This window comes from Heterodontus francisci, chromosome 4 (assembly GCF_036365525.1).
Source record: "Heterodontus francisci isolate sHetFra1 chromosome 4, sHetFra1.hap1, whole genome shotgun sequence".
Classification (NCBI taxonomy): domain Eukaryota; kingdom Metazoa; phylum Chordata; class Chondrichthyes; order Heterodontiformes; family Heterodontidae; genus Heterodontus; species Heterodontus francisci.
Window position 1 is genome coordinate 200654923 of NC_090374.1, and position 144179 is coordinate 200799101.

Genomic DNA, 144179 nt, shown 5'->3' on the forward strand with positions numbered 1-144179 from the left:
GATCTTGGGGTCCATGTCCATAGATCCCTCAAAGTTGCCACCCAAGTTGATAGGGTTGTTAAGAAAGCGTATGGTGTGTTGGCTTTCATTAACAGGGGGATTGAGTTTAAGAGCCGCGAGGTTATGCTGCAGCTCTATAAAGCCCTGGTTAGACCACACTTGGAATATTGTGTTCAGTTCTGGTCGCCTCATTATAGGAAGGATGTGGAAGCTTTAGAGAGGGTGCAGAGGAGATTTACCAGGATGCTGCCTGGACTGGAGGGCATGTCTTACGAAGAAAGGTTGAGGGAGCTAGGGCTTTTCTCATTGGAGCGAAGAAGGATGAGCGGTGACTTGATAGAGGTGTACAAGATGATGAGAGGCATAGATAGAGTGGATAGCCAGAGACTTTTTCCCAGGGCGGAAAGGGCTATCACCAGGGGGCATAATTTTAAGATGATTGGAGGAAGGTTTAGGGGAGATGTCAGCGGAAGGTTCTTTACACAGAGAGTGGTGGGTGCGTGGAATGCGCTGCCAGCGGTGGTAGTAGAAGCAGATACATTAGGGACATTTAAGCGACTCTTGGATAGGTACATGGATGATAGTAGAATGAAGGGTATGTAGATAGTTTGATCTTAGAGTACGTTAAAGGGTCGGCACAACATCGTGGGCTGAAGGGCCTGTACTGTGCTGTACTGTTCTATGTTCTATGTTCTATGTACATTGAACAAGGTTTAAGAAGAATATGGGTCCCTAATGAAAAGCAGGATCTACCTACAATCAAGGACTCTACAGTGAGTCATAGAGAGATACAGCACTGAAACAGGCCCTTCAGCCCACCGAGTCTGTGCCAACCAACAACCACCCATTTATACTAATCCTACATTCATCCCATATTCCCTACCAGATCCCCACAATTCTCCTACCACCTGCCTATACTAGGGACAATTTACCTATCAACCTGCAAGTCGTTGGCTGTGGGAGGAAATCAGAGCACCCAGTGGAAACCCACACAGTTACAGGGAGAACTTGCAAACTCCACACAGGCAGTACCCAGAACTGAACCCAGGTCACTGGAGCTGTGAGGGTGCAGTGCTAAACATTGCGCCACTGTTCCGCCCTTAGCTCGAAGAATGGTAACAAAAACCCTCTTCAGAGATTGCCTCAGACTTTTCCACTTTATTTTCTTCTGCTCTTTTCTGTCTCTATCTGCATGTCTGTATCGCATATGCATGTTAACATGGGCGCATCATGTATCCGTAGGTGTTAACCTAATTAGAGTTTAAGTTTAAGTTCAATAAAATTTCAATCTTTCTTCTTTAAACCTGAGAAAGCCTGTTTTTGCTGGTTTCTTTGTCTTATAATTGGAAAGCGATGAACAAGGATTCACCAAGGGGGAGCTAAAAACACAGTGTGTTTAAAAATAAAACCCTGTTACAGTAAGACCAGGTGAAGGCTGAGAGGGAACCCTAGACCCCTTTCTCACCTGGTTGTAACAACATAAATAATAAGAGATATGAATATAAAAAATGTGCGGCATTCTTAAAGAAACATAGTGGTGCAGAATTATGCACACAAATTTTAAAGAGGATGGTGGCTGAAATTGAACCCTTTAATGAACATGTTTATAAATTCACTAAATTGCAGGTGTGAAAAGAGATAGTAAAACTCCATTATTTTAATAAGGTCTAAAAACTTACCTGGAATCGACAGGCGAGTAATTTGAAGAATGTGAAACTCACTGCTACTTGGAGTGGTTGAAACCAATAGCATTGGTGCATGTAAGAGAAGCTTTGAAGCATATGTGAGGCTGAAGGGAATAGAAGGATATGGGAGATGGATGAGAAGAAATAGTTAAAGTGCGAGGAGGCTTATGTCAAGTATAACCACCAGCAAAGAACAGTTGGGCCAAATGGCTTTTTTTTTTTACGTGCTTTGCATTCTGTGTAATTCGCTATAAACTTCAACATCTGTTGTTGGTAGAGTATTTACAATCATGATACATCACACTCGGAGGCCATTCAGCCCTGTGTTGGTCCCTTGGTCCCAATTAGGCTCACTCTCCTGTTTTTTCCCCATAGTCCTATAATTATTTTCCCTGCAAGCACTTACTCAATTCCCTTTACAAAGCTACTATTGAATAGGCTCCCATCACCAATTCAGGCAGATTATAACAACTCACTGTGTCAAATAATGATTCCGCATGTTGCCTCTTTTGCCAATTGTCAAATGCTAAATGTGTTTGAGAAACCTATTGGGTGAACATTTGGAAAAGCATGGTTTCTTAAAATGGGAGTTCCAGAAAGGGAAGTCATATTCAACAAACTACTGGAGTGTTTCAACGCTGTCACTGTCTACTCAATTGGTAATAGGTAGGTCCATAATCCTTTCCGAGGATAACAAAAATTAATGCTTATTTCTGCATCCATCATCTATGAATTATGTTGAGAAACAAAGACCAATTCAGGAACCTACTTATTGTAAGTCTGCTTGATACCATTTGAACCTGTAGGATTTCTTCCCCGGAGGTGGGAGGGCCCCACTATTTCTCAACTATTCTCCTTTACAAAACCACAAAATCAACTAATCACCATTATATCTAATTATAGATCTTGTTACTACAATTGTTACCATTTATCTAATTGCAATACCATAATGTAACTCAATTACAGCTTCAAGAGAGAGCAATGCAAAGCAACAGAGAAACAAAACAAAGCTGTAACATCATGGGGCGTTTGGTGACATCATAAAATCCCAGGACAGAAACCTTCAATTATCCAAACCACGTTTTAGCAGCTGTGAACATATTCCCTGTTATCGATTAATTCTTTCAATGATGCATATGATTTTCTTTTTCTCTCCCTCTGATTTTCTCTCTTCACTATCCTTCTTTCAAAGATGGTTATCATTCTGGGATACAGTTTCATGGGCACCAGCAGCCATGCCGCATCCTCTCCAATGTTCTTATTCCCCGTATACATGACCAGACAGAAGTGATGTGAAGCTTTATGACCATACGAGATATCAGAGTCAAACCTGACCATGTCCACACATGCAGATTTTTAACATGAGGCATAGATACCAATTGTGACCAGAGGCATAGCTTCTTTTTCCTGCCTTAAACCCAAGGATGTTGTAGCTAACACATTCACTACCCTGACAGATGTTGGGACATTCCTATATTGTGTGGGAAAAAAATGAGCACAGTGTTGAAGGGGCTACTGAGCCCCATTCACCATGAGCCCCACTCACTGTGACTCGAATTCAGCATGAGTTCCCATTCACTTTGTCCTCAATTCACCACAAACCCCGATTCACTGTGAGTCCAGTTCAACATGAACCCCGATTCACCTTGAGTCCCATTCACCACAAACGCCGATTCAGTGTGAGCCCAGTTCACCATAAACCCTGATTCATTGTGAACCCCATTCACCATGAACCCCGATTCACTGTGAGTCCAATTCACCATAAACCCTGATTCACCTTGAGTCCCATTCACCACAAACGCCGATTCAGTGTGAGCCCAGTTCACCATAAACCCTGATTCATTGTGAACCCCATTCACCATGAATCCGATTCACTGTGAGCCCAGTTCACCATGAACCCTGATTCACTGTGAACCCCATTCACCATAAATCTTGATTTACTGTGAGTCCAATTCACCATGAACCTGATTTACTGTGAACCCCGTTCACCATGATCCCCAATTCACTGTGATCCTAGTTCCCCATAAACCCCGATTCACCTTGAGTCCAGTTCAAGATGAACCCCAATTTACCGTAAGCCCCGGTCACCATGAACCCTGATTCACTGTGAGCCCAGTTCACCATGAACCCTGATTCACTGTGAGCCCGGTTCACCATGAACCCCGATTCACTATGAGTCCAGTTCACCATGAACCCCGATTCAGTGTGAGTCCAATTCACCATGAACCCCGATTCACTATGAGTCCAGTTCACCATGAACCCCGATTCACTGTGAGTCCAATTCACCATGAACCCTGATTCACTGTGAGTCCAGTTCACCATGAACCCCGATTCAGTGTGAGTCCAATTCACCATGAACCCCGATTCACTGAGAGTCCAATTCACCATGAACCCCGATTCACTGTGAGTCCAATTCACCATGAACCCCGATTCACTGTGAGTCCAATTCACCATGAACCCCGATTCACTGTGAGTCCAGTTCACCATGAACACCGATTCACTGTGAGTCCAATTCACCATGAACCCCAATTCACTGTGAGCCCAGTTCACCATGAACCCCGATTCACTGTGAGTCCAATTCACCATGAACCCCAATTCACTGTGAGCCCAGTTCACTATGAACCCCGATTCACTGTGAGTCCAGTTCACCATGAACTCCGATTCACTGTGAGCTCATTCAACATGAACCCCGATTCACAGTGGACCCTGATTCACGATGAACCCCAATTCACTGTGAACCCTGATTCACCATGATCCCCGATTCACTGTGCACCCTGATTCACCATGATCCTCATTTCACTGTGAATGCCGATTCACCATGAACCCTGATTCACTGTGAACCCTGATTCACCATGAACCCTGAATCACTGTGAGCGCCGATTCACCATGAACCCTGATTCACTGTGAACCCTGATTCACCATGAACCCTGAATCACTGTGAGCGCCGATTCACCATGAACCCTGATTCACCATGAACCCTGATTCACTGTGAACCCTGATTCACCATGAACCCTGATTCACTGTGAACCCCGATTCACTTTGAACCCTGATTCACCATGAACCCTGATTCACTGTGAACCCTGATTCACCATGAACCCTGATTCACTGTGAACCCCGATTCACCATGAACCCTGAATCACTGTGAGCGCCGATTCACCATGAACCCTGATTCACTGTGAACCCCGATTCACTTTGAACCCTGATTCACCATGAACCCTGATTCACTGTGAACCCTGATTCACCATGAACCCTGATTCACTGTGAACCCCGATTCACTTTGAACCCTGATTCACCATGAACCCTGATTCACTGTGAACCCTGATTCACCATGAACCCTGATTCACTGTGAACCCTGATTCACCATGAACCCTGATTCACTGTGAACCCTGATTCACCATGAACCCTGATTCACTGTGAACCCTGATTCACCATGAACCCTGATTCACCATGAACCCTGATTCACCGTGAACCCTGATTCACTGTGAACCCCGATTCACCATGAACCCTGATTCACTGTGAACCCTGATTCACTGTGAACCCTGATTCACCGTGAACCCTGATTCACTGTGAACCCCGATTCACCATGCACTCTGATTCATTGTGAACCCTATTCACTGTGAGCCTGATGCACAGCGATTCAACCACTCTCTGTGTCGATTGCAGCAGCTTTGGAGACTTTTCAAGGCTGAAATATTTCACTGTTTGACAACATAAGACTACATTTTGAGCTTCAGCACAGCTAGAGGGCCTTTGACACAGCCACCAAAAATAGAGAATTACTGGCACGCTATAATTTTCAGTTATGCATTGGGTGTGTGAGGCCCTGCCAAAGGCAAAATGTACCCTAATCTTTCTTTACCTGTCCTTCTGCCACTTTCATGTGACTTTATAATCATGACCAAAAAAGATTAAAACCAAGTTTTGCTGAAACACAAAATGTGTAGACTGCTCTCAGGATAAGAAGGGCCTTTTTGTACTGTGTTTTATAAACTCTTGTTTATGTTATGTGTAGTTAGTGGATGTCTGGCAGTGATTATAAAACAGTTATCAGAGTGGAGCATTTAAATGATTGTTGTTAGAGCAGTACAAAGCTTTCCCCTTAAACCAGAGATGAGATTACAACATATACTAAAGATTATTGCTGCCCATAATAGCAGACTATTGCTTAATGGATTCACATGACATTCCTTTCTGTGTTATTTAATAGTCATCCCTGTCTCAGTGGCAGCACTCTTATATCTTAATCCAATGGTTATGGGTTCAATACCCATTCCAGAGACTTGAGAACATTCTCCAGCTCATACTTCGTTGCAGTACTGTGGGAGTGCTGCACTGTCTGAGGTGCCATCTTTTGGATGAGATGTTAAAATATCCTCTCAGGTAGATGGAAAAATCTATCGAAAGAGGAAGGGAGTTCTCTTGATGTTCGGGTCAATACTCATACCTCGACCAACATTACTCGACCAACAGATAGAAAATAATTTTTCCAATCCCCCCCCACAATGGGTGGGCGAAGGTCAGTGGGGATTAAATTTGAAAAATGGGATACCCAAACCCCAATCTTCCGCAAACGTGCCGACTTCCGAGCGGATTTGGGGTCAGATAAGCAACCCACTCTGCAGAGGCAGGTTGGTAATTATAATATTTAAATGAGGCTCTGGGCCTCACATTTTGACATTAATTTGAATTTAACGAATTTCTCAGGGCTCTGGAAACCCGACAGCTGAAAAGGAGGTGGGAGTTGATGGTTGCGACAGGTATGTGCTGTTCCAGCACCGGCTGTGGGCCAGGAGTAGCAGGAGCACTTCCGCCCCATCTACCCCCTGCAGCCCCCTCCCCCAAAATAATCCTGCTGTAATTTCTGATTTCCAAATGTTTGTCTCAATCCCTGCAATTCAAGCCCACACCGCAATGACCCTCGGTATTCTTGATACTTTATAACACAGGCTATCATGCCAACAGCCAGCATTCAATCTGGCCAGGTGCAGGGCAGGAGATGGAGTAAAGAAATTCTATTGAGTTCCTGCTGCTAAATTTGGCAAGATCTCTGCGTTCCTGCCATATCCGGGTTTTCTCACTGTTGACAGACACTCCTGTTCTCTCCCTGCCTCCCCATAAATAACAGGGCCAGTGTCGTCTTATCATTTATCTAATTACTATTCCTGGCATTTTATTAGGGACAAATTGGTTTTGTCGGTTGTGAAAGATGCTTTCTTAACCCTAATAACATAACCAACATTAAATTCTATGCTTGTGTACAGTATATATGTACAGCTTATACTCGGTGGTGATTCTGAGCCATATAGCAATAGTCCTTGAACATTAATAAAACAGAAAGTGTTGTAAATACTCAGCAGGTCTGGCAGCATCTTAGTTTAGAGATACAGCACTGAAACAGGCCCTTCGGCCCACCGAGTCTGTGCCGACCATCAACCACCCATTTATACTAATGCTACACTAATTCCATATTCCTACTACATCCCCACCTGTCCCTATACTTCCCTACCACCTACCTATACTAGGGGCAATTGCTAATGGCCAATTTACCTATCAACCTGCAAGTCTTTGGCATGTGGGAGGAAACCGGAGCGGCACAGTGGCGCAGTGGTTAGCACTGCAGCCTCACAGCTCCAGGGACCCGGGTTCGATTCCGGGTACTGCCTGTATGGAGTTTGCAAGTTCTCCCTGTGTCTGCGTGGGTTTTCTCCGGGTGCTCCGGTTTCCTCCCACAAGCCAAAAGACTTGCAGGTTGACAGGTAAATTGGCCGTTATAAATTGTCACTAGTATAGGTAGGTGGTAGGGCAATATAGGGACAGGTGGGGATGTTTGGTAGGAATATAGGATTAGTATAAATGGGTGGTTGGTGTTCGGCACAGACTTGGTGGGCCGAAGGGCCTGTTTCAGTGCTGTATCTCTAATCTAATCTAATCACCCGGAGGAAACCCACGCAGACACAGGGAGAACTTGCAAACTCCACACAGGCAGTACCCAGAATTGAACCCGGGTCGCTGGAGCTGTGAGGCTGTGGTGCTAACCACTGCGGCACTGTGCCGCCCCATCTGGGGCGAGAGAAACAGAGTTAACATTTCAGGTCTGTGCTCTTTCATCAGAATAGAACTGAAATGTTAACTCTGCTTCTCTCTCCACAGATGCTGCCAGACCTGCTAAGTATTTTAGCACTTTCTGTTTTTATTTCAGATTTCCAGCATCCACAGTATTTTGCTTTTATTTTAGTCCTTGAACATATATTTATTTTATTTGCCTGCTTTATCTGTTGTCCTCTCACCTCAATTTCCGAAAGAGGCTTGTCTGCCTTTTCTTTTCAGTTCTGATGATAGGTTTCAGACATAGGTCTTTCTCTTTCCAATACTGTTTAAAGCTGGCAATTTCATGTTTCTATTTCCATTTTTGAAACCATCTACTTACATTGGCCCAGATTTTATATGAGTAATAACAGTGAAGCTATCAACCCTCGCCATTATTATGGGGTAAATTGGACAGCAATTTCTGGAGTCTGTATATGTGCAGTTAAACACAGAAATCCAGAAGTTGCTACCAGAGATACCCCACTCCTTCACTTGGGGTGACCTGTTGCATTCCTTGCCAATAGACTCGACATCAAAAGATATGCAATGGCATGAATTGGGGCACTTGCTCACGAGTTCTCCATTAAAGACAGCTGGAAAAGTTAAGACAGATAATTTCAAGAGTGGGCTATTTTCCCCGGATATTTCAGAAGCTAAAAATGGGGTCTTGAGCTCCAATGCCTGCTTAGCCCAAATTTAGCACAAGATGCCATCTTGGTAAATGAGTTTAAGCGTGCTCTGGGAACAGCTGACTTGAGGATGATTAAGACTCTGATGACCAATTATTGGCTCCTAACACTCATTAAAGAGCCTGCATACCATATTGGCAGCTGGCACTCCAATTAACGACCTCTCCTAACAGTGACCAGCTGAACAGGATTAGCAAATCGCTGGTGAGGATTGCCAGCATTACTTAAAGCCAAGCTTTCACTTGCTGATGGAGATTGACAGACAACATTTCATTTGAAGAGGACTTTTGATACACATCAGGGGGAATTTCTGGGATACTTTGTCAAAACTTCACCAACATTCAAGTAGCATTTATTCTGAAAGTTCTTCAAGGACTTCACCTGAAGAGAGTGCTGTGCTACTCTACATTATTGGAAACCTTACAGGAGTCACCAGGGAAAGGGAGTGCTCGGCTATCAACATCCTGCTAGGGGTCCTCCTTGGTTTGGAGGAGGAATAAAAGGGAGAGATGAGGTCATGCAGAGCACGGCAGCTGCTGGAGGAGAGAGGTGAAGGAGGGACTACAGGCTGAGGAGTGTTATGGTGACTTGCTGCATGTTCCACAATCTACCGTTCATGAGAGACCAGCTGTTACTACCAGCAATTGTGCCAAAGGGTCAAGCTCAGAAGGCAAAAGAGAAGGAGGGGGAAGAGGAGGAAGATAAGAGAGACCGGGGAGCACAAAAGTGTTCCAGATAGACCTGGAGGACACTTGCAGCCATCTAATTGAAGACTGCTTTTGAGAAACCTCCACAATCGGAATTTGGAAGACTATTGCTGCAAGCCTTATTTTCCACGACTGATGATTCAGCAGGAGGTTTATGATCAGAAATCAATCCTTTCGACCCCTTTCCCATGAAGGATGCTATAAAAAAGATCAACAATTTCAACGCTATCCATTTACCATCATCATTTTTCATCTACAATGCAAACTTGAATAAACAGCACTTAGAAATATCAAACTATTTACCCTGGAGTTTACCTTTAGTGGCTATCGTGCAAGTACTCTTGCCCACTCTTGTGCTTCTATGAAGTGAAAACCAAATGGCAGCAACACGGGAGGTGGATGGCGGCTGAGAATCTGAAGAGAAGAGTTCTGATTTCCTCCTGTGACTCTCTTGAGAGATTGTGGGCTTGATGGCTCCATCTGAGAATGTACCATCTCAGCATTTATTTTTGTGAGATGTGGGCATCACTGGCTAGGCCAGCATTTATTGCCCATCCTTAATTGCCCTTGAACTGAGTCCTTGCTAGGCCATTTCAGAGGGCATTTAAGAGTCAACCACATTGCCATGGCTCTGGAGTCACATGTAGGCCAGACCAGGTGATGATGGCAGATTTCCTTACCTGAAGGACATTAATCAGAGTCATAGAGTTACACAGCACAGAAACAAGCCCTTCAGTCCATCATGTCCGTGCTGGCCATCAAGTACCTATCTATTCTAATCCCATTTTCCAGCCCGTAGCCTTGTATGCTATGGTGCTTCAAGTGCTCATCTAAATACTTCTTAAATGCTGTGAGTGTTCCTGCCTCTACCACCTCTTCAGGCAGTGTGTTCCAGAATCCAACCACCCTCTGGGTGAAATTTTTTTCCTCAAATCCCCTCTAAACCTCCTGCTCCTTACCTTAAATCTATGCCCCCTGGTTATTGACCCCTCCACTAAGGGAAAAAGTTTCTTCCTATCTAACCTATCAATTCCCCTCATAATCTTGTACACCTCAATCATGTCCCCCCTTAGCCTCCTCTGCTCCAAGGAAAACAACCCTAGCCTTTTCAGTCTCTCTTCATAGCTGAAATGCTCCAGCCCAGGCAACATCCTGGTGAATCTCCTCTGCACCCTCTCCAGTGCAGATGGTGAACCAGATGGGTTTTTTACAACAATCACCAATGGTTTCATGGTCACCATTAACTAGATTTTAATTCCAGATTATTTTATTAATTGAATTCAAATTTCACCATCTGCCATGGTGGGATGTGAACCCATGACCCCAGAGAATTAGCCAGGGCCTCTGGATTACTAGTCCAGTGACATTACCTCCTCCATGGCCTTGAGCAACAGCAATGATGGAAAGGTGGAGGAGGGAGCAGGAATGCTGCTCTCTGGAGAGAGGCTAGTGGGTTCCTGCTCCATTATTCCCACGCCACTTCCTTGGGGCATCTATTCAGTCAGCCCGGAGATCTTTTGCAGGACATATCTCTGGACAGCCGAGACACTCCGCAATTTCCTTTGCTGTTCCATGAAGGATACTAGTAGTGCAATGGACTTCCATTGCAGCACTTTATTGTTCCATGGAAACTGTTTAGTGTTCCATGGAAGGAACTATAACTACAGTGGTAGCTGCGATCTCAGTCTTCCAACGCCGTTGTTGGAATCCACAGGCCATTGGTTGGAAATGGCCAGCTTTTTCACGCTGGCGTGGATGGGTTCCAAGCCATGTGCAAATCTGGAGATAGATCCCTTCATTCCCCTAGTCATGACCTTTAAGCTTTCACCGAGCTGGCCATGTTCTGAAGGACATATCTGCCAGACTGGGCCTGCGGCAGGTAGTGAGAGAACCAACACAAGAGAAAATCTTAATTGACCTCATCCTCACCTGTTGCAGATGCATCTACCCCTGGTGGTAAGAGTGACCACTGCACAGCTCTTTTGGAGACAAAGTCCTGTCTTTACACTGAGGACATCCTCCATTGTGTTGCGTGGCACTACCACCATGCTATGTGGAATAGGTTCAGAACAGATTTGGCAGCTCAAAACTGGGCCATCAGCAACAGCAGAATTGTATTCAAACACAATCTGTAACCTCACGGCCTGACTTATCCCGTACTCTACCATTACCATCAATCCAGGGGATCAACCCTGGTTTAATCAGGAGTGTAAGGGAACATGCCAGGAGCAGCAGGGAGACATACCTAAAAATAAGCTGCCAACCTGGTGAAGCTGCACTACAGGACTACAAACATGCTAAACTCTGGAAGCAGCAAGCGATAGACAAAGCTATACAATTCCATAACCAACGGATCAGATCAAAGACCTGCAGTGCTGCCATATTCAGTCATGAATGGTGGTAACAATTAAACAACTAACAGGAGAAGGAGGACCCACAATTATCCTCACCAGAATGATGGGGGAACCCAGCACGTCAGTGCGAAAAACAAGGATGAAGATTTTGCAACCATCTTCAGGCAGATGTGCCAAGTTGATGACCCATCTCGGTCTCCTCCTGAGGTCCCCAGCATCACAAACTGTGGGCTTCAGACAATCCCATTCACTCCACGTGATATCAAGAAACAGCTGAAGGCACTGGATACAGCAAAGGCAAGGGGCACTGGCCACATCCCGGCATATGAGTGTTATATGAGTGTTTCTATTTTTCTTTGCAAAAAGTGCATTCAGAGCTGATATTTGAATTGTGGACTGAGTGAGGTGTGCAGTGACTGCAAGGCACCTGTTTCCAAGCAGCTGAACAGGGAAATGATAGGAAGATTTATGACTGTCACATGACTTGATTGTGGGTTTTAGTTTCACTTTGCATTGGGTACTGCCTATGCGGAGTTTGCAAGTTCTCCCTGTGACTGCGTGGGTTTTCGTCGGGTGCTCTGGTTTCCTCCCACAGCCAAAGACTTGCAGGTGATAGGTAAATTGGCCATTGTAAATTGCCCCTAGAGTAGGTAGGTGGTAGGGAATATGGGATTACTGTAGGGTTAGTATAAATGGATGGTTGTTGGTCGGCACGGACTCGGCGGGCCGAAGGGCCTGTTTCAGTGCTGTATCTCTAAATAAAATAAAATAAATAAAAGTGTAGGCTGGACCAGCAGCATGCAGTGAGACCTGGCTGGGACCTTTTTACAGACCAGAGGTAAAACCTACTCTCTGTAAAAGAAGGCTTGCCTTTCTTGGGAAAAGAAATCCTACATTTGAGGTGGTGGCTGTGGTCTGCCTAGAGAGAGGAGAAGACCCAACAAAAGAGAATCTAACCACCTCCCCTTGACATTCAATGGCATTAAGATCGCTGAATCCCCCACTATCAACATTGACCAGAAACTTAATTGGACAACCCACGTAAATACTGTGGCCACAAGAGCATGTCAGAGGCTGGGAATTCTCTGGGGAATAACTCACCTCCTGACTCCCCAAAGCCTGTCCACCATCTACAAGGCACAAGTCAGGAGTGTGATGGAATACTCTCCACTTGCCTGGATGGGTGCATCTCCAACAGCACTCAAGAAGCTTGACACCATCCAGGACAAAGCAGTCCACTTGATCTGCACCCCATCCACAACCTCAAGCATTCACTCTCTCCTCCACCGACGCACAGTGGCAGCAGTGTGTACCATCTACAAGATGCACTGCAGCAATGCACCAAGGCTCCTTCGACAGCACCTTCCAAACCTGCAACCTCTACCACCTAGAAGGGCAAGTTCAGCAGATGCATGAGAACACCAACACCTGAAAGTTCCCCTCCAGGTCACGCACCATCCTGATTTGGGACTATGGGCTGGATTATATATGCCTGCCACCTATTTCAGCTGCAGGCGAAAGAAATGGCGGCCCACACAAACAGGGCGCACCTTACGGAGCTGCTGCGATTCCAAACGCAACTGCTTATCAGAAAGGTACGGCGATAATCATGGGTGAATGGAAGCTCCAGGAAAATCGTTCCTAATCAGTTCTTGGGTGGTAAATGTGCAGGTCTCCAGTTTAGCACCGCCAGGCACATTTAGATCATGGTAATCAACAATTATCCCCAAAATTGTGGACTAAAACCAAACTTTTAAGCAGCTATGTTATTCACGCTGCACCCACTTAATGATTTATTTTCACCCACGTCTCACAGCTTGTACACACTGGCAGCTCTTCGACCTTGGCATGCAAACTGATTGCACCACACTCACTGACACACTTCACTCTCTCTTGCAGGGCAAGGTGAGACACATCGGAGAGAGCAGGTGCTAATCGGCGGGGGACAGGTGTTGCTGAATTTCCTTATCTCCCCAGAGAGGAGACAGTGCTCCCCCATCACTGGAGCAGCCATTGCTGAGGCCATGGCCAGCAATAGGGCTGAAATGACAGAAGATGACGGCATTCTTGGACCTGATCCTCCTTTTTATATCCCTCTTCCCACTCATCCCATAACCTCTTCTGATTTAGAAGCTGAGATGGTGTAAGCATGCACCTCTTACTTCCCCCCAATCCCCTCAACACAACCCTACCCTTGTACCTTTTTCTTTTCAGATACTCAAGAAGTGCAAACTGGCCAGGCAGTGGTAGCACAACAACAACAGGCAGATGTGCAAGAAGACAGTGATGATTAAGAAACACCATCACTCAATCTCATACTCGCAACCAACAGCTCGGTTGTGGACACTGCATGTGACTTAGAGGACAGCTTAGAGGCAGGAACTGCCAGGACTAGAGGAAAGAGCAGCACAGGTGCCAGCTCCTTGGAGGGCAAAGTTACACATGAGTTCAGCTGCAGAGGACTCAGATAAGCATTTCGATGGTTAGGCTACAGTAGAAGGCTGATGAGTATGCACAATGAAATGCTTGGTACATTGGCAAGCCTGCCTCAAAGCCTACGTGCAACATCAACAACAACTTATATTTATATAGCACTTTTAACATAATAAAATGTCCCAAGACACTTCACAGGAGCATTACAAAACAAAGCATAACATTGAGCAATGTTACAGAGGTGGAAATAGGCGATCTTAGTAATGACACAAATAGGTGTTCGGAAGCTCATCTCAGGGTAAAATATGATACCCAGGTTGCAAACAGACTGGTTTAGGCTCAGACTGTTGCCAGGGGTGGAAACCTGATTGGAGGGATTCAAACATGGAGTTCTGGGAAAGATGAGCATGGATTTGGGAGGCGACAACACGTTCAAGGACTTTGGAGATGATAAGCAGGTTGAAGATAGGACGGTAGTTTACAAGGATGGTGGGGTGAAGGATTGTTTTTTTTTGAGGAAGGGGTGATGATGACAGAGTGAACCCTTAACAACAGCAGCTAACATGGGGACCAGGAGGTGAAGCTGACTGGTCAGCAGTTTGATGGGAATAATGTCCAGGGAGCAGGAGGTGGGTCTCATGGACAAGATGAGAGGGAGTGAGGGGAGACAGGGGGGAAACTAGAGAAAGATTTGAGTTCAGGGCTAGGAGGAAGTATTATTGGAAGTTTGGCCCGGTGGGCTAGTGGAAAGGAGGGACATGGCAGAGGCAGCTGATTGGATGTTCTCAATCTTAGTGACAAAAAAGCACATGAGATCTTCACACTTATTGTTCAAGGAGCATGGGGGAGTCTGACACCAACTTGGCAAAGGGCTTTGTGCAGAGCCTGGAGTTCACCCTTTCCAGCATGGAATTCACGGCCAACTTCATCAGCACATTTGTGAACACAGTCATGATACAGTGTCTAGTGGCCTATGTCTCAGCTTCCATTGCAGCATAAGCGGAAGCCACCCAGTGTCTGCAGAAGCTTGTAATTTTGACGTGCAAGCATAGCTTGCTGCCATGCAAGCTCAGACAATTGCCTTCTTGGCTACAGATACTGATGTGCTAATGGGCTTGCAGGATGTCACAACAGCACAACGACCTGTCCTTCAACGTATTACTAGGATTGTTGGGCCACCACTGCAGGAGAGTAGCAGTGGCTCCATGGAGCATGAACATGTCCTCTCTTAGAATGAGAGCATTTGAATTCCCACTGTTGTGTTTGATTGCTCAGTGATTGATTGCTCTGTGCTGTTTTTGTAAGACTGCTCACTATGCTGTCAGTCAACCCTGAGGGGACGTGTTTCCAAAAGTGAAACTAAGACAGATCCAGGCAGCCATCTGAATAAAGCCTACGCACACACTGAAATCACAAGTCTAATTTCTTCATGCTTAGGGTACGAAACATAAAATCTGGTGACAAAGATGGCGAGTAATTTAAATTTACTGGCCTCAACTCCTTTCGCTCATCGCCGGGAGATTTTCCCATTCTGTGAGACAAATGGATTTCTGGGTTTGAAACTTACTTGCTCGCTCCGGGTAATGGATGGTACAGATACAGTAGCAACCCACAGCTAACGGATAATGTGTCTACATTTGATAAGGCAGTAAGTGCTCTCAAGAAATACTTCAGCCCAAAGAAAAGTATGAATGATACATGCAAGGAAGTGGTGAGCCCATAAAACAATATGTGGCAGCGTTCTGTCAGTTGGCTTCTATGTGCCAAATTTGGCACACTAACTGATGAGCTAATTCATGACTAACTAATTGAAAAACCTCAATCCCACGAGTTAGGGATTGCCTGCTCCTGAAGAATAATGGTTTGTCTTTGGAAAAGATCACGACCTTGGCTGTCCAAATTGAATCTGCCAGGTTAGATTCGAAGATGTTACACAAAAATACACCCTCAGGCTCAGGATTGCAGACACAACTTACCCAATCAGCTCCAGTGCAAGGGTTACGGACATAGAGACCTCAGCAAGTTCATTAACCCTTACCCTACCACAGTCAGCCACCCCCAAAAATGTGCCCAGATAGAAACATAGAAAACATAGCAAATAGGGGCAGGAGTAGGCCATTCAGCCCTTCGAGCCTGCACCACCATTCAATACGATCATGGCTGATCGTCCAAACTCAGTACCCTGTTCCCACTTTCTTGACACATTAAATGTGAAGATAGCATCTCCGCCAGTCCTCACGCATTTCAACCCACATGCGGAAATATACGTCACAACAGATGCATCAGAAAATGCGATAGGAGCTGTCCTCTCACAGTACATTGCAGGAAGCGAACGACTGATTGCGAATGTGTCACATCCATTGTCGGAAACCGAACACAAATACAGTACTGGAGAATAGGAAGCTCTAGTCTGTATCTATGCTTGTGAACATTGGCACATGTATCTCAATGGCAGGATGTTCACCCTCTGCACCGATCACCAAGCACTGACTACATTATTAGCCACGTCAGGATCTGGTCATTGACCTCTACGCATCTACCAATGGTCTGATCGCTTTCATCAGTACAACTTTGAGACGAGTATCACACAGGTTCATGCAACCAAGTAGCTGACATGCTTAGCTGCACTACTATCGTAGACAGTGTTAGCAATAACAAAGTGACTTGTGACATTAAAGATTACATAGTCAGAGTGATTTTGCACGCGACCACAAATCTTGTGACGCGGGAGGAGTTGAAGGCAGAGTTGGTGGCAGAAAACATACTGCAGAAAGTAAGTCAGTGCCTAAAAACTGACTGGCGTCACAAAATAGAGGAAGAACTGATTCCGTACTACAGAGTACGCAATGAACTCGCATTGTTTGATGAACATCATATCGTAGGCGGAACTCAAGCGGTTATCCCAAAAGCACTACAGCAACGTGTATTATATCTTGCCCATGAAGGACATCTGGGTGAGGTTGAGATGAAACAATGATCCCGTGAAGCTGTCTGGTGCAGCAATAGATCACCGTATAGAAGAGTTCATCAGAAACTGTGTAGCATTTACACTCAATGAAAAATCTGTTAAACCTTGTTCCGCACCTCTACAACCAACCCCACGGCCAACAAAACCATGGCAACAACTCCATGTAGATCTTTTCAGTGAAGTGCAAGCAGCCCCCAGCAATCAACGTTTTTTGTTTGTTGTTCATGATCTACATAGTAAATGCCAGAAATCACTACAACAAATTCCATAACCACCACTTCGGTCACTGACATACCAGATAAGTTGTTTACAATGTGAGTTTGCTGGAGACTATCACTGTGGACAACGGACCACAGTTTGTTTCCAGTCAGTTCATGGAGTTCCTGACAAGCCACGGAATTCACCACCATCGAACATCATGATACAACCCACAAGGTCGATCAAGGACAGTTTGAGCATGTCGGAGGGGAAATCGTTTGAACAATCCATTCATATCCTACTTACATATATCTATCCACCCCACACTCTCTGACCAGAAAGACATTGATGAATTTACAATTGGTCACAGCTTTCATATGCTGCTGATCATTCTTCAGTCGTCACCACCATCCAATGTGAATGTCCGAGAGAAAGCAGAAGAAATCGCAAAGCAACAAGGCAAAGTAACAACATCCTCTGATAAAGCAAATGTGCGCGAGGAAACTACGATTCACAGTTAGTGATTGGATTTGCATCAAATGTTCAAATTGCAACCACAAGCTTGCATCATCTCTATCGCGACCTCAGCAGATCAAATGGCTGCTCGGTACCAACACCTATCTCTTGGATGACAACACCAAGTGGAACGCGAGATGCTTGATTGTGAACAGACCTGGAGATTTCGATGATCATGATGATGTGGATATATTTCCTTTTCTGATTAGCGATCATGATGTTGATCATTTACCTCATCAAGATGATCACACTGAACCACAACAACATCTTTGTTGATCTCAGCACCATTACAGGAGACTTCCATATCTCGAAGATTATTTGTGTACTTGGAGGAACAAATGGAATCTGAGAAATGACTCATTACGTACCTGTTTGATGCTTATGAAGGTTTAATTCAATATAAGCTCCTTAGTCGACACGGGGGAAATATGTTGTGTTCGACTGCTCAGTGATTGATTGCTCTGTGCTGTGTTTGTAAGACTGTTCACTCAGCTTTCAGTTAACCCTGAAAGGGCGTGGTTCCAAAAGGGAAACTAAGGCAGATCTGGGCAGCCATCTGAATAAAGCCTACACACACAGAAATCGAGTCTAGTTTCTTCATGCTTGGGGTGCAAAACATAACACCCACCACTGCCACTTCATCAGTGACCTTGCTTGTCAGCCAGCCAGCCCAGACTGCAGCTGCCCATGCCGAGATGATACAGTCCGATGCCTTCCAGGGCCAGAACTGCTCGGGGTGTCCTCAAAGGCGATCTGCAGTCTTCCAATTGAAACTCAGCAGCCTTCTGCCAGCCATGGTGCAGCCAATGGGGTAACACTGTGTAGGAGCATGAAGACTGGAAAAGGCACATGGAAGTCAGGCACTAAGGGAATGCACAAGGGTCATTCGTTGAATTTGTTTTGAAATGTTTTCTTTTACATTGTTTTTGCATTGTGGCCACTGTGATGGTGAATAATAGAGGGAAGGGAAGGTGTGAGATTTTGGTGAATAGGGAATTTGGATTGCTTTTACTGGTACCGCATTTGGTTGAATTGATCATGGACAGTCCTGTCAGAAAGAGGCTGTGTTGGATGCCTCCTCCTTTCCTCTTCCTCTTCCTCCTCCTTCTGCTCATGCTCCTGCACCTCAGCTACTCACCATATAGCTGGTGTCATGGGCAGTGCTCTCATGATGGTGAGGTTGCAAGTACTGCAGGACTCCCATACATTGCTTCTTTGTGCCAATGGTCTGCTCTAGCACATAACCTCTGGCAGCATAGCTTTCATTGAATGCATGCTGTGCATGTGTGCATGAGTCACACACTGGACTCATCAGCCATGTTGTCAGCAGATATCCCTTGTCACCCACCCTTTGGTTTGCCATGATGACTCAAATGCAAATGGCACAGTGGACTGCCACAGAGTGAAGAAATCATGACTGCTGCCAGGATACCGGGCATTAACTTACATGACTCGCCACATATAGTTACACACTAACTGGATGTTGAAAGAGTGGAATCCTTTTCAGTTGCGGTACATCTCAAAGTTGGCATTTGTTGCCCATCCGTAATTGCCTTCGAGAAGGTGGTGGTGAGCTGCCTTCTTGAACCACTGAAGTCCATGTCGGGTAGGTACACCAACAGTGCTGTTAGGGAGGGAGTTCCAGGATTTTGATCTAATGACAATGAAGGAATGGTGATATAGTTCCATGTCAGGATGATGTGTGGTTTGGAGGGGAACTTGCAGGTGGTGGTGTTCCCATGCATCTGCTGCCCTTGTCCTTCGAGGTGGTAGAGTTCGTGGGTTTGGGAAGGTGCTGTCGAAGGAGCCTTGGTGCTTTGCTGCAGTGCATCTTGTAGATGGTACACACAGCTGCCACTGTGCGTCAGTGGTGGAGGGAGTGAATGTTTGTGGATGGGGTGCCAATCAAGTGGGCTGCTTTGTCCTGGATGGTGTCGAGCTTCCTGAATGTTGTTGGAGCTGCACCCATCCAGGAAAGTGGAGACTATTCATCACAGTCCTGTCTTGTGCCTTGTAGATGGTGGACAGGCATTGGGAAGACAGGAGTTGGGTTACCCGCCACAGAATAAGGATGTGATGCTTCAGTTATACAGGGCATTGGTGAAACCACATCTTAAATACTGTGTGCAGTTTTGGTCTCCTTATTGAAGGAAATATGTAAATGTGTTAGAGGGGTTTAGTGGAGGTTCACTAGATTGGTACCTGGTAAAATTGGGTTGTCTTATGAGGAAAGGCTCACTGGAGTTTAGAAAAGTGAGGGGAGCCTTGATTGACGTATATATAATCCTGAATGATCTTGACAAGGTGGATGTGGAAAGGATGTTTCCTCTTGTGGGTGAGTCCAGAACTAAGGGGCACTGTTTGAAAATTAGGGGACACCCTTTTAGGACGGAGATGAGGAGAAAAGTTTTCTCTCAGAGGGCTGTGCGACTTTGAAACTCTCTGCTTCAGAAGGTGGTGCAGGCGGGGTCATTAAATATTTTTAAGGCAGAGGTAGATAGATTCTTGTTAGGCAAGGGAATCAAAGGTTATCGGGGGTGGATGGGAGTGTGGAATTTGAGACACAAACAGATCAGCCTTGTTTATACGTATGTTTTTCTGGCGTTCATAGAGGGTGCTTTAAGTGGTCAGTGTATTGGGCTAACAATTCTATTGTCTGGGTCCTGTGGTGCTTTTGGAGCATTTATGGCAAAATTGTGCCCTCCCATGAATTTGTTCCATTCGAGGAAGGGAAATCAGTGCCTGAGACAGTCGCAGCCCATCAGAATTTTGATGCTGATATTAGAATACCCAAAATGGGGAATGACCTATGCCTCGATGAGCACAAAATTCATTAAAAATGTTTGTTGTGGTAATAGACATACAATCATACAACAGAGACAGAAGGAGGCCTGTCGGCCCCTCATGCCTGCACCATCTCTTTGAAAGAACTGTCCAATTTAGTCCCACACCCTAGCTTTTTCCTCCATAACCCTGCAAATAACGCTGCTGAGTGGTTAACAGTGAGGTGGAGTGTCTTCGGTTACAGGAAGATATAGACGGGATGGTCAAATGGGCAGAAAAGAGGCAGATGGAATTTAACGCTGAAAAATGTGAGGTGATACACTTTGGAAGGAGTAATGTGACTCGGAAGTATTCAATGAATGGCCTGACACTGGTAAGTTCCGAGGAACAAAGGGACCTTGGCGTGTTTGTCCATAGATCTCTGAGGGCAGAAGGGCAGGTTAATAGGGTGGTGCAAAAGGCATATGGGACACTTGCCTTTATCAATCGAGGCATAGATTACAAAAGCAGGGAGGTCATGTTGGAGTTGTACAGAACTTTGGTAAGGCCACAGCTGGAGTACTGTGTGCAATTCCGGTTGCCACATTATAGGAAGGATGTGATTGCATTGGAGGGGGTGCAGAGATGATTCACCAGGATGTTGCCTGGGATGGAACATTTAAGCTATGAAGAGAGGTTGGATAGGCTTGGGTTGTTTTCACTGGAGCAGAGAAGACTGAGGGGTGACCTGATTGAGGTGTACAAGATTATGAGGGGCATGGACAGGGTGGATAGGGAGCAGCTGTTCCCCTTAGTTGAAGAGTCAGTTACGAGGGTTCACAAATTTAAGGTGAGGGGCGGGAGGTTTAAGGGGGATTTGAGGAAGAACTTTTTTACCCAGAGGATGGTGATGGTCTGGAATGCCCTGCCTGGGAGGGTGGTAGAGGCAGGTTGTCTCACATCCTTTAAAAAGTACCTGGATGAGCACTTGGCACGTCCTAACATTCAAGGCTATAGGCCTAGTGCTGGCAAATGGGATTAGGTAGACAGGTCAGGTGTTTTAATGCATTGGTGCATACTCGATGGGCCGAAGGGCCACTTCTGCACTGTATTATTCTGTGATTCTGTGAAATTAGACCCCTTCAAATGCATGTTTGTTTGCTTTTTGAAAGTTTGTATGGCTTCTGATTCCACCACCTTTTCAGGTAGTATATTCCAGATCTTAAAAACCCTCTGTGTGAAAAAATGTCTTCTCATTTTTCCTCTCGTTCTTTTTCAATTATTTTAAAGCTATGGCCTAGAAAACACTCACTTTTCATTTTCTCCCTATGTACGCTACCAAAATCCCTCATAATTTTGAATACCTCCATTAGATTTCCCCTGCTGTAAGGAGAACAATCCCAACTTCTCCAGTCTTTCCATATAATTCAGATCCCTCATCCCTGATATCATCCTGCTATGCTCTGCACTATCTCTAAGGCATTGACATCCTTACTAAAGTGCAGTGTCCAGAATTGTACATACTGCTCCAGTTAAGGCTAAACCAGTTATTTGCAAATGTTGGGCATGATTTCCTTGTTTTTATATTCAATGCCCCTATTTACAAAACCAAGCATCCCATGAACCTTCTTAATTGTCTTATCAACTTGCCCTGCCACCTTCAAGGATTTGTGAATATGCACGCCTAGCTTCCTCTGCTCTTGTACCCCTCCCTTAAAATATTACCATTTAGAATATATTCCTCTCCATTATATTCCTCTTCATGTTCTTTCTCCCAAAGTTCATTGCACATGTACAGATCACATGTATTTAACACTGGACAATATAGGTTACTTGCAGCATGGATGTATATGGAGTAAACCTCCCTTTACTTTGTCTGAATAATATGTCTCAACCCTCAACCTATGTGAGACTCTTTCTACTCCCAAACCAGCCATTATTGTGAAATAAAAACAGAAAATGCTGGAAATACTCAGCAGGCCAGGCAGCATCTGTGGAGAGAAAAAAGAGTTAGTGTTTCAGGTCATCAGAACTGGCAAAAGTTAAAAATGCAATAGGTTTTGAGCAAGTGAAAAAGAGGAGGGGGCGGGGAAGAAGAACAAAAGGAAGGTGTGTGATAGGGTGGAGGGCAGGAGGGATTAAATGACAAAAGGTTTCATGGTACAAAGCCAAAGGGAGTGGTAATGGGACAAGTAAAGAAACAAAAATATATGTCTGGATGAGGTGTGAATGGCAGGATAGAAGCCATCCAAACACAAAGTAAAGGGATAAAGGAAGAAACAGGTGAGGAAAAAAACAAACCAAAAAAAAACAAAAGAAAAATGGGGGCAGAAGTTATGATCTGAAATTATTGAACTCAATGTTGAGTCCAGAAAGCTGTAAAGTGCCCAGTCGAAAGATGAGGTGCTGTTCCTCGAGCTTGTACTGAGCTTCAATGGAACACTAACAGGCCAAGGACAGAAAGGTCAGAGTGGGAGCAAGGTCGAGAATTGAGATGACAGGTGACTGGAAGTTCAGGGTCACACTTGCAGACCGAACAGAGGTGTTCTGCAAAGCGATCACCCAGTCTGTGTTTGATTTCCCCAAATTTAGAGGAGACCACATTGTGAGCAGCGAATACAATATACTAAATTGAAGGAAGTACAAGTAAAGTGCTATTTCACTTGGAGGAGTGTTTGAAACTTTGGATGGTGGGAAGGGAGGAGCTAATACCCGTTAACCTGAAGATACAACACAGGACTACTTACATGCCAAACAACAGAAGCAGCATGCAATTAAGAGAGCTAAGAGATCCTACAACCAACGGATCAGATCTAAACTCTGCAGTCCTGCCACATTCAGTTGTGAATGGTGGTGGACAATTAAACAACTAACCAGAGGAGGAGGCACCATAAATATCCCCATCCTCAATGATGCAGAACACCAGCAAAAGACATGGCTGAAGAATTTGTGACCATCTTCAGCCGGAAGTGCCAAGTGGATAATCCATCTAGGCCTTCTCTGGAGGTCCCCAGCATCACAGATGCCAGTCTTCAGCCAATTTAATTCACTCCACCTGATATCAAGAAACACCTGAAGGCACTGGACACTGCAAAGGCTATGGGTCCTGACAATATCCTTGCTGTAGTACTGAAGACTTGTGTTGCTGAACTAGCTGCGTCCCTAGCCAGCTGTTCCAGTATAACTACAACGCTGGCATCTATTCGGCAAGATGGAAAATTTACTGGGTATATTCTGTCCACACAAAGCAGGACAAATCTAATTCAGCCAATTACTGCCCCATCAGTCTTCTCTCAATCATCAATGAAATGATGGAAGGTGTTGTTGACAGTGCTATCAAGTGGCACTTGCTTAGCAATAACCTGCTCAGTGACATTCAGTCTGGGTTCCGCCAGGGCCACTCAGCTCCTGACCTCATTACAGCCTTTATCCAAACATGAGCCAAAAAGCTGAACTCCAGAGATGAGGTGAGAGTGACTGCCCTTGACATCAAGGCAGCAATTGACTGAGTATGGCATCAAGGAGCCCTAGCAAAACTGGAGTCAATGGGAATCAGGGGGAAGCTCTCTACTGGTTGGAGTCACACCTATCACAAAGAAAGATGGGTTGTGGTTGTTGGAGGCCAATCATCTCAGTGACACGACATCACTGCAGGAGTTCCTGAGGGTAGTGTCGGAGGCCCAACTATCTTCAGCTGCTTCATCAGTTCAGAAGTAGGGATGTTTGCTGATGATTATACAATGTTCAGCACCATTTGCAACTCATCAGATACTGAAGCAGTCCGTATCCATTTGCGGCAATACCTGGACAACATTCAGGCTTGGGCTGATAAGTGGCAAGTAACATTCGCGCCATTCAAGTGCCAGGCAATGACCATCTCAAACAAGAGAGAATCTAACCATCTCCCTTGACATTCAAAGGCATGACCATTGCTGAGTACCCCACTATCAACATCCTACGGTTACCATTGACCAGAAACAGAACTGGAGTAGCCACATAAATACTGTGGCTACAAGAGCAGGTCAGAGGCTAGGAATTCTGTGGCGGGAACCCAACTCCTGTCTTCCCAATGCCTGTCCACAATCTACAAGGCACAAGGCACAAGACAGGACTGTGATGAATAGTCTCCACTTTCCTGGATGGGTGCAGCTCCAACAACATTCAGGAAGCTCGACACCATCCAGGACAAAGCAGCCCATTTGATTGGCACCCCATCCACAAACATTCACTCCCTCCACCACCGACGCACAGTGGCAGCAGTGTGTACTGTCTACAAGATGCACTGCAGCAAAGCACCAAGGCTCCTTCGACAGCACCTTCCAAACCTGCGACATCTACCACCTTGAAGGACAAGGGCAGCAGATGCATGGGAACAACACCACCTGCAAGTTCCCCTCCAAACCACACATCATCCTAACTTGGAACTATATCACCATTCCTTCATTGTCATTCGATCAAAATCCTGGAACTCCCTCCCTAACAGCACTGTTGGTGTACCTACCCGACATGGACTTCAGCGGTTCAAGATAGAAGCTCACCACCACCTTCTCGAAGGCAATTACGGATGGGCAACAAATGCTGGCCTTGCCAGCAATGCCCACAATCCATGAAATGATTAAAAAAGGCCATTATTGTGGCCTTTTAAAGGTTTCACAGATTGTGATAACTGTGTTGATTTGTAGCAGATTTGTGCTGACACTACACAGATTCCTTTCATGTAGCATGTTAAGTGCTGTCAGAACGAGGAAACTATCAACTAGGCTGGGCTCTGATGGACAGTCTGACCTGGATTCACCAAAGGCACCAAACACCAAAGATGAGGAGAAATTGCTTCACTCAGAGGGTTGTGAATCCTTGCAATTTTCTACCCAAGAGGTCTGTGGCTGCTCAGTAATTAATTATATTCAAGACATAGATTGATAGAATGTTGAGCAGTAGGGAATCATGGGGCATGGCGATAGGGTGGGAAAGTGGACTTGATGTAAAAATCAGCCTTGGTCTTTTTGAATCACAAAGCAGGTTCAAGTAGCCAATCACCTACTCCTGCTTCTATCTCATATATTCTTAAAAGTAAAACAACGGTTCTTCAATTCATTGTATTACTTGACTTCCTTACATCGCGTGCCTGTAACTTGCTCTCCTCGACTGTAAGGATCAAGAAAACTGTGGTCATGGGACAAGGTGTTGCATCTCCACCTCTGATCACACTAAATAACACCCCATTGGAAGTGGTTAGCAAATTCTGCTACCTTGGGTCCACGATGACAGACAATCTGTCCCTTGATGTAGAGCTCTGATACATGCATAGAGAAAGCAGCTACTACCTTTGGCCAATGTGCAAAACACCACCAAGCTGATGGTTTATAAGGTCTGTGTTCTCAGCACCTTGCTGTATGGTTGTGAAAAATGGCAACTTACAGCTACCAAGAAAAGAAGCTCAATTATTTCCATCTTCGCTATCTGTGGCACATTATGGGTATATCCTGGCAGGACAGAATCATAGATGTGGCCGACCTCTCAAAGGCAGAGCTCCCAGGTGTGTTGACACTAATCAAACAGAGGCAGCTTCGGTGGATCACACACTTCCACAGGATGGAAGATGATCGTTTACCCAAGGACCTTCTGTATGGTGAGGTAGCTGGGGTCAGACGACCAGTGGGGCGCCCAAAGCTCCACTTCAAGGATGCTTGCAAGCATGACAGGAAGGCCCTAAATGTCAACTATTGCACTTGACTGTCACTAGCTGGTGAAAGGGGGAAATGGCGACACATCCTGTGGACTGGTGTGCACTATCACGATGACCAGTTGCTACAGCAGCTTGGCAACAGGCACCAACGTCAAATACAACAACTCACAGTGTCACTTGGCAGCTTCATGTGCAGCACTTGTGGGAGAACCTACCTCTCAAGGATTGGCCTTCACAGCCATTAATAAGGTGCACCAAGAGAAGACACCCCACCTAAATGGATTGTTTGCTGCATGTCCATCATCTTTCCACCTCACCCACTTCTCCTTCTTGTTTTAAATTTGTCTCATTTTTGTTCAGTTCACTTTAACAATGCCTGTTGTTTGATTTTGTTTCCTTCTTTAATGCAATTTAAAGGGGTAGCGTTTCCATATTTATACGACAGAGGTTCCAAAGGTTCCATTTATCAGTGTAATGATGTCATTGCATAGTCAGTTGCAGTGATGCATATTCATTTGTTTAATTCCTTGGCTTTAATAAAAAAAGCTAGAAGTTTTCAAACCATACTAAAAAAAGTTGACACTTCAGTGAGACTTACAACCACAACAATTCTAGCTCAGTGACATTTTATAGAGCATTTTCCATCTGTTCCAACATCTCTCTGTGATGGAAAACTCCACTTAAGCAGGTTATCTTCAGTAAGTAACAGAGAACAATTTGTTCATCACCGACATGATCTTATCAGAAACTAATTCAAGTAAAAAGTCATGCTGCAGTCTATTTGAAGATGCTCAGGCTATAGATGTGTTTTTAAGGTTTTAAAAATAAATATGTTTTTTGTGTGTTCATCTGACATTCTATAAGATAAACTTTCCCTCCTTGTCCTTCTCGACCTGTCTGCAGCCTTTGACATGGTTGACCACATCATCCTCCTTCAACACCTCTCCACTGTCATCCAGTTGAGTGGGACTGCCCGCACCTGGTTCCATTCTTATCTATGAACTGTAGCCAGAGAATCATCTGCAATGGCTTTTCTTCCTGCTCCATTACCCCTGGTGTCCCCCTTGACCCCTCCTATTTCTCATCCACTGGCTGCCGCTTGGTGACATCATCCGAAAGCACAGCATTAGTTTTCACACAATGTCTTGTTGTGCAGGGCACAGATTCTCGTTGGCTCGTACTGGAGGGCACCATTGAGGCAATGGAAGTGCATCTTCAAGATGCCAGTGGTCTGTTCAATCAGGTCCATGTTAGGAGATGGCTCTGGTTGTCGAGCCTCGCTCCATTTGTGTCTGCATTTCAGTTGGGTGTCTGGAGCCAGCTCTTTAGGGGATAACCCTCATCCCCCAGCAGCCACCCATGGAGTCTGGATGTGGGCCATGATGAGGTGTGACACCTGGGGCTCTCACAAGATAAAGCAGTCATGACAGGTGCCTGGGAACTGACTGCAGATCTGCAAGATTCACTTCCTGTAGTCACAAACCAGCTAGAGATTCAGTGAGTGGCAGCCCTTTCTGTTCAGGAATCTGACTGGCTGGTCTGATGGTGTCTTGATGGCTATGTGAGTACAATTGATGACCCCTGAACCTGAGGGAATCCAGTGATGCTGGCAAAGAAATATACACTCTATGCAGTGTCCTATGTCATGCTTGGAAGTAGCTGTGATTAAATAAAAAATGAACTGGAGGAATCGTGACAATCAAAAGTCAACTGTTAAACAGAACCACAAGAAAATGGGCATATATATACACCACAGCCAAAATTGAGTAGTGGTCAGGTGACCCCCTCCTGTACCATCAATAAACAAGCCTGTCTGCAAAGACGAAACTCATTAACTTAATCTGAATTAGCTCTGGGGAAAACCCATTGAAATTGAAAGAAGCCCAATATGGGTTGACTCCTATCTACAGGAATGAACTAACAAAGGTTCTGTGAGACAGATTGACTCCACAGCCCAAACCAAGATGAATGGATGTGAAGTACAACCGTTGTAACAGAATGGCCCTCATTCAGACGCCAAGATAGCAATGCTGGACCATTGTGGAGTAACATCAGGTGGAGAAGGCCTTGTGTCACCTGACAGAGACTCAAATGTGATGAATTTTTACCTTTAAAAGATAGCCCTTTGGAGAGCGAGGAGAGATCAAGCAAAGACCACAGAAAGCCAGTTCTAGCCAAATGCTGTGAGATCATGCAAACACAAGGAAGAAGCCCTGCTGCTGATACGATACTTAATATTGCTGCAGCAGATAGTTTAAAGTGACAACTGCCTCCAGACTGAAGTTTTAATCACCAGAAATCCACAACACCTCAGCAAATACATGACTACAAACATCCAGGCCTGCACCTTTGAAAAGACTTTCCTCTGAGAAGATTCAACTGGTGTTTATGAACCATGCATTTTTACATCACTTTGGACTTTAACAGCATCCTACACTTTTCCTCTCTATCTATCTATTCTTGTGTATGCTCATGTGTGAATGCGAGTGTGGGTGAAGACTGTGAACAATTTGGGTTTTGCTGTTTAAATGACATTTAACCTTTTTAAAAACCTACGAGAAAACCTGCCATTTGTTTATTTGACTCTAAAACACTCGGCCTAACACCATTTTTTTTTACAAAGCACTATTGCGGTCAATTGGGAAGTGAGAAGTGGAGTTACCCACACCACTTGCCACCTGTCCGTAACACCCATCTGTATCAAAATGGATGTAGTTCCCCGCCCTCGGGAATATGGCATCCATAACCTGTCTGATGGCATGATGAGCTGCCGACTGTGAGATCCTCAGATGATCCCTGGAACAACCTGGTTGCATCGAAATTCAGGGCAACAGTGACCTTGACAACTGCAGGTAGGGGACTGCCATGAGGTCCGCAAGGCCTCAGGTCATTGTGGATCAGAGCACAAATGTCCGAGACCATCTGCCTGGATAGCTGTAGCTCCTACGGCACTGGCCCTTTGTCATTTGCAGGTAGCTGAGTCTTGTGCGGTAAACCAGATTTTCTTGGATAGCACTTTCTTCCCCGTGCAGCCTGCCGCTGTGTTCCTCCGGCCTCCTGCTGTCCAGCAGGTTGTATCTGCCACAGCTCATCCTGGTTGCTCTGTCCAGTGTTGGAGTAGCCTGTTCCCATCTGTGCATTCACCAAGCCTTCCTCTGCCAATCCCAGGTGCCCCTATGATGCAGCGGCCTCACATCCCTCTCCAGATTCCTACCAGTTACCACTGAGAAAAGCAAGGCTTACAGCTCCAGCAATGGCTGCTCTGTGGCACCTTTGGAGCAGCTGAGCTTTATTTTAGGCCTCTGTATTATATTAATCAGCCCTTCCCATAGACCTCACGTTCCCTGAAGCGCTCACGACGAGTACACCCTACCGTGCTCTAGACATAACATTTTCTCTGAGCCCTTACTTTGAAATTCCAAAGCTCATGCTGACAGGTCTGTTATGATCTCCACAATGAGCTCACAGGTGATTAATTGGAGGCATGTGGGGCTGCCGTTCTCTGCTTCCCGGCGTCCCAGTAAAAATGGCTTTGTGTTCCGGAGGTGATGACACCCAATTCCGACGTCGAAGAACGCGATCTTAAAATTGCACACACAGCTGCTCCCGCCTCCAACAGCCTTTAAAAATCTAGGCCCAGGGATAACTTATAGGATCTACTTGGTGTGTATTAATTAGTATAACTGCACATTTACTCCCTGAGCCACTGGATGAGTTATTTATATTTATTTTTTCAGCTATTTTCTACTTTGTCCCAGTCATTGTATATTTCTGTGCCAGCCACTGCCCAAAGCGGTGAAGCTGAGTGATCCTGTGCTACTCCGAAGTGACTATTTCTCTGGCTTTCATTCCCTCCTGGTGGGAAATCACCTGGTCTCTCCATATTACATTGCTGAGACTGATAACTCAACAACGACAACTTATATTTATATAGCAGCTTTAGCGCAATAAAACATCTCAAGGCACTTCACAGGTGCATTATAAAACAAAATATGGCACCGAGCCACATAAGGGCATATCAAGTCAGATGATCAAAAGCTTGGTCAAGGAGGTAAGTTTTAAGGAGTGTCTTAAAGGAGGAAAGTGAGGTGAAGAGATGGACAGGTGTAGGGAGGGAATTCCAGCTGAAGGTATGGCCACCAATGGTGGGGCGATTAAAATCGGAGATGCTTAAGAGGCCAGAATTAGAGGAGCACAGATAACTTGGAGGGTTGTGGAGCTGGAGGAGATTACAGAGATAGGGAGAGGCAAGACCATGGAGGGATTTGAAAACAAGGATGAGAATTTTAAAAGCAAGACATTGCTTGACTGGCAGCCAACGTAGGTCAGCGAGCACAGGGCAATAGGGGAATGGGACTTGAGTTAAAACATGGGCAGCAGAGTTTGGAATGATGTCAAGTTTATGGAAGGTAGAATGTCGGAGACCAGCCAGGAGTGCATTGGAATAGTCAAGATTAGAAGTAACGAAGGCATGAATGAGGGTTTCAGCAGCAGATGAGCTGAGACAGGGGTGAAGTCAGGCGATGTTACGGAGCTGGAAATAGACGATCTTAGGGATGGCATTGAATTGTGGTCAGAAGCTCATCTTGGGGTCAAATATGACACCAAGGTTGCAAACAGACTGGTTTAGACTCAGACTGTTGCCCGGGAGTGAATTGGGATTGATAGCTGGGGAATGGAATATGGGACCAAAAGCAATCTTCAGTCTTTCCAATATTTTAACTGGAGGAAATTTCTGTTCATCCAGTCCTGGATATTGGATGAGCAGTCTGATAATTTAGCAATAGTGGAGGATTTGAGAGAGGTGGTGGTGAGGTAGAGCTGGGTGTCATCCTCGTACATGTGACAAAGAGGCCTGGAGATGGGTGAAGAGGAGGAGCTGGAGTGTCCCTTCACCTCAGAGTAGGACTGGGAGAAGGAAGAGGAGAAGGAAAGTATCGCTCAAGAGGGGTTGGCAACCAGGCAGCAGAGGACACGTGTCAATGCTGTCCCAGACCTCATGGTGAATTGCAGGCTGGCATGACAGCTAGGGCAATGCTGATTCAGCAACTCTTCACCTTATCTCCCCCGAGCACTTGCGACTGATTGTGATGGAATATAGGTATAATAGGCCTAATTAGGTTAATCAAATATTTAGAAATAGTTAAAATATTATACCTTTTAGAATTAAATGTTGAATAACTCGACTCACTGGCATTCCCCTTTAAGAAGGTAGAGTTAAAAAATTTCAAAGTCCCTGTTATGAACCAGAAACAAGTTGGGAAATCCATTTATGTCTCTGTTGCCAGGGGCTTGGAAGATAAACACATACATTGAAATATCCTGTGTGACATCAGTAAGAGGTAGCAATAAACTTAATTGGTTTGTAGGGTTGTTGATGCAGACAGGTTGGTTCTGGAGGTTGCTTTGGGGTGCCATGGAAAGGGCAATTATAGATAATAAAACAATAAATGGAATGGACCTACAGGAATAAGAGGTCAAGTAAACACAATTATAAACATTTTGACCAAATAGATGCTCACAACTTCAAGAGCAAGAGAATTCCAGTAAAACATTAAGTGGAGATGGCCGATATCAATTTTGAAAGAAGGTAAACACACACAGGAAGTTAACATCTATATGCTAAAACTCAGATGACACTTCAGAAATAGTATAAACATGAGAGATTTTGAAGCAAAGATTAGAGGTGTTGAATCCTCATCAATGTTTCTCAACTATGGGAAATTTAAGGTAAAATGGTTACTTTAAATTTTGATGGATATTCTGGATATTCTAAGATATTTTTGCTGTAACATTGGAATCTATGTTAGAAATAAGATTATGTGTTACATCTTTTATTAATATTTGATATTGTGATATCCTTATCCACTTCGAAGTGTATTGCATGTTAAATTCTTTGATAAATCTATAAAAGTTAATAAATTGTCTCATGTAATATTCTGTATACAACTGCAAAGAATCCCCTCTTTCCGTCTCTTTAAGTGGAGAGATACGTATTGAAGAGATTTCCCAGACCCTTATAATATCTGGGATATTTACGGCTTCACCATAATTATATTAAAAATAGGCTATCCAAAAGATGGTAATATTCTCTGTTGGTTTTCTTTCTTTGAGGGAAAGCTAGTACAATTCTTTGGACCCAAATAAGTGTCTATAAGAATTTGTCTGTTTTGAACTTGATTAAAGGAGATTCATAGGGATGTACAAGGGGCTAAAGTCATAAATCACTTCATGATACCTCCTAAACTCACCTTCCACCACAGAGAACTATCATACCATTATCATCCTTAACTGCGATGTCCCATTGGCAGCCATGAGCATGTAGATTGAGGGTTCCTCCACCAACATTGTGCAACATCACAAGACATTCCCAGGGCCCCACGTCCCTGTCACCCACCACACAATGCTACTCCCCCTTCTGAGATGAGACATCAACAACACACCTATCAAAATGATGACATAAAGAAGTTATATTGTGATGTAAATGACATAACAGACAGATGTAAACAATAGCACCCAGGTGACCCAAGAAGTGAACTGAACCATGACTCTACCTCACCCTCCTCCTCCTGCTTGTGCGTGATGTGAGATTCACCCAGTGCTCCCCTTTCTATACTAATCTGTGGCCCAACCTAGGTGAGTGTGTCACACTGGTGGAAGGTACTGAGGTATGATTTGAAGGTGGAGGTTCCATGGACTCCCCCAGTGAGGATGTCAAGCTGATTCGGCAGGTCCACTTTGCAAGTGTCCCTGTGGGAAACACAAGAAAATGGAAATGAGGGTTCATCCTATTCAACAAGTGCCTCAGCACAACCATCCCCTCAGATGATACTGCTCTTAGATCCATAACACACATTGGGCAGGAGTCTTCTCCATGCCCTTCACCTCAAGAAAGAGCTATCCAATGACTCTGTTGCTTATGGTCTCCCAGCTCGCCATCCCCCACCGAATTCCTCGAGGGTGCCCTGGTGAGCTCCAGTGCCGTCTCCTCCACTGCTGTCAGTGGGCTGGAATTTATGTTGGAGTTACAGGTCCCGTGGTCAGGAGAGTGTGCAGCTTACATCAGGACCAGGAGTGGCCAGTCGCATGCAATCCAGTGGAGACCTTCCAATTAAGGGCAATGAGGCTGTGGTCCATCCGATCAATTACATGGTCGGTGGAGGGGACAGAGGCATCAGCTAATGCTGAGGCAGGTGCTGGCAACATTTTTAAAGGGCTGCTAGCCCTCCGTTCAATGTTGTTGTCTGCAGTGATAGGATTTACAGAGTGTTGAAAGGCTGTAGAGTAATGGTAGACAGTAGACCCTGAGTGGCCCCATGCTTTTGTGATGCCTCCCTCCAGGTGCTCTTACAAGCTGCCAGGGAAAGGCAAGACGAGGAGAGCTGGGAGCCTGATCAAGCAAGTCTGGCTGCAGATTGCGGAGGAGGTCAGCAGCCATGGGGTTACCTCAAGAACACAGATACAGTTCTGCAAGCGGCTCAATGACCTCACTGAGGCAGCAAAAGTGAATACCTCTTGAAGCCTTCATCACTTGAGTCTTGCAATTGGCAAAGCAGAAGGATGTATTGGATGGGACGTGGGTGCCCACCCATCATGGGCAAAGGGTCAAAGGTTCCAGGAATACTGCCTGAGGCATGGCGAAGTGGCTCTGAAAGGCAGCCAGTTATCATTGCAGGCCCTTGTGAGGTCCCTGGAAAGGGGTCAGATGCAGGAGGCATCTGTGTGCCCCCATTAGTAACAGCTGGACTACCAGCAGCCTATGTGTTAAATTGTTCTTGCTAGGAAATCAACAGCTTTCATCCCTCTGCATATAATCTTCTCCTGGAGACAATCAGCAACAGTGGGCCAAGACTGGCAATGGGCTGCCCATTCTTCATGTCCTAACCCCACTGGAGGGGGAGGCCTTGGAGCTAACTGGAACACGGAATGGATAGAGCATTGCAGACGGAGAGATGGGGCACCTTCCATGCTGCTCATCAGACTTTTGGTGCCAACAGGGATCTCCAACATAGGGGTGTGTACTATGTTAGGAGGGAAGGCCCTTGACCAATATCTCTGTTCCCTCATGCAGGTCACGCAAAGAGCCTCTGACTGTGGGAGAGACTGCCACCTCTGAGGGGGAGGAAGGAGCCTCAGTGTGTCCAGCGTTACCTCCTATCCCTGCACCCTCCACCAACACAGATATTCACACGTCAGTGGATAAGAGCCCGCAATTAGAATCAGGCTCACAATCTGGCGGACACAGCACACACACGCCTGAGCAGCTCATGGAAGCTGTGACAGCTCAAGCCTCTAACAGTCAGAGCCCCAGGCTGATAATGTGCCTCTGGTGTCGCCAGTATCAAGGGAAATGCTGCAGCTGTAGCGAGAGGTGCAGCAACATCTAGTAGAGATGCCAGTAGCAGTGTGTGCCCAAGCGCGGACAATGGAAGAGTCCATTTGGGCCTTCAGCTCAGCACTGTTTCTGACTGTGCATGTGTGGCATCCTCCATTGAGAGATCCAGTCTGGAGCCTTGCTAACTCAGTACTGTGCAGCTGAAGTCCTGTTGTGATCTTCACCCCAGTTCTGATGAAAGGTCATTGACCTGGACATAGACATAGACCTGAAACATTAACTCTGCTTCTCTTTCCACAGATGCTGCCAGACCTGCTGAGTATTTCCAGCACTTTTTGTTTTTAATTAAATATTTGTCCTTCCACCCCCCCCCACAAAACACTTTCCTTTACCATCTGACCTTCCCCCCCAACTGCACAAACTTTTACATTCAACCCTTCCCACCATCCCCAACACCCATGATGCTAATTTGAACCCATTCCCCCCCCTCCCCAACACTGATAAACCTACCTCCCCTATCCTCCCCACAAGTGTTCTGCCTCATTTTCCTAGATTGGGATCCGGAGGCGCAGCATTGCCGGCCGCCGAGGTGAAGTTCGCAGCGGGACATCAGGAGGTAACAAGAGATTAATTAATTCAGGTATTGTAATTTATTTAAATTGCAACCCATCGTCGAGCAGCAGGGGAGCTGCCACAAGGCCTTGCCGCCACCAATAATATCGGGTCGGGCCCTGTCGTTGTCGAGGTCCGTGGCAGGCCTCAACTGGATCCATCTTCAGGCCACCCCCGCCACAGATTCAGACATTGAGGGCTCCTTAAAATCCAGCCCTTTGTTTTTATTTTGCAGCTCATTTTGTGCATAATGTGTTCGAGAGCCAACACACCACAGTAACGGACTGCTGGCATATATTATTACCAGTGTAGTGGTTACACCAACAATGACAGTATGCCATTGAACATAAATTAGAGTTTTCTCTACATCTTGAAAATAACTCCAAGCTGGGCAGGGAACTAAAATGTTGAGAAGGTCCTTGTAAAAGCCAATATAACAGTTTGCCAATTACACAAATCACAACTTGACCAAAATATAAAACATAAACCTGGTTGGAGATCACAAGAAGTGAATACTATCCTGATAAAAAGTTGAACTGATGCACTTGAACCCTATGTATATGGGGACTGCACTGAAATAGCATCTGGAGAGTTACATTAAGGTTACATTAAAGGATCAGTATTTATCATGGCCCAGCTGTATTGTGTTCTAGCAAAAACAAAAAGCCAGGCTACCTACTGTACTAATGATACATTCCAGGAATTTTAGAATGCAACAGAAGTATCACAAAAGAATGTCATTAAAGTACTAAAGCAATATTTATTTAATAAATTCTATTTAAGATATCAGTGTAAAAATTTTGGCGGTTGAAAAATCAATATTGCAAAGGGTTGATGCATGACACTTGTGTGAAGAGGAATTTGGAGTTGTGTTGGGTTTTTTTTCTAGTGTATCTGTGCTCATCAAGATGTGGAATGGCAGCAGTGTTTGCACTGGAATGTTTTTCATTACACAACTTCCAGCATCAAAATTATTCTGATGCTTCACTTCAACTGTAAACTTAGAAAAGCTGGCCTTTTTTCACAGAACTGCGACATTAGCTTTTCTGAACAATTTTGCTCTTTTTAATTTTTCCAATCATGATCATTTTATTAAAATATCCTGAATTCGAAGGCCAGCTTTGCATGCTTTAGTTTGGACAGATTCTGCAGTGTCTGGTGGTAACCAGTGCACAGAGCTGAACTTTGTGAAATCCTCTTGATTTAGTGATTAAATACGTATAGCCTGCCCAGGTGCAGAGAGTGCTCTGATGGACGGGCTGGAATATGCAGCGCAAGAACTGTTGGGTAAACTTAAATGTAAGTGGCTACATAAGGCGGAACACATTTCTTCAGTATTTAGAAAGTTAAAATAATTGTCAGCTGTTCCATAGGATGTATGGGGGGTGGGGAGAATGAAAGGCCAAAACCAACAGGTAGGTAAGTCCTTTTTGAGACATGAAAGTGATGTGAGGGCAAGAGGCAAAGCAATATAGCATCAGACCACTGTTCGATTGCTGGCATGAGATGAATATGTGAATGACTTTCCATTTTTGGACCTATTTTGGCAAAATGTGATGACCAGACTCACTATGTACAGTGTGTTCAGCACCTAGTTACCTATAGAAAGAAGACATAAAAAAACTTGCCTGTGTATTTGGCACCTTTGGTGATCTCAGGACATCACAAAGCACTTCACAGACAATGAATTACTTTTGAAGTTATGTAGACAAATGCAGCAGCCAATATAACTATAGCTTGGTCCCACAAACAGCAATCAAATGACAGTTCATCCACCTTTTTGTGGTTTTGAATGGTGGATGAATGTTTTCATCTCTCATTCTTCTAAACTCTAGAGAGTATAGGCCCAATTTACTCAGCCTGTCATCATAGGGCAACCCTCTCATCCCATGAAACACTCTAGCGAACTTTCGCTGTACCATCTCCAAGTACCATCTTCTTTAAATATGCAGACCGAAACTGCACACAGTATTCCAGGTGCGATCTCACCACAGCCCTGTACAATTATAGCATGACTTCCTTATTCCTGTATTCCAATCTCCTTGCAATAAAAGGCCAACAAGCCATTTGCCTTCCTAATTGCTTGCTGTACCAGCATGTTAACTTTCTGTGTTCCTTGTACGAAGATAACCAAATCCCTCTGAATGTCAACATTTACAGGTTTCGTGCCTTTTTAAAAAGATTCTGCTTTTCCATTCTTACGACCAAAGAGAATGACTTCACATTTCCCTACATTATACACCATCTGCCATCTTGTTGATCATTTAATTCACCTGACCATATCTCTTTGCAGACTCAATGGCTGGATTTTCACATTGGGGTCAGGAACCAGATACCCGGATTACTTCTGGGTCCTGACCCCTCACTGCGTCTGCATCACTCATGTGATACAAACTTTAATGCCCTAAGTGGACTGGAGGTGACCTTGGTACCTAATCAGGGGCACCGAGTTCTGCGAGGAGGCAGCAGATGCCTGTTGGAGTAGGAACCTCAAAGAAAGACAGCAGCCATGACAGGGCCTGTCATTGCTTTGTACAGGAGAGGAGGCAAGAATTCAGAGGGCCAGAAGCTTCAGTGGACAGAGAATCTACCAAACAGCCCACAAACGGTACTCCGTCTGACCTCGCAGCGAAATACTTGATGGCAAATATTTGTCCGTCCCTTAAAAAAAAACTGTGCAGCTCTCCGCATTGAGCCCAACAGCTATGCACAAACGTGAACCAGACTGTTCAAGTTTCGTAATTCCCACTTTGAAATTTGCCTCCTCGCCCTCATCAGTTCGTTAACTAGCTCCTCAAGGAGCTTAATGGGCCTTTACTTGGAAGCGAATGGCTTCCTGGCTCCCCCCTCCCTTTAACAATTGCATTATGTTCCAGAGGTGTCGGGATCCAGTGACGCCCTCCAGCAACACAATTTTCAATGTGTGCCCGCATCCCTGCTGCAATTGAGAATTCAGCCTCTGTGTCCCCCTCACAGCTTGTACACCCACCTAACTTTGTATCAGCAGTAAACTCAGATACATTACTCTCAGTAGCTGCATCCTAGTCATTGATATAGATTGTAAATAGAAAAGGTCCCAACACGATCCTTGCAGCACTCCAAGAGTCACAGCCTGCCAACTTGAAAATGCCCCATTTATCCCTACTCTTTGCTTCCTGTCCGTTAACCAATCTTTCATCTGTGCTAATATATTACCCCAAATCCATGCATCCTTATCTTTGTATTATCCTTTTGTATCACACCTTATCGAATGTCTTTTGGAAATCCATGTACATTACATCGACTGGTTTCCCTTTATCTACCCTACTAGTTACATCCTCAAAAACTCAATTAAATTTGTCAAACACAAATGTCCCTTTCGTAAAACAATGTTGACTTTATCTGATCATACTATGATTTTTCTAAGCTCAATGCGAAGATTTCCTTAATAATCGATTCCAGCGTTTTGCCAACGACTGATGTCAAATAACTGGCCTGTTGTTCACTGTTTTCTCTCTCCCTCCTCTCTTGAATAGCGCTGTTATATCTGTTGACTTCCAATCTTCTGGGTTCCAGAATCTAGGGAAGTTTGGAAAAATCATAACCAGTGCATCCACTACCTCTGCAGCTACCTCTTTTGGAACCTGAGGATGTAGGCCGATAGCTCCTGGACATTTATCAGCTTTTAGTCCCTCAAATTTCTCCAATATTTTTTCACTGGTGATGGAGTCATAAAGTTATAAAGCACAGAAACAGGCCCTTCGGTCCATCACGTCTGTGCCAACCATCAAGCACCCATCCAATCTAATCCCATTTATCAGCACTTGGCCGTTAGCCTTGTATGCTACGGTGTTTCAAGTGGTCATCTAAATACTTCTTAAATGTTGTGAGGGTTCCTGCCTCTACCACCTCTTCAGGCAGTGCGTTCCAGATTCCAACCACCCTCTGGATGAAAACGTTTTTCCTCAAATCCCCTTTAAACCTCCTGCTCCTTACCTTAAATCTATGCCCCCTGGTTATTGACCCCTCTGCTAAAGGAAAAACGTTTCTTCTTATCTAACCTATCAATGCCCCTCATAATTTTGTATACCTCAATCAGGTCCCCCCCTCAGCCTTCACTGCTCCAAGGAAAACAACCCTGGCCTCTCTTCATAGCTGAAATGCTCCAGCCTAGGCAACATCCTGGTGAATCCTGGCACAGATGCTGCCAGACCTGCTGAGTGATTCCAGCATTTCTTGTTTTTGTTTCAGATTTCCAGCATCCGCAGTATTTTGCTTTTATTATCCTGGTGAATCTCCTCTGCATCCTCTCCAGTGCAATCACATCCTTCCTATTGTGACCATAACTGTACACAGTACTCCAGCTGTGGCCTAACTAGCGTTTTATACAGCTCCATCATAACTTCCCTGCTCTTATATTCTATGCCTCGGCTAATAAAGGCAAGTATCCCTTATGCCTTCCTAACCACCTGATCTACCTGTGCTGCTGCCTTCAGTGATCTATAGACAAGTACACCAAGGTCCCTCTGACCCTCTGTACTTCCAAGGGTCCTACCACCCATTGTATATTCCCTTGCCTTGTTAGTCCTCCCAAAATGCATCGCCTCACACTTCTTGGGATTAAATTCCACCTGCCACTGTTCCGCCCATCTTACGAGCCTAACAGTATCATCCAATAATCTAAGGCTTTCCTCCTCACTATTTACAACACCACCAATTTTCGTGTCATCTGCGAACTTATTGATCATACCTCCTATATTCACTTCTAAATCATTAATGTACACTACAAACAGTAAAGGTCCCAGCACCAATCTCTGTGGTACACCACTGGTCACAGGCTTCCACTCGCAAAAACAACCCTCGACCATCACCCTCTGCCTCCTGCCACTAAGCCAATTTTGGATCCAATTTGCCAAATTGCCCTGGATCCCATGGGCTCTTACCTTATTAACCAATCTCCCATGTGGGACCTTATCAAAAGCCTCACTGAAGTCCATGTAGACTCCATCAACTGCTTTACCCTCATCTACACATCTAGTCACCCCCTTGAAAAATTCAATCAAGTTTGTTAGACACGATCTCCCCCTGACAAAGTCATGCTAACTATCTCTGATTAATCCCTGCCTCTCCAAGTGGAGATTAATCCTGTCTCTCAGAACTTTTTCCAGTAGTTTCCCAACCACTGACTTTACAGTCACAGAAAAAAAGACAGAGGCGCAAGGGGAGAGCCAACTGTGCAACAGCCCCGACAAATACATTTTTCTGTCGCACCTGTGGAAGAGCCTGTCACTCTAGAATTGGCCTTTATAGCCACTCCAGGCGCTGTTTCACAAAACCACTCACCATTACAGGCGCTTATACATTGTCGCTCGAGATAAGGAGGCCAAAGAAGATCCCTGCTACCCTTCTTGAATAATGGTGCCACATTTGCTGTCTTCCAGTCCTCTGGTACCTCTCCTGTGGCCAGAGAAGATTTGAAAATTTGTGTCAGAGCCCCTGCTATCTCCTCCCCTGCCTTACATAACAGCCTGGGATACATCTCATCTCGACCTGGGGATTTATCCACTTTTAAACCCACTAAAGCAGCTCATACTTCTTCCCTTTCAATGCTAATTTTTTCAAGTACATCACAATCCCCCTCCCTGATCTCCACACCTACATCGTCCTTCTCCATAGTGAACACAGATGAAAAGTAATCATTTAAAACCTCACCTATATCCTCCGGCTCCACACACAGATTGCCACTTTGGTCCTTAATGGGCCCTACTCTTTCCCTGGTTATCCTCTTGCCCTTAATATACTTATAAAATGCCTTGGGATTTTCCTTTATATTGTCTGCCATTGATTTTTCATGTCCCCTCTTCGCTCTCATAACTACTTTTTTAAGTACCCCCCTACACTTTCTATACTCCTTTAGAGCCTCTGCTGTTTTCAGTGCTCTGAATCTGCCATAAGCCTCCTTTTTTTCCCCTTATCCAATCCTCTATATCCCTTGACATCGAGGGTTCCCTGGACTTGTTGGTCCTACTCTTCACCTTAATGGGTACATGTTGGCTCTGAACTCTCGCTATTTCCTTTCTGAATGACTCCCACTGGTCTGATGTAGATTTTCCTACAAGTAGCTGCTCCCAGTCCACTTTGGCCAGATCTTGTTTTATCATATTGAAATCGGCCTTCCCCCAATTCAGTACTTTTATTTCCGGTCCTCTTTGTCCTTTTCCATAACTACCTTAAACCTTGCAGAGTTATGGTCACTATCCTCAAAATGCTCCCCCACTGACACTTCTACCACTTGTCTGGCTTCTCTCCCTTTGATTAGGTCCAGTACCGCCCTCATCTTGTAGGGCTTTCTACCTGCTGGCTCAAAAAGCTCTCCTGAATGCACTTGAAGAATTCCGCCCCTTTAAGCCTTTTGCATTAATACTATCCCCTCTAATATTGGGGAATTTGAAATCCCCTACTATTATTACACCTCTGAGATTTCCCTCCATATCTGCTCCTCTAACTCTCCCCGACTGTTTGGAGGCCTGTATTACACTCCCAGCCAAGTGATTGCCCCCTTTTTGTTTTTAAGTTCTACCCATATGGCCTCATTTGAGGAACCTTCTAAGATATCATCCCTCCTTACTGCAGTAATTGACTCCTTGATCAACAGTGCAATGCCACCTCCTCTTTTCTGCCCTCCCATATCACGCCTGAAGATTCTATACCTTGGGATATTGAGCTGCCAGTCCTGCCCCTCCCTTAATCATGTCTCTGTGATAGCAATAATGTGTTAATCAACACCCTCAATTCATCTGCCTTACTAGTAAGACTCCTTGCATTAAGATGGATACAGTCCAGCCTTGCATTACTCATTTTTGCCTTAACAGGTCTTTATTTGCTCTGCCTTCCAGTCTGACTCAGTTTATTTTCTTTATTTGATTGTGCATCACCCCCTACTGTACCTCCACTCACTCCCTTAGGTCCCTCAGTCTTATTAGCCCCTTGATTACCCTCTATTCCTGGTATGTAATTTGCATCATCTTCTTTGAAGACAGACACAAAATATTTGTTCAATATCTCTGCCATTTCCTCATTCCCCATGATAATTTCTCCTGTCTCCACCTCGAAGGAGTCAACGTTTATTTTAGCAACTCCCTTTTTTTATATACTTGTAAAATTTGTTTTGATATTCCTAGTTTGTTTACTCATTCTATTTTGTCCCTTTTTAATCAACTTTTTAAGTCATTATTTGCTAGTTTCTAAAACACTCCCACACCTAAAGTTTACTACTATTATTAGCAACATCATTAGCCTCAAATTCTCTAGTAAACCACGGATGGCTATTTCTTGGTGAGTGTTTTTTAATGAGATATGTTTTTGTTTAACATTTTGAATAATTTCTTTAAATGTTTCCCACTGTTTATTTACTGCCATACCTTTTAATCTACTTACCCAATCAAGCTTCACCAGCTGTTCCCTCATACCCAAGTATTTGACTTTGTTTAAGTTCAAAATTCTTCATTAGGACTGGAGCATGTCACTCTCAAACTGAATATGAAATTCAAAATGTTATTAAAATCATTTTTTCCAAGAAGATCTTTAACTATGAGGTTACTAAATAACTCTGCCACATTGTACAATACTAGATCTAAAATAGTTTTATCCCTAGTTGGTTCCATGATATATTGTTCCAAGAAACTTGCAAAAGCATTCTACAAATTCATCTTTCAGAATCCCATTATCAATTTAATTTAGTGAGTCTATATGAAGATTAATGTTGCCCACAATTATTACATTGCCTTTATTACAAGCTCCAATTATTTCTTACTTAATGCTCTGTCCAATAGTATAACTACTGTCAGGGGGCCTATAAACTACTCCCACCAGCATTTTCTGACCCTTTTTATTCCTAATCGTCACCCATACTGATTCTACTTCCTGGTCTTCTGAGGCAAGATCCTTTCTCACTACTGTCCTTATGTCATATTTTATTATCAGGACCACTCCTCTTCCTTTTCCATTCCGTCTGTCTTTTTGAAACGTTGGGTACCCTGGAATATTTATTTCTCAGCCTTACTCACCTTGTAACTCTGTAATAATGATTAGATCCAAACCAGTATTCTCCACTTCTGCGTCTAGTTCATCTATCTTATTGTGAATGCTTCATGCATTCTGATAAACAGCCCTTATTTTTTTAATTATTATTCTTTGCATGGGCCTTATTCACTGATGCACTATTACTATTAAACTCTCTGTCCCTTTCTGTCCCACTCTGCTTGTCTTCACTCAAATTGTTACTTTGTCTTGCCTTTTCTACTTAGATTTCTAAGTCTCCCTTCACCTGAGCCCTCTCCCTCCTCACTTTTAGTTTGAAGCCCTATCCACAGCCCTGGTTATACAATTTGCCAAGACACTAATCACAGCCCAATCTAAGTGGAGCCCATCTCAAAGGAACAGTTCCAATTTTCCCCCTCAGAACTGGTGCCAGTGCCCCATGAACCCAAAACTCTTCCTCCCACATCACTCTTTGAGCCACGTGTTTAATTCTCCAATCTGCTTGACCGTCTGCCAATTGACACATGGATCAGGTGACAATCCAGAGATTATTACTTTTGAGGTCCTGCATTTTAATTTGGACCCTAGCTGTCAAACACTCTCACCAGAACATCATTCTTAGTTCTACCTATGTCATTGGTTCCTACATGGAACAAAACAACTGGATCCTCCTCCTCCAAGTTCGTCTCCAGCCACAAGGAGATGTCCTTAACCCCAGCACCCCAGCAGCAGGCAGGCAACACAACCTTCAAAACTCCCAGTCACAGCTGCAGAGAACAGTATCTATTCCCCTGACTATACTATCCCCTAGCACGAACACATTCATTTTTGCTCCCCCTCCTCCCCCTGCCCCCCCCTCCCCCCATAGAATGGCATCCTGTACCAAACTGTCATGGTCAGTTTGCTCATCCACCCTGCAGTCCTGGTTCTCATCCACACAGGTAGCCAACACCTCATACCTGTTGGTCAAAGTCAAGGGTTGAAGCTCCTCCATCAATACATCTTGGATCCCCATAGCTGCCTGACTCACAGTCTCACACCCTCCTGTCCTTGACCAACTCTTAATATAAGGGATGTGACTACCTCCTGGGACAAAGTGTTCAGGTGACTCTCCCCCTCCCTGATGTTCCACAATGGCTGCAGCTCAGACTCCAGCTCAGCAACTCCAAGCCAAAGTTGCTCAAGCTGAAGGTACTTATTGCAGACTTACTCCAGGCACACCACTTTTCAGGCACTGCATATCAACTCTGCGATGTACCTCAAATAAAAGGGATTTCACTTTCTCAACATCCAACTTGTGTACGACCATATGGAGAGAATCATGGAGGGCAATGCCCAGTATCCTGGCAGCAGTCATGATGCATTTGAGCCACCACAACAAACCAAAAGGGTGTCTGCTGGGTGATAAGGGCTATCCACTGGCGATATGGCTGATGATTCTTGTGCACAATCCAGGCAAATGTGGGTAGCATGCATACAATGAAAGCTATACTGCCATATGAAATGTGATAGATTGGCACACTGTAAAAACACTTCTGCTGGCTGGACTGCTCTGGAGGAGCCCTTGGCAGAACAGGTCTCAAGATTCATGGTGCACAACCTCACCATTGTGAGGGGACAGCCCTTGTCATGAGCAGTTGAGGAGCAGGAGCATAATGAGAAGGAGAAGAACCTGGACAGTCCCTTTCTGCCCAGGCTGACACTGAGGAACTATTTTGAGTATGATACTAGTAAATTCAACTCCAATTCATCATTAACCAACATTCTCACACCTTCCTTTCCCTGTCACTGACCATCACAGCCTCTGCTTGACCATTAAATATTCCAAACCAAATTTATAAATCTAATCATGCCATATTGGTTACAAACATAATTCTTGTGCATTCTCTTAGATGTCCTAGTGCTCCTATGTGATGCTACCCAAGTGGTTGCAGTATGGCTAGTGGAAGGCTGCTGACTTTCAATGGAAGAGATTGTAGAGAGCATTGGAGGATGAGATTGAGCACCTCTGGGTTTAGAAGGCACAGCTCTGGACTGCACCATCTCAACATGGGCAGCAGCAATCTGGATTGGCTGACTGACAGGCAACAGCAAGGGCACTGGTGGAGTGGCAGTGATGGGAGCACAAATGCTGTCATCCCGAGAGAGGACTGCATGCTCATGCTCCACGGAGCCACCACCACTCCCCAGGACAGTGCCTGTCAGTCAGCCAATCCAGACTGCTGCTGCCCATGTTGAGATGGTGCAGTCCAGAGCTGTGCCTTCTAAACCCAGAGGTGCTCAATCTCATCCTCCAAGGCTCTCTGCAATCTCTTCCATTGAATGTCAGCAGTAATTTATTGGACGACAAATTGCTAGACTGCTTTGACCCCCTGCAAGCCCCTTTGAACAGTGGTTTTCGCAGCCATGGTGGCAGCAGGCTGTGCTTGCATGAAAGCAGTCTAAACGTCCACTACAGCATCCAGATGTTGGGTGGCTTCTGCTTGTGTTGTAATAGAAGCTGATACATCAGCCATCAGGCTCTGCCTCATGGTTGTATCCACAAGTGAGCTAATGGATTGGCTACCATCTCCATGTTAGAAACAATGGGCTCCAAGCTCTGTACAAAGCCCTGTCTGAGTTGGCACCAGATTCCTTTATGCTTCTTGACAATGAACGCAGGCTTCCTGGCTGGCATGACAGTGCATTAAGCATTTCATTTTGCATCGGCCTCCATCTGTAGCCCACACCATTGATGTGCTGATCTGAGTCATCAACAGCAGAACTTGTGCTTGACCTTGCCCCCTGGCAAGGTGGCACCTGCGCAACCCTTCCCCCCTGTCCTGGCTGCAGGCCACTCATTCCCAGTAACTCAGCAGTTGCCAATCCCACCTCTAGGTTATCCTCTAAATTACGCACAGCGTCAGTATCGGAGCTGTTGCACTGGCTGCAGTGTGAAATCGATCGATGGAGTTCCTTCATCAGTGCCTTGTTGCTCTTCCACCTCTTGCTTTTCCACCATTGCTTCACCTCGGGGGTATCTGAAAGGAGAAAGGCACAAGCTTAAGGTTGCCATAGAGTCATAGTCATTTACAATGCAGAAAGAGGCCATTTAACCCATCCAGTTCATGCCATGCTGGGGGTCCCACTCCTTGGTTCGATCCTCATAGCCCTGCAAGACTATTTCCCTCAGGTGGCCATCCAACTTTCTCTTGAAGTCACCGATCTTCTCCACTTCCACCACCCTTGGTTCCAGGTCATTACCACCCTCTGCGTAAAAAGGTGCTTCTTCATATTCCCCCTGAATCTTTTGCCCAAAATTTTCAATCTGTGCTGCTGATCCCTATATCATTTGTTAATGGGAACAGATTTTCCTTGTCTAACTTATTTAAGCCGGTCTTAATCTTGTATACTTCTATTATATCTCCCCTCAATCTCCTTTGTTCTAAGTAGAACAAACCCAGCTTTTCCAACCTAACCTTGCAACTAAAATCCCCCATCCCTGGAACCATTCTGGTAAATCTCCTCTCAAGGATCCTCACATTTTTCCTAAAGTATGGTGACCAGAACTGGACGCAATACTCCAGTTGGGGCCTAACCAGAGCTTTATAAAGGTTCAGCATAACTTCCCTGCTTTTGTACTCTCTGTCTCTATTTATGAAGCCCAAGACCCCATATGCTTTACTAACCACTCTCTCAATATGTCCTGCCACCTTCAAAGATCTATGCACATGCACCCCCAGGTCCCTCTGTTCCTGCACACTCTAGAGCTGTGCCATTAAGTATATATTGCCTGTCTCTATTCCTTCTGCCAAAATGCATCACCTCACACTTGTCAGTATTAAATTCCATCTGCCACATGTCATCCCATTCTGCTAGCCTATCTATGCCCTGTTGCAGGTGGTTCATATCATCCTCACTGTTTGCCGTACTTCCTAGTTTGATTTCATCAGCAAATTTTGGTGATTCCACTCTGTATTCCAAGATCCAAATCATTTATATATAGTGAAAAAATCAGTGGTCCCAGCACTGACCCTGACGACCATCCTCCAGTCTGAAAAACAACCATTTACTAGGAATCGCTGTTTTCTATCCTTACGCCAATTTTTTTATCCAATTGGTCACTGACCATTCTATTCCATGAACTTCAATTTTGTTGACCAGCCTTTTATGTGGTACCTTATCAAATGCTTTCTTAAAATCTATATAAACAACATCCACCGCATTCCCGTCATCAAAATTCTTTGTTACCTCATCAAGAAATTCAGTTAGATTTGTCAAGAGTGATCCAGCTTTTACAAATCCATGCTGGCTCTCCTTAATTAACTCAAACCTTTCTGCGTCCAGTGATACTTTCCCTGATTAACCTGTTTCTAAAACCTTACCCACCACTGATGGTAAACTAACCTGTAGTTGCTAGGACTGTCCTAACACCCTTTATTGAATAAAGGTGTCACATTTGCCACTCTTCAATCCTCTGGCATCTCCTACATATCCAGGGAAGATCAAAAGATTATGGCAAGCCCTCCCATTATCTCCAACCCCACTAACTTTAGCAACCCGGGACGCAAGCCATCTGGATCAGATGACTGATCTACCCTCAGCACAGCCAACCTTTATGGTACCTCCCCCCTCTCAATTTTTATCCAATCCATTGCCTCTCTCTGATCCTACTGATATTTTGTCAGCTTCCACTTTTGTAGTGAACACTGATGCAAAGTACTTGTTAAATATATTAGCCTTGCCCTGTCTTTCCTCTTCACTTCCCCTCTCAACCTATTGTCAATGGCCTGGGTCTCACTTGATAACTTCACCTGACATGCATCATACATCCTCTTTTTTTGTTTCATCATCATCTCTATTTCCCTCATCAACCAAGGAGTCCTGTTTTTTGTTCCACTACCTTTCATCCTTGTTGGAATGTTCCTAGCCTGTAACTGAAACATTTCTTCCTTAAAGATAACACATTGTTCCGATACAGCTCTTCCTGCCAGTCTTTGGTTCCACTCTACCCAAGGTAAATCCCTTCTCATTGTGTTGAAATTAGCCCTCTTCCAATCTAGACATACTACCTTATTTTGTTCCTTGCTTTTCTCCATTACTAATCTAAACCTTATGATACAATGATCCCACTTACACCAATGTTCCCCCACAGACACTTGGTCCACCTCATTTCCCAGCACAATATCTAGCAATGCCTCTTTTCTAGTTGGGCTGAGAACATATTGATCAAGGAAGTTCTCCTGAACACATTTCAGAAATTCCTCTCCCTCCTTACCCTTTACTCAAATTATCCTAATCGATCTTTGGGCAATTAAAGTCCCTCAGTATCACCGCTCTATAGGTATTGCACATCTCTGATTTCCCTGCAGATTTGCCCCTGTATCTCCCTCTCACTATTTGGAGGTCTATAGAATATCCCTAGTAGTGTGATCATACCCTTTTTACTCTTCATCTTTAACCAAATGGATTCTATCCTTGCCCCTTCAAGGATATCCTCCCTTTCCAGCACTGCAATGCCTTCCATAACTAGGACTGCCGCACCACCTCCCCTTTTTTCCTTCTCTATCTTTTCTGGAGACTTTATATCCTTGTATATTAAGCACCCAGTCCACACCATTTTTAGGCCATGTTTCTGTTATTGCCACAACATCATATTCCCATATTGCTATTTGTGCTCACCAACCTTATTCACCACACTTTGTGCGTTTACACACATGCTTGTAATCCTGTCTTTCATTCCTCATAGTCCTTCTCAGTCCACTCCCATCTAATACAGAACTATTCCCTCCTCTAGTACTGTCTAACACTCTCACTCTGACCCCCACCTAATACTTTGCTATTTCCTACTCCAGTGCTATCTGTCTGTTCCAATTCTCTGTGCACCTTGGAGTACCTCTTACATTATCTCCTGGTAATTATTCACCTCGGGGGTATCTGAAAGGAGAAAGGCACAAGCTTAAGGTTGCCATAGAGTCATAGTCATTTACAATGCAGAAAGAGGCCATTTAACCCATCCAGCTCTGTTCAGGTGCAACCTGTTTGGCCTGTACAGCTACCACCTTCTCCAGAACTGGTCCCAGTTCCCCAGGAAACTAAAGCCTCCCTCATGCACCACCTTTCCAGCCATGCATTCATCGGCACTATCCTCCTATTTCTATATTCACTTGTGCGTGGTACTGGGAGATTTTTTTATTTATTTTTTCATGGGGTGTGGACGTCACTGGTAAGGTCAGCATTTGTTGCCCATACCTATTTGCCCTTGACAATTGCATGGTTTGCTAGGCCATTTCAGAGGGCAGTTAAGAGTTAACTACATGCCTGTGGGTCTGGGGTCACATGTAGTCCAGACCAGGTAAACAGATTTTCTTCCCTAAAGGACATTAGTGAACCAGATGGGTTTTTATGACAATCAATGATAGTTTCACAGCACCATTTCTGAAACAAGCTTTTAATTCCAGATTTTTGTATTAATTTATTGTATTTATTAATTAATTGAATTTAAATTTTACCATGGTGCGATTTGAACCAGTGTGCCCAGGGCATTAGCCTGGGCCTCATTTCTAGTCCAGTGAAATTACCACTACACCACTCTCTCCCCATCTGGTCCTAGTTGCTGATTACCATAATTTGGTAATAATAATAAACCTGCAAGTTTTGCACTCAATTGCTGATTAGACAATTTTCATGAGGTAGTATGTATGGGCTCCTCACACCCACTTCCACTGTCAACCAGCATGTTTCAGGATGGCTCAGGGACAGTGTGAGAGAGTGCACAGGTTCTCAGACATGGCACTGGTGGCCCTGGTGGAGGAGATCCATAGGGGGACGATGTCCTGTACCGGCAGGGGGAGGGCGTGGATCATGGGGAAAGGATGCCACCTCGCACTCCCATCTCTTCTGCCCCTCTCTCCTGCAGCAGCTGGTGCTGTTCTGCCCGACCTCATGACCTCCTCCCATGCCTCCTGCAGACCAAAGGGGGTCCTAGCAAGATGCCAATGGCCAACCACCCCCTTTCTCCTGATGACTTCTGTAAGATATCCAATAAGGTAAAGTAATAAAAGGCTTACATTTTTAAGTGAACTCCTCAAATTTTTCCAGAATAAATGTTGATGGAGTGTTGGTGAAGCTTTGAGAATAGGTGTCCCCACAAAATCTCATGATATGTTTCAAAAGTCCTCTTCAAACCTCCAACAGCAAGTGAATTCTAAAGGCAATATACCTTTGCTAGTTGCCAAACTGCCATGCAGCCTTCTTACTGAGCACTGGCAGGAAATTTAAGTGACAATCAATTGCTTACCAATCTCCAGGCAACCTTTCCTAGCACGCACTTCAACACCTTTACCAAGATGAGTAAACTGGCATTTCAGCTTAAACCCCACCTCGGCTACTTTGTGAAGGAATATAGGTATAATAGGCTTGATTGAGTAGAATTTGGAAATAGTGTATTATGCCTTTAGAGTTAAAGATTGAATAAATGGTTAGTTTTCAGAGCTCACTGAAGTTCCCCTTTAAGATGGTAGAGTTAAACATTTCAAGGACTCTGTTAGAATAGAATTGCTGTTACCAGGGGCTTGGGAGATAAACACACACATTGAAATATCCTGTATGACCTCAGTAAGAGGTAGCAATAAACTTAATTGGTTTATGGCATTGTTGTTCAGACAGGTCGGCTCCGGAGGTTGCTGTGGGTACCATGGAAAGGGTAATTACCAATAAATGGAAGCTACTCACAGGAACAAGAGCAGTCAGATAAACACAATTATGAACATTTTGACCAGATAAAAGCTCAAACTTCAAATTCCAGTAAAACGTTAAATTAAAGATATCGATTTTAAAAGGGAACACATATGACACCTTAGAATTAGTATAAATACAAGGTTTTGAAGCAAACACTTAGGAATGTTGAATCCTCATACAACGCTTCTCATCCCATGCCTTATTCAGGATTTAATGAACAAGTTTACTTTGAATTTTGATGGATATCTAAGATAATTTTGCTGTAACATTAGCAAGGTTAAACTTTTGGATTCTATGTTAGAAGTAAGAATATATGTTACATCTCTCAGTAATATTTGATATACTTATCCATTTAAGAAGTTTATTGCATGTTAAATTCTTTAGTAAATATATAAAAGTTACTAAATCGTCTCATGTAGTATTCTGTGTACAACTACAAGAACCCCCTCTCTGTGTCTCTTTAAGTGGAGAGATACATAGTGAAGAGAGTTTCCCAGACCCTTATAATATCTGGGATATTTATGACTTAGCCATAAAAATATTAAAAATTGGCTATCCAAAAGATGGTAAAATTCTCTGTTAGTTTTCTTTCTTTGAGGGAAAGCTAGTGCAATTCTTTGGACCCAAATAAGTGTCTGAGAATTTGTCTGGTTTGAACTTGATTAAAGGAGATTCGTGGGGATGTGCTCCTGATTTGATTTAGTCCCTATAAGGGGTTAAAATCATAAATCACTTCAACTTGGCTAAAGTATCCAGGGAAAATTGTCCCCATCATCTGTAACTGACCATGGTTCTTTATCTTCTCAGCCTCTCCACAGCCTTTGACACAGAATCCTGCTTCAACACCTCTCCTGCATTGTCCAGCTCAGTGGAAGTATCCTCACTTGGTTCCACTCTTAACGATATGATTGTAGCTAGAGTATCTCCAGCAATGGCTTCCCCTCCTCCCCCAACACCATAGGCTCCAGAGTCCCCCAAGGATCTGCTTCACCACCCCCCACCCCCCTAACTCCTTTTCCTGCTAATCTACATGCTGTCCCTTGATGACATTATCTGAACTCATGGGATAATGTTTCATGTGTACACTGACGAAACCCAGCATTTCCTCTCCATCACCTCTTGATACCGCCACTCTCTCCGTGCTGTTTGAATGCTCGTCATACATCCAGTTTTGCATGAGACAACATTTCCTCCAGCTATTCGCTGGGAAAACCAAAACCATCATCTTCTGCCCTGCTACGAACTCTGACTCCATTCCCCTCTCCAACCACTGTCTCAGATTGAACCAGATTGTTCACAACCTCAGTATTCGATTCAACCCGAAGCTGAATTTTCAACCTAGATCCTGTCTACCATTGGTATCTAGCAGTATCACCCAACTCTACCCCTGTGTCAGCCCATTTGCTGCTGAAACAGGGGTCCATGGTTCTGTCAACTCCAGACTCAACTATTCCAATGCTCTTCCGGCTCTCTGTAAAATTTCCGTTCAACCAAAACTCTGCTGCCCATATCCTATGCAGTGTCTTTTTTTAAATTTGAAATTTTCCCATTAAACTTTCAATTTGGATCAAACACAAAACATCAGGATGAAACTCTCCAATTTTGCAGTATGTTCATGCTTTATGTTTGAAATCAGGGAAATTTGGATGAATCTCAAGGTCAAAGGTCAAAAAGTGTGGGAAGTAGAGATTTAGCATAGGGACACGGCCAAAATTGTAAACTTTAAAAAAAAAAATCCTGGGGGAAATAATTGCTGAAAAACAAAAGAAGAAAGACAAATCAAGGACAAAACAAATACAGAATCTTCAATAAATTAAACTAAACAAAAATCCTCTGGTAGGTTATTGGAAACTCTGAACCAATCCCAGGAGTCATTGTTAAAGATAAATCTTGGCAAGAACAAAAATGGGAAAGAGCAGAAAATTACAAATATAGAAAATGTGAAGACCGTTAATGAATCCAACATACAAATTTCATTTATTAAAAGTTGAAAGAGATTAATTATAAACACACTGGAGCTCAAACCAGTGACCTCTCTGGCCTGGCAAAATCAGGAGCCAACATTTCACACTTAACCCCCTAGAGCCATCCTGAAAACAACACTATCCCACACATTTAGCCCCTGGAGCCAGCCTGAGAAATCCAAGACATGTTTTTCCAGTAGTGCTGACTTTCTCAAAGTGAAAAGTTGATTTAGTTGCTGATTGGAGAAAATGAACATGTCCTGAGCAATGAAATAATTCCCCAAATACCTTAGAAATTAAAACAAAGCCCAAGTCAATGCCATAGATATCTACAAAGGACAGCATAAAAAAGTGAAGAATTATCATGAGAAATAAAATCCAATAAAACTTCCTAAATATATGTATTTAAATACAACAAAGATCTGTTAATAAAAATGCATTGTCACTTTTCTAAAAGGTGCCAGCCTTGGCTCAGTGGTACGATCCCTGCCTCTGCGTCAGAAGGTTAGGGGTGCAGCCTTCTGAAATCGATATCAAACCAAATGCTTATCTGCTCTCTTAGGTGGGCATAAAAAAATCTCATGACACTATTTGAAGAAAAGCAGGGGACTTCTTTCAGTATCCTAGCTATAAACCTTTCCTCAAACAACACCACTAAAAACAGATCTTCCAGTCGTGTAACATATTGTTGTTTGTAGGCCATTGCTGTGCACATTGGCTTCTGCATTTCCTCCATTGAAACAGTGATGTACCCTTCCAAAGTTCTTCATTGGCTGTAAAGCACTTTGGGACATCCAGAGATTTTGAAAAGTGCTATTATGAATGCCAGATCAAGAGTAAAATTCTTTCTATCCTCCCTACATTGACCATAGGAGAATACCACCTGCTGTACCATTGTGAATTGTTCCAATTCCTACCATTGTTGGCGCATCTCTCAGTGAGTTTGATGATTTACTACCAATTCAGTTCAAATTATGAGCATTTTGTGCTGTGGCCCTAAACATACTTGGAACTGAATTGGGGTGCAGGCACGAAGACGAGTGTTACTTCCTGTAACGTATGCAGAATTCAAGCCTGGATACAAGACACTGCTCCTCTAGGATTGTATATATCTAAAAACTGTAAACCTTAGCGTTAACAGTGGAAAATAATACATATTTTAATCATTTTCCAGCCAAGATTAATCTTTATCAGTTGCGTAATCTCAGCCAATATATCCTCAGTGATATGTAAGCCTTCATTCAATAGCACAGTTTGGAGCATCACTGGCGTGGGAAAACAGTGTCTGATTTGTGGCATGCTCAATTGTGCTTTCAGACCAAATGCCCGACATCAATTCTCTACATACCTATTCAGATGAAGGGTAAATTATCTCATTAGTTTTGCAAGGCCAGTCCTCCACATTCCACATGGCAATCCTATGTGCAGTATCAACGTTGCTGGACCCCGAAATTGGGGCTGTGGTGCCGGCATACAAATGTGCTACATCAAGGAGAGGCAGGAGACAAGTTTATTCTTGCTGTGTTTCATGTGTTAAGTTACTGATCTTAGCTTTCAAGATAAGGGCCTAACAAGACATGGGATAGTCAGGGAAGGATAACAGAGAGCAGATCATGGTTCGGCCTCTCTAAACAGCTCCGTGCAATCTCAACCAAGAATAAGTACGCAGCAAGGATCAAAAATGAATTGGGGAAATTGAAAAAAAGTGCCATGAAAACATAAATTTAAACACAAAGTAATCAAAATATTAAATACTTATATAGCTGTTTATTGGAAAAATAAGTTGTATAGATTTTAAAAGCATTAAAATAATTCTGGTTAATAAAGTACAGACTTTAAACCTGCCTATGCACAAGAGATTCGACAACTAAAATGAGAACTCTGAGTCTCTGGCACAGAAAGAGTTAATACTTGTTTTTCAATTTAGTCTGCGAGAATATAAACAAGAAAAAGTGCGTCATCTGCTAAAAATATTAAGCAACCAGACAGCAAATGCTGAAAAATCAGACTGAATCTCTGCAAAGTGATCTGTTTACATTTTCCCTCAGCTTACCTGTCATTCAGCTTTCACCATGGCCAACCCTGTTCGCATATGGCTTTACAATGGATTAGTGAGTTCGTAATATATCCTCTTTTGGACATTTCAGGATCATTATTTGAACAGATACTCTATAGCCCATGTGTTAGGTGAAACTCTAATTTGAGGTGAGCCACCCTGTGGAGGTTGTTCTCCATCTGGTGACTTCTTTTATGAGGCATTACCAGAATGTATTCTAATGAGCATTTTATTACTCATACCACCTGCTGCTAATCTGTTACCCCAAAAGCCTAATTGAAGAGGTGGTTTACAGTAGTTTCAGTATTGTCACTTGGGAATACAGCGATAAGCCAGTGAAAAGGATGTTGTTGCCATAGAACTGATTTTTGCTTTTGCTTTAAGTGATTAGGGTGTGATGATTATAGCAAATCCAAGATTGTGGTTATGTGGTGTAACAGATACTTACTTAACTCTTTGAATGCCAAATTTTCTTTCGCAGTGTGTGACTTGTCACCCTCTCCCATCCCATTCAATACGGCAATAATTTTGTTTTTAGATTTTAAAAAACTGTGGAGGCTGCAAATTTGAAAATTATTTTTTTTTTAAATCTGGAAATAGGCAACAGGCTGATCAACGTCTGAAGGACAGCAATAGGTTATTGTTTTGGGTGGGACCCGATATCTGGTTGAGTGTTTCTGCTGGTTGAGGAGTCTAGAACTAGAGGGCGTGGCCTAAAATTTAGAGACAGGCCTTTCAGGAGTGAAAGTTAGGAACATTTCTACAAAGGGTGCTAGAAGTTTGCAACTCTTTTCTGCAAATGGTCAATTGTTAATTTTAAATCTGAGATTGATAGATTTTTGTTAACCAAAGGCATTAAGGAATATGGTTCATAGGATGTGGAGTTAGATCATAGATCAGCCATGATCTTATTGAATGACAGAACAGGCAAAAGGGACTAAATGGCCTACTCCTTTTCCAAATTTCCTTTGTGCTCCCTGGTGCTTTTTGGTGCACTCCAGAAGGTACTGAAATAATGAATCAGGAATTTTGGCCTCTGCCCACCCACAGAGGAAACAGGGCAGTAGCAACCTGGAAATGGAGTGTTAGGGTTACTGTCATGGCTGCAGGGGTAGTTTCTTTTATTCTTTCATTGGATGTGGACATTGCTGGCAAGGTCAGCATTTATTACCCAGCCCTAATTGCCCTTGAACTGAGCTAAGTTATTTCAGAGGGCAGTTAAGAATCAACCACATTGCTGTGGGTCTGGAGTCACATGTAGGCCAGACCAGGTAAGGACAGCAGATTTCCTTCCCTAAAGGATATTAGTGAACCAGATGGGTTTTCCCGACTATCAGTGATAGTTTCATGGCATCATTACTAAGACTAGCTTTCAATTCTGGAAATTTATTAATTAAATGAATTAATTAATTGAACTTAAATTCCACCAGCTGCCATGGTGTTATCAAGAAATGGCTGAATGCACTGGATGCAGCAAAGGGTATGGGCACTGACAGCATACCAGCTGTAGTACTAAAGACTTGTACTTCATAACTAGCCAGGCCTCTAGCCAAGCTGTTCCAGTACAGCTGCAACACCAACATCTACCCGACAATGTGGAAAATTGCCCAAGTATGTCCTGTTCACAGAAAGCAGGGCAAATCCAACCCAGCAAATTACCGCCTATCAGTCTACTCTTTATCATCAGCAAAGTGATGGAAGGGGTTGTCGACAGTGCTATCAAATGGCACTTACTCAGCAATAACCAACTCACCGATGCTCAGTTTGGGTTCCATCCGAGCCACTCAGTTCCGGACCTCATTACAGCCTTGGCCCAAATATGGCCAAAAGAGCTGAATTTCAGAGGTGATATTTGTACTACATACACAATAGACAGTGAGAGCAGCATGCGATAGACATAGCAAAACGATCTCACAACCAATGGATCAGATCAAAGCCCTGCAGTCCTGCCACAACCAATCGTGAATGATGGTAGACACTAACAGGAGGAGGAGGCTCCACAAATTTCCCCATCCTCAATGATGGGGGAGCCCAGCACATCAATGCAAAAGACATTTCCAAACATCTTCAGCCAGAAGTGCCAAGTGGCCTCCTCCTGAAGTCTCCAGCATCACAGATGCCAGTCTTCAGCCAATTTGATTCACTCCATGTGATATCAAGAAACAGTTGAAGGCAGTGGAAACTGATATCAAGGTAACATTTGATCAAATGTGGCATCAGGAGCCCTAGTAACATTGATGTAAATGGAAATCAGAGGAAAACTCTCCACTGGTTAGAGTCATACCTAGCACAAAGGAAGATGGTTGTGATTGTTGGAGGCCAATCATCTCAGTCCCAGAACATCATTGCAGGCCTTCCCCAGGGTAGTGTCCTAGGACCAACCATCTTCAGCTGCTTCATCAATGATCTTCCCTTCATTATAAAGTCAGAAGTGGGGATGTTCACTGATGATTGTACGATATTCAGTGCCATTCGCGACTCCTCAGCTTCTAAAGCAGTCCGATTCCATATGCAGCAAGACCGACACAACATTCAGGCTTGGACTGAGAAGCGGCAAGTAACATTCACGCCACACAAATGCCAGGCAATGACCATCTCAAACAAGAGAAATTTTCACCATCTCCCCTTGACATTCAACAGCATTAACATTTCTGAATTCCCCACCATGAACACCTAGAGGGTTAACATTGACCAGAAACTGAATGAAGCAGCCACATAAATGCTGTGGCTGCAAGAGCAAGTCAGAGGCTGGGAATTCTGCAGTGAACTCACATCCTGACTCCCCAAAGCCTGTCCACCATCGACAAGGCACAAGTCAGGAGTGTGATGGAATACTCTCCACTTGCCTGGATGGGTGCAGCTCCAACAACACTCAAGAAGCTCGACACCATCCAGGACAAACAGCCCATTGATTGGCACCCCATCTGCAAACATTCACTCCCTCCACCATCGACGCACAGTAGTAGCAGTATGTACCATATACAAGACGCACTCCAGCAATTCACCAAGCCTCCTTTGACAGCCCCTTCCAAACCCGCGACCTCCAACACCTAGAAGGACAAAGGCTGCAGACACACAAGAATGCCACCACCTGCAAGTTCCCCTCCAAGTCACACATCATCCTGACTTGGAACTATATCGCCGTTCCTTCACTGTCATTAGGTCAAAATCCTGGAATTCCCTTCCAAACAGCACTGTGGGTGTACCTACACCATGTAGACTGCAGCGGTTCAAGAAGGAAGCTCACCACCACCTTCCGGTGCCAGGCCAAAAATGCGGGAGAAGCCTTATCTTGGCCTTTTTGTACCCCCCAACCCGGCGTGATTCTCCGTTGATTGGGAGGTGAAGTTTCCGGTGCTGGGATCCCCATCCCTTTAAAGAAGGGGATCCTGCCTTCAAGAGCTGCTGGACAATCACAGGACCGGCAGCTCAGCACTGTTGGCAGCACCACCGGGAGCGGTGCCTCTGCCGGTACTGCAGAGGCTTTGGCCCCAGGCCAGCGCTGGAACCCTAGACCTCAGGTAAGTTAGGTGGGGTCGCCAGTCAGGTAAGTTAGGTGGGGTCGCCAGTGCCAGGCCGGAAGGCCCCGTCGACGGTGGGGAAGGGGTTGGTGGTTGTAAAGTCCAGGAGTGGGGGTATCCTGGGAGGTGAAATTGTTGCCCGACCGCGACCCTCCATGGGCCAAAGAGGGCCCATGAAGTAGGCAGACCCCCCAGAAGACCGGAGAGAGGCCCCCTCATTTTACAAGGTGTCCTCCCCACATGGTGGAGGCCCCCCCGCTGCTGGAGAAATCCCAGTGGCAGGTGGAAGAGGCCTCTAAGTGGCTGTTAATAGGCCACTGAAGGGCCTCAGTTGGCCTCTGGGCTGGAAGGCCATCGGCAGTCTATCCCACCCCTGGGAAAATCACTTGGCGATGGGCCTTCTGCACATCCCTGCCACCAATCGTGATTTTATGAGCCCCCCTGCCTTCAACCATGCCTCGGGGGGTGGGGGGGCATAAAATCAAGCCCTAGGAATGGGCAATAAATGCTGGCCTTGCTAGTGATGTCCACATCCTGTGAAAGAATAAAGAAAAATCTATCCACACATGAAAGACGATTATTCATCTGTGAGTATAAACACTGAGGGAGAGAAATTCATTCAGCTCAACATCCAGGTAATAAATGTTCATTTACTCCTATTAATGGCAAGCCTAATGTAAAAGCAAGTTAAAACTGTGTGACGGAAACTACACCTGCCAAATGGAAAATAAAATGTTGTCATATGGAACATTATTTCAATGCTTGATGGACATTGAACATAACTTGTTTTAAAAGACCACAGAACAGTGGCTGAAACCATGACTGTATATTTGCATTCTAAAAGGCAGTTGCATGGAGAGACAATGGGAGTACTCCCTGATTAGCCACATGGGTTAGAACTGAGTTCGAGTTTTAAGGTTCATAAAATTACACCTTTCTTGGTTAAATCTGAGAAAACCTATCTGGGTGATGTCTTTGCAATTACAATTAGAAAGCATGAGCAAGGACTCACTGAGGGGAAGCTAAAAACACTGTGGCCTGAATTTTATTCGCGCGCCACACTCTGTGGCATCCCACTTTGAACACATAGAAACATAGAAAATAGGAGCAGTAGTATGCCATTTGGCCCTTCGAGCCTGCTCTGCCATTTATTATGATCATGGCTGATCATCCAACTGTTCCCGCTTTCCCCCCATATCCTTTGATCCCTTTCACCCCAAGAGCTCTATCTAACTCCTTCTTGAAAACATACAATGTTTTGGCCTCAACTGCTTTCTGTGGTAGCGAATTCCACAGGCTCACCACTCTCTGGGTGAAGAAATTTCTCCTCATCTCAGTCCTGAAAGGTTTACCCCGTATCCTTAGACTATGACCCCTGGTTCTGGACTCCCCCACCATCGGGAATATCCTTCCTGCATCTACCCTGTTAGAATATAATAGGTTTCTATGAGATCCCCCCTCACTCTTCTGAACTCCAGCGAATATAATCCTAACCGACTCAATCTCTCCTCATATGTCAGTCCCGCCATCCCAGGAATCAGTCTGGTAAACCTTCGCTGCACTCCCTCTATAGCAAGAACATCCTTCCTCAGATAACAAGAACAAAACTGCACACAATATTCCAGGTGTGGCCTCACCAAGGCCCTGTATAATTGCAGCAAGACATCCCTGCTCCTGTACTCGAATCCTCTCGCTATGAAGGCCAAAATACCATTTGCCTTTTTACCGCCTGTTGGACCTGCAGGCTTACCTTCAGCGACTTGTGTATGAGAACACCCAGGTCTCGTTGCATAGCTCCCTCTCTCAGTTTATAGCCATTCAGATAATAATCTATCTTCCTGCTTTTGCGACCAAAGTGGATAACTTCATATTTATCCACATTGTACTGCATCTGCCATGCATTTGCCCATTCACTCAACTTGTCCAAATCACCCTGAAGCCTCTCTGCATCCTCTTCACAACTCACCCTCCCACCCAGTTTTGGGTCATCTGCAAATTTGGAGATATTACATTTAGTTCCCTCATCTAAATCATTAATATATATTGTGAATAACTGGGGTCCTAGCACCGATCCCTGCGGTATCCCACTAGTCACTGCCTGCCATTTGGAAAAAGACCCATTTATTCCTACAAGAAGGAATGTTACACTTGAGTGGGAGAAAAAGATCACAACTTCACAGGACACTGGGACACAGCAAGGTAAGTATGTGGCAGCAAAGCAGAAAGTACTGGAGAAACCCAGCAGGTCTGGCAGCATCTGTGGAGTGGGAAGCAGAGTTAACTTGACCAAGTTCACAGACCTGAAAGTTAACTCTGCTTCTCTCTCCACAGATGCTGGCAAACTTGCTGAGTTACCCCAGCACTTTCTGCTTTGCTGCCACATACTTACCTTGCTGTGTCCCAGTGTCCTGTAAAGTTGCGATCCTCTTCTCCCACTCAAGTGTAACATTCCTTCTTGTAGGCGTGCTGCACCTGGGTGAATAATCTTAATTTTGCACATTCCAGGACGTGAGCCTTAAATGTACCGTAAAAGGCAAATACACAACAGAAATAAACCATAATTGAAGAATATTTACATACTATGGGCTTCTAATCATCTGACTGTGAAAAGCCACAGACTAATATGCATTTGGAATCTGTATTCATTTCTCTAACAGTTATGTGAAAATACACGTAACTGCAATTAAACGATGTTCATTAAAAAACAGGAAAATATGTTCATATTTTAGCTGCATTGCTAATTAGAAATATTACAGCAATAAATATGATCAGCTGCTGTGGAAGCAAAGTTCATGAACATGTGTCGATGTGTAATAGTTGAAAAACCATGACAACAGCACAGATTTCCTCACTAGTCCTGTGTTGGTTTTCAAACATGTGCAAGACAAACCTTGCAGCCAGAGGTTAGAGCAGTTACACGGTGGAGTCTCCTTTGCATTTAAAGGACGACACCAAAAGTCAAGGATGGCAGAAGAGCGCTCTAGGGAGGCCCCACAGTGCTGCGAAGTCTCCCTGCTCACTCTCCTCCAGGCTGTGCGGGCAAGGCAGGAGGTCCTTTTCACCAGCGATGGTAAGATGAGGCCCTCCTGCCTGAACAAGGCAGCCTGGCTGGAGATGGCAGAGGAGGTGAGTAGCCATGGGGCCATCTGATGCCAAAGGTTCCAAGGCCAGAAGGGGATGAACAAGCACTCCCCCAGTCAGCCGGAGCCCTCTAGGCCTCGTGCACACAGGGAACAAGCGCCAAAGTCATCCCCAGTGTCATACAGGCCCTCACCTAGCAAGAATGAGGCCTACATGGACATTTCGCTACATGGACATTAAATTTCAAATTGTTGCTGGGGAGAAGAGAAGGTCTGTGAAAAGGGGTTGCCAGGCCCCTGGCTGGAAAGACATTTTTGCATAATAACAAACAGTGTTGGAACAAAGGACCTATCCCCTGCTCCAATACAACCCACATACAGACCTGGCCAAACCAGTTAGTCACATGACTAACCTGCTTGGCAGTCTGGGTTTTTTCTGAATTCTATAGTTTTTTGAACTGAAAGCCTGCAGAAAGCACAATGCTCCTGGATTGAAAAGACCTCTCCTAGCTGGCTCACCACAGCCTCTCCTGTCTGTTCCCATCTCTTTCTCACGGAACTCCAAAACCCATTGAAGATATATGAACCCCAAGAGAGAAAAGTCTCCTCAAGTGAATAAGGTTTAAGAGGAATACTGGGCCCCAACAAAAAGCAAGATATACCTACAATCAAGGACTCTACAGTGAGCTTGAAGAACCATAACAACAACTCTTCAGTTATTGCCTCAAAATTTTCCACTTTATTTTTCTTATGTTCTTTTCTGTCTCTATTTGCAGGTGTGTATCGCATATGCCTGGTCAAATGAATTAGAGTTTAAATTTAAGTTTAGTAAAATTTCCACCTTTCTTCTTTAAACCTAAGAAAGCCCGTTTGTGCTGCTTTCTTTGCCTTACAATTCCTCCAGTCAGGCTGCTAGCGCAGTGGTTGCACCTAGATGGGGAACGTGCAGGCGTTTACAGCGAACACACTGACACAAATGGGAATGCACGGGTGTCACAGCAATGTAAATACGTCTTTCACTAAATGTTCCTCATCAACATGTGTGTCCTTTTCTCTGTGTGAATGATGTGTGCCAGCATGTAGTACCAATGTCACATTCCTTTGCACCATTGGCCCTTCAGGAGAGCCAACATATGCAATAACATCATTGCCATGTCACCATTACTCATGAGCGCCTCCACGGATGCAGTGACATGGGCATTGGCTCAGTCAGCTGCTGCCTCTAATGGTTTACACAGGGATACTGCAGATGTGGACTGGTGCACAGCAGGTGAACGAGGGTGATGTGTGGCTTGCAGAGCTCATGTCTGATAAGCCACTGCCATACATCTCTAGCTCACTGCTAGCCCTGCGTGCAGAACCTGGGTGGCATCTGCCTTCCCATGCGTCTTTCATGTTGTAGGTCCTCAGCGTCCTCATAGTCTGAGAAGAAATCCTGTTGATGTCTCTCCTCATCATGCCAGGCCTGTCCCCTATTGGGTGTGTCGTTGTGCAGAGCACAGCGAGCAGCAAAGAAAGGAGCTGGCCTTTTCAGCCCATGGTACAGGGCATCATCTTAACTATCCAGGCATTGGAAGTGCTTTTTCAGCATGCCAATCCCCTGCTCAATGGCAGCTCTTGTAGCTCAGTGGCTGGCATTGTATCTCTCCTCTGCAGCAGTGGTAGGGTCTCTCACTGGTGTCAGGTGCCATGTCTGCAAGGGGTACCCCTTGTCTCCAAGAAGCCACCCCTCCATCTGAGCCAATTCAGTGAACAACAGTGGCAGCTGGGATTGGCACAGGTCCCAGGTGTCATGGCAGTTGCCTGAGAAGCAGGCACAGATTTGCATGAAGCATCTCCAGTGTTCACATACCAGCTTCACCGAGATTGAGAGGATTCCTTTAATGGTGACGTCTGCAGACGGTAGTCTGGCAGTGGGCCTGATGGCCACATGAGTGCAGTCTATGAACATTACAACCTATGGTTCTCCGGCAAAGGTGCCGAAACCAATGGCCCTCTGGGCCTGGCTGTGAGAGTCTGTCCTGAAGTGGACATCCTCACTGGCCCTCTGGTGCAGGGCATTGGTGACCTCTCTGATGCAGCGGTGCACTGATGACTCTGTGACCCCAAAAAGGTCTCCAGTGGGCCCCTGTAAAGCTGAAGAGGCATCAAACATGAGTATCACTGCCACTATGAGGACCGCAGGCATAGGATGTCCACTGGAGCCCATGGGCTACAGGTCATCTTTGAGCAGGGTGCAGAGACGTATCACCACCCTCTCTACATGCGCAATCGCCTCTGACACTGGTGCTCTGACATCCGATGGCATGTCATGTGGGGCCCTTAGATGCACTGCAATCATAATGGCGAGCTCCCCTTGGGGGCTGCTGCTCACTACTGGAGGCCTCTATGTGGACCGCACCTGCCTGTTGATTTTGGCTCTGGCGCATACGGATCCTCAGGAGAGGAGGATCACACAATGTAGGATGAGCCAGACCTATTTCCATGTGCTAAATAAAGTTGAACTCTTCATTTATTTGAAGGCTCCTAACAGGGCAGGGATTGGTGTTGACGGGCACATCAGGTGATTTCCTGGATCAACTATGTGGTGTGCCATGGCATTGCCCATCTTAACCAACACTCAGAGTGGCACAAAATGACCACATCAAGATCCTACCAACTGCATTGATTGCCCCCACCATCCATATAACCTTAATGCTCTTACCCTTTCTGGCACCCTCCCCACACACAGGGTGACTAGAGTGCCATTGCTTCTTCACAGACACAAACAAATGCAGAGCATACACTGTTTACGGAGGGAGGGTACACAGTACCTCCCTTCATGCCTGCAGAGCTTTCCCTCCAGTAATCCCAGACCCTTCCTCCTCCCTTTACGAATGCAGAGCTGGGACCCCTGTGATTACCCCCCTCCCTCCTCTCTTTAAGAATGCAGAGTGAGACCCCTGTATATCCCCCCTCCCTCTTCTCTTCCAGTATGCAGAGTGGGACCCCTGTAATCCCCTCCCCCCCTCCCTTCCAATATGCAGAGTGAGACCCCTGAATCTCTGAACTTACCTTTGCTAGCGAAACCTTCTGCCTCTGATGACCCGCCGGCTTTTCTGTTGGGGAATGGGACAGCACGTGACGGCTGCCCGTTCAACGTAAAATCAGGAAGTGTACAGGAGAGGCGGTGGGCTGCATAATCTGCAGAGGTAAGTACCATTTCAAATATGGTAATTGGGTTTCCACCGCCAAGCAGCAGGGGCGCTGCACCAAGGTCCCCCGCCACTGGTAATATGCAGCGGGCCCTTCTCGACATTGCGGGTCAAGGCGGGCCTCTCACTCCAGAATTTTACCGGCCCCCGTGACGCGACCCGCGGCATCGAGGGGCCGGTAAAATTCAGCCCTGTGTTTTAAAAGTTAAACCCCAGGAAAAGGCTGAGAGGGGAGCCCTAGACCCCTTCCTCGCCTGGTTGTAACAACTGTTTCCCTCCATAATGTAATTTTAAATTGATACCTCTTTGCACTTTAAAATGAGAGCACCCTGCACATATTCCTACTTCATGGACTTCGATCTGTCAGCTGCATCACAAGTGTGATTCCCACTTAGTACATACTGACTCCTCATGTGAAGCCTGTATATTTTCTTCATTTTTTAAAGTATCAAATGTAGTGAATATTTCAAACAGCTTGGGCCCTTTTTGCTGTGCCTTAAACAGTTTGTGCCACATAGGCATGGCAGCTGTTCAATGATTTGATTGTACTCTATGGTAAACCTGCAGACACAGACAGCATCAATTATTTGTACAAGGCCATTCAAAATGTTTTTATTTCCTTGTGGGCCCAGGTGGAGCATGAGTCCTCCTTTAGGATCCCAATAAAATTTAGGCTTTCTTGTCTCTAACTCCCCTCCCCCTCGCCTCCCTTCCCACAAGACCCGACTGAAACGCTTTCTCTTGTGATTTGCCAGCAAGCCTCTTTTTGGTATTGGTTAGCAGACTGCTTCCAGCTAAGTATCTGTTCCCGCCCATTGGCCATGTGCTGTCTGTGGCAAATGAGCAGCTGAAATGCTGGCAAACAGGTAAGGCCCCGGAGATGGGCACGTGATTGGCGCTTACCCTGCCTCCACCTGCCCAAATCCCGCTTCAAGTTTAAATTTCGTCACATGTTTCTGATTTACTTTCTCCTTATATATGTCTCTCAGGTTCCCCTCAGTTGCCGACTTGAAACTGAAAAGCTCAAGATCCCTGAGCCTTTCCTTTAAACTCATCAATCTGCCAGTAGAACTAAATCGCATGCCTCTTCTCTGCATTGCCTTAATGGCGTAAGCCTTTCTTTCATGTCTCAGTGACCAGACTTACGCAGTTTACTGGTCCATTTCCTGCCCTCCGCCATGTAATTCTGTAGCCGTCTGTTTTATCAGGTACAGTGGAGCAGATTCAATGAGGTGACTTAAGCCAAAATGATCTCCTTGGAATGTATTGAATTCCTAACATCAATTGAGTGCGACTAGCTGATCTGATGTTATGTTTCTCATGGGTACTCTAGAGTCTGCAGTTCAGTTGTGATGTTTAGCATGGCCTTAGTCCAAGGCAGGGAATGGAGCATGAAGGAATGTGAGAGAGTGGATCACTGTAGGTGGGAGCTTAGAAACAGTGATCTGCTGATTAGCATGCTGGAGAGTGAAGCAGAACAGTGTTGGGAAGTGCAGCATAGTTGGGAAGAGAGGGGTTGGGTCATAGAAGGAATGTGTGAGAACAGGGAGTGGAACACAGTGGGCGGCTGGGTGGTGGAGAAGAGCAAAGCTGAGGAATTGAGCACAGATGAGGGGGAAGATGAGAGTGGAGCACTGAAACAGGTGAACAAAGCTAGGAGGAACTACAACTATTGAACCTCAAGACTTGCAGAGGCTATCTATTGGAAAGTAAATGCAGCAAAACTATGATGGCAGGTGTCCCAAGATCATTGTTTTATTGGATTGGATAACCAATCTGGAAAAAAAATTTTGTCCAGCCAGAAATAAGGTGTGTCTGTAAAGCACCAGTTTTTGTTGAATGGCAGTCAGCCTGGCTATTTACTGAGTGTGCCATGACTTTCTGCTGTAAGCTCCACCTTCTCTGTCCAGTACTGGAGCAGAATCAGAGAAGGATGTCAGCTTAAACTTAATTCTGGAAGTTGTAGTGACAATGCACACTCTGCAACTGTAAGTTGTGGTCTTTCAGAGTGATAAGCATAGACTGACATGGCAATACTATAAAATTTCTGTGCATCAAATTGGGCTCGGTAATGCCCATCGTTTGGGCATTATGGATGCTATTCAGGGACTAAAATGGCGTTCAAAGCGCATGCATGCTGTTCTGCTCCAAATCACGCAAGACGCTATCTTGGTGAAGATATCAGTGGGTGTGCAGCTAACATCCACTGAAATTATACAGAGCTGGCTGATCATGGTATCAATCAGAGTGCTGTGCTAATTTGATACCGCCACTGCCATTTTGGAGTTCAATGTCCAGCTGATGCCCTCTCTTAACCTTGCATAGCTGAACACAGGTGCAGCAGGTAGAGGGACCCATCACCAGTGTTAATTGAGGGGGTCATCAATCATTTTGAAGTTGTTGCTAGCTGATTTTTCTGCTGAGTGCTCTGATTTTCTAGTGTTTGGTTCTTTCCATAGTTCTTTCGAGTTGAAAATATCTTGAGGGAGTATATGGTAGGTACTGAAGGACATTTTCCTGATTTCAAGGATTCTGCACAAACCAGTTGCTCCAAGATATCTGTGCACTAGTAGGTATTCCTCTTGCAGTACAGCACCATGGGGTGAATGAGCAGAGCTGCTGGAAGAGAGAGAGAGAGAGAGAGAGCAGGAGGAGGAGAAGAAGTGGTCCCAGCAAGAGGTCATATCTGCCAAGGCTGTTCAGGGAGTAATTTTCCTACCTGAATCTCAGTGAGGAACAATGTTTATGATTACTCTTCAATAGAAATGCCCTTACTCAATCTTCAAGGTAGTACAGCCACAGCTGCAATGTCAGAGCAAGGCAGTGGTCATGATGGTGACTGTGGCGATGAACTTTTATGCATTTGACTTCTAGGCTGTATCTGGATATATTTGAAAAGTCTCGCAGTTTGTTGTCTACTGTTGCATAAGGGAGGTCATTGAGTCTCTCCATTCAAAGAGAGCTGAATATATTTCGTTTTATCTTACCAGAAACAAGTATGTAGCTTTGTTAGGTTTGCAGGATTCCGTATGGTTCGGGTGATGCATGCCAATTCTACCATATACCAGAACCAAAAGGGATTCCAATCCCTCAACATTCAGCTGGTGCTGGTGTGCAGCCACAAGCAGCGGACCATGCAGGTCATCGCCCATAACCTGGCAGCAGTCCTGATTCCTTCACTCTGCTGCAATTTGCTGAGCCAGCTGCGTTTGAGCTGTCATGGCAAAGCAAAGGATGGCTATCAGGTGACAAGAACTAACCACTGACGACTGACGATGTGGCTGATGACACCAGTGGGCAACCCATACCTTTGGGAAGCATGCATACAATGAAAACAATCATGCTACATGAAATGTGATACAGCAGACCTTTGACAAGCTGAAACATCAGTCGCCTGGATCGCTCTGGAGGAGCTGTTGGCAGAACAGATGTCAAGATTCATGGTGGTCTGCTGCATACTGCACAACTCACCATTGTGAAGGAACAGCCCTAACCACCAGCCATACAGTGAGCAGCAGGGGAGCAGGAATAAGAAGAACAGGAGGAGGAAGATGAAGGGAGGAGGCAAACTGGACAGCCCCTATCTGCATGGGCTGCCCGTGAAGAACTAATTCGAGTGCAATATCATTAAATGCAACCCCAATTGCTCATTCACCAACTCTCCCACACCTTACCTTCCCAAGGACAGAATCCATTAGAGCTGAGAAGCAAAAAGGGTATGATCACACGACTAGGGGTATTCTCCAAGTAGTGTGAGAGAGATAGAGGAGCAAATCTGCAGGGAAATCACAGGGATGTGCAAGAACTATAGTGTGGTAGTATTGGGAAGCCTTAATTACCCAAATATTGATTGAGATAATTGTAGAGCAAAGTGGAGGAAGGAGGATGAATTTTTGAAATGAGTTCATGAGAACTTCCTTGACCAGGATGTTGTCTGTCCAACTAGGAAGGAGGCATTGCTGGATCAAAAGGGATCATAAGTTTAGATTAGTAATGGAGAAGAGCAAGGAACAATCTAAAGTAGAACTTCTAAGGTGAACGTGGGCTAACGTCAATGGGGTAAGAAGGGATCTAGCCAGGGTAAAATGGAAACAAAGATTGACAGGAAAAACTGCAATGGAGCAATGAGTGATCAATATGAGATGTTTCAGGTACAGGCTAGGTACATTCCAACAAGGGTGAAAGGCAGGGGAAACAAAGCCAGGCCTCCTTGGATGATGATGGAGACAGAGAATATGATGAAGCACAAAAAGAGGGTGTATGATTCATGTCAGGTGAACTCTTCAAGCGAGAACAAAGCAAAATACAATAAATTGAGAGAGGAGGTGAAGAAGAAAATAATACAGGGCAAGAGAGAATATGAGACATAACATCTGGGGGCTTGTGCCAAAGTTGGGAGAGCTGTCCCACAGACTAGTCAAGCAGCAGTCTGACATAGTCATACTCACCGAATCATATCTTACAGACAATGTCCCAGACACCGCCATCACTATCCCCACCAGCAGGACAGACCCAACAGAGGTGGTGGCACAGTGGTATACAGTAGGGAGGGAGTTGCCCTGGGAGTCCTCAACATCGACTCCGGATCCCATGAGGAACTCCTGCAGTGATGTCCTGGAGCTCAGATGATTGACCTCCAACAACCACAACCATCTTCCTTTGCGCTAGGTATGACTCCAGCCAGCGGAGGGTTTTCCTCCTGATTCCCATTGACCTCAGTTTTGCTAGGGTTCCTTGATGCCATATTCGGTCAAATGCTGCCTTGATGTCAAGGGTAGTCACTCTCACCTCACCTCTTGAGTTCAGCTCTTTTGTCCATGTTTGAACCAAGGCTGTAATGTGGTCAGGAGCTGAGTGGCCCTGGCGGAACCCAAACTGAGCGTCACTGAGCAGGTTATTGCTAAGCAAGTGCCGCTTGATGGCACTGCTGATGACACCTTCCATCACTTTACTGATGATTGCGAGTAGGCTGATGGGGCGGTAATTGGCCGGGTTGGACTTGTCCTGCTTTTTGTGTACAGGACATACCTGGGAAATTTTCCACATTGCAGGGTAGATGCCAGTGTTGTAGCTGTACTGGAACAGCTTGGCTAAGGGCATGGCAAGTTCTGGAGCACAGGTCTTCAGTACTATTGCCAGAATATTGTCAGGGCCCATAGCCTTTGCAGTATCCAGTGCCTTCAGTCGTTTCTTGATATCACGCGGAGTGAATTGAATTGGCTGAAGTCTGGCATCTGTGATGCTGGGGACTTCAGGAGGAGGCCGAGATGGATCATCAACTCGGCACTTCTGGCTGAAGATTGTTGCAAATGCTTCAGCCTTATCTATCGCACTGGGCTCCTCCATCATTGAGGATAGGGATATTTGTGCAGCCACCTCCTCCAGTTAGTTGTTTAATTGTCCACCACCATTCATGGCTGGATGTGGCAGGACTGCAGACCTTAGATCTGATCCATTGGTTATGGGATCGCTTAGCTCTGTCTATCGCATGCTGCTTACGCAGTTTGGCATGCAAGTAGTCCTGGGTTGTAGCTTCACCAGGTTGACACCTCATTTTGAGGTATGCCTGGTGCTGCTCCTGACATGCCCTCCTGCACTCTTCATTGAACCAGGGTTGGTCTCCTGGCTTGATGGTAATGGTAGAGTGGGGGATATGCCGGGCCATGAGGTTATAGATTGTGATTGAGTACAATTCTGCTGCTGCTGATGGCCCACAGCGCCTCATGCATTCTCAGTTTTGCATTGCTAGATCTGTTCGAAATCTATCCCATTTAGCACGGTGATAGTGCCACACAATACGATGGATGGTATCCTCAATGTGAAACCGTGTCTTCGTCTCCGTAAGTACTGTGCGGTGGTCACTCTGACCAATACTGTCATGGACAGAAGCATCTGCGGCAGGCAGATTGGTGAGGACGAGTTCAAGTATGTTTTACCCTCTTGTTGGTTCCCCCACAACCTGCCGCAGACCCAGTCTAGCAGCTATGTCCTTTAGGACTCGGCCAGCTTGGTCAGGAGTGGTGCTATCGAGCCACTCTTGGTGATGGACATTGAAGTCCCCCACCCAGAGTACATTTTGTACCCTTGCCACCCTCAGTGCTTCTTCCAAGTGGTGTTCAACATGGAGGAGTACTGAGTCATCAGCTGAGGGAGGGCAGTAGGTGGGGCTTCGCCTTGGGAGCAAAGGAGATTGAGGGGATATTTGATAGGGCTGTATAACATTATGATGGTTCGGAGAAGTTAGACAACAAAAGCAGTTCCCATTAGCTGATGGTACAAGGACTAGGGGACACAGATTAAAGGAAATTTGATGGGCACTTGAAGGAAATAAACTTGCAGGGTTACGGGGATAGAGCGGGGGAATGGGATTGACTGGATTGCTCTGCAAAGAGCTAGCATGTGCATGATGGGCCGAATGGCCTCCTTCTTTGCTGTAATGACTCCATGACTTTTACTGACCATCACAGCGTCTGCTTGGCCATACTGTAAAAATACATACCACCACAAAATAAACATTCCAAACAAATTTATAAATGAAATCATGCCATATTGCATATAAATGTAAACTTTGTGCATTCTCTTTCATGCCTGTCATCCGTGTGCCTTTGTCTGGCCTCATGCCCCTACGCAGTGCTCAGAGTGGCTGCAGCATGGTTGGTGCAGTGAGGGGTGACTGCAGATGGTCTTGGAGGATGAACTTGATGAGCTCTCGGCCGAAATGGATGTGGACTGCACCATCTTGGCATGGGCAACGGCAGTCTGGGATTGCTGGCTGACAGGGAGCAGCAAGTGCAATGATGGAGTGGCAGCGGTGGGAGGACAAATGCTATCAACTCAAGAAACAATATCAGGTTTGTGCTCCAATGAGCCACTGTTGCTTCCGTGGGGCGGCACGTCAGCAATCCTAGTAATATGTACTGATTCATCAGCTGAGGTGGTAATCAGCAGGAGGTTACCTTGCCCATGTTTGACCTGATGCCATGAGACTTCATGGGGTCTGGAGGCGATGCTGAAGACTCCCAGGCAACTCGCTCCTGACTGTATACCACTGTGCCGCCACCTCTGGTGGGTCTGTCCTGCCGGTGGGACAGGCCATACCCGGGGATGGTGATGGCAGTGAAACTTGTGGAACTTTGTCCACTAGGAACTTGGTTGAGACTGACCAAACTAGCAGAGAGGTGACTTTCATCCCATTTTTCTGTCCTGATTTGAAGCCCAGTTTGTGTGGTTCCATCTGATGGAACACTGGTTGAAATTAACTTGTGGAATCAGAGGGTTAACAAATAACATCACCAAGACAGAGATAACTTCTGTGAAACTCTATCTTAGTTGACATATTAGTAGGGGTATTTTATACACATTTGGACAATTACTGATACATTGGCCTTGAATTTCCTGGAACGTTTTGGTGTAACGACAGTGAAGAGCGGCGTTACCACTGTTTTATCCAAGCAAGCTTGCATGTTTACGAAATTATGCTGGTTTTACATTGAAACATCATTAGTGTGAATTTGCTTTATCGCTTTCACTGTTTACTTGAGTTTTACACCAGTGATGTGCTGGTGTAGGTTTACTGCCAGAATTGTCAGCATAGCACTGCCTAAAGTCACATCAGAAGTTTATAGAGTTTGTAACTGATTTTCATTTTATGATTTTGTTTTGAATTTTTCTGCATTACATTGAACTAAAATGCCTTCAAATGCTGCGAATGTTTGAGGACCCTCACATGCCCCCCACATTCAGAAGGATTAAGAAGCTGGAATGGCCTCCCAATGGCCATATCCCTATCCTGCATAGCAATGGAAGAGGAACAGCAGCAACAGAGGAACTGAGAGTGCGTCACCATGGCAGAGGACAGCTGTGCAGGAAATTTTGGCATAAGTTAACATCAGCAAGGTTGCTGCAGAAACTTCAGCACAATTTCTGCTGGAGTGCCCTCCCATTATTAAAACTTCGGAGAATTGTTAGGAAAAAAACTGGGCAGCCGGTCATATGTCTTAAAGTTAGAACATCAGCACACTTACCCTTTACTTTCATTTGAGGGGTTCAAAGGAAATGCTAAGAAAAACTGCAAATGCTGTAAATCTGAAATAAAAACAGGAGTGAACTTTAGAAACACTTCTTCATGCAAAGGGTGGTAGAAATTTGGAACTCTCTGCCACAAATGGCAATTGATGCTCGACCAATTATTAATTTTAAGTCAAAGATTGATAGATTTTTGTTAACCAAGGGCATTAAGTGATATGGGGCAAAGGAGAGTATATGGAGTTAAGTTGCAGATCCACCATGATCTAATTGAATGGCGGAACAGGTTCAAAGGGCCAAATGGCCTCCTTCTGTTTCGATGTTCTGAGAGGGACCATTCTGTGATAGATTGTTGAGTGTAAAACAGGAAGAGAAAAATTTAATTTTATGTCAGTTAAGTTTCTGAAGGGAATTGATGATTATAATTCTGGGAAGGGTATCAAAGGTATTGAATAGGAATGGGCAACAGCCTGAAGAAAGAGTGTGTGTGTGCATGTGTTTGTACATTTGTGTGTCTGTCTCTGTGTTTGTGCATCGGTGCGTGCGTCTGTGCATGTGTTTGAGCATGTCTGCATGTGCATGGGAAGATAGCGTTAGATACCAAAGAAAGCCAAAAGACAGCAGAATTTGATCTGCTTTGGTTCAGCTGTTTCCTTGTCGATTATTTTTTCTTTTTCCTGTCAATTTTCAGCCTTTCTTCTCCTTGAAAAGCATTGACCTCTTGCTGGAGCACAGTGGAAGGGAGAAGGATATCTCACCACGTGTACACCACTTGTGAACCTGAACTATGAGGATTGACTCTGGGGTGGGGGGGCGGCGGGGGTGGTGGGGGGAATCAGTGCTGGGCCTGATCCTGAGCTCACTTCTGGAGGCTTCACCAGATAGTGATCAGCTGCAGGAATCTTACCAGATTTTGTTCCTCCCCAAGGCCAATTAAAGCATTCCTACTACCCCACACCATCCCTAACAACCAACTGAACTCAGGTAACAAGCCGGGGACCATCTTGAAATACATGGGACAGCTAATCACTGGATAAACTCACTAGCTCAGGGGAAGGTCCTGAATTTGTCATTTTACCACTTGGGGGTAAATGGTTATCATAACAAAACTCAGGTCAACAAACACCTTCTATTTATTACTCATTCTCGGCTGGATTTTCAGCCCCCCTCTGGCCCCTCCCAAGGGCCAGGATCGGATGCAGGCAGGGTTGAAAATTAGCTCCGCCAGCTGGCAGTTCCCCAGCTCCATCCCGCCCAAAGGCCATTTTTGCAGCGGCAGGATGGGGGCCTGCAGGGCTACCCATCGACATGCAGCTGGCAGCCGATCAGGCTCATTAGGGATTTTTCCAGTCAGCCTCCCGGTTCCTGCACCAGTGAGCCAGTTTAGGTGCCTGGAGGTGGTCTTCCAGTGGGAGGCAGGGAGCCAGAGGTCCAGGCAGGCCTAGATGGCCTCCCTGCCTGCCTGGGTGCCATAGCAATGCCAGGCCACCGGAGCAACCACAGGCTCCCCCTCTCCCAATGTGGTGACCTGTCTTCTGAATCCATTTTTTAATTAAAGATTTGAAAAAGTTGGAGGGTGCCTCCATTTTGAAGCACCCTCTCTCTTACTTACCTTCCACTGCAGCCTGCTGCTCGTCTGAAGCCGGAAGACCTCTGATTGGCCCTCCAGCTTTGAGAGCCCGCCCACTGTCATTAATTGGACCGAGAACCTGTTTCCATGCTGATTAAGGAGGTGCCCCTGTGCAAATCCCGATGGATGACTGTTTTCCACCCCCCCTGGGGGTGGATTCAGAACACGGAAAAAGTCCTGACCTCTGTTTTCTGCCCCTGAAGGGAAAATCCAGCCCTCGGTGTGCTGTTAATCTTACCCATGCAAGCACAAGAAACTAAGGCTGCAACATTCAGCTCCCTAGCTAGTTTTGGCCCCATCCCAGCAGTGCTATTTAAAGGCATCAGAATCAAATTGAAGATTAGTTGCTTCTATCAACTCTTGCTGAGTTTGTGGCAGTACAGGGTGTTTGGAGAAGTTCATAACAGTTGGTAAAGTCTGCAGGGAGTGGTTCTGAACATTAGGAAGGCTTGGTCACTACTGCAAGGCCACTCCCAGACATGGGGCCTATCATTCCTTGTGCTGCAGCATCAGAGGGAGATAGAGCAGAGGCAACAAAGAAGTCAAGCAGAGGGTGGAGGAGGAGGAGGGGGACTCTCAGCAGGAGGTCTTATCAACCTGGGTTTTTCAGGGAGCACATCTTCTACCTGCACCTCAGCCATGAGCAGTGTGTTCAGCAGCTATGTTTCAACCAAGTGGTAGTCAGACAACTGTGCCACCTCTTGGAAGCAGACCTGCAGCCTCAGGGCAGGGCGATGACTGTACAGCTAGTGACTGTCAAAGTGGCTGTAGCTCAGCATTCTTAAACAGCGGATCCTTCCAGGTGACATAACAAGTTTCTCAATGTTCTCTGTTCATTGCAACATCTGGGAGGTCACAGAGGCTCGATCTGCCAGGAGAGGGGACTTCATTGTCTCGTGCTAAAGAGAGAGAAGCAGGAGATGTGCGCATGTAGCTTTGCCAGGATAGCAGGCCTCCCCAGGGTGCAGGCTGCCATTGACTGCACACATGTGGCTTACTGGTGAGATGTACCAAAACCGCAAAGGGTACCATTCACTCAATGTGTAGCTGGACTGTGACCATGCCCAGAACCTCATGCTGGTGAATACCCACTATCCTGCCAGCAGTCATAACTAATTCATCCTGCACCACTCCGCTGTTCCAACAGTCTTTCTTCCACTATGTTGAACCCAGAGGGTGCCTGTTCAGCAACAGGGTCTATCCACTTTACACCTGCCTGATTACTCCCCTCTGCACTGAACCACACTTGGCCATGTGATGATTCCATGAGGAATGTTATTGAGCAGATCATCGGGGTGCTAAAGCAATGATTCCACTGTCTCGACTGCTCGGGAAGAGCCCCAGTACTGGTCGGAGTCGGAGTTCCAATTTGTGGTGGTTGATTACATTCTCCAAACCTGACCATTATGATGGCACAGCAGTTGCCACCTTAAGTTCAACGAGCACCTAAGGTAGAGGAGGAGGAGGAAGAGAATGAGGAGGAAAGGAGGAGGCAGCCTCAGTCAGCTGCTCCCACTGTCCTCGCAACACTTGTCTGGAGGGGCCCCTGACCCCTGAGAGAGGAAATCCCTCTCGGCCTCTCAACTTCCTGCACCAAGACCTTTAGTGCAGCATGCAAAAACCTTGGGCATACTCTTTGTCCTGTTGCACCATTTCTGTTGCTCTCTTCAGGTCTTCTACTCTTCTCCAAGCAGTTTCAGCCCCTGCTGCAGCCAGAATGCACCTCACATTTAAGAGGTGCAGTATGGATTTAAATAATGCAAGCTAGCTTTAAGTGATGCCAGCCTCACACAAACTTGGACTCCCGCTGAGGCACACACTCAACAGTGCGTTCAGCACTGGGCTGCACACCACAATCATTATAATTAGTAGGCAGCATAAAGTTTGCGTGCTGCTACATCATTTTGAGTCGGCACAGGGTAATTACACATTGCAACCCCCACACCCAATTTCGGGGGAGTCCAATGTAGATCCTTAAGAGATTAACAGATATTTACCCATAGGAATGAAAATCAGGTGAGTTGAGATGAGGTGATAATGACTACAATATAGCAGATATTTGTCCAATTGAAGTTCTGAAGAGTCTCCATTTTGTATATTTTAAATAAATGTTTAACAGATCTAATCCTTCATTGCTTTTCCAAAAGGTGTCAGCCGTGGCTCAGTGTTAGCATTCTTGCCTCTGTGTCAGGAAGGTTAAGAGTTTGTGTTCAATCACAAGTCCGAAACTTGAGCACATAATCGAGACTGATATCTCACTACAGTGTTGAGGGAGTGCTGCCCTCTTAGGAATGCTGTCTTATAAATGAGATGTTAAACTAAGACCCTCCCCCCAGGAAATTCAGCAGTTGGGTGAACACAAAGCACATTATGTTATATCCTGGCGACAGCAAAGTCCGTAATTAATCATGATCATTGGGTTGTCAATAGTTGTTATAGAAGCACCTTCACCATACTGACTGCAGCAGTTCAAAAAGAAACCCAACCACAACCCCCACAAGTACAATTAAGGATGGGCAGTAAGTGTCAGCCTAGCCAGTGATATCCACATCCCAAGAATGAATTTTTAAAAAATTGTTCATACTTTGAAAGTTTTTTCAAATTGTCAGGGAATCCTACTAGCAAGTCTCTGAGGCGAGGATTTTTCTCTATTCTGCGCCAAACTTGCACTGGGTAAACAGAGGAAAATGTGGCTAACACCTCTGTTCTATTCCGTCCTTTCCCATTGCAAACTGTATTGGGACAGCCCTGTATTGGGTATGTCCTGTACACAAAAAGCAGGACAAGTCCAACCTGGCCAATTACAGGCCCATCAGTCTACTCTCAATCATCAGCAAAGTGATGGAAGATGTTATCAACAGTGTTATCAAGTGGTAACCTGCTCACTGATGCTCAGTTTGGGTATCACCAGGGCCTGACCTCATTACAGCCTTGATCCAAACATGGACAAAAGAGCTGAACTCAAGAGGTGAGGTGAGAGTGGCTGCCCTTGACATCAAGGCAGCATTTGACCGAGTATGGCATCAAGGAGCCCTAGCAAAACTGGAGTCAATGGGAATCAGGGGGAAAACTCTGCGCTGGTTGGAGTCACACCTAGCACAAAGGAAGGTGGTTGTGGTTGTTGGAGGTCAATCATCTGAGCTCCAGGACATCACTGCAGGAGTTCCTCAGGGTAGTGTCCCAGGCCCAACCATCTTCAGCTGCTCTATCAATGACCTTCCTTCAATCGTAAGGTCAGAATTGGGGATGTTCGCTGATGATTGCACAATGCTCAGCACCATTCACGACTCCTCAGATACTAAAGCAGTCCGTGTAGAAATGCAGCAAGACCTGGACAATATCCAGGCTTGGGCTGATAAGTGGCAAGTAACATTCGCGCCACACAAGTGCCAGGCAATGACCATCTCCAACAAGAGAGAATCTAACCATCTCCCCTTGACATTCGATGACATTACATTCACTGAATCCCCCACTATCACCATCCTGGGGGTCACCATAGAACAAAAATTGAACTAGAGTAGCCATATAAATACCGTGGCTACAACAGCACGTCAGAGGCTAGGAATCCTGCGGTGAGTAACTCACCTCCTGACTCCTCAAAGCCTGTCCACCATCTACAAGGCACAAGTCAGGAGTGTGATGAAATACTCTCTACTTGCCTGGATGGATGCAGCTCCAACAACACTCAAGAAGTTCGACACCATCCAGGACAAAGCAGCCCGCTTGATTGGCACCTCATCTACAAACATTCACTCCCTCCACCACCGACACACAGTGGCAGCAGTTTTTACCTTGCTGATGATCAAGAGTAGACTGATGGGGCAGTAACTGGCAGGGCTGGATTTGTCCTGCTTTTTGTGGATAGGACATTCCTGGGCAATTTTCGACATTCATGGTAGATGCCAGTGTTGTAGCTGTACTGGAACAGCTTGACTAGGGGTACGGCTTCAGTACCATGGCCAGAATATTGTCAGGGCCCATAGTCTTTGCAGTATCCAGTGCCTTCAGCCATTTCTTGATATCACGTGGCTGCATGAGCTTCTCCATGGAGAGAGTGGCCAACCTCATATGGAGCTTCCTCCATGTGTCAGCTCACTTTCCTGGCATACGCCATGACTCCTTCATCTTCTACATATCCAGACTCTTTACTCCAACCACCAAAGTCCGTGTTTGGAACCGAGGGGACAAGAGATATCCCTTGAAGGCATGGCTACTGACCCCTCTATGAGAGCCCAGACAGAGATACAGAGACACTGCAACCAATGCCACATGCTCACTAGGACAACCATTGAGCAGGCCATCAGGCCTCTGAAGATGCGATTCTAGTGCCTGGACCAGTCAGGTGGCTCCCTGCAGTACACTCCTGTAGGATCTCAGTCATTGTGGTGGTCTGCTGCGCTCTTCATAGCATGGCCCTTCAGAGAGGTGTGGACTTTGAGGATGGTGAGTCACTGGAAGGAGACAGCTCATTGGAGGAAGAGGAGGAAGAGGAAGTGGGAGAGGAAGAGGAAGAGGATCTTGAGGGGGAGGATGCAAAACACCGAGTTTCTCTGGCTGCACAGGGAGGTGGCTGGGCATGGCACCGGGCATGAAGATCTCGTCAGGATGCCATAAATGTCACGGATCATTTGATTCAGTAATGTTTCAACTGAGCCCCTCTGACCCAGGATGAAAGACATGGTATAGAACTCATTCTGAGGTACCTGTGCTAAAACATCCATTGAAGATGCAGCCTGGAACATCCAAACTTTACTGCCAATGAAGGAAACACATCTGGCCAGGGGCATTACAGTCACCATTGAGGATCCCTTGATCTCCTTCACCACATCATACCTCTCTTCTTGTCCTGCCATCAATAAAAGGAGTCGCACACATGTGCCTTCAAGTGTTATTATTTATGTAGTGCTCAGAAAGGAAAACAGTGCACAGTTAGAGCAAGAAGTCAACCCAGTGGCCCACTCAGTTCTCCACGTGACACAGTGGCCCCAGGGCTCAGCCATGACTACACGGTGCACCCCTTGCAGCTCGGATGAGATAGAAGCAGCTTACTCACTTGTCTCAGTGTGTGGCTGAGATGCATGTGGTGGTTGTCCTCGCTGTGGAGGTGCCCCTGGGGTTATCTCCAGAGGCTGCTGCACCTGCATCACTGCTGGGGTAGTCTCGGTCACTTGGTCCTGCTGCACAGATGCTTCCACCGTCAGAGGAGCCAAGGAGGCTAAAGATATGAGAGTACCACGTGAAGGGTGGCACCCTCAATCTCCTTGGTGACATCCTCAGCCCTTGATGAGTGCTCCAGTTGGCTGGAGGAGAGCTGGGACACATCTGGCAACCCCTCCAACCATCTTTGCACCACTAGCGCCACTGACCGGTTCAGGCTACGAAGTCAATAAAAAGGAATGAAACCAGATGGACCACCCGACATCGACCTAGGCACCGGAAATGACAGTGACAAACCCAGCCCTGTCAACCCTGCAAAGTCCTCCTCACTAACATCTGGGGGCTTGTGCCAAAGTTGGGAGAGCTGTCCCACAGACTAGTCAAGCAACAGTCTGACATGGTCATACTCACGGAATCATATCTTACAGACAATGTCCCAGACACTGCCATCACCATCCCCGAGTATGTCCTATCCCACCGGCAGGACAGAACCAGCAGAGGTGGTGGCACAGTGGTAAACAGTAGGGAGGGAGTTGCCCTGGGAGTCTTCAACATCGACTCCGGACCCCATGAAGTCTCATGGCATCAGGTCAAACATGGGCAAGGTAACCTCCTACTAATTATCACCTACCGCCCTCCCTCAGCTGATGACTCAGTACTCCTCCATGTTGAACACCACTTGGAGGAAGCACTGAGGGTGGCAAGGGTACAAAATGTACTCTGGGTGGGGGACTTCAATGTCCATCACCAAGAGTGGCTTGGTAGCACCACTACTGACTGAGCTGGCCGAGTCCTAAAGGACATAGCTGCTGGACTGGGTCTGCGGCAGGTGGTGAGGGAACCAACACGAGGGAAAAACATACTTGACCTCGTCCTCACCAATCTGCCAGCCGCAAATGCTTCTGTCCATGACTGTATTGGTAGGAGTGACCACCGCACAGTCCTTGTGGAGACGAAGTCCCGCCTTCACATTGAGGATACCATCCATCGTGTTGTGTGGCACTACCACCGTGCTAAATGGGATAGATTTTGAACAGATCTCGCAATGCAAAACTGGGCATCCATGAGGCGCTGTGGGCCATCAGCAGCAGCAGAATTGTCCTCAACCACAATCTGTAACCTCATGGCCCAGCATATCTCCCACTCTACCATTACCATCAAGCCAGAAGACCAACCCTGGTTCAGTGAAGAGTGCAGGAGGGCATGCCAGGAGCAGCACCAGGTATACCTCAAAATGAGGTGTCAACCTGGTGAAGCTGCAACACAGGACTATCTGCGTGCCAAACTGCCTAAGCAGCATGCGATAGACAGAGCTAAGCGATCCCATAACCAACAGATCAGATCTAAGGTCTGCAGTCCTGCCACATCCAGCCGTGAATGGTGGTGGACAATTAAACAACTAACTGGAAGAGGTGGCTCCACAAATATCCCCATCCTCAATGATGGGGGAGCCCAGCACATCAGTGCAAAAGATAAGGCTGAAGCATTTGCAACAATCTTCAGCCAGAAGTGCCGAGTTGATGATCCATCTCGGCCTCCTCCTGAAGTCCCCAGCATCACAGATGCCAGACTTCAGCCAATTCGATTCACTCCGCGTGATATCAAGAAACGACTGAAGGCACTAGATACTGCAAAATCTATGGGTCCTGACAATATTCTGGCAATAGTACTGAAGACCTGTGCTCCAGATCTTGCCGCGCCCCTAGTCAAGCTGTTCCAGTACAGCTACAACACTGGCATCTATCCGACAATGTGGAAAATTTCCCAGGTATGTCCTGTACACAAAAAGCAGGACAAGTCCAACCCGACCAATTACCGCCCCATCAGCCTACTCTCAATCATCAGTAATATGATGGAAGTTGTCATCAACAGTGCCATCAAGCGGCACTTGCTTAGCAATAACCTGCTTAGTGACGCTCAGTTTGGGTTCCGCCAGGGCCACTCAGCTCCTGACCTCATTACAGTCTTGGTTCAAACATGGACAAAAGAGCTGAACTCAAGAGGTGAGGTGAAAGTGACTGCCCTTGACATCAAGGCAGCACTTAACTGAGTATGGCATCAAGGAGCCCTAGCAAAACTGAGGTCAATGGGAATCAGGAGGAAACCCCTCCACTGGCTGGAGTCATACCCAGCGCAAAGGAAGATGCTGTGGTTGTTGGAGGTCAATCATCTGAGCTCCAGGACATCACTGCAGGAGTTCCTCAGGGTAGTGTCCTAGGGCCAACCATCTTCAGCTGCTTCATCAATGACCTACCTTCAATCATAAGGTCAGAAATGGGGATGTTCGCTGATGATTGCACAATGTTCAGCACCATTCGTGACTCCTCAGATACTGATCAGTCCATGTAGAAATGCAGCAAGACCTGGACAATATCCTGGCTTGGGCTGAGAAATGGCAAGTAACATTCGCATCACACAAGTGCCAGGCAATGACCATCTCCAACAAGAGAGAATCTAACCATCTCCCCTTGACATTCAATGGCATTACCATTGCTGAATCCCCCACTATCAATATCCTCGGGGCTATCATTGACCACAGACTGAACTGGAGTAGCCACATAAATACCGTGGCTACAAGAGCAGGTCAGAGGCTAGGAATCCTGAGGCGAGTAACTCACCTCCTAACTCCCCAAAGCCTGTCCACCATCTACAAGGCACAAGTCAGGAGTGTGATGGAATACTCTCCACTTGCCTGAATGGGTGCACATCCAACAACACTCAAGAAGCTCGACACCATCCAGGACAAAGCAGTCCGTTTGATTGGCACACCATCTACAAACATTCACTCCCTCCACCACCAATGCACAGTGGCAGCAGTGTGTACCATCTACAAGATGCATTGCAGCAATGCACCAAGGCTCCTTAGACAGCACCTTCCAAACCCACGACATCTACCAACTAGAAGGACAAGGGCAGCAAATGCATGGGAACACCTCCAAGTTCCCCTCCAAGTCACACACCATCCTGACTTGGAACTATATCGCCGTTCCTTCACTGTCGCTGGGTCAAAATCCTGGAACACCCTTCCTAACAGCACTGTGGGTATACCTACCCCAAATGGACTGCAGCGGTTCAAGAAGGCAGCTCACCACCACTTAGGGATGGCCAATAAATGCTGGCCCAGCCAGCAACGCCCACATCCCTCAATGAAAAAAAAAGGCTACAGTGTGGCATGCATCCTTTGGAGGTCAGAGCGCAGTTACTGCATGCACTCCAAGTGCTGCCACATGTGGCTCTCCATGAGGTTGGCCACAACTCCATTTAGAAGCTCATGCAGTCATAGCCCTGAGCCTTGGTGAAGCACATGAGCATGATGGACTCCTTCTTAGATTCAGAAATGGTCCCATCAGATTGGAAGTTGGCAAATGTAACACCACTTTTTAAGAAAGGAGGGGAAAAGAAAACAATGAACCACAGACCAGTTAGCCTAACATCAGTCATTGGGAAAATGAAGTCTTAACAATGCACTTAGAAGAGCTCAGTATGATTGGAACAAGTCAACATGGTTTTACTAAAGTTTGACAAATGTATTAGTTTTTTGAGAATAGAACCAGTAGGTGTTGTATATCTGGATTTCCAAAAGACATTCTTTAAGATGCCACACAAAAGGTTAATAGGCAAGATAAGGGCTCATGGAGTTGGGGGTAATATATTAGCATGGATAGATGGTTAACAGACAGGAAGCAATGAGTGGGCATAAATGGGGCATTTTCAAGTTGTCAGGCAGTGAATAGTGGGGTGCTGCAAGGATCAGAGCTGGGGCCTCAGCTATTTACTCTTCTATATCAATGTCTTAAATGAAGAGACAGAGAGTAATGTATCTAAGTTTGCTGCTGATACAAAGATAGGTGGAAAGGTAAGCTGTGAGGAGGACACAGAGAGGCTGCAAAGAGATATAGACATGTTAAGTGAGTGGGCAACAAGATGGCAGATGGAGTATAATGTAGAGAAGTGTGAAGTTATGCACTTTGGTCGTAAGAATAGAACAGCAGAATATTTTTTAAAAGGTGTGAAACTTGTAAGAGTTGATGTTCAAAGAGACTTGGGTGTGCCTGTACAAGAAACACAGGAAGTTAACATGCAGGTACAAAAAGCAATTAGGAAGGCAAATGGCATATTGGCCTTTATTGCAAGGGGATTGGAATACAGGAATAAGGAAGTCTTGCTACAATTATACAGGGCTTTGGTGAGACCACATCTGGAGTACTGTGAGCAGTTTTGGTCCCCACATTTAAGGAACAATATACTTGCACTGGTAGCAGTACAGCTAAGTTCACTAAATTGGTCGCTCAGATGAGAGGGTTGTCCTATGATAAGAGACTGAGTAAATTGGGCCTACATTCTCTGGAGTTTAGAAGAATGAGAGGCAACATTATTGAAACTTACAGGATTCTGATGCGGCTTGATAGGGTCGACACTGAGAGATTGTTTCTGCTGGTCATGGAACCTAAAACATGAGGACACAGTCTCAGGATAAGGGGCCAATCATTTAGGACTGAGATGAGGAGAAATTACTTCACTCAAAGGGTTGTGAATCTTTGGAATTCTCTACCCCAGAGGGTTGTGGTTGCTCTATTGTTGAATGCATTTAGGGCTGGGACAGATAGATTTTTGGTCTCTCAGAGAATCAAGGTTTATGGCGAAAGGGCAGGAAAGTGGAGATGAAGCCTAAGATTAGCCATAGTTATATTGAATCGTGGAGCAGGCTTGACGGGCCATATGGTCCACTCCTATTTCTTGAGTTTTTTGTGTCCTTGCATTCCTGCCATCAATGGGACATCCCCTTCTCTGCCTGTGACCCCACACTGCCTCGGGGAATGCTGATATGTGGGAGTACATCTACTGCTGCTGGTCTAGGTAGAGCCTTCTTTCCTGTGACTCCTGAGGCCCTGCACCTGTACCCAGTTGAGCAGGGCTGTGTCTGTCCTCCATCCTCCGAGGGGAACTGACCACAACTCCCTCTACCCGCCCCTGCACACTAGTGTTGTGCTCATCACCCAGTGCCACCTTAACTAAACATGGGTGAGGACCCATCGAGGTGAGAGTATCTGTGCTGGTGGGTGGTGTACTTGTCAGGTATGACATTGCTTCTTCGTTTCCTTTGTGGTCATCTCGGGCTGCTGATGGAGAGGGAGAAGGTCTCGTGGGTTGGACATCTGCACCTGTGGGAGACACACAAAGAGATTGTGAGAGCTAGCCTTGGAGAGCTGAACTCTCTGCAGTGATGAGGCTTCCCAATGCAGCTCAATGTAGAGCCTGGTATCGGACACAGTGGAGTGTAATGCACCTGCTTGATAAGCGTATTGCCCTCTGCAATCGCCAGCTCCACCATGAACGCCCATTTTGCCAGGGCCAACTTCCTCCTGGTCCACAATCCTGGCTATTTCCATCGTCCATTCCTCCATTGCCGTAATGATCTACAGGAAGGGTACCCCTCCACCTGTCAGGGCCTTGGCTTGGACATTATGAGCCCCTGCAAGGCTGAGGAAAGCATATTCAGGCTCTGCTGTCCTTTAGGGCCAATGGCACCTGTTCCTATTCATTAGAAGCTGCATGTTTCAGTGCTGGCAGGTCCTCAGCAGCACCAGCTCTGGGCCATTCTGAGGGGTCAGTAAGTACCCTGTTCACACGCTCCTCCTGTGTTCAGGAGCAGCATGTGCCATGAGGCTTCGACAGCTGGTCTGTCTGCTGGAGGGTGAATACCCAGAGACCTGTCCTAGGGGTTGGGTGTAGCACTCATCTTGCCAGAGCATGAGGTCATTGAACCTTTTCCTGTACTGGATCCAGCTCCTTCTCACAATGCTTCTGCTGCTCACAGTGCCAGCGATTTCTACCTAGGCCTGTTTGGTCTGTGTGAGCAGTCTCGTCCTGCCACCCTCCGGGAAGAGGACGTCCCTGCTCTCTCTCTCATGACCTCCAGCATGACCTTCGAGGTCTGTGTCCAAAAAACAAGGGGCTTCCCTGCCCTGAGTTCCAGGCCTCCGGCTCTCCTGAGTCATCATTGATCCGAGAAGTCCAGCCCAAGTTCACTGCGATTCTTCACTGTGCACTTTCACTACTCAAAGGGCAGCCACAGTAATGGCTGCCATGTTGAGTTTAAATTGGGCCCACATTTGAGTTGGCCAGCCTCCATTCCCACCCCCGGGCCACTAACTGGCCGCCATACCCATCTCCATATCAATGAAGAGGTCACACCTGTGAAACTAAGGGCTCATTTCTGTTTCCCCCACCGGTGCGAAAATCCAGTCTGATACCTCCCATACTCAGGTCACCTTTTCCTGATAGGTCAGCAGTGAATCATGGTCAATGCTGCTACATCTGCCTGGATGTTTTTGTGATGTGGTAACTCCCTCCAATTTCCTTTCCTTTCCTTTCTTTAGTCCTGCACTTTATATCCACTCAAAGCTACGCCCAGTTACCCTTTCATTCAACAGATGCTGGCACTTAAGTACATTAATCATTGTGTTAAAAGGGCTAACCCCTGTTGCTGCCCTATCCCCTCCCCCACCACCTCGAACATGCCAAACACAAAAAAAATCAATAGTTCTGCAATAGTAAACTCCGCCAAATGCTGGCCAAAAAAATACAGGAGCTGACAGACTTTTCTTGTTTCACTTTTAATATGGCAGACTGCACCCCATGAACTCATCCCATGCACTCTTTTAGGAACCAAACCAAAATATACACCTCTTCCTGACTTAGAAATGTTTTCTGAAAATCTAAATTAAGCCTTTGGTTAACTGAATGGCAACTGCCTTGTGGTGTTAGCAAAAATGTCTGCATCTTTGAGTGTGTGCAGTACTTTTGACCGTGTGACCGTTTGAGGCAATCCTGAGGGGTGTTATACAATGTGTAACACAATATCCCAATGTGTTGCAAGCTACTGGTTTTTTGTTGCTTAGAGAAATTGTATTTGCAAAATTCCGAAACCATTTGTGGTCAGAAAGAGGTCATTGTCATCTACTGCCTAGATTTTCTTCAGACATCTGTGGTTTTGTTTTTTTGTATTTTTGATAAAACCTTCTAGCCATCTAAATACCCCACACAGCTTTAGTATTAACACCAGATGCAAAAGCACAGAACAGACCGGCTGAGCCACACTTGGGAAATTTAAATGAGAAGCTTTGCACAGTGCTACGTGATCTGGCAACAGAGCAAACAAATGCTGTTCTGGGGAGCGTGTGAAAGACATATGGTATGCCTTGCTTAGCGTATGCATATTTTATGCCACATGTGTGGACCGATATTTGGTTGTGTAAGAGTGTAATGTGGTGAGTCCGACATCACAGAAAATGCTGCTTTAAATAAACAGCATGGGCCTATTCGCTGTAATATTTACCTAGTCAAAGCACCAAAAGTGTCTTGCGTCATTTAAAGTGTCCAATACCCCAAGGTGTGAGACAGTCCAAAGTGTTTTACACAATGTGCAATAGGATATTAGGTTTTGAAACATCAGTTAAATAACATGCTGTCACAAGTCCTCTTGCAGGATTTTGTTCCAAAAGATTTTCCCGTGAGCCATGGTTAAGCTTTATTTCTTTGTAAAATATTTTGTGGTTGTGGTTCTCCACTCAGATCTCATCAGTAGTCTCCTGGATTAAGAGCCTGGTGCTGGCAGGCTGGGTGCTTTGTGCTCCATCTGTCTGCTGTAGAATCTCCTGTCTAAGAGGCCTTATTATTTGTCAAAATAATTTGTTTAAGAAGTGGAGGATTTCATTTTTTAGTTTCAATTTCCTCCCTCCCTCAATCATTTGTTACATTGAGATTTCTGCAATACTGCAACATAATCCCAAAACCCTTGCCTTTGCTTTCTCTGAGGATACTGAACTCAGTCCTCCTTGTGCCCCTCTCTCTCTCAGCAAGCAAAATAAATATAAAGTGCCTTTTTCACCATTAAGGTTTAACTAAATATGATGGGAGAAAGAGATAGGATGTTGAGGGACCAGCTGGAGGTACCTGACTGACTTGGAGTCCCTTAAAATTGCATGGGTTGTACAGTCCTAATGACATCCTTGCCCCTTACCCCTCAGTTTTCCTTGAGCATTCACCAATTCTGAGGCAATAGGCTGTCCATATCGTCTGCTCCTAGATCTCAACTAAAGCTGTTCTTAACCTGAATGTTGAGAGGTGAACAAGAATGACTTGAGGTGGATGCCCACTGTTCTTGTCTCTTTTGCTCTGAAGAAGAGCATTGTCTCGGCTTTCTTCTTGCGCTGAAAACACATCCAAAATTGGGAATATCAATATGAATTTGTTGACGGCATGGGGTATTAGTGCCTCCTATGCACTGTTGCACCATGACACACACAGTTGGAAATAAATCACAATTTTGTTATTTCTGTTCTTCATTTTCAAAATTTGAAAACATTTTGCAGTCATGTCTCAGCTGCCAAACACATGCTGTAAAAATGAGATAGATGAAAAGGAGCACGATATCACACAGAAAACAAAGGGAAATGCTTTGGGGGTATGCCACAGAATGCCGAATTTTCAATGTAACAAATGAGGGAGGGAGGGAGGAAATTGAAACTAAAAAATGTAATTCTGTACTTCCTAGACAATTACTTAACGACCAGCATGGCCTCTTAAACAGGAGGCACTACATAAGGCAGATGGAACACAAAGCACTCACCCTGCCAGCAACAGGCTCTTAAAACACGTTGAAGCTGTCAGGCGTTGCTAATTGCAAAAACAACTTCAGCAAAGTTGTGCTGGCCTATCCACATTGACCCTAAACCCTGGAATCTCAGCAGCTCCTGTTCATTTTGTATCTCTCATTCAAAAATGTAGTGCAGTTGTTTTTCCTCTATGATCCCAGTTTGAATTCACTCTGAACATTTGTCTCTTTCTGATCGATAAAGATGAAGTCAAATAGGTTTGGATAGAGACTGTCCATTGTTGCAACATGGAATTAGCCAATAATGAAGCCCAAGTGGAACTAAATTTGTATTCTTACTCAGACATACCACCAATAAGCAGAGGTTAACTTTCACAAGGAGCTACCTTCTGAAATTGGGACCAAAGCACATTGTGGTGAGAGGAGAAGCTTTAATTTGTACCTGATCTGGAGTGAATAGTCCTGACAGTATTCAAAGTAAAAATGCTCCATTCCCCAGAACTGATACCTCTCACCTTGGTAAGTACAACATTGCACCAAAAATAAAGAAATAAAAAGGCAACTCTTGATGCAATGAAATAATATTATGAGTAATTTGCAATTTCTCTGCAAAGCACCAATGGCTTTGCACTACTGTAAGTTGAATGCCAGCCCCTAAATTCAGAATATGCACTCCTTGTATAAGAGTATAAGTGTAGTGATCTGAAGCCCCCCGTGCTCCTGAATTGGTCTTGTAGTTCATGCTGTGCATCCCTGTTGCTTCTAGGGTGCAGTGTGCTCCAAGCTGCAATCCTTTTAATCAGGCTCTTTTCAGTTCCTGTTGTCACAGGTCCCTCAACTTTGCCTCCAGTTAAGTCTCTCTGTCTCACATCCAACTGCAGACTGCTGTACTCCTGTGCTTGCCAAGATCTGACTGTTACTAACAATGAAGTTTTAAGGGGAAAATGGTGAGACAGATTGCAAACTCACTGGAATGAATTGAGCTGTAATTAACTTTTCTCATAGTGAGATACAGAGGAACAGGTTACAGTTTTTTTTTTAATCAGCGACTCTCACTGAAAATATTCTCTGTGATTTGTCTGAACATGTACACAAAAGAACTCATGGACTGTAGCTGAGCTACATAAAACTTAACTGAGCAGTAATAGAACTACTACTGACAAGACATAGTCCTTTTTGGAGTGGAGAGGGTGGTTTAATCATTTTTATTCAATGAAAATAATAAAACTGCTCTGGCTCTCAACAACATCCATGGGCTGAATATCGCTGAGCTCCTGATGTCAGGCCACATGGCGGGGTGGGGGATGGGGGGCAAAAGATTGTTCTAGCAGTGGCCCACCACGGAACCGAGTTGACCTCCAACATAGAGATGGGGCTGGTCCACCCTGTCTTTCTAGATCCTCGTGCCGTGTTTATCCGTCAGAGGTGGAACCAAGAGGCTGGTGCAGCCCTTGTGGAAGCTCCCAGCAGCAGCCACCAAGGCGCATTTGAGCCCAGAGAAGACAGGGGGTCGATAGAACCCTCATGATTTACCTGCAGATGTTGCAGCGCCAGTGTCAGAGGCGACAGCTGATGTCCAGAGAGGCGGTGGCACATCACTGTGCACTGCCGAATGATGACCTGCAGCCAATGGGCTTTGGTGGACACCCTGTGCCTGTGGCCCTCAAAGTGACAGCGGCTGTAAACTTCTATGCCTCCGCATCATTCCAGGGAACCACCGGCGACTTGTGCAGGGTTTTGCAATCAGCAGTTCACCGCTGTATCAGGGAGGTCACTGATGCCTTGTGCGGGAGGGTCGGTGACTATCTGCGCTTCAGGCCGGACTCTGAGAATCAGGCTGAGAAGGATTTGGGGCCATTGTGGGATTTTCACAGGTGCAAGGGGTCATAGACTGCATGCTTGTGGCCATCAAAGCTCCAACGGAACAACCAACCACATACCTCAATAGAAAGGGCTTCTACTCGCTCAATGTGCAGCGAGTATGCGACCACAGGCATCACTTCCTGCAAGTATGTGCCCACTTCCCAGGCAGCTGCCATGACTCCTTCATCCTGTGTCAGTTTAGGTTCAATGGTATAAATGTGGTAATGATGACAGCATAGTATCTGCGTATGAAATGTTATTAGGGATCATTGAGTTTGTCAAAAATCACTCTGTTCACCCAGGACGCCAAGCTCCACGTCTGAAATGGCGTGTGCTGCCTGGCTCCCAGCTAGCTCCAGCGCCTCTTCTTCAGCTAGTGTGAGCGGCCTCAGGTCTGGCACCCCGCCACCGGTCATGCAAACCTCCTTACTGTTGTGGGCCCTGTTCACCTGGAAGAGCAAGGGTGCAGATACCGAACATTGCCAAACATCAACATGATGCTTGTAACAACATGAGCGCTTCAAAAACAGGAGTGGAATGCTTTGTCTGGTATATGGGTGGGACATGCTCTGAGGTGCAAATGAGGGTGACTTGATGCGCATATGCAACCAGTCATGCGGCATCAATCCTCCCCGACCTCCCTATCTTTGACATGGCAGTAGCACCCGTGTGGGACACCCAGGTCAAGTGGAGCCATTCTACAACATGCCACTTACCTTTGCCGAGCGCATGAGATCGTTGACCCTCTTCCTGCACTGTACCCAGTTTCAACAAGTAACCCCAAGGCAGCTTACCTCCTCTGCGATCTCCATCCAGGCTTTCATGGTCAGGCGGGAGGACCTCTTCTTGCCATCGCTGGGGAAAGAAACTCCTGCCATTCCCTTGCAGCTTGGAGGAGAGTGAACAGGGTGATATCGCTGAATCATGGGGCCACCCTTCCTCACATGTCTGCCATTCGCACTGGGCTTCGCACGGGTGCTGCTTTAAAGCTGGTGCGGGGCTGCAGGCACTCCTGGCCATTCTGCTCCTGCAGCACAAGCAAAAGGTAGGAAAAGGCTGCCTGCCTTTTAATGATGGCGCTAGCACCTGCTTACAAATCAGCTGACGCCATTGTCGCCGTCACAGAGCCCGCCCCCTCCATGTGATTGGTGGGGGAGGCCTGATTGGCGTATTTAAATGCCCCACCGCGTGCTACATTGTGACGGCATGGTGGCGCACAGCACATATGTGCGGGCCACCATTTTCTTCGCCCACTGCCGCTCCCAGCAGCGCAAGTATAAAATTCAGGTCCATGTGTTAGTTTTTATTTTCCCTACAGTGACCGCTGGGACTTCCTCATTTGGTTCTGAGTGGGAGTGGGGTCTGAATAATACTGTACTACCATCATAGGCTGACAGGGGCAGCAATCAACAGAATTGTACCCAGTGCTTCAGATGTAAAAAATGCAAGAATCCTGATTCAAAATTTTCCTGATTGTGACGACCCATATTAATTGGAGCAGATTACAAAGAAATGGAGGCGACCATAAAGTAGATGTTGTTTACATTTAACAGAGCTGTTTATGTTCAGTGGAGAATATCCAGATGAATGCAATTGTGTAATACCAAGATTTTGATAGGTATATAGAGAATATTATTCTTTCTTGAATTGATACCACAGAACACAAACTGATTATTGTAACAGCTCCAGATGGAATTCCAATATGTGTGGGGGAGGGATGGATTTGGAGGGAGATGAGGATGGGAAGTGTTACGACCAGGTGAGAAAGGTGTCATGGGGTCTTTCTCAGCCTTCACCTGGTCTTATTGTAACAGGATTTAATTTTTAAACACACTGTGTTTTTAGCTCCCCCTTTGTGAATCCTTGTTCACCGCTTTCCAATTATAAGGCAAAGAAACAAGCACACCAGGTTTTCTTAGGTTTAAAGAAGAAAAATGAAATTTTATTAAACTTTAAATTAAACTCTAATTCAGTCAACGCCTACAAATAAATGCTGCGCCCCACACTAGCATGTATATGTGATACACACATGCAAATAGAGACAGAAAAGAGCAGCAGCAAAATAATGGAGAAGTTTGAGGCAATCTCTGAAGAGGTTTTTTTTTACTGTGCTGTGAGCTCACTGTAGAGCCCTTGAATTTAGGTAGATCTTGCTTTTCGTTGAGGCACAGTATTCTTCTTAAACCTTGTTACCTTGTTCACTGTAGGAGACTTTTCTCTCTTGGAGTTCATATGTCTTCAATGGTTTCTGAAGCTGGTGAGAGAGATGAGAGCAGACAGGAGAGAGGCAGCAAGCCACAAGAGGTCTTTTCCAGTCCAGGAGCAAACAGCTTTCTACGTTTTAAAACTCTGTGGCAAGTTCAAAATCAAGAAACTCCAACATCCAGTTAGTCATGTGACTAAACTGGTCTGACCACATCTGTTTGTGTATTCGGCCATCTTAGCAGTTAACTTGGAATGCTAGCCTTTCCACCTTCAATGTCTGGTAATCAAAAGTCCATTGTGGATTAATTTGGAGCAGTGAGTAGCCCCTTTGTACTTTCCAAGTATTGTCTGTTACTATGTAAATGTCTTTCCCGTCAAGGGTCTGGCATTTTTTAAAAACAAGTCCTTTCTTTGCTCCAGTAAAAGTTTAAAAATCAATGTTCATGTGGTGAAATTAATAAGTCTCATTCTTGGCAGGTGGGGGCCTGCATGACAGAAGTAACATTAATTCATTTGAAAAGGGAGAACTCAATTCAAATCAGCCTCCAGTGTTCTCTACTTTCTAAATGTCAAATAATGTCTACAGGTGTGCCCCTTTGATTGATGTTCATTTTTGCTCAAGGTGTTAGGATGTCACAATATGGTTCTTGAAATCTTACTTTCTCATCAATTCTCTCTGTCATGCAATCACTCAACACAGACCTGGGACCTTTCTAGTCTGTACAGATCAATTATGGAATGGTTAAACTTGTAGAATTGTCAGGGAATCCTCATTATGATTTTTAATGGATTATTTAGCATGTTTATGCAGTTTGTGGCAGCCATTAACAGCCTTGGGTGTAGAAAACTGTTGCAGAAACACTGATGGTAGTTGGCCAATGATGATCACATGGTTTATAATTATCATTTAGGGAACATGAAAATTATTACCTTCATAATGTTATTTAATAAATGTGTCTAAACAGCTTCTCAGCCCAACCAAACTAAAATGATGTAATACATATGTTACGACCAGGTGAGAAAGGTGTCTGGGGGTCTGATGCTGTATTCACCTGGTCTTATTGTAACAGGGTTTAATTTTAAACACTCTGCGTTTTGAGCTCCCCTTTTTGTGAATCCTTGTTCACAATTTTCCAATTATAAGGCAAACAAATTAGCAGAAACAGGCTTTCTTTGGTTTAACGAAGAAAGATTGAAATTTATTAAACTTAAACTTTGATACGGTTAATGCCTATGGGTATATGACACGTCCATGCTAGCATGCACACGTGATACACGCATGCAAATAGGGACAGAAAAGAGCAGAAGAAAAGATAAGTAGAACAGTTTAAGGCAATATCTTGTTACTGTTTCTCGAGCTCAAGATATGGTCTTGCCTTTCATTGGGGCCCAGTAGTCTTCTTAAAGCCTTGCTCACATAGGAAACTTTTCTCTCTTTAAGTTTCACGTGTTTTCACAAGATTCAGTTCCATGGGAAGGAGATGGAAGTAGGTCTTCTTGCTTCAGATCCAGAAGAGATCTTTACTCCATGAGCACACAGCTTTGTCTGAGTTCAAATCCTTTGCTGGAAGTTCAAATTCAAAAAAACTCCAGACAGCTGGTCATGTGACTAAAACTGGTTTGACCACTCCTTCTGTGTATTGGGGAAGCAACGACTGGGTCCCTTTTGTTTCAACACTGCTAGTTACTATAGAAAAATGTCTTTCCAGTCAGGGGCTTGCAATTTAAAGTTTTAATGTTCATGTGGCAAAATAATGGGTGCCTCAGTCTTGGCAGGTGGGGGGTTTGCCTGACAGGTAACAAAAAGGGAAGACATGCAATTTCATGCTATCAAGATACAGATCAGCCATAATCTAACTGAATGGCAGAACAGGCATGAGGGGCTGAACGGCCTCCTTCTGTTCCTATGTTTCCTATGATTCCTAAATAATAGAAAGCTGGATCATCCTAAGTGGTACTGACCAGTGGGCCTTTTTAAGTTATGGGAATTTCAAGCTTCCTGACTTTATATTCTAGCATTTGGAATATACAGATCTTGAGCAGGAAATCTTAAAATAACTTTATAACATTATCAGAGAGCATCATAAGCCTCATACATTCCTACTCAGCAATAGCTGCCTCGGCCCCAAGTTATAGAATTTTCTCCCGAAATATTTCCGCCTTGTTGTCTCCTCCTTTAAGGTGCTCCTTAAAACCCACCTCTTTATTTAATTTATTTAGAGATACAGCACTGAAACAGGCCCTTCGGCCCACAGAGTCTGTGCCGACCAACAACCACCCATTTATACTAACACGACATTAATCCCATATTCTCTACCACATCCCCACCATTCTCCTACCACCTACCTGCACTAGGGTCAATGTACAATGGCCAATTTACCTATCAACCTGCAAGTCTTTTGGAGGTGGGAGGAAACCGGAGCACCCGGCGGAAACCCACACAGACACAGGGAGAACTTGCAAACTCTGCACAGGCAGTACCCAAAACTGAACCCGGGTCGCTGGAGTTATGAGGTTGTGGTGCTAACCACTGCGCCACTGTGCCGCCCAAGCCTGGGCCTATACCTTTATGTGTCTAGTGTCTAATTTTGTTGGATAATACTCTTGTAAAGCCTCTTTGGATGTTCTCCCTGGTATCTTGGCCAAGATTTATCTCTCTTTTGGCAGGAAGAATAAAAAAGAAGCATATTATCTAAATGGTGAGAAATTGCCGAGCTCTGAGATGCAGAGGGATCTGGGTCACCGAGTGCATGAATCGCAAAAGGTTAGTATACAGGTATAGCAGGTAATTAGGAAAGCTAATAGAATGTTAACGTTTATCACGAGGGGAATTGAACACAAATGTCGGGAGGTTATGCTCCCGCTATACAAGGCCTTAGTGAAACTGTATCTGGAGGACTGTGTACAGTACTGGTCTCCTTTTTTAAGGAAGGATCTAATTGCATTGGAGGCAGTACAGAGAACGTTTATTAGACTGATACCTGGAATGGGCGGGCTGTCCTATGAGGAAAGGTTGGACAAGCTAGGCTTGTATCCACTAGAAATTAGAAGAATAAGAGGCGACTTGATTGAAACATATACAATCCTGAGGGGGCTTGACAGGGGGATGTGGAAAGGATGTTTCCCCTTGTGGGAGAATCTAGAACTAAGGGTCACTGTTTAAAAATAAAGGGTCCCCCATTTAAGACAGAGATGAGGAATTTTTTTTTTTCTCTCATCGGGTCTTGAGTGTTTGGAATTCTCTTCCTCAAAAGGAGAGTCTGAATATTTTTAAGGCAGAAGTAGATAGATTCTTGATAAGCAAGGGGGTGAAAGATTATCGGGGATAGGTGAAAATGTGGAGTAATCAGTTCAGCCATGAACTTATTGAATTGTGGATCAGGCTCGAAGGATTGAGTAGCCTACTCCTGCTCCTATTTCATATGTTCGTATGTTTAAACAACACCACTAAAACAGATTGTCTTGTCATTGTCATTGATTTTTTTTTTTAATTTCTGTTTCTGTAGCATCAACACTTTTTTTTTAATGGCCTCAGTCTGGCAATCTTGGGGCATGTCAGGCAGCATTCCTGGATTTCACCAGGTATTCTACCCAAAGTGTCCCTATTAAATCCAGTGGAACCTCTATCTGTTGATAGCAGGTGTAGATCCAACTCTAGGCAGAAAGTAAAGCCCGACGTTGCAAAGGGAAAAGGCTGTTGATCTCAGCGAGATCAATCGTTGTTGTTAGCGGGGTGGGCAGGGTTGAGCATAAATCTATCAAAAAAAGCCAGGATATTTGCTTGCCTTTGTCTCTAATCTGACCTGGGCCTCGGGGACCCATCTCGGAGCGACAGAAGCCACTACAACATCTGCCACATCTGTTGGAAGATTGTCTCTGGTGCACTGCTACAGCACGGCCACCCACTCCAATTATATTAATGATCCAGTCAGCAGAAATTGGGGCGGGCCAAAGCCACAGGCAGAGGTCCTGCCCTGCCACGCTTCCAACAGCTTCGCTGTTTGTGAATAATCTCTACTCTCTGTTCTTTACTGGTTCTAGAGTTGGTTTGTAACTTACAAATCCTGCTCATGTGCAGACCAGCCTCTAAGCAGTACGATTGCTGTCGTTTTAGCTTGCTGTAAGAACAGGTGGGTTGCACATAATTTCACACAGTCACTGGTCAAAATCATTGACAGTAAGAAAACAAAGAACTAAAAACAGCATTAAAAAAAAACAGTCAGTCTCCCAGGTTGGAGCTCAGCCAAAGGTACAGTGTGGAACTGAATTATGTCAAAGAGCCTGTCGGATTTGAGATTTCAGAGAAGGAGACTTTAAAGTATTTGAATAACTACCAGAAGGTCATCTTAAAGAGAGAGGCAAAAGTTAACTAATTCTCAAACAGTGAACAAAGGATAAAAAATGGGAGGAACTAGATAGTTACAAATTGAATCAAAGTCATAAACGAAGCTGATGGGAGAGACAGCCAAAATGTTACAGACAAAATAAAAAAATGAAAAACGAATGAATGGTTTGAGGTCCAAAAGGGGTAGGGTTTGGGAAATATTTTGTAATCACAGGGACCTTGAATCAGTGATTTTTCACTCATGTTATGGAAGCATTACTTTCAGGAAACAGTGTTTGCAAACCTTTTATGCCTGTGTGGAATGGGAGAAGAACCACTAGAGGAGCTTTCATCATTTTCATCTCAGGCAATAGTGTGATAATTTCTTTGATGTGATTTGCATCGACATATTTTGGGATCACAAATGAGCAAAATAAGGTTTGCCAACAACTTTTTCATGAAGACTGTGGTTGCTTTAATTTCTGTGGATTTTACTTTGCAACCAGTTCAAGCTCTCTAGTCTGAGAGACTTGTAAATACAGATTACTATCTGTTTTTTTTAAAACTATACAGGTCAACAACATGATTGCTCAGAAGGATATATTTTCATCATGAGCTAGTAAATGTTCATAGATATTTTAAATTGGGGAGCAGGCAGAATATAACTCAATGAGCTGTAAATGACTCTATGGGCTGAATTTTATGAGCCCTCCAGCGTCGGTGGTTGTGGCGGGGGGAGGGGGCCTGGAGAATTCCTCTGGGAGAGGCCCGCCAAGATCTCTGACGCCGAGAAGACCCCTTCGTATTTTGTCGGCAGCAATGAGGCCTCGGTGCAGAGTTCTGATGAAGGGTCACTGACCTGAAACGTTAACTCTGCTTCTCTCTCCACAGATGCTGCCAGACCTGCTGAGTATTTCCAGCATTTCTTGTTTTTACTAGCGAAGATACTCTTGGTTTTTTGACCAGGAAACATCAAGACTGGTTTGATGAGAATAACCAGGAGATCCGGAGCTACTAAATCGCAAGCGCAAGGCGTTCCTGAACTGGAAGCATCACTAGAATTCGAGGGGGAAAAAGCAGGTTTACAGACAATTGAAGGCCGAGGTTTAACAAAAAACCCGTGACCTAAAGAACAGCTGGTGGGCTGAAAAAGCACAAGAAGTACAGCAACTCGCCAACAGCCACAACATATGTGGATTCTTCAGTACAGTCAAGACCATTTACAGCCCAAGGACCCAAGGACCTACCGCACTGAGAGCTAAGAATGGAGTGACACTGATCAAGGACTGAGAGGCAGTCAGCACTCATTGGAAAGAGCGCTTCAAAGATCTCCTCAATTGCGACTCAATCCTGGATGCGAGTGCCCTCGATCACATTCCACAGCCTGCTACCCACCACGACCTCAGCACAACCCCAGCCCGACATGAGATAGTCCGACAGCTAAAACACAATAAGATCGCCAGCATAGACAGAATTCCTGCCGAAATTCTAAAATACGGTGGAGAGGCACTCTTAACACAAATACATGGTCTCATCTCCCTCATCTGGAAGGAGGAGAGCATGCCAGGGGATCTCCGAGACACCGTAATTGTGACCATCTTCAAAAAAGGTGACAAGACCAACAGTGGTAACTACAGAGGGGTATCCCTGCTGTTGTCACAGGGAAGGTCATCTCAAGAGTCCTTCTCAACTGCCTCCTCCCCATGGCTGAAGAGCTCCTACCGGAATCACAATGTGGATTCCGGTCCATCAAGAGGCACAGTGGACATGATCTTCACAGCAAGACAACTCCAAGAAAAATGTAGCGAGCAGCAGCAACCTTTATACATGGCCTTCTCAGACCTCACAAAGGCCTTTGACTCTATCAACCAGGAGAGATTTTGGAACATCCTCCTCAAATTTGGCTACCTGTAGAAATATGTCATCATCCTCCGCCTGCTGCATGACGACATGCAAGCTGTAATCCTTGCCAACGGATCAGCCGCTGACCCAATCCAAGTACAAACTGGGGTCAAGCAAGGCTGTGTCATCGCACCAACGTTCTTTTCCAACTTCCTCGCTGCAACACTCCACCTCATCACCATGAAGATCTACTCTAGAGGATGAGCAGGAAACTATTTAATCTACGTCGCCTCCAGTCCAGAACCAAGGACACTCCGACCTCTGTCATCGAGCTGCAGTACACTGATGGTTCTTGCATATGCGCACACTCAGAAGCCGAGCTTTAAACCCTCATCGATGCATTCACGGAGGCGTATGAAAGAATGGGCCTTAAGTAAACATCCGGAAGACCAAGGCCCTCTGCCAGCCTGTTCCCACAGTGCAACACTGTCCTCCAACTATCAAGATCCATGGGGAACCACTGGACAATGTGGATCACTTCTCATACCTTGGGAGCCTCCTCTCAACAAGGGCAGACATCGACGATGAAACTCAGCATTGCCTCCAGTGTGCCAGTGCAGCCTTCGGTCATCTAAGGAAAAGAGTGTTTAACGACAAAGAACTCAAACTTGGTATGAAGCTCATGGTCTACAGGGCCGCAGTGTTACCTGCCCTCCAGTATATGTTGGAAACATGGACACTGTACAGCAGACATCTCAAAGCCCTGGAGTGATATCACCAGCGGTGCCTCCGCAAGATCCTGCAAATTCAGTGGCAGGACAGGTGCTCCAATATCAGTGTCCTCTCTCAGGCCAACATCCCCAGTATCGAGACACTGGTCATGGCTAGTCAGTTACATTGAGCGGGCCACATCATCCACATACCTGACACAAGACTCCTGAAACAAATTTTCTTCTCCAAGCTCCGTCATGGCAAGAGGCTACCAGGAGGGCAGAGGAAATGCTACAAGGATGTCCTTAAAGCCTCCCTGAAAAAACGGTGACATCTCCACTGATTCATGGGAATCTCTTGCCCGAGACCACCCAAAATGGAGAAGAAGCATCCGCGAAGATGCCAGCCAGTTCAAACAGCGTCGACATGCCCAGGCAGCGACCAAGTGCAAACAGCGGAAGGAGCATTCGAAAATTCGAGCATCCCATTCACTCACCTCACCAAACGCCACCTGCCCCGCCTGTGGCAGAGTGTGCGGATCCAGAATTGGACTATTCAATCACCTAAGGACCCACAATCCTGGAGTGGAAGAAAGTCACCCTCGTACCCGAGGGACTGCCTAAGATTTATGCCAGCGCCAGCAAAGTTTGTTGAGTACTGCAATAATTAGTAATAAATGGAAATCCCTAAATAAGTTACCAATTTAAAGACTGAAATTTTAGTCTGAGATTCTAAACCATTGGGGGAATTATCCAACAATTATTAAATTATAAAGCACAACTCATTTCCAACTGGAAATAAATAAGCTTATTGTTAGCTATGCATAATCAGCAAAAATCATAAAAATAAATGAAGTGACCATGTGTTGCTGCAAGATTTGCTAAAAGGAAGTACACCCATCACAATATGTTGACTTAATTCAAATAACATAAATGTTAACAGCTTACACAAGAGGAAGATTTCAGTCAGTGTGTCTGTCCTGTTCTAGGAAATTCCACAGAATTTGATGACCTTTAAACAACTATTTGGATTGAGTACTGAAGGATGACATTGTGAATTTAAATGCATTTAATCCAGAACGGCATACAGGATGATTACTGCTAACCTCCAGCAGAGAAAGCTGGTATGTTGCTGCGCAAAAGCTATTGTCGAGTTTGGAGAAAAGAGACTGTGGGAAGGAATTGTTTTCCAATTGTCTTTTGTTTAAACCTTTCTGCACAGGAAAAGGGGAAATGCTCTTTCGGCTCTGGGTATGAAATATTATATTTCCAGTGGGACAATCACAGGCAGGACAGAAGGTGTGAGGCCACTGATAGCTGTTGAAACAGGCTGCTGTTAACAGTTTCATCACTGTGCAATTGGTGCAGCCCTTTGTATAAAATTGTGTGCACATGACAGTAAGCTCAACCTTTAGAGTTTTTACATGTTTTGTTTTGTAACTTATTCTCTGCTTTTTTCTCCTTTCTTTAGGTCCCGTCACGCCATTCATGTGTACTGGCTGAGCAAGCAGAGACCAGGCAATCAACTGCAAGTCTTTTCCAAAACCACTTTTCAGTTGGCCATTAACAGGTACCTGAAAATGGGATTAGGGTACGACCCTGATTCTCCATTCCTCAGGACTTGACCCTTTCTCTGTGTCTCTCCCCTGTCTTCACAGACTAATCATGAGGACAAGCCATGTGTCCTTGCTATTGATCTCCCATCTCCTTCACACACTTGAGGTTGATATCATCCGAAATGTCCAGGGTTTGAGAATAACCCCAAAATTACAAAACTGCTCAGCGTGTGTGGTGTTTGAGAGGTAGGTGATAATTAATAACAACATTCAAAATTATATAAGTGGATTCAAGATGCAGTTAGATGTTCCTGGTGAGGAATGAGTGAAATATATTCTCACATTCAGATTGATCTAACGAAAAATGGAGGTCTGTTCCTAATAGTTTTTACGATCTTATGTGCATTCTAGTTAACCTGCTCCTCATCTTGTCAACTATTTTGAAAGTCTTTCCTTCATGGTTCACTAATATGAGAATGCTCTCCACTGTTCCTCTCCCACATGTTGCACCATGGGCACTACATAAACACCAATAACTTCCCTTTCTGTGCCTGCATGTTCAACTCTGGTCTATTCCAGGGATGCATCATCAATTTACTCCTCTTTGTCATTTACCCTTGGCAACATCATTTAAAAACATGGAGTCAGCTGTCACATTTACATCATCAATACTCTTTTCTAATTCTCCACCTCCATTGATCCCACAGCTGACGCCACTATCTGTAATTACCTGTATGACCATAATACCATAATACAAGACCTAAGGCCAGGCCTGCTCAAGTTAGCCTCTTAACAGTAGTTTTTGCTGGAGGTAACTTTTATTTTGTGCATTTAATTACCACTTGCTAGGTATTACTTCATGCATTAGTTTTTCGTAGGTAATCCATTGTCTTTGGAGTCATCAATACTTAGCTTTGATATCCTTGCTTGCTGTTGGATTGGAAAATACACAATCCAAAGGGGTAAGGATGAGTGTTCCTCTGCAATTGCAAATAATAGCAATGAGGAGGAATGGTTCATGAGAGGCCAACAAATACCCCTTAGGAATTTTAGCCACCAACTCGGGTCCTGCATTAAAAGACCCAACTGCATATACCTGGACATGTCAGAGGAAACCTGCCTTTGTTGCCTCCGTTTCACAAGACTGGCTACTTTAGAGCTATGTTATTTCATGCAGACTGACCTAAGTATAACATCTGGATCAGATTTAGCTCTTCCTGTAAAAATGAAGGTTACCATAGCATGAAGCTATCATGCTATCAAATTCATCCAAACAACCCCAGGAGATATTTACCATATCAGACAGTCTACAGTGCAGACATATATCAAGTAATGGGTGTAGGCAAGAGGCAACAGCAACTCTTTTCCTGTCCGAACATAAGAAAATGACAGGCAGGAAAAGACCGGCCTGTTCATCAAGCCTGCCCACAGTCACGGTGGCTCTAGCATCGTAAATAGACACTTCCTATGCCCCAACCTTCCAAGCCCCCGTTGCCATGAAATATACAATAAAACAGAGGAAATAAAACAGGGTCAATAAAGGAAACATTATTCTGGAAAGTTCCTCTCTGACATCCTCAGGCAATCAAAACGAGTCCAGAAGATCACATGACTCACGTCTTATCTGTAAAGTCATTTACCTTCAATATGATGCGATCTCTACAACTGGAAGGTATTCAGAGTTTTTACAAGGCCACATGGTTCCCTCAAGCACCAAGTGTTGTAGATGTCATCCATGTGGGCAGCAGAGCTCCTCATAACAACCTCATAGTCTTTTGAATAAAGATGAATTGTGCTGTTATATTACAGGTGATGTAGGAGCACAGATATATCATTATACATGGAAATGGCTGTAATCCAGTGGCCATAATGCCAGTATTGTGTGGCTGCCCACAGTGTCCATGTTATTTAAAAGAGAACAAACACCCTGGGTGTCAGGAGAAAAAGGCACTGAGACTCTTTTGCAAAACCCCCGAACAGCGTCTGTTCGCAATTCTTTGGCTACAACCTCCACTTTCAAGCAAAAGTGTACTTTGTCGCAATGAAAGAATGGTTGCAACTACCATCTAGTTCAAACAGTATGTTCCAGTAGCTGTGAGAGTTCCAAATTTAGGTTTGTGTCATAACATGACATAAAGTGAGCAAAAGTGAGCAGAATGATATGCTTCACAAATATGTAGTCAGGTTCAATGGAACTGGGTAACTTCATTGACTCAGTTAGCATGAATGCTTTTACTCTAGGGTGGCCTTTTAGTGTATTTTTAGTATCAAAGGAAACAATTTTGCCCACATGTCCTCACCATGCCATTGTGAACAATTGATCCCTTTGGGAAACTACAGTCCTTTAAGAGCTGCTGATACTCTTGGTTTTGTTCTCCCCAGACAAGTGTGAATCATGGAATAGTTACAGCACATTTGGCCCATCGTATCCATGATGGCTCTCTGCGAGAGCAACTCAGCTAGTCCCACTCCTCCACCATTTCCCCGTTGTTCTGCAAATCATTTCTCTTCAGATAATTATCCAACTCTCTTTTGAAAGCTATGATTGAATCTGCCTCCACCACATTCTCAGGCGGTGCATTCCAGATCCTAACCACTCGCTGCATAAAAAAGTTTTTCTTCATATTGCCTCTGGTTCTCTACCCTTCCACCAACAGGAACAGTTTCTCTCCATCTACTCTGTCCAGCCCACTCATGATTTTGAACACGTCTGTCACATCTCCTCTCAACCTTCTCTTCTCCAAGAACAGTTCAGCTTCACTACTTGATGCACATAACAGAAGTTCCTCATCCCTGGAACTATTCTTGTAAATCTTTTCTGTACCCACACGATGCCTTCTCATTCTTCCTAAAGTGAGGTGCCCAGAATTGGACACAATACTCCGGTTGAGGTCGAACCATTGGTTTACTTCCTTGTTTTTGCACTCTATGCTTCTATTTAAAAAGTCCCAGGATCCCATATGCCATAGTAACTGCTTTCTCAACCTACCCTGCCACCTTCCAACGATTTGTGCACATATACCCTAAGTCTCTCTGTTCCTGCACCCCCTTTAGAATTGTATCCTTTCTTTATATATTGCCTTCCCTCATTCTTCCGACCAAAATGTATCACTTTACACTTCTCTGCATTAAATTTCATCTGTCATGTGTTTGCCCATTCCACCAGCCTGTCTATGTCCTTTAGAGGTCTATAACTATCCTCCTCACAGTTCACAATACTTCCAAGCTTTGTGTCATCTGCAAATTTTGAAATGTAGCCCTGTAAACCCAGGTCCAGGGCCAAAATTCTACACTCCCCCAGGAACAGGCTGGGAGGTCGGTGTGGGTGGGGAGGACGGGAACGTAAAATTGGGTCGGAGGCTGGGGGGGCCATGCCCGTTGCCTACCTACCCCGCTGCTATTTTACCAGCGGCAGGGGGAGGGGCAAATGGCTCACCCGCCCAGACCAATTGAAGCCCTAAAGTGGCCAATTAATTGCCTCCTCCCATCGCTGCTGGTATTTACCAGTGGCAGATGGGCACTTCAGCACCTGAGGAGGCCACCCAGTAAAATCTGGTGGCCTCCTTGTGGGCTGGGGTTGGGGGGGTGGTGGTGGTCCTCCTGATTGGGCACCCTGTGCCTCACAGAGGACATCCCCAGTAGCACGGGCCAGCCCTGCTAAAACTGAACCTGCTCTCAAACTCCCACCCCTGTTGCTAGTGTCTAGACAATTGTCCCCGGCGAGGCCTGAACTTCACTTACCTTCATCGTCTTCTTCTTACTGGGTGCAGTTCCAGCAGTGGCCACCACACCTGGTGGCGCTGCTGGGACTGAAGAGCTGCCAGCCCATTGATTGGCTGGCAGATCTTGGAGGCGGGACTACCTGCCTCAGAAGGGCGCATGTCCCAACTGAAGCCAATTAAGGGCCTGGGCCACGCAAAATTGCTGCGTGGTTTCCAGGCCCAGTGGAGGCAGGCTCGCCCCTGACTTTTCAGCCAGTGGGCGGGGCCACCGCCTCAACATAAAATTCCAGCCCAGGTCATTCAAGTGATCAACAAAAGCAGGGTCCTAATACCGACCCCTGGGGAACTCCACGATATACCTTCCTCCAGTCTGAAAAACAACCGTTTGCCACTAGTCTCTGTTTCCTGTCACTCAGCCAACTTCTTATCCATGCTGCTATTGTCCCCTTTATTCCATGGGTTTTAACTTTGCTGACAAGTCTGTTATGTGGCACTTTATCAAATGCCCTTTGGAAGTCCATGCACACTACATCAGCCACATTACAGACCAATATGTTGGTGCAAGTTTTTCCCATGTTCTCTTTGGCCCCTTGTCTCGGGAGACAATGGATAAGCGCCTGGAGGTGGTCAGTGGTTTGTGGAGCAGCGCCTGGAGTGGCTATAAAGGCCAATTCTAGAGTGACAGGCTCTTCCACAGGTGCTGCAGAGAAATTTGATTGTCGGGGCTGTTACACAGTTGGCTCTCCCCTTGCGCTTTTGTCTTTTTTCCTGCCACATGTTAGTTTATTAAAATTATGGGCAAAGTCTCTTTGCAAAATTTGCTGCAGCCCTCTCCTGAACTGAAAGCGTAGATTATCCTTTGCCATGTACCAATACAGCCTGACTGAAACGTATGACTGATGCATCTGAATTTTTTGTTCATATGAGTGGGCACTCAAGCTGCTCGGCAATCTGGTCTTAAACATATCTAATATTCCCAGAATGCTTCCTCCAATTCCTTCAAATTTTAACGAGATTATAGTATTGTTTTCAGTGATCATAATTTAGTGGAGCACAAATCCATATCTGGGACTGGATTTTTCAAAGAGATTGGGGTCTGGATCAGGGGAGGAAGTGCCCACAGTTTGGCACCACTGGCCTCCGTGTTGCCTCCCCACCACAATCCCGACCCCGAGCCACTTTAAAAAGAGGCCGGCTTGGGGTTGGATCGGCTGCCCACCGGCAAGTGGCTGGTACCCAATTTCAGTTAATTACATATGATTAAGGGATCTATTAAGGCCCCAATGCCATGCCAATGTGGAGGGCGTGAGGCAAGAATCAGTGGTGGGGGTGGGATGGGGATGTGGTTGCACAATGGATCAAGCGAGGGACACCCAGCACCCATAACGGCCACCGGGCCGCAGCTGCAGCTACTGGCCGCCCACTGGAGGTGCTACCGCTCGGGATCATGGCCGGGTAGCTGTGGCATGCAAGAAATAAAATAAAACTAACCTGCCCTTGTCCATTGCTGCCTGCATCCTCATATTGGCTGCTCCCAGCTGGTGGGTCTGCCAATCTCTGAGTGCTGGAGGGCCTCCTGCTGGTCCGCCAGTGTCAGGAGCCCACCCACCATCTCTGATTGGACGGCGAGCCCGCTCCCTGGTCTTTAACTGACTGAAGCTTTGAAAATTGCAGTGGGCATGTCTAAAGCTCGCCGTGTGGGGTCAGGACCGGGAAATAGCCCCCATGTCCAGTTCCTGGCCCCTGACTAAAAATTCAGCCTCTGATCTTCAAATCAACCTGAGAATTGATTCTAATGTCCTGATCAGAGGCCTGCAGCGAGAGAATTACTGTTAAGACTGGAACACTCTGCGGTTTGTATGTGGTTTGACTGTGGAAGAACAGCCAGATTTAGTTTTGTGAGGTGGCAGTATCATACAATTGGTGGTCATTATGTGGCTGACAACTGGAATGAGCTTCGGGAGTGTGTTTCATGAGCATATCATTAAACATTATTGAGGTGAAATTCTGGTCTTATTGCTAATCTTGTCTAAAAGAAGGCTTTGAGCAACAAGTAGTGAAGGATCACCTTTAATTCACACCTATTGTTTTCACTGAAATTAGCGAAGACAGCACTGTCGGCCCTTATGAGAATCGAATACCATGAGATTTGTGGTATATTTGTAGCTGTGTTGTCACACTTGGCAAATAAATTTAAACCAAACAGGTTTAAATAGATCTTTTTTGTTGAGGTTTATCTGGAGCAAGGGGTGAACTTATGGTCTCATACTTGCTGGAGAAATGAAAGATTTTGGCTCAGGGACAGCATCAAGATTTCTTAAACTAGTATAATCCAGTTTAGATGCCGTTTATAACTCTCCTGTTCCTCCAGCACTGTTGATTTATCTCACAAGCAGTACTGTCATTTCAAAGTAGAGTTGCCATCATATAGTTGCCAAGTAAAATATGGCTGCTTTGATCTTCCTGAACCAATTTCCTTGACATTAAAATGCTATTTGATAAGTGAAAATACAGCAGAAATTAACATCAACCAACTAATTTTAGCCAGCACAATGGTAGTTTTGGGCTGGTTGGTGTGTGATTCCTGACTTCCACACAGTTAATAGGTTAAAAAGAGGGCTTCATTTTTTTTAAATATTCGGGTATCTGGTCATGTGAAGAATTATATTCCCTTCTTTTTTCTGTGAGTTACCATATGTCACATCATGATTCAAAAAGAAATACTGATACTGAAAGAGATCAAGAGGATCAAAACATTGTTATTCAGACCAAACTTTTCTCAACAACAAACATTATTCTGAAGGAAAGGACTTGTATTTGTAGAGTGCCTTTCATGGGGCGGCAAAGTGGCGCAATGGTTAGCACCGCAGCCTCACAGCTCCAGCGACCCGGGTTCAATTCTGGGTACTGCCTGTGTGGAGTTTGCAAGTTCTCCCTGTGTCTGCGTGGGTTTCCTCCGGGTGCTCCGGTTTCCTCCCACAGCCAAAAGACTTGCAGGTTGATAGGTAAATTGACCATTATAAATTGCCCCTAGTATAGGTAGGGGAATATAGGGACAGGTGAGGATGTGGTAGAAATATGGGATGAGTGTAGGATTAGTATAAATGGGTGGTTAATGGTCGGCACAGATTCGGTGGGCCGAAGGGCCTGTTTCAGTGCTGTATCTCTAAATCTAAAATCTAAATCATAACCACAGGATGTCCCAAAGTGCGTTTAGGTACTTTACAAAAATAGAGCTGGATTTTAAGTTTGTGGCGAATTGGGGACAGGGCGTCTGTTAGAAGTTGGGAAACCCAGAAGTCAGTGCAGAGTGCCTGTCAGTGTTATCTTTTAACCCAGCCACATTGTTTCCATACGATTTCCAGGTTTAGCATCAGCGGGTGTGATGAAGACTCATATGACGCATTATTTAAAGGAACACTCTAAACATGCAATTTGAAGGAGTTTAAAGTTTGGAACCAAAGAGATGAGAGTGCCAAAATGGAATCCAGACAGTCAAAGGATGCTCCTCATTTCAGTGATGCCTCTTAGCTGCTGGGGGCTTTGAGGACCCAAAGTGATATACTGTTCACTAGTGACGGGATGCATAAGCTGGCTAAGCACACCAAGAAGCCAGGGTCAAGAACAGAAGCATGGTTCCATGTTCCTGAATACAATGCAGAAAGTGTTTCATTGACATAAGCAGGACAGGAAAGGTGAGAGAAACGGTACAGTAACCTACATCCTCACAAGTATATCACCACAACCACCTCACTCTGCCTTCTCAAACCTACTCCATCACATCACTCCTCACGCTAACCTACTCCACCACATCACTCCTCAAGCTAACCTACTCCAGCACATCACTCCTCAAGCTAACCTACTCCACCACATCACTCCTCAAGCTAACCTACTCCAGCACATCACTCCTCACGCTAACCTACTCCACCACATCACTCCTCAAGCTAACCTACTCCAGCACATCACTCCTCACGCTAACCTACTCCAGCACATCACTCCTCAAGCTAACCTACTCCACCACATCACTCCTCACGCTAACCTACACCAGCACATCACTCCTCAAGCTAACCTACTCCACCACATCACTCCTCAAGCTAACCTACTCCAGCACATCACTCCTCACGCTAACCTACTCCAGCACATCACTCCTCAAGCTAACCTACTCCAGCACATCACTCCTCAAGCTAACCTACTCCAGCACATCACTCCTCAAGCTAACCAACTCCACCACTTCACTCCTCACGCTAACCTACTCCAGCACATCACTCCTCAAGCTAACCTACTCCAGCACATCACTCCTCACGCTAACCTACTCCAGCACATCACTCCTCAAGCTAACCTACTCCAGCACATCACTCCTCACGCTAACCTACTCCAGCACATCACTCCTCGTGCTAACCTACTCCAGCACATCACTCCTCAAGCTAACCTACTCCAGCACATCACTCCTCACGCTAACCTACTCCACCACATCACTCCTCACGCTAACCTACTCCAGCACATCACTCCTCAAGCTAACCAACTCCACCACATCACTCCTCACGCTAACCTACTCCACCACATCACTCCTCACGCGAACCTACTCCACCACATCACTCCTCATGCTAACCTACTCCACCGCATCACTCCTCACGCTAACCTACTCCACCACATCACTCCTCAAGCTAAGCTACTCCAGCACATCACTCCTCAAGCTAACCTACTCCAGCACATCACTCCTCACGTTAACCTACTCCAGCACATCACTCCTCAAGCTAAGCTACTCCAGCACATCACTCCTCAAGCTAACCTACTCCAGCACATCACTCCTCACGCTAACCTACTCCATCACATCACTCCTCACGCTAACCTACTCCACCACATCACTCCTCAAGCTAACCTACTCCACCACATCACTCCTCACACTAACCTACTCCAGCACATCACTCCGCAAGCTAACCTGCTCCAGCACATCACTCCTCACGCTAACCTACTCCAGCACATCACTCCTCACGCTAACCTACTCCACCACATCACTCCTCAAGCTAACCTACTCCACCACATCACTCCTCACGCTAACCTACTCCACCACATCACTCCTCACACTAACCTACTCCAGCACATCACTCCTCAAGCTAACCTACTCCAGCACATCACTCCTCACGCTAACCTACTCCAGCACATCACTCCTCAAGCTAACCTACTCCAGCACATCACTCCTCACACTAACCTAGTCCACCACATCACTCCTCAAGCTAACCTACTCCAGCACATCACTCCTCACGCTAACCTACACCACCACATCACTCCTCACACTAACCTACTCCAGCACATCACTCCTCTAGCTAACCTACTCCAGCACATCAATCCTCAAGCTAACCAACTCCAGCACATCACTCCTCACGCTAACCTACTCCAGCACATCACTCCTCACGCTAACCTACTCCAGCACATCACTCCTCAAGCTAACCTACTCCAGCACATCACTCCTCACGCTAACCTACTCCACCACATCACTCCTCACGCTAACCTACTCCAGCACATCACTCCTCAAGCTAACCTACTCCAGCACATCACTCCTCACGCTAACCTACTCCACCACATCACTCCTCACGCTAACCTACTCCACCACATCACTCCTCACGCTAACCTACTCCACCACATCAATCCTCACGCTAACCTACTCCAGCACATCACTCCTCACGCTAACCTACTCCAGCACATCACTCCTCAAGCTAACTTACTCCAGCACATCACTCCTCAAGCTAACCTACTCCAGCACATCACTCCTCAAGCTAACCTACTCCAGCACATCACTCCTCAAGCTAATCTACTCCAGCACATCACTCCTCAAGCTAACCTACTCCAGCACATCACTCCTCAAGCTAACCTACTGCAGCACATCACTCCTCAAGCTAACCTACTCCAGCACATCACTCCTCACGCTAACCTACTCCAGCACATCACTCCTCACGCTAACCTACTCCACCACTTCACTCCTCATGCTAACCTACTCCAGCACATCACTCCTCAAGCTAACCTACTCCAGCACATCACTCCTCAAGCTAACCTACTCCAGCACATCACTCCTCATGCTAACCGACTCCAGCACATCACTCCACACGCTAACCTACTCCAGCACATCACTCCTCACGCTAACCTACTCCAGCACATCACTCCTCACGCTAACCTACTCCACCACATCACTCCTCACGCTAACCTACTCCAGCACATCACTCCTCACGCAAACCTACTGCAGCACATCACTCCTCACGCTAACCTACTCCAGCACATCACTCCTCAAGCTAACTTACTCCAGCACATCACTCGTCAAGCTAACCTACTCCAGCACATCATTCCTCAAGCTAATCTACTCCAGCACATCACTCCTCAAGCTAACCTACTGCAGCACATCACTCCTCACGCTAACCTACTCCAGCACATCACTGCTCACACTAACCTACTCCAGCACATCACTCCTCACGCTAACCTACTCCAGCACATGACTCCTCACGCTAACCTACTCCACCACATCACTCATCACGCTAACCTACTCCAGCACATCACTCCTCAAGCTAACCGACTCCGGCACATCACTCCTCACGCTAACCTACTCCACCACATCACTCCTCATGCTAACCTACTCCAGCACATCACTCCTCAAGCTAACCTACTCCAGCACATCACTCCTCAAGCTAACCTACTCCAGCACATCACTCCTCATGCTAACCTACTCCACCACATCACTCATCACGCTAACCTACTCCAGCACATCACTCCTCACGCTAACCTACTCCAGCACATCACTCCTCAAGCTAACCTACTCCAGCACATCACTCCTCACGCTAACCTACTCCAGCACGTCACTCCTCACGCTAACCTACTCCAGCACATCACTCCTCAAGCTAACCTACTCCAGCACATCACTCCTCACGCTAACCTACTCCAGCACATCACTCCTCACGCTAACCTACTCCAGCACATCACTCCTCATGCTAACCTACTCCACCACACCACTCATCACGCTAACTTACTCCAGCACATCACTCCTCACGCTAACCTACTCCAGCACATCACTCCTCACGCTAACCAACTCCAGCACATCACTCCTCACGCTAACCTACTCCAGCACATCACTCCTCACGCTAACCAACTCCAGCACATCACTCCTCACGCTAACCAACTCCAGCACATCACTCCTCACGCTAACCTACTCCAGCTCATCACTCCTCACGCTAACCTACTCCAGCACATCACTCCTCAAGCTAACCTACTCCAGCACATCACTCCTCACGCTAACCAACTCCAGCACATCACTCCTCACGCTAACCTACTCCAGCACATCACTCCTCACGCTAACCTACTCCAGCACATCACTCCTCACGCTAACCTATTCCACCACATCACTCCTCAAGCTAACCTATTCCACCACATCACTCCTCAAGCTAACCTACTCCATCACATTACTCCTCACGCTAACCTACTCCAGCACATCACTCCTCACGCTCACCTACTCCAGCACATCACTCCTCACGCTAACCTATTCCACCACATCACTCCTCAAGCTAACCTACTCCAGCACATCACTCCTCACGCTCACCTACTCCAGCACATCACTCCTCAAGCTAACCTACTCCAGCACATCACTCCTCACGCTAAACTACTCCAGCACATCACTCCTCAAGCTAACCTACTCCACCACATCACTCCTCACGCTAACCTACTCCAGCACATCACCCCTCACGTTAACCTACTCCAGCACATCACCCCTGAAGCTAACCTACACCAACACATCACCCCTCAAGCTAACCTACTCCAGCACATCACCCCTCACGCTAACCTACTCCAGCACATCACTCCTCACGCTAACCTACTCCAGCACATCACTCCTCAAGCTAACCTACTCCAGCACATCACTCCTCAAGCTAACCTACTCCAGCACATCACTCCTCACGCTAACCAACTCCAGCACATCACTCCTCACGCTAACCTACTCCAGCACATCACTCCTCACGCTAACCTACTCCAGCACATCACTCCTCACGCTAACCTACTCCACCACATCACTCCTCACGCTAACCTACTCCAGCACATCACTCCTCACGGTAACCTACTGCAGCACATCACTCCTCACGCTAACCTACTCCAGCACATCACTCCTCACGCTAACCTACTCCAGCACATCACTCCTCACGCTAAGCTACTCCAGCACATCACTCCTCACGCTAACCCACTCCACCACATCACTCCTCACGCTAACCTACTCCAGCACATCACTCCTCGTGCTAACCTACTCCATCACATCACTCCTCAAGCTAACCTACTCCAGCACATCACTCCGCACGCTAACCTACTGCACCACATCACTCCTCACGCTAACCTACTCCAGCACATCACTCCTCAAGCTAACCAACTCCACCACATCACTCCTCACGCTAACCTACTCCACCACATCACTCCTCACGCGAACCTACTCCACCACATCACTCCTCATGCTAACCTACTCCACCGCATCACTCCTCACGCTAACCTACTCCACCACATCACTCCTCAAGCTAAGCTACTCCAGCACATCACTCCTCAAGCTAACCTACTCCAGCACATCACTCCTCACGTTAACCTACTCCAGCACATCACTCCTCAAGCTAGGCTACTCCAGCACATCACTCCTCAAGCTAACCTACTCCAGCACATCACTCCTCACGCTAACCTACTCCATCACATCACTCCTCACGCTAACCTACTCCACCACATCACTCCTCAAGCTAACCTACTCCACCACATCACTCCTCACACTAACCTACTCCAGCACATCACTCCGCAAGCTAACCTGCTCCAGCACATCACTCCTCACGCTAACCTACTCCAGCACATCACTCCTCACGCTAACCTACTCCACCACATCACTCCTCAAGCTAACCTACTCCACCACATCACTCCTCACGCTAACCTACTCCACCACATCACTCCTCACACTAACCTACTCCAGCACATCACTCCTCAAGCTAACCTACTCCAGCACATCACTCCTCACGCTAACCTACTCCAGCACATCACTCCTCAAGCTAACCTACTCCAGCACATCACTCCTCACACTAACCTAGTCCACCACATCACTCCTCAAGCTAACTTACTCCAGCACATCACTCCTCACGCTAACCTACACCACCACATCACTCCTCACACTAACCTACTCCAGCACATCACTCCTCAAGCTAACCTATCCAGCACATCAATCCTCAAGCTAACCGACTCCAGCACATCACTCCTCACGCTAACCTACTCCAGCACATCACTCCTCACGCTAACCTACTCCAGCACATCACTCCTCAAGCTAATCTACTCCACCACATCACTCCGCACGCTAACCTATTCCACCACATCACTCCTCACGCTAACCTACTCCAGCACATCACTCCTCACGCTAACCTACTCCACCACATCACTCCTCACGCTAACCTACTCCAGCACATCACTCCTCAAGCTAACCTACTCCAGCACATCACTCCTCACGCTAACCTACTCCACCACATCACTCCTCACGCTAACCTACTCCACCACATCAATCCTCACGCTAACCTACTCCAGCACATCACTCCTCACGCTAACCTACTCCAGCACATCACTCCTCAAGCTAACTTACTCCAGCACATCACTCCTCAAGCTAACCTACTCCAGCACATCACTCCTCAAGCTAATCTACTCCAGCACATCACTCCTCAAGCTAACCTACTCCAGCACATCACTCCTCAAGCTAACCTACTCCAGCACATCACTCCTCAAGCTAACCTACTCCAGCACATCACTCCTCACGCTAACCTACTCCAGCACATCACTCCTCACGCTAACCTACTCCACCACTTCACTCCTCACGCTAACCTACTCCAGCACATCACTCCTCAAGCTAACCTACTCCAGCACATCACTCCTCAAGCTAACCTACTCCAGCACATCACTCCTCATGCTAACCGACTCCAGCACATCACTCCTCACGCTAACCTACTCCAGCACATCACTCCTCACGCTAACCTACTCCAGCACATCACTCCTCACGCTAACCTACTCCACCACATCACTCCTCACGCTAACCTATTCCAGCACATCACTCCTCACGCAAACCTACTGCAGCACATCACTCCTCACGCTAACCTACTCCAGCACATCACTCCTCAAGCTAACTTACTCCAGCACATCACTCCTCAAGCTAACCTACTCCAGCACATCACTCCTCAAGCTAATCTACTCCAGCACATCACTCCTCAAGCTAACCTACTGCAGCACATCACTCCTCACGCTAACCTACTCCAGCACATCACTGCTCACACTAACCTACTCCAGCACATCACTCCTCACGCTAACCTACTCCAGCACATGACTCCTCACGCTAACCTACTCCACCACATCACTCATCACGCTAACCTACTCCAGCACATCACTCCTCAAGCTAACCGACTCCGGCACATCACTCCTCACGCTAACCTACTCCACCACATCACTCCTCATGCTAACCTACTCCAGCACATCACTCCTCAAGCTAACCTACTCCAGCACATCACTCCTCAAGCTAACCTACTCCAGCACATCACTCCTCACGCTAACCGACTCCAGCACATCACTCCTCACGCTAACCTACTCCAGCACATCACTCCTCACGCTAACCTACTCCACCACATCACTCCTCATGCTAACGCACTCCAGCACATCACTCCTCAAGCTAACCTACTCCAGCACATCACTCCTCAAGCTAACCTACTCCAGCACATCACTCCTCACGCTAACCTACTCCAGCAGATCACTCCTCACGCTAACCTACTCCAGCACGTCACTCCTCACACTAACCTACTCCAGCACATCACTCCTCATGCTAACCTACTCCACCACATCACTCATCACGCTAACTTACTCCAGCACATCACTCCTCACGCTAACCTACTCCAGCACATCACTCCTCAAGCTAACCTACTCCAGCACATCACTCCTCACGCTAACCTACTCCAGCACGTCACTCCTCACGCTAACCTACTCCAGCACATCACTCCTCAAGCTAACCTACTCCAGCACATCACTCCTCACGCTAACCTACTCCAGCACATCACTCCTCACGCTAACCTACTCCAGCACATCACTCCTCATGCTAACCTACTCCACCACATCACTCATCACGCTAACTTACTCCAGCACATCACTCCTCACGCTAACCTACTCCAGCACATCACTCCTCACGCTAACCAACTCCAGCACATCACTCCTCACGCTAACCTACTCCAGCACATCACTCCTCACGCTAACCAACTCCAGCACATCACTCCTCACGCTAACCAACCCCAGCACATCACTCCTCACGCTAACCTAATCCAGCACATCACTCCTCAGGCTAACCTACTCCAGCACATCACTCCTCAAGCTAACCTACTCCAGCACATCACTCCTCACGCTAACCAACTCCAGCACATCAGTCCTCACGCTAACCTACTCCAGCACATCACTCCTCATGCTAACCTACTCCAGCACATCACTCCACACGCTAACCTATTCCACCACATCACTCCTCAAGCTAACCTATTCCACCACATCACTCCTCAAGCTAACCTACTCCATCACATTACTCCTCACGCTAACCTACTCCAGCACATCACTCCTCACGCTCACCTACTCCAGCACATCACTCCTCACGCTAACCTATTCCACCACATCACTCCTCAAGCTAACCTACTCCAGCACATCACTCCTCACGCTCACCTACTCCAGCATATCACTCCTCAAGCTAACCTACTCCAGCACATCACTCCTCACGCTAAACTACTCCAGCACATCACTCCTCAAGCTCACCTACTCCACCACATCACTCCTCACGCTAACCTACTCCAGCACATCACCCCTCACGTTAACCTACTCCAGCACATCACCCCTCAAGCTAACCTACCCCAACACATCACCCCTCAAGCTAACCTACTCCAGCACATCACCCCTCACGCTAACCTACTCCAGCACATCACTCCTCACGCTAACCTACTCCAGCACATCACTCCTCAAGCTAACCTACTCCAGCACATCACTCCTCAAGCTAACCAACTCCAGCACATCACTCCTCACGCTAACCAACTCCAGCACATCACTCCTCACGCTAACCTACTCCAGCACATCACTCCTCACGCTAACCTACTCCAGCACATCACTCCTCACGCTAACCTACTCCACCACATCACTCCTCACGCTAACCTACTCCAGCACATCACTCCTCACGGTAACCTACTGCAGCACATCACTCCTCACGCTAACCTACTCCAGCACATCACTCCTCACGCTAACCCACTCCACCACATCACTCCTCACGCTAACCTACTCCACCACATCACTCCTCACGCCAACCCATTCCACCACATCACTCCTCACGCTAACCTACTCCAGCACATCACTCCTCACGCTAACCTACTCCAGCACATCACTCCTCACGCTAACCTACTCCAGCACATCACTCCTCACTCTAACCTACTCCACCATATCACTCCTCAAGCTAACCTACTCCAGCAAATCACTCCTCACGCTAACCTACTCCAGCACATCACTCCTCACGCTAACCTACTCCAGCACATCACTCCTCAAGCTAACCTACTCCAGCACATCACTCCTCAAGCTAACCGACTCCAGCACATCACTCCTCACGCTAACCGACTCCAGCACATCACTCCTCACGCTAACCTACTCCACCACATCACTCCTCACGCTAACCTACTCCAGCACATCACTCCTCACGCTAACCTACTGCAGCACATCACTCCTCACGCTAACCTACTCCAGCACATCACTCCTCACGCTAACCTACTCCAGCACATCACTCCTCACGCTAACCTACTCCACCACATCACTCCTCACGCTAACCTACTCCACCACATCACTCCTCAAGCTAACCTACTCCAGCACATCACTCCTCACGCTAACCTACTTCACCACATCACTCCTCACGCTAACCTACTCCAGCACATCCATCCTCACGCTAACCTACTCCAGCACATCACTCCTCAATCTAACCTACTCCAGCACATCACTCCTCACGCTAACCTACTCCACCACATCACTCCTCACGCTCACCTACTCCACCACATCACTCCTCACGCTAACCCACTCCACCACATCACTCCTCACGCTCACCTACTCCAGCACATCACTCCTCACGCTAACCTACTCCACCACATCACTCCTCAAGCTAACCTACTCCACCACATCACTCCTCACGCTAACCTACTCCAGCACATCACTCCTCAAGCTAACCTACTCCAGCACATCACTCCTCACGCTAACCTACTCCAGCACATCACTCCTCAAGCTAACCTACTCCAGCACATTACTCCTCACACTAACCTAGTCCACCACATCACTCCTCAAGCTAACCTACTCCAGCACATCACTACTCACGCTAACCTACACCACCACATCACTCCTCACACTAACCTACTCCAGCAGATCACTCCTCAAGCTAACCTACTCCAGCACATCAATCCTCAAGCTAACCGACTCCAGCACATCACTCCTCACGCTAACCTACTCCAGCACATCACTCCTCACGCTAACCTACTCCAGCACATCACTCCTCAAGCTAACCTACTCCACCACATCACTCCTCACGCTAACCTATTCCACCACATCACTCCTCACGCTAACCTACTCCAGCACATCACTCCTCACGCTAACCTACTCCACCACATCACTCCTCACGCTAACCTACTCTAGCACATCACTCCTCAAGCTAACCTACTCCAGCACATCACTCCTCACGCTAACCTACTCCACCACATCACTCCTCACGCTAACCTACTCCACCACATCACTCCTCACGCTAACCTACTCCACCACATCAATCCTCACGCTAACCTACTCCAGCACATCACTCCTCACGCTAACCTACTCCAGCACATCACTCCTCAAGCTAACTTACTCCAGCACATCACTCCTCAAGCTAACCTACTCCAGCACATCACTCCTCAAGCTAACCTACTCCAGCACATCACTCCTCAAGCTAATCTACTCCAGCACATCACTCCTCAAGCTAACCTACTCCAGCACATCACTCCTCAAGCTAACCTACTCCAGCACATCACTCCTCAAGCTAACCTACTCCAGCACATCACTCCTCACGCTAACCTACTCCAGCACATCACTCCTCACGCTAACCTACTCCACCACTTCACTCCTCACGCTAACCTACTCCAGCACATCACTCCTCAAGCTAACCTCCTCCAGCACATCACTCCTCAAGCTAACCTACTCCAGCACATCACTCCTCATGCTAACCGACTCCAGCACATCACTCCTCACGCTAACCTACTCCAGCACATCACTCCTCACGCTAACCTACTCCAGCACATCACTCCTCACGCTAACCTACTCCACCACATCACTCCTCACGCTAACCTACTCCAGCACATCACTCCTCACGCAAACCTACTGCAGCACATCACTCCTCACGCTAACCGACTCCAGCACATCACTCCTCAAGCTAACCTACTCCAGCACATCATTCCTCAAGCTAACCTACTCCAGCACGTCACTCCTCAAGCTAACCTACTCCACCACATCACTCCTCAAGCTAATCTACTCCAGCACATCACTCCTCAAGCTAACTTACTCCAGCACATCACTCCTCAAGCTAACCTACTCCAGCACATCACTCCTCAAGCTAATCTACTCCAGCACATCACTCCTCAAGCTAACCTACTGCAGCACATCACTCCTCACGCTAACCTACTCCAGCACATCACTGCTCACACTAACCTACTCCAGCACATCACTCCTCAAGCTAACTTACTCCAGCACATCACTCCTCAAGCTAACCTACTCCAGCACATCACTCCTCAAGCTAACCTACTCCAGCACATCACTCCTCAAGCTAATCTACTCCAGCACATCACTCCTCAAGCTAACCTACTCCAGCACATCACTCCTCAAGCTAACCTACTCCAGCACATCACTCCTCAAGCTAACCTACTCCAGCACATCACTCCTCACGCTAACCTACTCCAGCACATCACTCCTCACGCTAACCTACTCCACCACTTCACTCCTCACGCTAACCTACTCCAGCACATCACTCCTCAAGCTAACCTACTCCAGCACATCACTCCTCAAGCTAACCTACTCCAGCACATCACTCCTCATGCTAACCGACTCCAGCACATCACTCCTCACGCTAACCTACTCCAGCACATCACTCCTCACGCTAACCTACTCCAGCACATCACTCCTCACGCTAACCTACTCCACCTCATCACTCCTCACGCTAACCTACTCCAGCACATCACTCCTCACGCAAACCTACTGCAGCACATCACTCCTCACGCTAACCGACTCCAGCACATCACTCCTCAAGCTAACCTACTCCAGCACATCATTCCTCAAGCTAACCTACTCCAGCACGTCACTCCTCAAGCTAACCTACTCCAGCACATCACTCCTCAAGCTAATCTACTCCAGCACATCACTCCTCAAGCTAACTTACTCCAGCACATCACTCCTCAAGCTAACCTACTCCAGCACATCACTCCTCAAGCTAATCTACTCCAGCACATCACTCCTCAAGCTAACCTACTGCAGCACATCACTCCTCACGCTAACCTACTCCAGCACATCACTGCTCACACTAACCTACTCCAGCACATCACTCCTCACGCTAACCTACTCCAGCACATGACTCCTCACGCTAACCTACTCCACCACATCACTCATCACGTTAACCGACTCCGGCACATCACTCCTCACGCTAACCTACTCCACCACATCACTCCTCAAGCTAACCTACTCCACCACATCACTCATCACGCTAACCGACTCCGTCACATCACTCCTCACGCTAACCTACTCCAGCACATCACTCCTCAAGCTATCCTACTCCAGCACATCACTCCTCACGCTAACCGACTCCAGCACATCACTCCTCACGCTAACCTACTCCACCACATCACTCCTCACGCTGACGTACTCCAGCACATCACTCCTCAAGCTAATCTACTCCAGCACATCACTCCTCAAGCTAACCTACTCCAGCACATCACTCCTCAAGCTAACCTACTCCAGCACATCACTCCTCACGCTAACCTACTCCAGCACATCACTCCTCAAGCTAACCTACTCCACCACATCACTCATCACGCTAACTTACTCCAGCACATCACTCCTCACGCTAACCTACTCCAGCACATCACTCCTCATGCTAACCTACTCCACCACATCACTCATCACGCTAAGTTACTCCAGCACATCACTCCTCACGCTATCCTACTCCAGCACATCACTCCTCACGCTAACCAACTCCAGCACATCACTCCTCACGCTAACCTACTCCAGCACATCACTCCTCACGCTAACCAACTCCAGCACATCACTCCTCACGCTAACCAACTCCAGCACATCACTCCTCACGCTAACCTAATCCAGCACATCACTCCTCACGCTAACCTACTCCAGCACATCACTCCTCAAGCTAACCTACTCCAGCACATCACTCCTCACGCTAACCAGCTCCAGCACATCACTCCTCACGCTAACCTACTCCAGCACATCACTCCTCACGCTAACCTACTCCAGCACATCACTCCTCACGCTAACCTATTCCACCACATCACTCCTCAAGCTAACCTACTCCATCACGTTACTCCTCACGCTAACCTACTCCACCACATCACTCCTCAAGCTAACCTACTCCAGCACATCACTCCTCACACTAACCTACTCCAGCACATCACTCCTCACGCTCACCTACTCCAGCACATCACTCCTCACGCTAACCTATTCCACCACATCACTCCTCAAGCTAACCTACTCCAGCACATCACTCCTCACGCTCACCTACTCCAGCACATCACTCCTCAAGCTAACCTACTCCAGCACATCACTCCTCACGCTAACCTTCTCCAGCACATCACTCCTCAAGCTAACCTACTCCAGCACATCACTCCTCACGCTAACCTACTCCAGCACATCACTCCTCAAGCTAACCTACTCCAGCACATCACTCCTCAAGCTAACCTACTCCACCACATCACTCCTCACGCTAACCTACTCCAGCACATCACCCCTCACGCTAACCTACTCCAGCACATCACTCCTCACGCTAACCTACTCCAGCACATCACTCCTCAAGCTAACCTACTCCAGCACATCACTCCTCAAGCTAACCTACTCCAGCACATCACTCCTCACGCTAACCAACTCCAGCACATCACTCCTCACGCTAACCTACTCCAGCACATCACTCCTCACGCTAACCTACTCCAGCACATCACTCCTCACGCTAACCTACTCCACCACATCACTCCTCACGCTAACCTACTCCAGCACATCACTCCTCACGGTAACCTACTGCAGCACATCACTCCTCACGCTAACCTACTCCAGCACATCACTCCTCACGCTAACCTACTCCAGCACATCACTCCTCACGCTAAGCTACTCCAGCACATCACTCCTCACGCTAACCCACTCCACCACATCACTCCTCACGCTAACCTACTCCACCACATCACTCCTCACGCCAACCCATTCCACCACATCACTCCTCAGGCTAACCTACTCCAGCACATCACTCCTCACGCTAAGCTACTCCAGCACATCACTCCTCACACTAACCTACTCCAGCACATCACTCCTCACGCTAACCTACTCCAGCACATCACTCCTCACGCTAACCTACTCCAGCACATCACTCCTCACGCTAACCTACTCCACCATATCACTCCTCAAGCTAACCTACTCCAGCAAATCACTCCTCACGCTAACCTACTCCAGCACATCACTCCTCACGCTAACCTACTCCAGCACATCACTCCTCAAGCTAACCTACTCCAGCACATCACTCCTCAAGCTAACCGACTCCAGCACATCACTCCTCACGCTAACCGACTCCAGCACATCACTCCTCACGCTAACCTACTCCACCACATCACTCCTCACGCTAACCTACTCCAGCACATCACTCCTCACGCTAACCTACTGCAGCACATCACTCCTCACGCTAACCTCTCCAGCACATCACTCCTCACGCTAACCTACTCCAGCACATCACTCCTCACGCTAACCTACTCCAGCACATCACTCCTCACGCTAACCTACTCCACCACATCACTCCTCACGCTAACCTACTCTACCACATCACTCCTCAAGCTAACCTACTCCAGCACATCACTCCTCACGCTAACCTACTTCACCACATCACTCCTCACGCTAACCTACTCCAGCACATCCATCCTCACGCTAACCTACTCCAGCACATCACTCCTCAATCTAACCTACTCCAGCACATCACTCCTCACGCTAACCTACTCCACCACATCACTCCTCACGCTCACCTACTCCACCACATCACTCCTCACGCTAACCCACTCCACCACATCACTCCTCACGCTAACCTACTCCAGCACATCACTCCTCATGCTAACCTACTCCAGCACATCACTCCTCAAGCTAACCTACTCCAGCACATCACTCCTCACGCTAACCTACTCCAGCACATCACTCCTCAAGCTAACCTACTCCAGCACATCACTCCTCAAGCTAACCTACTCCAGCACATCATTCCTCAAGCTAACCTTCTCCAGCACATCACTCCTCACGCTAACCTACTCCACCACATCACTCCTCAAGCTAACCTACTCCAGCACATCACTCCTCACGCTAACCTACTCCAGCACATCACTCCTCAAGCTAACCTACTCCAGCACATCACTCCTCAAGCTAACCTACTCCAGCACATCATTCCTCAAGCTAACCTACTCCAGCACATCACTCCTCACGCTAACCTACTCCAGCACATCACTCCTCACGCTAACCTACTCCAGCACATCACTCCTCACGCTGACCTACTCCAGCACATCACTCCTCAAGCTAACCTACTCCAGCACATCACTCCTCACGCTAACCTACTCCAGCACATCACTCCTCACGCTAACCTACTCCAGCACGTCACTCCTCAAGCTAACCTACTCCAGCACGTCACTCCTCACGCTAACCTACTCCAGCACATCACTCCTCAAGCTAACCTACTCCAGCACATCACTCCTCAAGCTAACCTACCCCAGCACATCACTCCTCAAGCTAACCTACCCCAGCACATCACTCCTCAAGCTAACCTACTCCAGCACATCACTCCTCACGCTAACCTACTCCACCACATCAATCCTCACACTAACCTACTGCAGCACATCACTCTTCATGCTTACCTACTCCAGCACATCACTCCTCAAGCTAACCTACTCCAGCACATCACTCCTCAAGCTAACCTACTCCAGCACATCACTCCTCAAGCTAAGTTGGGGCGGCACAGTGGCGCAGTGGTTAGCACTGCAGCCTCACAGCTCCAGGGACCCGTGTTCGATTCTGGGCACTGCCTGTGTGGAGTTTGCAAGTTCTCCCTGTGTCTGCGTGGGTTTTCTCCGGGTGCTCCGGTTTCCTCCCACAAGCCAAAAGACTTGCAGGTTGGTAGGTAAATTGGCCATTCTAAATTGTCACTAGTGTAGGTAGGTGGTAGGGAAATATAGGGACAGATGGGGATGTTTGGTAGGATTAGTATAAATGGGTGGTTGATGGTCGGCACAGACTCGGTTGGCCGAAGGGCCTGTTTCAGTGCTGTATCTCTAATCTAATCTAATCTAATCTAACCTACTCCAGCACATCACTCCTCACGCTAACCTACTCCAGCACATCACTCCTCACGCTAACCTACTCCAGCACATCACTCCTCAAGCTAACCTACTCCAGCACATCACTCCTCACGCTAACCTACTCCAGCACATCACTCCTCACGCCAACCTACTCCAGCACATCACTCCTCACGCTAACCTACTCTAGCACATCACTCCTCACGCTAACCTACTCCACCACATCACTCCTCACGCTAACCTACTCCAGCACATCACTCCTCACGCTAACCTACTTCACCACATCACTCCTCAAGCTCACCTACTCCAGCACATCACTCCTCAAGTTAACCTACCTGGCCGTCACACCCAACCCTCTCTATCTGCCTACTTCCTCACATTCCCATCCTTCCATCCACCACTGACATTCACCTTCATCCTTATCTAATGTCCTACCTCTTCTTCATAGTCATGGAATACAAATGCTTTCAATCCACCTGTTCAGCACATGCCATTCATAGTTCTCTTTTTTCCCTCCTTGCAAGAGAGCAGAGAACATGAGGGAAAAGCAGAGAACTGAAGCTGGCTCTCTCGCCATCTCATAGCTAACAAGTGTAGAGAAGCAGGCACTGGAAATCAGTGGAGCCTTGGTGTGCCCGGCCATTGGAGATTAGGAGAGGGGCACCTTGGTGATAGAATTAAATATCAAAAGAGCCACATTGCATACAACACTTGTTGAATTGACATCAACAGCGAGTGAAGTATGATAATGTGCAAAATAAGTTCAAAGTTATTTTCACAATACTCATTTATGTCTTTTATCTCCAACAGGGACTTCACACATCCCACAGGAGGTGATCCAGGTCATGAGCGATGATGACTACTCCTCAAAGGTGGTCACTCCCTCTGAGAGTGCATCATCAGAAGACTCATGCAGACCATGCACCAGTTCAGATACTCACACTTTGGTGGAACTAGTAAGATGAGTTTTCACCTGTGATTCACACATGAAAAGTGAGCAAGCACAGATAGTGGAGGCAGGGACAGCAGTAGAGAGTCAGTGTCAGAGGGCAGCTAGCTCCAAACTCTGCTCAGTAGATACTGCACCTCAGGGGCCGTTCTTGAGCAGGATACATCTGGAGCAGCAACAGAGAATACTGGCAGGCATTCCAGCTGCACTGTGCACACTCACAGAGAGATTACAGTCACATGAGTGCACGCAGGCCTTTGCTAATGGCTTGCACACTATGAATACCACCTTAAATAGAATAAATGATACCCTAGCCTTGTCTGTTTATCATCACACTGATCTGCAGCAGTGTTCTCCAACTCACTACTAGCAGTGAAGTGCTGCTGGACCATGAGACAGATGATGTGAAATAGGCTATGGATTTGGGAATGTAAGTGCTGTCACTTGTCACTCTTTACCACCACACTCCCCTGCCCACCTTCAATCAGTAACCAACATGCTGCCTCCTGCCCTAGCTCTTTTCCTGCACATGTGAAGGTGGAGTAGTTCTTGCAGGTTCCAAAATCCAGTGGATATAGTCAGGAACATCTGGACAGTCAGAATAGGGATCTGAGAAGCTTGCCTCTACCTCTGCTGAAGCCACAGGGGTTGCACCGCGTAGAAGTGCTGGGAAGAGGAAGATAAAGATTTGTAGTTGCACAAGGGTATGCACATGGGTGCACTACATATTATAAGAATGTTGAGTTTCTGTTTCATTTGAAGGATACATTATTATTATTCTTTTGTATCACTTTCCCATCTTGCCCATTCTGGGTTGCTGGCCTGGCTTTTCAGTTGCGTGATGATGAATGGAAAAGCATGAATTGGAGCTGAGCAATGTGGGGTGGGGGTGTGGGTCGGGGGGGGGGGGGGGGTGGCTGTGAAAGGGAGGTTTGATTGTTTGTAGGTCTGCTTTGTGTTAGTGGCATAAGAGAGGGGCTTAGTTAGGCATCAGGAGGCAAAAGTGACTATTGCATGCGGTTGTTAGATGGTTGCACTGGTGGAAACCAAGTGAACCACACAAAAGTGAGGGCACCTCAGGCTTCAATGTGTGCCACTGGTGTGCATTGCCTGAATCGCCTTCTGGATCCTCCACCTCCCCCCCAACCCCCACCTGCCTTCCTCATCTTCCTCCTGCACCTTGGAATTGTCTGAAGAGGCTCTGTGAGCTGCTCCCTCTTCCTTCTGCAGGTTCAAATCTCGATGCTGTGCAATGTTTCCTCCATGGCTATGACCATCCTGGAGACCCTGGCTGGTTCGAACTGAAGAGTGCCTCCACATCTATCAAGGCACCTGAAGCAAAGCGCATCTTCAGCGTGTCGATGGCTTGTTCATCGTATCGCTCCCGGGTCTCGTTCCTTTGGTTTCTGAGAGGTGTCAACAGTTTTAAGTGGGTATCCCTCTTCTTCGGGCAGCCAGCCAGTAAATATGCTTTGAAATGAGAAGAGATCAACATGAGTGTAATGCCACAGGAAGAAAACATCATGACAGCCGCTCGGGAATCTTCTGCACTCCTGCATAAAGATCTTTATGTGTTTGCACAGCAGCTGCACATGATGGAATGGAAGTCCTTCTGCTTGATGAACACTCCTGAGTGACTTAATTACCACATGTGCAGTCTTGTACCTGCAGGAATTCAGCCAGAGCCTTGAACCTGAGTGCACGCTGATTCTGACTGGTGTTGTTGCAGGCATAGTTCACATCATTGCCAGACCTGCCACCGACTGTACGTTCCTGCAAATGTGTCCATACAAGTCCTGGAAGGATCTGGAGGCAAAAAAAAAGGTTGAGGGTGGTGGTGACTTTTACAGTCACTGGTAAAGTGCAGCCCACCAGCTCCAGTTAACAGCAGGCCTTGTTCCAGCAGGTTTCAAATGTCTGCCACCACCTGACACAACATCCTGCGCCTCCTCAGACACATGTTGTGGAAGCTCATTCTCTGCCTGTCGATTCGATGTGTTGGATACAGCCTCCTGTGCACTGCACCTCTCTGCTAATCTCCCCTCTCGCCTGTGCAGCTACAGGTCTTGGAGTCACAGGCAGTAACTGGTGCATGTCCTGCTGCTGCAGCTGCTCCTCTTGGTCTTCTTCTGAGGTCCAAAGTAAGAAAGTGTAAGCTGCACCCATATCTGATAGAGCAGAGAACTCCAAAGTGAAGATGACACCTCCAAAATGTGCAAAGCAACCTCTCAGCACAAGTACTGTGAACAAACCCTTTCACACAAGCAGCTAAGAAAGCAAAAGCAGTATACTGTGGCTGCTGGAAATCTGACACAGAAACAGAAAATGCTGGAAACATTCAGCAGGTTTGGCAGCATCTGTGGGGAGAGAAATAGAGTTAAGGTTTCAGGTTTGTGTGAAACTAAGAAAGCAGTTGTGAGCGCTGAGTTTCTATTGGCATATTTCTCTGTCAGTCTCTTTAATTGCCTCTATCTTCTCACCTTGCTTTCATGGGTGAGTTCCAGGAAGCCCAATAAACCCATGCAGCTAAATTGCAAAGTCCATGTTAATATTGCTCTAATCGAGCAACTAATCATTTTGAAATTGACAACTTGCCTCTTCTCAGTGGGCTGTGCACATGCAGCTTGATGATCTAGGGTTAAATGATAAAGTCAGAGGGTCAGAGCAAGCTTCTCTATGCACTTGCATTTTCCCTGAATTTAACCCCCCACGCATACCCAAATCCACACGCTCACCACGTTAAAATTCCCCCCATAGTTGCTGCAGCAAGGTAAGGAAACAAGTGCCTCGTAAACTGAATTCCTCATCTTTGCGTAAAAGAAAAGTGGACATTGGTTCATAAGTGAAAGGAATTTTAATGGGGAGATTGAGGCCTGGTTGAAGTGTTTAGTTTTCAAGAAACTTTTGGGTGGCAATCCACCAAAGTTTGATTGTCTGAAGCTGATGCCCAGGTGTTATATGCATAACTGTTTGTCAGTGTCCAAAGTTCTTCCATGCTCAAAGGTATTTGTTCTTCACATTAAAAAATTACATAGTACGGTAAGGGCGCAGAAAAGTTTAACAAGGATGATACCAGAAATGCGAGGGTATACATATCAGGAAAGAATGAGCAGGCTGGGTCTCTTTTCTCTTGCAAAAAGATAGCTGAGGGGTGACATAATATAGATATTCAAAATTATAGGAGGTTTTAATGGGGTGGATACAGGGACAGAGACAACAGGCTGGATTTTGTGGAGGAGGTGGGGCTCCCGGAATGTGGACCGAAAAGGCGGGAGCAAGCCTAATTGTCCCGCACTGGGATCTCCGTCCCTTTAACGACAGGGATCCGCCTCGCAGAGCTGCTGGCCACTGACAATACTTTCCAGATCTTTGCAGAATCTTTCCGGTCCCCTTCAGATAAGCCAGAGGTATTGATTCTGTATAATCCCTAATTTCAAACTGCTATCAGTACTTATAGAGCTTGCTTCTCTGGTTCTACAATCACTTGGTCAATGAAGCATAACTGCACTCTTTGTTTAAAGTGTTTGAACTCAGATAGGATATCAATGGCTTTCCAGTTCATGCTAAGAAATTTAGTATTCATCTTTCTGCTTGCTTTAAGACTTGTACTATGACTCTGCATTGTTTCCCCTTTAAAAAACTCTGTTATTTAGACTGGCTGCTTTGATGGAGAGGAGCAGGTGTTTTGCAGAGCTCTCTGTTTATTTTGCTTGCAGCACTTAAACTTGTCTACTTACAAAGCTGTTTAATAGGCAGTTCAATTGCTGCTTTTTTTGCTGGAGTTTCTTTATGTTCTTCACGCTCGAGTGGTTTAATGGATTTTTTTTAGCAGTGTGAATGGAGACTCTGCAGTGTTCTGGGTTTTCCTGTGTTTTTACTATCGGACACCTCCTGTAATGGTGCTGACCTCGATCAGCTTGGGAGAGCAAACAGGTCTTTTTTCACAGAGCCTTTAGAAAAAAATAATCTTTTAAAATCTTCAAAGCTTGTTTTTTTTTAACCAGTATCCCTTGACCGTCGGCACAATGACTCAACCAAATGCAGGAATTTATTTGCAGCCTGTTGTTCTAAGCTCTGTCTTCTACAGCTAGAGGTAAGTTCTTTCTTCTTTCCACTTTTTGGGCCAGTATTTATTTTGAACTTTCTCTCTTTTGGTTGTAGGAAGGGTCATTTTCAAAGCTGATTTACCTGTGGTCTTCAATCTTGTGTTTTCACCACAGCTGCCACCATGTAATGAGTTCTTTATGTTGTCTGCTGCAACGTAAATGAAATGCATGGAGTCCAGTTCATTGAAGATCTCTAACAGGTTTATTAACAGCTAAACTAGTATGTACAATACAGAGCAAACTATTTACAGAATCTTCCTCTAGGTGTTACAGTTGCAGAGTGACCAAGGCTTGTAGTCACATGACTACATCCTAGCATTTAGCTCATTAGCATACTGAGAATGTGGGAGACCAGCCTAGAGTGCATGGGATAGTCAAGTCTAGAAGTAACAAAGGCATGAATGAGGGTTTCAGCAGCAGATGAACTGCGATAGAGGCAAAGTCAGGCAATGTAATGGAGGTAGATCCTTGGGGGACACAGAGGTAGCAGTGCAGGAGTGGGAAGAGAAGCCATTGCAAGTGATTCTCTGGCTGCAATTAGATAGATAAGAATGGAACCAGGTGAGAGCAGTCCCACCCAGCTGAACAATGGTGGAGAGGCGTTGGAGTTTTAGAAGCAACTTCATTACCCAAATAGTGGTGAGAATGTGCAACTCACTACCACAGAGAATGGTTGAAGCTAATAGTATAGATGCATTTAAGGTGAGGCTACACAAACATACGAGGTAGGAGGGATTGGACGGTTACGCTGATAGATTTAGATGAGGAAAGACAGGAGGTGGTTTAACTGTACATAAATGCCAGCAAGGAGTGGGTGGGCCAACTGACCTGTTTCTCTGTTGTATATTCTATATAATCCTGTATGTAGTATTTATTTATTTAGAGATACAGCACTGAAACAGGCCCTTCGGCCCACCAAGTCTGTGCCGACCAACAACCACCCATTTATACTAATCCTACATGAATCCCATATTCCCTACCACATCCCCACCATTCTCCTACCACTTACCTACACTAGGTGCAATTTACAATGGCTAATTTACCTATCAACTTGCAAGACATTTGACCCAACAAGTCCATGCAGTGTTTATGTACATAATCCTCTTCACACTCTTATCCATCTAACTCCATCAACATAACCTTCTATTCCTTTCTCTGTCATGTGTTTATCCAGATTCTCCCTAAATTCCTCTATGCTAGCTAACTCAGCTGTGGTAGTGAGTGTCACAATCTAACCACAGTCTGTGTAACAAAGTTTCTCCTGAATTAGCTATCGTATTAATTAGTAACTATCTTAATGTTCCCTAGTTCTCATCTCCACTATAAATGGCAACATCTTCTACGGCTAACTGAAATCAAATCCTTTTATAATTTGAAAGGCTTTTAACAGGTCATCCCTTAGTCTTGTTTTTCTAGAGAAAAGATCCCAAGCTTTCTCAGTCTTTCCCGATAGCTATAACCTGTCAGTTCTGGTATCATCCTTCTTACAACCCGATGAGAAAGGGGTCTAGGGTTCCCTCTCAGTCTTCACCTGGTTTTACCGTAACAGGGTTTTATTTTAAACACACCGCTTTTTTTAAGTTCCCCGTTAGTGAATCTTTGTTCACTAACTTCCAATTATAATGCAAAGAAACTAGCCAAACAGGTTTTCTTAGATTTAAAGAATAAAGGTTAAACTTTATTAAACTTAAACTCTAATTCTATAGATACACGACACGCCCATGCTAGCATGCATACCTGATACACACATGCAGATAGAGACAGAAAAGAGCAAAAGAAATAAAGTGGAAAAGTTTGAGGCAATATCTGAAGATGGTTTTAGTTACTGTTCTTCGTGCTCGCTGTAAGTCCTTGATTGTAGGTAGGTCTTGCTTTTCATTGGGGCCCAGTATTCTTCTTAAACCTTGTTCGATGTCGGAGACTTTTCTGTCTTGAAGTTCATGTGTCCTCGGTGGGCCCAGAGGCTTGTGAGAAAGAGATGGGAGCAGACAGGAGCAAACAGTCTTCTCACGCCAGGAGCAAACAGTCTTTATCAGATCAAAAAATCTGTGTCTAGTTCAAAAATCCCAGACCAGCCAGTTAGTCATGTGACCAGCTGGTTTAACCAGTTTGTGGATTGTATCACCTTAGCAGTCTCTGGAATGCTCCTCTTACACAGAACATCTGGTGATCAAAGTCCATTTTAGGATAAGTGGATAAGGGAAGTAACCTCTCTTGTCCCTATTGGTATGCAAATGTCCTTCATCCAAGTCTGGCAGCCCCTGTAACAGGCCTTCTCTTCTTCCCAGCAACAATTTGAAATTTAATGTCCATATGGCAAAATTAATATGCCTCATTCTTGGCAGGTGGGGGCCCAGCATGACATCCTTATAAATATTTTTTGAACCTTCTCCAGTGCCTCCATATCCCTTTTTAATATGGAGACCATAATTGTGCATAGTATTCAAAAGTATACAAATAGTATACAAGCTTAACCTAACTTCTCTGCTTTTCAATTTTCTCCCTCTAGAAATGAAATACTTTGTTTTTTTGTGGCCTTATTAACCTGTGTTGCTCCTTTGAGCAATTTGTGTCTCTATGCCCAAATCCCTCTACTCCTCTACCCCATTGAGGCACTTATTTTCCATGGAGTATGTATTCTTCCTACCAAAATGTACCATCTCGCACTGTTATATTGAAGTTAATTTGTCAGATACATAAATACTGCAAGATTATTAATGCCTTCCTGTATTTTGTTGCAGTCCTCCTCTGTATTAACTGTATCCCTCAATTTGGTGTTGTCTACAAATTTTGCGAAGGAAACTACCAAAACTATCAAAACAACAAGGCTTTAGGCACCTGTTATTTTCTGTTCAAGTCTAAAATGGCTGTTTAGTGTTTCCTAATCTAAAGTGGTGCTAGTTGTTGCATGTACCATTTAAGTTATATTGTGGCTCTAAGTCTTTGGGACACACTTAACAACAGACTACTGTCCTAGTTAGCAAAATATAATTGTCATTTAATTATTTCCATACATGTCTTTGTGTATTTTCTCTTCTGAGTGTATCAAGGAAAACACACAGGAAAATGATCAGTGACTGACAGGAAAAGCAAAGGAAAAATCTGCCTTGTCTACAGGAAAAGGCTTTCATGATCTGGGAGCACTGCCAGTTCTCCACTAAAGAAAACAGAATTTCTGCCAACAGATTCTGAAGCACACTCTGCATTTAAGAGTCCTCTTCTTTAAAAGTAATGTATACTTTATTTGTTTTTTCTTTCCTCCCTCCAGGTCTCCCTTTGCTACATGCCATAGCCCCAACAAGGGTGTGGCCTGTTCCAAGTCCTCTGCCAATGCCACAATTCTCCAGTCTAAATGGGGAAGCACAATGTGTGAGAAGGGGATAGATTAAAAAGGGATTTAGGGCTTCAGGTGCGTAATTCATTGAAACTCACCTTGCGGGTACAAAAAGTGATGAGAGAGGCTAATGAAGTCCCGAGCTTCATCATAAGGTGTTTAAAAGGCATTTTATTTCTCAGACCCAGCACAGACTTGGCAGAAATAGATGGAGTGAGTGAAGTGCTTATGATTTGCATGGCATGCTGGACTCATGCAATTTCAGGAGGTGAGGCAATTTAAATGTGAGCTACAAGCTGCCTGTATGAAAATGCCAGGCAGAAGGAACTTTTGAATCTAAATCTCTTTTTAACTTTACTAGTGAATCTTCTTCCAGCATCCTATCAGGCAATGCTTTCTTGATAATACCAATGAGTTGTGTAAACAAAATCTCATCTCCTCTCTGGTTCTTTTCCCAATTGCCTTAAATCTGTGTCCTCTGGCTCATGACCCTTCTGCCAATAGAGGCATTTTCTTCTAATTTACTTAAAACCTTCATAATTTTGAGCAGCTCTATTAACTGTCTCTTTTGAACTTCTCTGCTCTCAGAAGAACAATCCCAGCATCTCTAGTCTCTCCACATAAATTCCTTGCCCTTGGTATCGTTCTAGTATATCTTCTCTGCATTCTCTCTAAGATCTTGATACCCTTCCAAAAAGGTGGTGTCCAAAATTGGACACATTGGGCTGAATTTTACCGGCCCCTCCACTTCACGGTGTGGGGATGGTAAAATTCTGCAAGGAGAGGCCCGCCTCGACCCACGACGCCGAGAAGGGCCCGCCACATATTACCGGCAGTGAGAGGACCTCGGTGCAGCAACCCCACACTGCCTGGCAGTGAGCCCTTCATCTCCATATTAAAATGAACCCTTAATGATATTTGAATGAACTTACCCGCAGGTGGCGGTCGTCCCACGCTGATTTTACAGCCTCCGTTTGGTCTTCATGCGCCTTCGGAACTCCGTACAGAGTTCCGAGGTGAGAACCTGGTGGGGAGGGGGGAGGAATAAAATTTTCAGGGCGGGGTGGAGGAGTGGGGAAAACAATTTTTATTGGATGTGGGGATGGTGGGAAGGAATTGAAGGGCAAAGTATTGAAGGTTGCAGGGGAACGTTTGGGTATTTGAAAAAGCCAATTGTTGGTCATTTCGGGCAATGAAATGACCATGTGGGGGTTGGGGAAGGGCCTCCATCACAACATTTTTTATTTAATAAAATTTTACAATGATATACCTTTAAATATTAAAATCTTACTGACGGGCTTAAAGCCCTTTAAAAGTTGCGCGCCTGCACGGTAGCGCCAGATGCTGTTGCCGGGGACACGACGGCCATCCCCTCTACGTCATCGGGCGCGGCCGCTCCGTCCCCTCTATTTAAATGAGTCCCCGCGTGTAATATCTGCGCGGGATGCACACCACCATTAGAGTGTGCCGCCGCTAACTGCGATGCTCTCGGAAAATTCAGCCTATTACTCCAATTGAGGCCTAATCAATGATTTATAAAGGTTCAGCATAACCTTTTAAATTCTGTATGCATATAAGCGTAGGAACAGGAGTATGTCATTCAGCTTGTTACAGAAGAACATAAGAAGTAGGAGCAGGAGTAGGCCATTCGGCTCCTTGAGACTGCTCTGGAGTTCAGCTGGATCATGGCAGTTCTGTGTCTTAACTGCCTGCCGTGTTTCCTTGTCCCTTAATACCCTTTCCTAATATAAATCAATCAATTGCAGTTCTGAAATTTTTGATTGTCAGAACTTCAATAGCTTTTTGGAGGAACAGAGTTCCAGATTTCCATTTAACTTAGTGTGAAGAAGTGCCTCCAGACTTTACCTCTGAATGACATAGCTTTAATTTGATGGCTATGCATCCTTATCCTGGACTTTCCCCACTAGTTAGTTTTTCTAACTACCCTATCAGTTTCTTTACCCCTCCTCCTTTACACTGGCATTAGCAGCATCTTCTTCTTCTGTGAAGACAGATGCAAGGTATTCATTTAGTCCCTCAGTTACACCCTTTAGCTCCACATGAAGATTTCCTTTTGGTTCCAATGAGTCCCACCCTTCCTTTGACTATTCTTTTACATTAATTTTCTCTTTTATTGTACCTGTTAATATTTTATACAGTCTCTTTGCCCTCTTGCTTCCTTTCTCATTTCTTCTCTGTATTTTCTGTATTCTGCTCGATTTTCTACTGTATTATGAATCTGACATTAAACATCAGTCTCTCTTTCTTCTGTTTCATTTTAGTCTCAATTTCTTGAGTCATCCAGGCACTCTAGCTATACATTACATTCCTTTTCCCCTCATGGGAATGTGTTTAGTCAATACCCAAACTGTGTTACCTGCCAATCTTTAGTTTCCATCCATCTGGGCCAGATCCCTTTTCAACTCACCAAAATTAATTCTTTAATTCCAGTTAAGTATCTTCACTTTTAATAGTTCCTTGTCCCTTTTCAGAACTACTCTAAATGTAATGATAGTATGATCGCTGTTTCCCAGATGCCACTGAAACATGCTCCATTTGCCCCACTTCAATTCCCAGAATAAGATGCAGCACTGCTTTCTATGTCATTGGGCTGTAAACATACTGATCAAGCAAATTGTACTATACACAATACAGAAATTCCTCCATCTCCTTGCCCTTTAAACTGTTTGTTTTCCAGTCTATGTTAGGAAGTCATGGACGCAAATGAAAGTTTGCCGCCTTCAAAAGGAAGTAACACTTCCCAGCATTTGGCTGCAGCATGCACGTCACAGTCTGGTCCAGCTTGCACTAAGACAGTATGCAAAACATTCAGACAACCTTTCAGCCCTTCCATACATACTAGTGCATGGTGAATGCTCAGACTCACAGGCATTTGATTGTAGTGTGAACTCCTGGGTCTACCATCTTTGCTGTTCAGAATTCCAACATCTGTACACTTTGCATCTGCTTTAAAGAGAAGGTGGCACACAACAGGTGTGAAGCCATGCAATTTCTAGACTTTAGCTTCGTTTAAAGGGGGAAAAAAGGTAGAAATTCTAGGGTCAGAATCTGTACATGAAGCGGAATAGGAGGAGGTTGGAGGTTTGCCCTAATATCTAGGCTATGATGTTTTTTCTCATTCACTGACTCACATCCAGGCATATATTGCAGGACGGTAGCATGACACATGATATAATGTAAGCACTGTGAATGGATGCATTCTAATGTATGTTCCTTCTATTTCTATAGGTATCCAGGAAAACCCAGACACAGATGACAATGGACATGATGGAATAATGGCGACAGGCATGATCAACCCAGCAACCTACACCTCACTGTCCAACTGTCACCACCAGAGAACTACACAGAAGAAGAAACCTGCTTCCTTGAGGCCTATTCCAAGAGATCCCTCAATGCTGAGCCCAGAAATTGAACCTCACATCCTCTATACAAAAGTTAGTTTGGTATTTCAGCATAAACCTTCCATGCTGTAATTTTAGAATCTGCAAAGTAAGATGTGATGGGAATATGGAGGAATCCACAACAGAATCTGTGCAATTTGGAGAACTGATTAACAGATCTTCAATTCATGATGAAAAGCATTATAATCTAGAGCTATCTGCTGTGGAGCCCCAGATTCTAAGCCTAACAACAGATCCTTTCCTAAATGCCCTGATTTAGACTATTCAGGTCTTGGCTCGCAAATACAGGAGTTTCGCTTGTCTAGCTTCAACGTGCTGTAGAGAATTGGATTCAGACAACCTTGAGGGAGAGCTTCACGTGTCTCATTGCTACCCTGCAGTGTGGCCCCAGGGAGAGTCGTGAAGGCGAAAATCCATAGAGTCATGGAGTCACAGAGTAATTTACAGCCAGGAGGCCATTCGGCCCATCCAGTCCATGCTGGCTGTGCATGGAGTTATCCAGTCAGTCCCACTCCCTGTGATCGTCTCCATTTCCATCACCCTTGTAGGCAGCAAGTTCCGGGTCTTTACCACCCGTTGTGTAAAAAAATGCTTCCTCACAATCACCGTGCAGCTTTTGTCCAAAACTTTCAATCAGTGTCCCCAAATCCTTGCACCATTTGTTCATGGGAACAACGTTTCCTTGTCTAACTTATCTAAGCCTGTCATAATCTTATATACTTCTATTAAATCTTCCCTTAATCTCCTTTGTTCTAAGGAGAACAAACCCAACTTTTCCAACCTAACCTTATAACTAAAATCCCCCATCCCCGGAACCATTCTGGTAAATCTCCTCTGCACCCTTTCAAGGACCCTCACATCCTCCCTGAAGTGTGGTGACAAGAATTAGACATAATATTCCAGTTGGGGCCTAACCAGAGCTTTATAAAGGTTCATCGAAACCTCCCTGCTTTTGTATTCTATGTCTTTATTTATGAAGACCAACATTCCAAATGCTTTACTAGCCACTCTTGCAAAATGTTTTGCAACCTTCAAAGATCGATGCACATACACCCCCAGGTCCCTCTGTTCCTGCACACTCTTTAGAACTGTGCCATTAAGTATATATTGCCTCTCCCTATTCCTTCTGCCAAAATGCATCAACACACACTCGTCTGTATTAAATTCCATCTTCCACCTCTCTGCCAATTTCGCTAGCCTGTCTATGTCCTGATGCAGGTGATTCATATCATCCTCACTGTTTGCCATACCTCCAAGTTTGGTGTCGTCAGCAAATTTTGAGATTTTACTCTGTATTCCAATATACAAGTCATTTATATATATCAAAAAAAGTAGTGGTCCCAGCACTGACCCTTGGGGAACACCACTGTCTACTGTCCTCCAGTCTGAAAAGCAATCATTTACTATGACTCGCTGTTTGCTGTCCTTATGCCAATTTTGTTATTCAGCCTTGGTTCAAACATGGACAAAAGAGCTGAACTCCAGAGGTGAGATGAGAGTGACTGTCCTTGACATCAAGGCAGCATTTGATTGAGTATGGCATCAAGGAGCCCTAGCACAACTGGAGTCAATGGGAATCGGGGCAAAACTCTCCACTGGTTGGAGTCATACCTCGCACAAAGGAAGATGTTTGTGGTTGTTGGAGGTCTATCATCTCAACCCCAGGACATCACTGCAGGAGTTCCTCAGGGTAGTGTCCTAGGCCCAACCATATTAGCTGCTTCATCAATGACCTTCCTACATTCATAAGGTCAGAAGTGGGGATGTTCGCTGATGATTGCAAAATGTTCAGCTCCATTCACAACTCCTCAGATACTGAAGCAGTTCATGTAGAAATACAGCAAGATCTGGACAATATCCGGGCTTGGGCTGATAAGTGGCAAGTAACATTCGCGCCACACAAGTGACAGGCAATAACTATCACAAACAAGAGAGAATTTAACCATCTTCTCTTGACATTCAATGGCATTACCATTGCTGAATCCCCCACGATCAACATCCTGGGGGTTACCATTGACCAGAAACTGAACTGAAGTAGCCGATAAATACCATGACTACAAGAGCAGGTCAGAGGCTAGGAATCTTGCAATGAGTAACTCATCTACTGTCTTCCCAAAGCTTGTCCACCATCTACAAGGCACACGTCAGGAGTGTGATGGAATACTCTCCACTTGCCTGGATGGGTACAGCTCCAACAACACTCAAGAAGCTCAACACCATCCAGGACAAAGCAGCCCGCTTGATTGGCACACCATCCACAAACATTCACACCCTCCACCACCGACAGTGGCAGCAGTGTGTACCATCCACAAGATACACTGCAGCAAAGCACCAAGGCTCCTTAGACAGCACCTTCCAAACCCACGACCTCTACCACCTGGAAGGACAAGAGCAGCAGATGCATGGAACACCACCACCTGTAAGTTCCCCTCCTGACTTGGAGCTATATCGCCGTTCCTTTGCTGTCGCTGGTTCAAATTCCTGGAATTCCCTTCCTAACAGCACTGTGGGTGTACCGACCCCACACAGACTGCGGCGGGTCAAGAAGGCAGCTCACCACCACTTCTCAAGAGCAATGAGGGATGGGCAATAAATGCTGGCCTAGCCTGCAATGCCCACATCCCATAAATGAATAAAAAATAATTGGCCACTGACCCTCCTATTCCATGAGCCTCAATTTTCTTAACCAGCCTTTTATGTTCTACCTTACCAAATGGTTTGTTAAAATGCATATAAACAACATTCACCACATTCCCTTCATCAACCTTCTCTGTTACTTCAGAAATAAATTCAATTAGATTAGTCAAGCGTGATCTGTCCTTTACAAATCCATACTGGCTATCCTTAATTAACTCAAACCTTTCTAAGTTCTGTTGATATTTTCCCTGATTATTGTTTCTAAAACCTTACCCACCACTGATGGTAAACTAACTGACCTTCAGTTGCTAGGACTGTCCTTACACCCTTTCTTGAATAAGGGTGTCACATTTGCCACTCTCCAATCCTCTGGAACCTCCCCCTCTATCCAGGGAAGGTAGAAGATTATGGCAAGCCCTTCCACTAGCTCCATCCCCACTTCCTTCATCAAACTGGGATGCAAGCCAACTGGACCAAGTGACTTACCTACCCTAAGCAAAGCCAGCCTTTATCGTACCTCCCCCCTCTCCATTTTTATCCTATCCATTGCTTCTACTCTCTCTGCTTCTACGGATATGTTGTAAGCCTCCATTTCCTTAGTGCACACTGATACAAAGTACTCATTAAATATGCAGGCCTTGCCCTGTACCTCTGAGCATATATTACCCTCTCCGCCCCTGATAGGCCCCACTCCTCCTCTAACTACTCGCTTACTATTTACATGCCGGTTCCCTTTTATGTTGACTGCCATTCTATTTGCATATTCTCTCTTTGCCAGTCTTATTTGCTTCTTCACCTCCCCTCTCAACATATTGTATATGGCCTGGGTCTCACTTGATGAGTTCACCTAATATGCATCATACACCCTCTTTTATTTGTTTCATCATCATCTCTATCTCCCTCGTCAACCAAAGAGCTCTGTTCTTTGTTCCACTATCTTTCACCCTTGTTTGAAGGTTCCTAGCCTGTACCTGAAGCATCTCTTCCTTAAAGATAGCCCCCATTGTTCCGATACAGCTCTTCCTGCCAGTCTTTGGTTCCATTCTACTCTGGCTAGATCTCTTTTTCTTGCGGTGAAATTAGCCCTCTCCCAATCTAGACATTCGACCTTATTTCGTTCCTTGCTTTTCTGTATCACTAGTCTAAACCTTATGATACAATGATCGCTCTTACCCAAGTGCTCCCCCACAGACACTTAGTCCACTTGGCCCACCTCATTTCCCAGCACCAGATCCAGCAATGACTTTCTTTCTGGTTGGGATGAGAACATACTGATCAAGGAAGTTCTCCTGAACACATTTTAGAAATTCCTCTCCCACCCCCTGCTGTATCCTTGTATATTAAGCATCCAATCCTCACCATTTTTAAGCAACGTTTCCGTTATTTCCACTACATCATATTCTCGTACTTCTATTTGTGCTTGTAGCTCACCAACCTTAATCACCATATTTTGTGCGTTTACACACATGCATTGTAATCCTGTCTTTCATTCCTCATCGTCCTTCTCAGTCCACTCCCATCTAATACGGAACTATTCCCTCCCCTAGTGCTGTCTAACACTCTCACTCTGACCCCACCTAATACTTTGCTATTTCTTACTCTAGTGCTATCTGTCTCTTCCAATTTTCTGTGCATCTTGATGTTTTTCTCTTGTCTTATCTCCTGGTTCTTACACCCCTGCCAAGTTAGTTTAACCACCAAACCCAGGATAATTTGAGAAATAATTTTATGCTGTAACAGGGGCCCATAAGCTTACTGTAGATGGATGAGCTAAGATGGTCTGAATTACCATATTTTTATTCGTCTGTGAGATGTGGGCATTTCTGGCATTCCAGCATTTATTGCCCATCCTGAAATCTGCTGTCCTTACCTGGTCTGGCCTACATGTGACTCCAGACCCACAGCAATGTGGTTGACTTTTAAATGCCCTCTGAAATGGCCTAGCAAGCCACTCAGTTGTATTAAACTGCTACAATATCGATAAGGAATGAAACCAGACAGACCACCTGGCATCGACCTAGGCACCAGAAATGACAATGGCAAACCCAGCCCTGTCGACCCTGCAAAGTCTTCCCTTAGCAACATCTGGGGGCTTGTGCCAAAGTTGGGAGAGCTGTCTCACAGACTAGTCAAGCAACAGCCTAACATAGTCATACTCACAGAATCATACCTTGCAGACAATGTCCCAGACACTGCCATCACCAGCCCCGGGTATGTCCTGTCCCACCGGCAGGACAGACACAGCAAAGGTGGCGGCACAGTGGTATACAGTCAGGAGGGAGTTGCCCTGTGAGCCCTCAACATCGACTCCAGATCACATGAAGTCTCATGGCATCAGGTCAAACATGGAAAAGAAAACCTCCTGCTGATTACCACTTACCAGTCCCCCTCAGCTGATGAGTCAGTACTCCTCCATGTTGAACACCACTTGGAGGAAGCATTGAGGGTGGCGAGGGCACAGAATGTACTCTGGGTGGGGGACTTCAATATCCATCTACCAAGAGTGGCTCAGTAGCACCACCACTGACCGAGCTGGCCAAGTCCTAAAGGACATAGCTGCCAGACTGGGTCTGCGGCAGGTGGTGAGGGAAACAACAAGATGGAAAAACATACTTGACTTCATCCTCACCAATCTGCCTGCCGCAATTGCATCTCTCCATAACAGTATTGGTAGGAGTGACTCCGCAAAGTCCTTGTGGAGACAAGGTCCCATCTTCAGATTGTGTGGCACTACCACCGTGCTAAATGGGATAGATTTCAAACAGATCTCGCAATGCAAAACTGGGTATCCATGATGCACTGTGGACCATCAGCAGCAGCAGAATTGTACTTAACCACAATCTGTAACCTCATGGCCCAGCATATCCCCTACTCCACCATGACCATCAAGCCAGGGGATCAACCCTTGTTCAATGAAGAGTGCAGGAGGACATGACAGGAGCAGCACCAGGCATACCTCAAAACGAGGTGCCAACCTAAGGCTACTTGCATGCCAAAAAGCATAAACAGCATGCAATGGAGCTAAGCGGTCGCACAACCAATGGATCAGATCTAAGCTCTGTAGTCCTGCCACATCCAGCCGTGATTGGTCGTGGACAATTAAACAATTAACAGGAGGAGGAGGCTCCACAAATATCTCCATCCTCAATGATGGGGGAGCCCAGCATATCAGTGCAAAAGATAAGGCTGAAGCATTTGCAACAATCTTCAGCCCGAAATGCCGAATGGATGATCCACCTCGGCCTCTTCCTGAAGTCCCCAGCATCACAGATGCCAGTCTTCAGCCAATTCGATTCATTCCACGTGATATCAAGAAATGACACTGAATACTGCAAAAGCTATGAGCCCTGAAAACATTCCGACAATAGTACGGAAGACCTGTGATCCAGAACTTGCTGTGCCAAGCTATTCCAGTACAGCTATAACACTGGCAGCAACCCGGCAATGTGGAAAATTGCCCGGGTACGTCCTGTACACAAAAAGCATGATGAATCAAACCAGGCCAATTACCGTCCCATCGGTCTACTCTTGATTATTATTAAATTGATGGAAGGTGTCATCAACAGTGCTATCAAGCAGCACTTGCTCAGCAATAACCTGCTCAGTGACGTTCAGTCTGGGTTCCGCCAGGGCCACTCAGCTCCTGACCTCATTACAGCCTTGGTTCAAACATGGACAAAAGAGCTGAACTCATGAGGTGATTTGAAAGTGACTGCCCTTGACAACAGGGCAGCATTTAACCGAGTATGGCATCAAGGAGTCCTCGCAAAACTGCAGTCAATGGGAATCGGGGGAAAACTCTCCGCTGGTTGGAGTCAAACCTAGCACCAAGGAAGATGGTTGTGGTTGTTGGAGGTCAATCATCTCAGTTCCAGGACATCACTGCAGGAGTTCTTCAGGGTAGTGTCCTAGGCCCAACCATCTTCAGCTGCTTCATCAATGACTTTCCTACATTCATAAGGTCAGAAGTGGGGATGTTCGCTGATGATTGCACAATGTTCAGCACCATTTGTAACTTCTCAGATACTGAAGCAGTCCGAGTCCATATGCAGCAAGACCGGGCCAACGTTCAGGCTTGGGCTGATAAGTGGCAAGTAACATTCATGCCATAAAAGTGTCAGGCAATGACCATCTCCAACAAGAGAGAATCTAATCATCTCCCCTTGACATTCAATGGCATTATGACAGTTGAATCCCCCACGATCAACATCCTGGGGTTTACCATTGACCCAAAACTGAACTGGAGTAGCAGGTCAGAGGCTAGGAATCCTGCAACGAGTAACTCACCTCCTGACTCCCCAAAGCCTGTCCACCATCTACGAGGCACAAGTCAGGAGTGTGATGGAATAATCTTCACTTGCCTGGATGGGTGCAGCTCCAACAACACACAAGAAGCTCAACACCATCCAGGATAAAGTAGCCCACTTGATTGGCACACCATCGACAAACATTCACTCCCTCCACCACCGATGCACAGTGGCAGCAGTGTGTACCATCTACAAGGTGCACTGCATCAACGCACCAAGGCTCCTTCAACAGCACCTTCCAAACCTGTGAGCTCCACCACCTAGTTGGTCAAGGGCAGCAGATGCATGGAAACACCACCACCTGCAACTTCCCCTCCAAGCCACACACCATCTTGACTTGGAATTATATCGCTGTTCCTTCACTGTCGCTGGGTCAAAATCCTGGAACTCCCTTCCTAACAGCACTGTGGGTGTACCTACCTCACATGGACTGCAGCGGTTCAAGAAGGCAGCTCACCACCACCTTCTCAAGGGCAATATGGGATGGGCAACAAATGCTAACCTAGCTAGCAATGCCCACATCCCATGAATGAATTTTTAAAAAATCCCTAATTGCCCTTGAGAAGGTGGTGTGGGCTCCTTTCTTGAACCATGACAGACCTTGTCAGGTAGGTAGATTGGGTCGATTAGGCTTGTATTCACTAGAGTTTAGAAGAATGAGAGGGGATCTCATAGAAACCTTCAAAATTCTAACAGGACTTGGACAGACAGATGCAGGAAGGATGTTGCCGAGGGCGGTGGAGTCCAGGACCAGAGGTCACAGTCTAAGGATATGGGGTAAGCCATATATGACTGAGATGAGGAGAGATTTCTTCACCCAGAGAGTGGTGAACCTGTGGAATTCTCTACCACGGAAAGCAGTTGAGGCCAAATCATTAAATATATTCAAGAAAGATTTAGATATAGTTCTTAGGGCTAATGGGATCAAGGGATACAGGGAGAAAGCGGGAACAAGTTCCTGAGTTTGGATGATCAGCCGTGATCGTATAGCAAGGCAGAGCAGGCTTGAAGGGCCGAATGGCCTACTCCTGCTCCTATTTTTCTTTGTTTCTATGTTTCTGTGTTCCTACCTCGCATTTCCCAGGATTAAATTCCATTTGGCACTGCTCCGCCCAGCTTACCATCCCATCTATATCATCTATATATCTAAGGCTTTCCTCCTCACTATTTACGGCACCACCAATTTACGAGTCATCTGCGAACTTACCGATCATACCTCCTATATTCACGTCTAAATCATTAATGGTGAATTGCTGCAGTGCATTTTGTATATGATACACACGGTTGCCACTGTGTGTTGGTGGTGAAGGGAGTGAATGCTGAAGGTGGCGGATGGGGTGACAATCATGTGGGCTGCTTTATCATGGATACTCAGTTAAGTGCTGCCTTGATATCAAGGGCAGTCACTCTTACCTTACCCCTAGAGTTCAGCTCTTTTGTCCAGGTTTGGACTAAGGCTGTAACCAGGTCAGGAGCTGAGTCGTCCAGTCAAAACCCAAGCTGAACAGCAGTGAACAGGTTATTGCTGAGCAAGTGCCACTTGATAGCACTTTCGATGACTC